Raw genomic sequence first — 113,535 nt, forward strand, 5'->3', positions numbered from 1 at the left:
CGGCCACCATTGCAGGTTGTGTGAACCGGCTTACCAGCGTGGTGACGTCACCGCCCTTCCCTGTGAATAGCAGGGACCGCAGCCGTCGGGCTGAAGGGAGATTTCCCTTTAACTCAAGTGGCTGGGTCCCTGTTGAGTGACGCCGAAGGCCCAGGTTTGAGTCCCCGACGGTGAGGGCGTATACCCACGTGAACCCCGGAGCGCTACAAATCCATAGACTACATGTAGTAATCACTCTATCATATTAATTAGAACATATATATAGATTTTAAAGTGCATTCAGTGTTTAGCCTAAACTATAAATTAATTGCAAAGTTATCATACACTAAATTCATTATTTATTATATATGGCAGAAAACAAACTTAAAGCAAGAACAGTAAAAGGCTTTGTTAAAAAATTAGGGATGGGAAAAAACGATTCTTAGATGCATCTCGTGATTCTCTCTTGTAGGATTCTGCATTTCTTTGAATATGCACAGTACTAAACATTTCAGATAAAAACAATACAACGTAAAGGACAAATAATAATGGTTTAGTTTTTTTGGGTAATTGCGTGATGAAACATAAAGACGTATAACCTATACGCCAAGTGCGCCATGCTTACATCTGAACTAAGCTAAGCTACCCGCTTTGTGAAGATGGACAAAGTCCGGCCTGCACCCTCTGCTTGGAAAGCCACCGTATGGGCACATTTTGGATTTGATTAAGTAAAAATGAGCTGGATAAGAGCCATGCAGGGTGCATGCTGTGGCATACCAAGATAAAATATTTCGGGAATACAGCGAATATGCGAAATCACATTTCACGTTAACAGCCGGAGTTGGAGGAAAAACGGCCTTTTCCTGTTGCTGCCGAACGGAGAACCCTCGAGCAAGTGTAAAAGCTTCCACATAGTTTGAAAAGGGCGAAGCGAATCACCAGGTCTAGCACGTTTTATCGCAAAAGTTTTAAGCCTCTACGCAGTTGTTGAAAACCCGGGCTTTCGCTTAATGTTGCAAACACTGGAGCCGAGGTACAACATACCGTTTCGTCGTCACTTTAGTGAAACAGCAATACCAACGCTCTACAACGACACCAAAACTCAAGTTTTGGAATCATCGAAGAAAGCAAATAGGGTGGAAATAACCTGTGATGCGTGGACGTCCATTGCAACAGAATCCTACAGTATATCACTATTACCGCGCACTACATCACCGGTGAATGGCAGCTCGCGTCTCGCGTACTCCAGGCTAGAGCAATGTACAGTGTGAGAGCCATACAGGTGCGAACGTGGCTGAAATGTTGCAGAAGAATGGCAGCTCATGACAAAAGATTCTGTTTTGGTGACTGACAACGCCTCTAACATGGATGTTGCTGCACAGCTGGCTAAACTACACGTGAGGTGTTATGCCCACACACTGAATTTGGCCTCTCAGCGAGCGTTTAAAAAAAATGTATAGAAAAAAAATCGAGATGCATCGAGAATCGAATTATAATTGCATTGTGGCGCCCTGAATCAAAATTGAATCGAATCTTGAGGTGCCTAGAGATTCCCACCCCTGTTAAAAATTGACATTGGATACAGAATTTCCCAAAGAGATTAATTCACTGCTGTTTTTTTTGTAATTTTTTGTTTTCAAAATATTTTTGGACAATGAGTACGTTTCTATGTCAGTGAGTTTTATCAGGGTTGAATACCACAATCGTATAAGTATTATGGTGTTTCTTTTTTATAACTTGTGGTTTTTATATTTTTATTTGGGTATTATGAGTTTTATAACTGTTACCTAAACATGTTTCATTTAAGTTCCCATTTATTATTACTCTGGTTAAGCAGAAATCATCAACCAATTTACAATTGGCTCTAGTATAAACTACAAGTGGTTACGAACATGTAATTTAAATTTCTTCTACTTTATCATTGGATAAATGTAAAACTGTTGTGGAGCATTTGATTAATTGATTTAATTTGTTATTCTAATAATCATCTTATTAATTGTTGTTGGCAGATCATATCAGTGATAAGTCACCGGTGGAAGAAGAACGATGTATAAGATAAACAGCTTGTACAGTATGGGTATTTAGCTCTGAGAGCTCCTTAAACTGCTGAAGCATTTCATCTTGAGTGCTGCTTCAGAGTTTTCTGCTTGCAGATGTAAATAGCAGCATTGCTGGACAAAGGAATCTGAAAGACTGGCTTCAGAAATGCTTTCTGGGTTAATATTGCCCTTCTCTTTCAATCATTAAACATCTAGAGATAGTGGTTGTCTTTTTCAGATGGCTTATTTTGCTTAGTATACAAACATACTGTAGGACCATATTTTGAATGCACACTGCAGTGTGGTGTGGGGAAATATTTTCAGTCTTCCAATTTATAGCAAGTGTTCAGTTCCAGAAAGTGGTGTGAGAAGGATAGGATGACATGCCCTTACGGGAGCCCTGGAGAAGTTTATTCTGGCGGATTCTCGATGGGCCTCTGACTGAGGAGAACTGGGGGCCTCCATCTGCTCTCCTGGGCTCTTTCCTGGGAAAGCTAAAGGCTGTTGTTTGGAGTGAGGGCTATATGATCGTCTGGAACTCCCTAGTCAGGCATTCTATCTGCCTGAGTTTGCTCAAGTGGTGGCCCTGAGCAATCCTGGTTTTCACAGTTTGAATGAATTTCTCTTTGTTGAGTTTGGATTTCTTCTAACTTTGCCTTGTGTTGCTTTAACAAGAAAATACTTTAAAAAGTGTAACACTCTTTTACCAAGAGACAGAATGCTTGCCAGTTTCTAACCTGGCTTGTGAGATGGAGTGGCAAGGTTAGGAAAAAAAGGATGATAATTATCCCTGTGTTTGTAGCTGAGCTGATTTAAACAACAGCTGCTCTGTCCGCAGCTCTTAATAATGATTTTGCCTGATTCCGGATTGTGTTTTACGTATCAGGGCTTGACAATCAAATGTTTCTCTTGGGGGATGTCTGCTATGGAGCCTTTAAAACAGAAATATCAGTATTATTTAATGAAAATTTTAGTTTTGTTTAATCCTGGTGGTCATGTAATTGGGTTTTGTTGGTTTGGTTCAAAATGCTGCTTTGAATCTCTAGCAGATTTTGAATTGGTAAACTAGTCCAATTAAGTCAATAAAAAGTGTTGTTGGGCAATTAAGAGTACAATTAATTATTAAAGTATTGTAATTGCAGTACTTGCAGGTTTAAATGGAATGAAAAGCCGCAGAGACGGTGTCCACCCAAAAACAGGATTAGACTCTCCTGGTTTAGCTGTAACTATTTAAAGGAAGTTATGCTTTATAAAAATGTTACAGGAATAATGAGCCTGAGGATTACAAAACAAACACTAATGCAATGCGTCTGTCAATTGTCTGACATGTAAGGGAATGTTGTGTTAATTATTGTTATAAAAAAATTCCAGCCAAAAAAATTTAGCTTAAAATTGCATTTCAATGGTTCTGTGTTTATCGGTAGAAGTACTGCATATCAAAGGTACGTTCACAAGAAGACTTATTCCATAAATTACTTTCTATAGATATATATTTTTTATCTTGATATTATGGTTTATTGAATAAACCCCAAAATATTAGTTATTCTTTTGCATTGTTTAATCTCAGTAATAATAATCTGCATTCCAGGACTCTAGGCAAATTGCTCTGTTGTCAACTTTCTAGTGCCAAATATGCAGTATGCCCCTTTTTTATCCATATTTCAGAAGTATGTGTTGCATTCTGGAGTAAAGAGAATGTACAAGATGAGATGATTTTTTTCACTGAAATTGAGCCAAAGTACCTTGTTCTGTAGCTTTATTGGACTATTCCACTCACTAAGAAAGCTATACTCTCTATAGGACGTCCCACAAACAATGTTTGGCAATGTTTGTGCTGTTTTCATTCATGTGAAATATTTTATATGCTTTAATCAAATGATCTACATTTTTTTCTTAGTCACTATAAGGACACAACAGAGTAATGTAACCATGACAAAGCAGACATTTTGCTATAATGGTAGAATGGACTCCGTAAAATAGTCCACTTCCCCTTTAAATCAGCCAAACCTATCAGTTCATTTTACTGATTGACACTCTACCTTTGCACACAACATTGTGCAGTGGGGCACATCAGTAAAAGATTCAGAAATACTCAAACTCCATCTGCAGAAAAGCATTAAGAAGCACAGATACAACACCAGACATTAAAACATTAGCCATTAAGACATTGTTATACTGTATATTATAAATAAATCATTTTTAAATTTATCCTGCATGGTTAGGGAGTTTAAGGCTGGTGATAATACTTGAGGGATGCAGAAGCTTAAACGTGTTTGTTGCCACTAAATGGTTAATCTTCAGCACGCTAGCATCTTTCTCTACAATAATGCATTGATAGTACGGTATTATGTTAGTTATGTCATGTGTTTGCTTTTGTTTAGTCAAGTCCTTCAATTAAATTGCAGCTTTATGTCATTAATCTCAAATAACATTCTTACACATAGTCATTAAGAGCTATGAGGCTTAACAGGAAGGTTCAGAAGCATTTTATCCTTTTTGTCCTTTTAGTTACCATTCATAGACATAGACAAAACAAAAGTGGTTCAAATAAATAATGTTTTACACACAGAAGTCCTAAGCACATTTTTCATTCCAGTAGACATACAGGCTTGATGTGTTGATGGGGTCATACCCAGTTAATGTGACAACAGTATTGATCATGCCAGTTTTGTTTATTGTTGTTTATACAGTAGTTGGTAGTGTGATCCTGTCTTCTCCACTGAAACTGGATGGTTAGTTGCTGATACAACTTTGAGAGAAACTGCAGTCTTATGACAGGTTCATGAGGTGCTACTCAGTTTGCTAGATCCAGAATAACCATATCATATCTTCGTAATAAATCTTGTCTCTAACCCCAGAATAATCGGACAATAGGCAGTTATGTAAAAGCTGTCTTAAGATCCCCAATGCCCCAGGATTTTAACTAGAAGAGTCAATCTTACTTTATCTAGTTTTCTTTTATCTTAATCCATATTCTTCCTATTATTAATGATTTGATTCCATAATTATGTTTATGTGTCTGTTTTATAACTGCTTTATCCAGTACAGGGTCACAGGGGAGCCTGTGTAAAGATGAATGGCATAAAGTTTTTATCATTAACATTTTTTCTATTTATGTGGAACTGATGATCAAACAAACAGATTGGAACTCTAGCATATTAATTATCTTTCAGCAGATGGAAGTAAATTCAGGTGGTATACACAGTCGCATGCACACCATTCCTCCTGAATTTCCTTTTGCTTTCCAAACCAAGAAAGCTTAATTAATTGGAAAAATCTGCTATCTGTCACACAACCATTTCTAATTATATGATTTAGAATTATGACATCACTGTGCAGTCCCCTGGATGTTTAATGGAATTAATCAAAGAAAAGTACATTTATTAAAAAAAAAACACTGTTATTTAATTCTTAACATCTTTCTCCACCTAAAGGCAGTTTCCAGCTAAATTCAACACATAAACTTGTAAACTTTTCCTGTTTACATTCTGTCACTGGCATGATAGAACTCAAATGCTGTTGGCATAATGGAGACACTTTTATTCTGCGCTGAAGTAATGTGAGATTCTCATTCTTTGAAGAATTGAAAGTCGTGGAAAATTTGCTACAACAATGTATGTAGAAGCCAGACTTTTTGTTGCCAGAAAGGTAGTTTTGTTTCATCAGCTACATAACAGCTAAAATTGACTAGCAACACAAATCTGTTATGTTTTATTTTTTGAGAACTACAGTTTGAATTGCAATTGAATTGCAAAGGGTGAGGTCAAGACCTCAAAGTGACTATTGAACAACGTGGAAAACCATTATTTGCTATAGAAAAATTAAATTTAATATTAAACCAAGTATCAATAGACAGCTGAAATAATTATTGTCATAACCTCATGTTTGAGGACTCAGTTGTTGAAGACTACTGTATTAAAGAAATGGGTATTAAGGACTAATTGCTATAATGATCAATTAATGCTCAGAATTAATTACTTATAAAAAATATTTTCATATTCTGGAGTCTGTCTGTGTGCAAAAACTAATTTTTGTAATTAGCATTCATCCTACTTAAAGAGATAATTTTTAAATAGTATTTTTAAGTATTTATGATTCAAGTATTTTTAAGTAGCTGAGATGAACTTGAGTGTAAAAAATGCTCAAATGTGACAATACATGGCATGGGGTTTTTAGCACTGAGCTGTGGATGTTTCCGCAATTAATATGATTTCCTATTGCATTATTATTACTATTTCCTATTACATAACAGCTCTTTCTCTGGATTTAGTAAATCTATCCATCCAAACATGCACAAGCATCTATGGACTAGTCAGTAACCCTGTATTGACCCTATAGTTGGTGTGCTTTATCCTATACATCTATCCATTCAGATATTTTCAGAAAGTTGCTTCTTTCTATTAACGATTAAGGCAGACTGCAGCCCAACCCAGAATCATTGGGGACAAGGTGGGGCTACATCTAGGATGGGATGCCAGTCCATCACAGGGAATAGAATATCACATAACTCAGTCAGCATGTCTTGGGAGATAACAGGAAGTCAAAGCCGACATTGAAAGCCCACATAAACACAGGAGAACATGCAAACTCCACACAAAGAAAGGCACCTCAGTCTGGAATTGAACCAAAGAGTCAACGGTTACTGTGTGCGACTGTGCTGTCTTCAATACTTATTTCATTTCTGTTCATACACAATATTACACTATTCTCAGATCAATGCATAGTTTCCAGCAGAAATAGTAGGTTGTTCACTGGCATTTCCATTACTATTAATAATTGAAAGGTAAATCTAATTTTGCATACATGATCATCAAAACGTGTCTCGTTGGATGTATATAACCCAGCTGTATCTTGGAGTAGTGTTTACAGCATTGCATGGAAATCATAACACCTACAGTTGTGTCACAATCAAAAACCTGCACTTGTTTTCCTCGTACAACATTTTCTACACTATAAAAACAGAAGTCACCTTTGTAATCATTTCATTTTTCATAGTCATGCTCTCTGGAGTTGGGAATTTAAATTTAAATGAGAAAAACAAAACTTTGACTTTGAGTGTAAGGGCTAAAATGTGACATGCCATCTTTTTCTAACATCCTTTAGGACAGGATTAGAAATGAATCTCTAACATTAGATGAAGACATCCAACTATGGATGCATGATCAAATGCTGAGATTGTTTGATGAGAGACTTTTACAGCACAATTTGTCTTCTTTTGTGACAGTTAATGTCATTAAAATTATTATCATATTTTATAATGTTTATGCTTTGGAGAACGTGTCATTTAAATTATTTTCATTTTTTATTATGTTTATGCTTCTAGTTTTATTTGAATAGGGTTATCAAGGTGACCCCATAATTGTACTTGTTATGACCCACTTGCTACTTAGTGAAGTAACTAAAGCCTAGGGGGAAATAACACCATAACTAACAAGACCCACAGGTGCCAGATAAGTTCAACACTGTTTATTTCCAGCTCCGAAACAAAACTCCACAAATGGGTAGGGTGGAGACACAAACTTTAACAGGACAGAAACCGACATAAGAAAATTAAGAAAAAAAACATATATTCCCTTCTGATACAAGAACCAGGACATCTGAACCATCTGAAGGACAGCACCTCCTACACCAGAGTATTGCTAGTCACCCTATTGGGAGTACTGGATTCATTATCGTGCTCTAGAGGAGGAAAAAGGCCCGATTCTGGTCTATCAATAACACTTCAGCAGTCTGGTGAGATTCCAGTGAATGCAACAGAGGGACGAAGTTTGACGAGGCTTGTTTGGTGTTGCTCACCTACCTGAGGGAATGGCAACCTATTCATGAGGATGAGTCAACCCAAACCCCTCCTCAGTATTGTCAGGAAAGAGCCAGGAAGCTGTTGCAAGGCTATAGATGGGGTGACGAGAGGAATACGAGAGAGGTGTACAGTACAAAGGGAAGTTCAGAGGGCCATGTACTGTGTGTGTATATATATTATGTACTATACATACTGTACATGTACCTGTAGGAGGGTGGAAGTAAACGAGTTTAACCTTCATCCCAAATGTCTATTTAAAATCCATTTGAGGCAGCAATCTGGTTTTCATCAGTAGTCTCCAATGTCTACTGACCATGTCCTTAACTTCTGAATTTCTGACGTTTTGAATGTTTTTTTGTCTTAAATCCTCTCAGTTTGGCTTATACCTTCAACCCCTGTAACCCAAATGGAAAAAGAGGACCAATGTCACTGGATTCACATTAGTAAAAGGGTGTCTGGATGGTGAAAAAAACAAAACTAGCTCAGTTTTCCCTGTGTTTTCTTTCTGGTCACGTAAACTCTCTAAATTCAATATCATGTATTTCTGCTGTGACAAAAATATCGTTCCTGTGCAACATGCAGCATATTAAGGAACGATAACAATAAATCTGTAATTAAGTAACTGTGTTTCTGAATCTTACCTTTCACTTTTTTAGTTTTTAGATCAGTTATCCAGTCACGTCAAGTGTTTTTTCACCCTGGGCTCTCTCCTCGGGCTGAATGGCATTGTTATGTTAAATGTCGGATTTAAAGAGCTGTCACAAAGAGCATGTCATTAGCGAGGATAAAGTCTTTACGGTATATTGCCAGTCATCGTAATCCAGAGTGAATAGACAGAATGCTTGCAAGAGTTTATTGGGTCAGTAATTTTCTTATTTCCAATTTTGCCATAATCAACTGGAAAACTGCTAATTCTATGGCTGCATTACTCAAGAGTACAGACGGAAATATAAGTGCACAACCAGCCTAATTTGTGAAATACTATTCTCCTGCAGCATCCTTCTCATTTAGTACCTGAATCCAAAAATCCACAGCTTTTTTGTTTTTCCTCTGTAGTAGATTTTATGATCAGCAGTGGGAATCTAAATTTCCAAGATCACCGGTGTAAAGATTTAGCAAAGCACACTGAGTGACTCAAGGGCTTAAAGCCATCAATGATCATCCACATGACAATGATCTTGAGCTCGACTCTACAGTACCTACTTTGAATCCTCAACAGCACAAGTCACAGTCTTCTGTTTTTACCCTGAATAGCTGTTGGCCACTCAGTGCAGCACCCCCGCCCCGAACACACACAAACAGATTCAACAGTGGCACAAGGAAAAACAAAACATTTATTGTTTATTCACTTTTAGAATGTCATTTACAAAGCCCTCATCAGAGATTGGGAAGTATCTAGTGTTCAAAAATCTTATTAGAAGAGACTGCTTGAGTGCACTTGGGATCTGAACCAATAAGATTAACATCTTTAGAGCTGGAAAAAATGTTCCGTTGCAGGAAAGTCAAAGAAAATTGGGCCCTGTTTGTTTACAGGATCATTGTACATTTGAAGGAGATCCACGACTTTACAGCATCTGCCCTTCTATCTGCTTAGCATGAAGTGCAATTCAAGCTCATCCATCCCATTGAGATCCAAGCACTGAAATTGTAGATGGTCATCTTGATATGGACAGCTGTAATATTTTTAGAGGTTCAGTGCCACTTGTAAACTTTTATGTTTTGTCACTGAAGGCGACTGCTGTTGGAAAACCAAACGCCACTGCTTGCCAGCCACAGCATCTGTCGTTTGATCTATTACAAGCACATATTCTGAATCACCAATGTACTGTATGTAGGTGAGTCTCTGCATTTCAGTGTATATTACAGTGCTGATGAGTGCCTCATGTTTGATTCTGATAAGCTCTTAACACATTTTCAGACCATTCTCTAAGGTAATGTTGCTTGTATAATGGTATGGAACGAAAGCGACATTTTTCACTTTCCTTATTTTCTCCAAAACTGTTCCGATTTGTTAAATCTTAATCTTAAAATCATTTAAAAAAAGCTTCCAAATACTGCATACTTGTATTACTTTGAAGAAGAAAAAAATGAGCCTATCTATCATTTTGTTGCTAGTAGCTTACCGATAAGAAGATCTCATCCAGCTGTTTCTTGAAAAAAACTAGGGTTTGGGCTTCGACAACAGGTAGCTTGTTTTAGACCCCTATGAGCCTTTGTGTCCAAAAGTGCCTCTTGCTCTCAGATTTAAATGTGCTTTCCCATAGTTTCCATTTGTGCAGTCTGGTTTATGTTTCATTATTGAATCTGAAGGAGTCCACTAGGTTGACTTTGTCAATGCCTTTGAAGATTTTGAATACTTGATATACTCTGTCCCCTTGTAGTCTTCTATGTTCAAGAGTAAAAAGATTTAGTTCTTTTATCCTGTCAGTGGAGGACACCCCTTTGAGCCTGGGAATGTATCTTATTGCTCTTCTCTGGACGGATTCCAAAGCAGCAGTATCGTTTTTTTTGTAATGTGGTGACCAAATTGTATTCTAAATATGGTCTTGCTAATGAATTGTACAATTTTAACATAACATCCCTCGATTTAAGTTAAACGCTATGCTTTTTACATACTTTACCCATACATTATATTTGCCTTTTTATTGAATCTCCATGTTGTCTAGAAGAAATGAATGATATGTCACTATAAATATTTTCTTCAGGCTGTGTTTCTTATTTGTATCTATAGTAAATGTTTTTCTTATCTGTATGTAAAAACTCTGCATTTAATCCATTCATCCATTTCTAATGTTTTAGCCAATATGTGATTGCAGGAGAGCTGAAGCCTGTACTGGCAAGCAACAAGCACAAGGCAGGATACACCCTGGACTGGACTCCAGTCCATCACAGGGCACACACAGACACAGACAAGTGCACACTCACACCAGGGCCAATCTTCCCAGAAGGCAGTTAACCTTCCAGTGTGTTTTAGAACTGTCTGAGGAAATTGAAGCACCCGCAGGTAACCCATGCGAACATGGGGAGAACATACAACCTCCATGCAGAAATAACCTCAGGAATTGAAGGTAGGGCCACAGAGCTGCAAGGCAGCAATGCTTGCCACTATGCCACCATGCAGACATCTGCACTTAATGTCTGTGTTAAATGTCATGTGCTAGATATTCTCCCAGAATCGGAAGTCCTTTTGATTTTTTCTTGCAACTTCTACTGTGTTTCGTTAACCTCCTGTTTTGTATCATCTTCAAACCTTACTGTTTACCAACTAGACCAGAATCTAAATCATTATTAGAAATTAGGAAGAGCAGCGGCCTTTCTACTGTACTTATAACTATGGTACTTCACTAACGTCTTCATACCTATTTGAGCAATCACCCTTTAACTATTTGTTTTCTATCCAATAACCAATTCCAAATGAATGCATTTCCTCATTGCCTACCACCTGTTCTTTAAGAATTAATCTTTTTTGGGGAACTTTATCGAACACAAATGATGAATAGCTTTCTGATTGTCAGAAAATCTGACGCTGCTTTGAATTTATTATCGCTGTAATGTATTCACATAACTAAAAACATAGTTAAGCAAGACTTACCCTTTATAAATCATGACTATCCCTAAGAATCATATTGCCATACATTCTAATTATTGTTTCCATAATCTTGCATGTAATAGAATTAAGACTTACTTGTCTAGAGTTACTTGGTTTGTATAGTCATCCCTTTAATTGGTGAGCACTACATGACCAATGTTCAAGTCATTGGATATCACCTCTGGATTGAGTGACTATTAGAGGAGTTTTATTAACAGTTTGTGAATAACATTTCTTGTCTCCTAAAGTGCAGTTGGCAGAATATCATCAAGCCCTGGAGATTTAACTACTTCTATCAGTTATGTGCTAATATTACTTAACACAGAACTTTGTCTTTGCTCAGTCTGAGATATGTAGTTTACTTTCAGGACTTCCTTGGTAAGGATAGAATTTTCATTTTTTTTCAGTAATATAGTGCAATATTCATATGGACATCAGCCATTTCCCCTGTCATTGTCTACAACTTTCAAAAGTAATTTAATTTCTGTAAAATAATATTATATACAGTGAACACGTAAAACAAAGCAAGCTATATTTCCAGCTATGTGTTAAGTTACACTATGACTTAAGTTACACTAAAAATGAGTCAGTTTCTCAAACATTTTCTCCACACATTTTGAGAGCTGAAAACCAGTGTGACACTACAAAGCTATACATACAGTATGTATCACGGCAAAGCACATAATGAAAGGGCCTTGTTTTCCCATCATAAGTGCATAAGTTCATAAGATCATAAGTTAGTCATTAATGCACTAAAGCTACTGATTTCATAAACATAATTCTTTTAACTTGTATAATAAAGTAAACGTTTACCGTTTAGATTTTAAGTGCACAGTGTTTTATCTCTTCAGATCTTGGGTCATCACAGAGCAAAGAAAAAACACTGTATTGCATTTCCCCTGTTGTTAATACTGCTTTGTGTGTTTGCAAAAGTGTAACAAACTGGCATCTGTAAACCTTAGGGGGAAAGGCAGTATGCCTACTTTTATATTAACCTTTATATACTGTATATTCCCAACGGATATTGTACTGCTTTCCATATTTCGCTCACTTATGCCATGTCTAAAAATGTGACTGGGAGAGTGCTTGAAGACGAGGTACCTGAGGTTGTTATAGGTTGCCAGCGAGGGCCAGTGGCTATAAAATGAAGTTGCCGAGTAATGATGTGATTAACTGACTCCTTCTCCTTATGCTCCTGATGATATAAAATTAAAAGTGCTTAATGGGTGTTATAATATCAATTTATTTTGTTGTCATATTAAAGCAATGGGAATGTCCAATTAGGGCAATATATATGATGTGATAATACTGTACTTTATTGTCGGATTTCCCAGAAATTTGTCTTGCAGCTATGTGTTACACAAAGTGTGACTTACTGTACAAACAGTACAAGGAAACATGACATTTCATAAACTCTGGGTGGCACAGTGGTGCAGTGGTTAGCATTATTGCCTTGCAGCAGTCGGACCCTGAGTTCAGTTCCTGACCTGGGGTGCTATTAGTGTGGAATTTTTAGTGTATGTTCTCCCTGAATTCGTGGGGGTTTTCTCCCGTAGTCCAAAAACATACTGGGAAGATAATTGGATTTTGGGAAAGCTGGCCCTAGTGTGAGTGTGTACATGTCTGTATTTTGTTTGTTTGCCCTGCAATGGACTGGCGTCCTGCTCAGGGCATACCCTGCCTTGCCAGAATAGGCTTCAGCTCCCCCAAGAGCCTGAATTGGAAGAAGCAGTTAGAAAATAAAATATATTATATGGGTGACTGGAAGAAAATATTTGACTGCTTTGATTGTTGACTTTTGTGTATATATATATATCTCATAAGATTTTCACACCTGTGCCATGGTTTTACTGCAACGGAACATTTTTTCCAGCTCTAAAGATGTTAATCTTATTGGTTCAGATCCCAAGTGCACTCAAAGCAATCAAAAAGAAGGACCTGATGAAGGCTCTTCTGTGCCAAAATGCTGACAGTCAAATAAATCAGATTCAAGAATGTATGTAAGGGTGCAGTGAGCCAGTTAGAGAAGTGGCTTCACCCCTCTGGAAGTGTAAAACTTCAGCAGAGGTGCTGGACTTATGGCACAGTAGAATTTTTTGCCAAATTGGACAGTGGTGCTGTGTGGCTCTGGACCTGCTAGGCACAGTGATCGAACCCTGGCAGGGTCAGAGCAGTGCTGTACTTGACACTGGTACCATATACTATACACTTATCCTGCACTGAAGGGCCCAGACTTTTGTAGTGGTGGAGCTAACCACTGTCTAGGGAGTGGCAGTGGTGATTAGTAGATTAATAGACACGATCAAAGCATACAAGAGACAGGGATCGAATTCTGGCAGGCTGAGCTGCACTTGTGAATGCGCATCCTGCATTTTTAAGGGTTTCTGCTTATTTCCTTTGGACTGCACCTCATTTTTTTTTGTCTGTTTTTAAATTTACTGTGTTTGATCATGGATTTTCTGTAGATTCCTATGATTCCACTACACTTTGCTCAATTTTATGATCACTTTGGGTCCTGACTCCAAGTGTGAGAACTTTTGCTTTACACTGCAACCTATGTGAAGCAATATTCCTGTTTTTAAAGTTTACTGCAACCCACTGTGTGCTCCCTCTCCTTTGGGTCACATTCTTCCAATGGCAGTCAAAGACTATGAATAAAATATTAATTGCTTACACTTATATAGCGCTTTTCTAGACACTCCGCTCACAGCACTGTGCAGGTAATGGGGAGAATGTGTAGCTCCCACCTGGATGATGCAACGGCAGCCATAGTGCGCCAGAACGATCACCACACACCAGCTATCAGTGGGGACGAGAGTAATGAAGACAGTTCATAGATGGGGATTATTAGGAGGTCATAATTGATAAAGACCAGGAGGGAAATTTAGCTAGGACACTGGAGTTAACACCACTTTTTTTTTTCTTTTTGAGAAACACCCTGGGATTTTTAATGGCCATGAAGAATCAGGACCACAGTTTTACATCTCATCGGAATGATGGCACCTTTCTACAGTATAGTGTCCCCGTCACTATACTGGGGCATTGGGATCCACATGGACTGTAGGGTGAGTACCTCCTACTGGCCCCACTAACACCTCTTCCAGCAGCAACCCTAGCTTTCGCAACAGGTCTCCTCTGCAGGTACTGTCCAGGCTCACACCTGCTGAGCTTCTGTGGGTTGCAAGTTGTGAGTTACAGGGTGATATATCTGCTGTCTTAAAAAATGTCAGTTTTGCTTTTTGTACCACAGCTGTACAGTAAGATTATTTCTGAACATATCTTTTATGAGTGAAAAACGAAGTCATTTCAGTGGACGAAGACAAACCAAGACCTGCAAATTATTTTAGCTTTTCCGATTACATTCCAGAGACGCAGGTGGTAATGAGAACCTCAGTCGGATTTGCTGAATGAATGGTTGAGAAAACCTTTTTTTAAAAATGAAGCACTGTTAAGAAACAAGAACATTAAAAAAAATAAGAATGTGCTTCAATCAAAATGAAACACACGCAGATGCACTAGTGAAGCACAGGTGGTATTTTTCATGGTGGGCATCACAGGGATGTAGGGTACCTCAGAAAAAAAACACATTAATCTTTTTTTTCTGCTTCAAGAAAGAGACATTTCGCTGTGCCCAAGCTGATGCGACAGAGATGGAACCGAGTTAATTGGATTCAGGGATTAGTTCCATTCACACAAAGTGAGCGGCAGTCTTCAGAGCACATGGTGTCAAAATGAAAATGTATCTGTGGAGAATTGGGAGGAAATAGCCTTCCTGGTATCAGCGCCTCATATAGGGTTACAGCAGAAGCCCCTCCCCTCTGTCTGGGTTTGTTCTAAACCCCTCGGCTGCTGCACACAAGGAGCTCACACCAACTCACATACAGACTGGGAAAAAAGAGACAGAAGATGGCTGACTCAGCTGGGCATCAGGAACCTTCACTGGCATCATCAGCTTCACCCAGGCTATCCTCGCGAATGACAGCGGCTCTTCTTTACCTTTAGAACACCCCCGCCTGTCTCCCATTCGGGCAGCCCCTATCGCAAATATTGACAGAAATAACAAAAAAAATGGCAGAGATGGAGAAAGAAGGCAGACCACCAGAAAATAAAAGAAGCAGAAAACCGGCTCACCCAGTGAAACGAGAAATAAACGAGGAAATGAAGGTAGGTTCAGGTTTACTGCCCTAGCGCTCGCTTTTAATTTGCGTAGAAACAAACGGAATTCTGAAAAGGCTCGCTTGTCATTTTCGTGGATGCACTTAGCGCGACTCAGCTCCGCCTCCAGGGATGAAAACAGACACGAATTCAGTCTGCAATTCGGAAAATTGACGAACTTTGATTTTTCATATATACATTGATGTGATTTCTTATTATTTCAGTTTCGTCGGCACTTACACCTGTGTACTTTCTTTATGAAAGTCCAATATTTTTCGTTTTTCCTGCTCAACATGCCTTTCACGAGGTTCGCTCGCCACTGAAGTACCTTCATGTAGCCAACGTATAAGTTGAATGGTGAGACATTTTCCCTTACTGTACGGCACAACACGCTCTGGCTCCTTTTCCGAAAAAAAGAGCGTTTTGGTAATTAATTCTAATGAAAAATTCAGAATATGTACATACGAAAACTATATATAAGAGCCACATGTTTTCAAAGCATTTTTCACTTTTTTTGTAGAAAATCCAGTGGTAGGTCAGGCGTAAGTATAAAAATACCCTCATAATAGAAAAAAGCCTGGAATTACTATGTCAAACATTCTTCGATATTCTGTTTTAAGCACGGCGGCACCGACATAGCTGAAGAGCTGCTGTGCACGGTGAGTAAGCGATGCCAGCCCAGCTGTGCTCGACCAGAAGTGCTGTAGGCTGGCATTCCAGATGTGCCTTGTAGAGTGCACGCGCCGCACAACAGCACTTTGTTTCTTAGGAGTGTAAAACGTATACATGTGCCAACGACACTTGAGTTCTGACATGGATCCTTTGTGTATTTGAAACATAGCTAAACATTTTCCTCGGATTTTGGCAGTAAAATATAGCGTCTTTGTGCTGTTGTTCATGTGCTAATTATTTGTGTACATACTGTTACAAGACGTTTCAAGGGTGGAGTGTCTTTTTTTCCAAGACGATTATCGAAGCATTTATTCGTAACGTCGCTCTATTTTCAGGGATATTCTCATTCAAAGAAACTTGTGTGCAATGCAGATGATGAGGCCGATTGTTAAATGAGCTGGATTGAATAAAATGCAACCCAATAAACGCGTTATTGAAATAGAAATTAAAGAGCGACGAATCTCCGGTGCACGTTTGCAATCGAGGATCGTGATGCCAGACTCCAAGGTATTCACCGTTTAACATCTTCACGTGTTTTACTGGATATTTTAAGACACCTGCCAACACTAGCCACTAGAATGGTTTATCTACGTTGAATAATCTAATAGGATGTCGAAATTCCCCTTGAAGGCAAATTTTAGCCTTAAGCCTTCTACTTACATCGACGCATAAACTCTGTGAGCGGTAGATGTTCCATGTAGATTTTTGCATTATTTTAGTGGCATTTGTTGACTTTGTATTTTGCAATGGATGTTGAAAACAAGCCGAAAATCCATTATTAATTAATTACTGTTTCCTTCGGGTGCTGAAACGCCGTCAGTTTGGTGTGTTAGGGTCTCGGTTTAGAAGAACGAAACACCGTGAAGCATACAGACAACAAAGAAAACAGATTCATAAACATGTATATTACAAATAATGCTTTTAAACATCATAGTAGTACAGTAGTAAAAAAAGACGAATGGCGAGTGTTTTGTAAGACAGCCCCTGTGCACTCCCTTATGTGAGGAAATGTGGGTTGTGTGTAAACTATATGGATTGCAGCTTTTGGTATCCACGGGGTTTAGAATTACAAATTAACTAATTTTAATCAAAACATGTGAAATGTTATCCTTGCTTGATATAAAGGCTGACTGTGCTGGTTCTGCTGGGTTTGTTTTGTTTACTTTGGCCGCAGGCGCACTCGGCGGTTTGGGAGATAGTTGTTCTTCTATAACAGATGTTTGTCTGAACTGCCGAGAAGAAACAAAAACAACATTGTGTGAAAGGGAAAAATTACACAATCTTTTACTAATGCGATAATAGTAATTAAAAAGACATGGAATTAAGCCTGGAAAGCGATCTTACTTTTTATGAATACCTTAGTGATTCCAAAGTCTCAAACCTCATCTCAACGGTTTAGCAGGCAGCACGAAAACTTGTGTGGAGTACCGTAGCTATGCACGAGGTAATCTTTTATGAATGCGTTCAAGCAACAATGCCATGAACTCAGATAAAATATTTATTTTACATACCTGCAGTGCAGTCGATAAAAGTAAGCAATTACATTTTTACCACTTTTCTGTTTTATATTTCTGATTTCTCATCTAGTGTGCATTGTACTGTATAGTGTACAGTACGTGTTCGATTTGATGTGTCCAGTATTACCGAACATTAAGACTATCTTAGTGAGGTATGACTTTGTTGTATATGAAGACTTTGGAACATATATTCTTGTCAGTTTATGGGTTATAATTAGTACTACCGTGTAGGTCCCGATATATTGGGTATGCTGAGGGAAGCGTCAGTACTGTATGTACTGTACCACCTTCAGCCTTTAGGTTAAGGGATGTTCCCGAGTGGTTTTGCAATGCGCATATGTATTTCTGTGGATGTTGTTCGACAACATCAGTGTGGTTTACTGCATTGTCTTCTGTTGTACTGTACAGTGTGTAGCCATTGGGTTGTGAACAGTATTTACTGTATTTTAATAGGTTGGATTTGGGTTCTTTATTTCCCAGTCTGTATACCAATGTCACCTTTTTCATGTGTAATTAGAGCGGGGTTGTCTTTCTCAAGCAGGCAACGTTTGAAAAAGCGTTTTTTAAAAAAAAAAAGACAGATCTGAACACCTGCTTTAGAGGAAAAACAAAAGATTCAAGAGGTATCACTCTTGTCAGATTTGTGCAGCAGTTGCAAGTCATAATTAACGCTTTATTCATAGTGAATAAGCATCTCACTGAAAAGCTACCAGGGGAAAACTCCAGCAGTTGACAAGAGGGAAGGGCTTAAATGCATTAACTTCTGGCTCCTAGGCATTATTCATAGACATGTCACCAGCTATAAGTGCATCTTGAAACACTTGAGGGACAAAATTCCCTCCACATTTGCAGGGCTCTTTATTGATTAAAGATTCATTGGACATGGTTATTTCAAATCAATAGAAACATTTTTAACTGACGAATCCAGCTGTCTGCTTGTAGTTCAGTCCAGTTACTGTATGTGCATTCTCTGGACATTCCAAGGCTCGGCTACTCCACTTCAATAATGGGAAGAGTAGCCTGACCAGTCTTTTGTTTTGTAATCAGATAGTGTGTTAAAGGAAAGCAACGGCGCAATGTCATCACTCTTACTTAAAACCTTTCTGAAATAAAAGAGCAAATGTGTTCATGGACTGGCAGCTAAGAGGAGGATAACTGAGAGAGACTTTGGAAAATTTGCTGTTGTAGCCTATCCTGAGCTGAGTCTCTGGTTTTGGAAAAAGCAGTGATATGACAGAGACTGATTTCCACAGAGGCAATAGAGAGCCTGATTCAGTGCATTCTGTTAGAAGACTGTCCTGTGCATCATCTGAGTCTGGATTCAGTGTTCTCCCTAAAGAGACACAGCCTGCGAGCCGCAGCACCACAGACACAACCAGTCCAGGGGCAGGGAAGATCAGGGATGAAATGAATCTGTGCCATTATCAAATAGCTCTGCATTGTTTCAGGTTCCGCACATAGCTACAAAGTCCCAGACAGCAGAAAAATATATATATATATAAAAAAGGATTGAAACAGTTATGATTTTTTTTCTTTTCCTTATTTGAAAAAAAAGAACACAATGTGCCCTTGTGAGGGATCATACCTAGAAAAGCTAAACAGTCTGACTGTTTCCTTCATCTGAACTGCTTTCATCTGGACCAGTGTAAAATAAGCCATGGTAAGTAATCAGGGTAAAGCAGAGAGAAAGGAATGTATACAGCAATAGGCAGCCTAAGCTGTAAAAACTGAAACCTGAGCAGCAGTAGGGGATCAGATATCAAGGCTGTAAGGTAGGGGAAATGAAAGAGATGCAGGGGAGGGTGAGGGGGAATGGAAAAGTCGGCTTGGAAAGTGTTGGGAGTAGGAGGAGGGCCCCCTCAGGGAAACTTGGCTAAGGATTAGGGAATTTTATCATGGTGTACAGTGACCTACTCAGATTTCTGCCCACATTGGATCAGATTGCTTTTTCTCTGCTTGCAGAAAGAAAGTGATTGCCGGAGTGATTTCTTCTTTTTTTTTCCACTAAGGGTAATAAAAAGGCCATCCTTTTTCTGAAATCTTCATAAGTATTAAGTTTTCCATTTTAAACATGGCATTTGCGTTTCTCGTTTCTTGTCTTGAATGGACCATAAAATTGCATTACCAAGTGGGCTTTCCTGTTTTGACTTAGCTGTGCGATAAAAAAAGAAACAAAACACATACTTATTCAATATTGAGAGCACAAGAGCCGATCTGTTGGTATGTGTGGTTTGCGATGTTACATTGGCGCAGTTGTTGTGGACCTATTAGTCTGCATAGTTAAGAGCTGATACTGCTTTCTGTTTGTATTGCCCAGATCATCATTTGTCCTTTTCTCCCCAAGTCCTGTTTTATGTAAGTGACAGTGGACCAAATTTAAATTGGACACAGTGCTGTGCTGTTGCTCAGATGAGAGGAGGAAAGTACCCGAGTTGCAGAGTTGTGTTTTGAGAATGCAATGCTAGAAAATAATCTGGGGTGTACAATTTACTGTATTAATTACTGTATTAATACTGAGAGTTTGTTTTACTTCACCTCCCCATTGCTTTTTACATTTTGTGCTCTTCAGTGCTGCAGAGAAAAACACACATCAGTTGCTCTTGCAGTATATATTGCCTGGTGTGCAAGCTGTACATGTGTGTGTTCTTTGGGTTTACAGTAAAGATCCCTTTGGGACTCCCTGTTTATCCACATGCACATACCTTAGGTGCTGAATCACTGCATTGTCTTGGAAACATCGAATCAGTCCGTGGTAGCACATAGCTGTCAGCCAGACAATTTTTTGACACAGTTATTTAATCTATTTCTGTTCTGAAGCCCAGGATTTTCTGAATCTTATAGTTTTACTTTTTTTTTCGGTGAGTTCCGGTATGAATACTTTGTTCCTGTAATTCCTGACAACAGCTTTATTTGTCAAACTGAATCCTTTCTGTTTTAAAGCTTTGATACTGTATGTCACCTGCTTGTGGTGCTCCGCTGTCATCTAACCCAGCCCCGTTTGGCATTTGACAAAATAATTTTGCAGAATATAATCGAGTAAGTGGATGGTGTGGTGGCATCGCAGTAGTACTGCTCTCTGATAGCTCCTGGATCCCGGGTTCAAATCCTGTCATGGGCTCCCTGTGTTTGTATGGCTTTCTCTGAGCAATCTAGTTGCTTCCCACCTCTCAAAGACATGATTGATTGGCTATTCAAATTTGTTTCTTTCTCTGAGACCCTGTCATGGACTGGCATCTCATTCAGGGCAAGAGTGGTAATTGTTCTCTCACTGCCAGCTAGGCTGGGCACTTAGAGTGCTTGTGATTCAGGACAAGCAGATTTCTGATGATGGATCGATAGTCCATAAGATAACAGATTCACTGTGAGCTTTTCTTTTAATGACTGTGTTGAAATAAATGTATGCTTTATAAAGACAAAGGTTCCTAATTGTCCTTAATTCTCCAAAAGCACTGTTGCTAGTCTGTCTTTTGCAAGATTTTGTAAGGAGGCATTGCAGGTATATTAGTATTTGATTATTGTAAAATGACTGTGAAATTGTCTGTGATTACGTGGTTATACAGAAATAAAAAAATTCCAACCAGTTGCATACATTTCCGTTTAAATACAAAACATATCCCGCTCATTAAACAGACGTTTTTCAAATGAAAATAAATACACACAGCTGGGGGCCGCATGGTAGCTCACTGGTTAGCACTGCTACCTGACAACGCCGGGGCCCTGTGTTCAGTTCCAGAGAACATCGCTATCTATGTGGAGTTTGCATGTTCTCCCTCACCCTGTGTTCACGCAAGTTTCCCCCAGGCACTCAGGATTCCTCCCTCAGTCCAAAGAGCTACCGGTAGGTAAATTGACTTTGGGGAAAAATCAGCCCTGGTGTGAGTGCATATGTGTTTGTGCCTGAGTGTGCCCTGCGATGGACCAGCATCCCGTCCAGGGTGTATCTTGCCAGGTGCCTTTGCTCTGACTCCCCCACAACCCTGACCTGGGAGAAGCAGTTAGAAAATGTATGGATGGACAGGCAGCTGGTATCTGTGATTTTCATTCCAATGACTATACAGGATTCTCTAAACGTAAATACAGACTTTGCCAAATGTAATGAAGGAAAAGTATTTTTGATAAATAGAATTGCTGAATGAAGAGGAATGGTTAAGATTAAATCATAAGTAATACAATTTATTGGCTCATGACATGAAGTAAAAAATCCTGTTTACTTTAATCCACTTCATATGTATTAATGCTTGGGCCACGTAACATGGTTTAAAGGCACTACCTTGATACTGTGCATGTAAATTAAAAGAGACGCCAGAGCCGAGCCTTTCTACACAGTTGTGTGCTCTGACGGATTTGTGAGTTTTCCTCTGGTATGGCAAAGGGAGCCGCAGCCTGAAGAGGGAGACTGATTGGGAGTTGCTCTTTGGTGTTTCCCTAATGCACAAGGGTGGTTTCACTTTGCTAGAGCTCTGCTAAGCTCTGCCCCTGCTGTCTCTGGTGACAGCAGGGACATTTTACTGCTGTTCGGTGCCAGTAGAGTTCCCCTTCACCTTGTCATACCTCAGGGCTAACGTCTTCCTGACTGTTGCCAAAATCCCAAAGTGAGCTTTCGGTAGTGCATTTCTACGTCAGTCTCTGTGAGAGGAGTGACGTATCCTTCAACGGTGTCGTTTTGGTACAAGCAGCTCTGTATCATCGGCCTCTTTGCATAGATCTCTTCCAGTTGTGATATCTGGGGATGGACATTAATATAGATTGTGTTCCAGCTATTGTCCAAGGTTTCCTCACTCCATTCTATCTGTTCTTAGTGCACGGTGTAAAATGTCAAGGGGGTTGTGACCCTGTTAGTTGTGCAGCATGATGAATACACCTTGTCTCGACACTAGCCAAACCATCATCTTTGTCACAGGAAGCAAGCTGCTGACCTACGGCTAAGGTGAGCGCCTATGATCGGTGAAGATTGGGCTTCACTGGACATGCCTGTCACGCCTGACACACTGATAAAGATGCACACTCGAAACTGGAGTCTGTAGTTTCACAAGAGGACGGTTTTCTGGCATGCGTTTTCATTTAAAAGTTTACACATTTGAATATATAAAAACAAAAATGTTGTTGTATGGTTATGTGAGAATTTGAGTTATGAAAACAAAGCGGGAACAAGCAGTGGCCTTTAACACTGAGCCTGCGCACTTTTGATTTTGCTGTTCTGAAACGAGAGGTACTAGAGTATGCGTTGGCTGCAAGCCTGTTCATATCTTTCAATGAATTCAAGTGTACAGAGGATTATGCTGATTATAAATTGTAATACAGATTAACGAATTATGGCTTTATGTTTTTTTCACACTTTTTGTGGTTCGCCAAAATGAATATCCTTAGAACACTTTAGTGTTTACAGGATTAGGAAGTGCTAAACTGAATGTTCCAGTTTATGTCATCCTAAATAGAAAAACTATTTGGAGTACTGAATTGAAAATTTGGGTTCCAAGGGAAGAGTGCCACCTACTGGTCTACCAACCCAATTTACAGCATCAACCTGATTTTAGACCTTTTCTTAGAAGGTTTCGATGTTCTAGGTTTAGACCTTAGAAGTCTGCGTTTTCAGTAATACCTTGACGCAGTTTTGTTTAGCTTCCGATGTCCAATGATGAAAATTGTACTAATGTGCCTTGTAGTATATGTATATCTTACCACTGATTCCTTGACACTTCGCAGTACAAGACAGATCTGTATTACCCTGTCCAACAGCATCACATACTGAGTGCTGAATATCTGCAGAAATATTGGAGTCTAGTAATCATAGCATGTGAGGGCTATAGGTTTTAGTACTGAACCAGATCAAAATTGAGAATGGCCAGTTCAGTATTTTAGATGTTTTAATTTTCTGAATATTCGGAGGCCTGAAAAAAATCAATGGGTCCAGAAATGTGCAACATTCCAATAATTTCACTGGACCACTGCATTGACTGACAGATGCACCTCTTTAAACAGGTTCCTGTAAGGTGTGTAAGGAACACAAGCAACACAGGCAAGCCTCGAAACCTTTGAAATCCAAAGATGATCCACACAGAGACTGAGAGTGAGAAATAGCTTGTGCTTCTGTACTCTAATTATGCTTTGGCTTATAACTTGGCATCTGTGAAGAGATAACATCTGCTTTATAAATAAATCAAATACATTATTGAAACAGTTGGCTGACACAGCCTTCCATTTCCTGAAGAACTGAAAAATAAATGCGATATCATTCCCATCTCCGACTCTTGGTCAGTACCAGTCAGTACCGTGTTTTAGGTTTGGTGGTGGTGATTGGTGGGATGCAGTTAACATTTGTGTCTTTCACTTCACTGTCAGGCATGCCGTTAATAATGGCCTGCATTTGTAATGTTTGTTTATAGTGAAATTCTGCTTGTTTTTTAACAATTCCTAAAGTCTACCATGTGAAAATCTTTCCTTTAGGTAGCTGTGAAATTTTGCTGATATCCAGTCCTTTAAACATGATGCATTTCTCAACCTGGAATGATGCAACTGAAATGTAGACAGAACATACGGTAAATATGCAATTGTGTTTGATCCAGTAAAAAAACCTTTTTTTCTATAATGACATCTCACAGATTTTTGTGGCTTCTGCTTTTTACCAAAGTAACATCCTTTGATATGATAAGGGGGAAAGAAGGCTGAATACTGTATCAATTAGCATTTCCTGATTATTATACATTGTCTTCTCTGTCCATCACATAATTTATCTCTTAGTGAAATCTCCTATGTTTTTAACTTAATTCTGTGACTGGCCTCATGAATTTATTTAAGATACTATAAAGAATTAATAATTAAATATAAATTAAATAAATAATTTTTACTCCCTTTCCCACAATTCAGTTTATATAAAAGAGTTCCTGGGACTGGGATACTGTGTGTTTGTTCTTTGTTTTCTTTTAATAAAGATATCGCACTCAGTACTCGTAGTGACATCAAGTGGCTGAGCAGTAGAATTGCTTTGAAAACTGCCAGAGACTTGTTTATATAGTGACTTTCACTTCCAACAGACAGGATGTCCTCACACTGCTGTCAGAGAAATGCATTAGACCAACTCTTGTGGAACAGGAAGTGTTTGGCAGGCAAACACAGCCCCATTCTGTAAGACTTTTAGCTGTGTCTCTGAAATATCTTGCCCCCTCTTGCTTTTACCAGTTAGGTTTTGGAGTTTGTATCTACCAAATTGCATTATTATTATTATTGTTATTGTTGTTATATTTTTCAGGGTCTCCTTCATGCCATTATTAAATTCATACTGTGACATGTCGCTAGTTATGCTATGGCCATAATTTACACAGAAATCTAAATATATGATCATCATGTAATACATTTGCATTGATATTTATACGTGTTAATTACAAATTATTGAATACTTAGCATTAATAGTTGCCTTAGTTGTATTTACTGGAAGAAGAAACATTACAGTTTTGTGTTTTTAAGCATTCTGCTTTTAATGAAAATAAGCAACATAACGAAAACATCACGTGTGTGTCTTCAAGAAGTGTCAAAAACAAGACCTGCAGCAAAGGTTTTGCATTTCTATCTGTATTTCGAATGTTGTCATTCACAGAACTAATGTTGCTTTAGAACAAGCATCGCGTATCAGACAGATGCACATTTATTTGAAATTAGTACCCCAACAGTTTTTAATCATTTATTGCTCACAGCTCTGTTTTTTTAGCCCATTCAATCACAAACTTTTCCTTTCGATTGCCATAATGGAAAGGACCTTTTTTTGGACTAATAATGTGCACTTCAGTGGACAGTCATTGCAGATTCAAATGAAGAGAGAAATAGGAGAGTAAATTCCATTGTAATTACCATCAGCTGAGTTTCTGATTGTAATGAATCAAATCGGCCATGTCTCACCCTGATCACACAGTGACAAGAGAGGAGAACACTCTCCTTTCTCAGGCACTCCATATGGTGATGAAATGTATATGGAGTGTGATGAAGGTTATTGTGTACTTTTTATTGGCAAATGCCCTGGAGCTCTTTGTCAAGAACGAAGCGAGTGTTGCATTACAGGAAACTATTTAAGAGCCATTTGAGGTCACTCCTGAGACTTCTTAAGCTTTCTTTACCACAGGTCCCTTACAAGTTTTGATCACCTTCGCCAACTTGTCTGACCCGTCAGTCCCTGTCAGATAAAACGAGTGGGAAGCTGAGACATTAAATCAGAGCCCAAATGTGAGCTGGCTTGTTTGCGCTGACCTTTGACTGTTCCCTCGTTTACTGTTGGTCCTTCTGTCAAGGAATGAATTCACCTTGAAAGTGTTGTGCCATCCAATGTTTTGTCATGTAATGCTGAATTAAAAGAGTAATGTTACGAGAACAAAAGCGTTCTGATTTATATCCAGGTATTTTGAGAATACTATTGGGATTGGGATTATCTAGCTATGCTGTAACAACTAACACCAAGCTGTACATGAATAGCAGTTGATGTCTTTGGGCTGCTGCAGACTTACTAATCTAGGCACTGAAAAGGTGATCTCCCGGCACCAGTTCAGCAGATTTCTGAAACTATGGTGGAACAATGTGTTTGATTCAGTTAATCTATTGACTTTGATTCGATTCAGCTTTGTAGATTCGGATTGACAACACATTTATTCCCAGAAACCCTTGACAAGAGCTGGTACTCAAATAAGGTCTGTTGATGGTCCTTTAATTATCTTGGGACTTCTGCTGTTGGCATATAGTGACAGCATGTGTGTTCAATGCTGTAATAGCAGCTGCATTAACAGCCTTAAAATTCAACAGAATGTAGCCCTTGTTTCCAAACGTAAGTTTCCTAATCCTTACTTTACAATGAATTGTTGGATAATTAAAAGATCAGTACAAGATGCAGAATATTCCATTTTTATATTAGCTGTCCTGTTATTAAAGTTGAAGACAGCATTAAGGATCAGGCTGAGAATATGCCAACTTCTTGGTCTGGTGACGTACTGTAGCATGAGAAAAGATGGAACTTTGTGGTGCTATAAGAGATCCCTCACAGTTGTTAAATAATGAACCTGTCTTGTGGAAATCTGTATTTATTTATCCATATAATCAATACAAGAGCCTAAACCACACCACTATATCTCAGCCTTGTTGACCATCTTAAAAATAAGAAGAAAGTCAGACAAATTCTTGTATATTGGCGGAATTTTCCCAATATTACCCTTCTGAAAGTAAAGTTTACACAAGTATGTAGTAAATGCATGGTATTTGAAATTGACTTTTGTTGATTATAAAAGGTACAGTGATTTGTATTTCACAGGAGCCAGGACATTTTCATTTGGTTCCAAATAATTTATTTATTTATTTTAAATTATTAAGATTTGTTGGTACTTCTGTACATTTCTTGGACACAATAGAAAGTGGTAGATAAAAAGGAAACATATTACCCTTTCTTTTAGTTATTGCTAGTATTTAGTGAATCATTTAGTCTTTCAGAGGAGTGACATTTAGGTCATAGAGTAGTTTCTGAACATGGCATACAGTATGGGCACTGATCATTCTTTTTTGTGTAAAACACAAGGAATTGACTACAAAATTACCTGACATGTTATTTTTTTACCAGATTGGTTCTTGTTATTTCCAGTTTTAAGGGCATAGCATATAATAGCATATGTTTTCCTATATTGTTCAATGAGAAATGTTTGAATTTTATTTACTGTACACGGGAGTCTCAAGACCCATAAGATGTGTTAACAATTAATGTCATCCCCCTGGTCTTCTCTTAATTTTAATTGTTAAATGTCTCATGCAATAGTTCTCCTATTTCTTCAAATACATGATGGCCAAATAGTGCACATCGCACAGTCAGTGTTCTGCTGAATTACCTAGTGATTAATTACTTCTCATGCAAGACTGTCCTCCATCAATAATTAAGTAACCCATTTTTTAACTAAATGTACTGGACCCCAAAACCTCTAGGTGTCTTGTCTCTTCCTTAATTTGTTTTTTGGTGTTTTTTCCCAGGTGTAAAATCTTATCCTTTTCACCCTGGACTGTGTCCTGCCATTATGAATTAATTTCATTTGGATCAACATTCTCTTTGCAAAAAAGCTAGAAAAAAAGAAGATATTTATGTGGCTGAGTAAGACAAAGTGTACATAAAAAAACACATACAGTAACTAGCCAACCACAATATCGTTTCTTCTGTATGATAAAATGCACCCAGGTATGGCTATGGAGAAGTCCTTTCGTGTTATCTTTGACTTAACTTGTTTTTCCCAGATGATGCCATATCTTTCAGTAAAATATCAATTGCAGTTCAGCTTGTGACAAATTTTAAAGAAAGGCGTGCATCTGAAAACACATTGAATTATTATGAAGAAAGACAACTGGGAGATCCAGCTTATTTGAGAAGGAAACAAGTATAAAAGCCAATGAAAGAACAGAAAATAATGGTTCTTCATTGTTAACAGGAAATATTCTAAAGAATCTAGTTATTTTGAAAATGCTGGAATCATTTTGAAGCAACGTAAACATCTGTGCTTTCTCTTCCTTCCTCTGTGCCAAGGTATAGAAGGGTCTTTTAATTGCTGGTGTCGTCCAGAGATTTAAAAGCATTAAATTTGCTCTACGTGATTTGGAAGATGAATGTTTGCCTTGGGGAGGAGGAGCGAGGCTGGCGATTCATGCTTCAGGGCAAAGAGAGTTCGATTCAAGGCATTAATCTCTCTCTTTGCAAATGGTTATTAATTGGGGTAATAAATTGGCGGCTCCTGTCTTGCAGAGTTTTGCAGAGAACACCATGAATGAACTCCTTGGCTGGTATGGCTATGACAAAGTGGAACTGAAAGATGGGGAAGATATTGAGATAAAGAACTACCCTGATGGTGAGAGCAGGCAGCACATCTCTGTCTTAAAAGGTAAGAGCGAGCATTAACATACTGTAGTGCTTTGGGCACTTTAGGGTTGGGCAGGAATACAGCTGGGTCAAGAGGCAAGGCTGTTCTCCTGTAGCGTGTCACTGAAGCTGTCTCCATCAGCTTAGAGATCTGACCATATTTTCACAGAAGAGACACTGGATGCTAAGGGCTGGACGCTAGTGGTCTCTCTCCTTAAATTTATATTTACAGTCCTGCTGCTGTAAATATGCAGTAGAATAATAGTATAATAATATACAATAGAAGTTCAGAATTTAAAATCTTGTTCCCTGTTGGAGTTTGTAAATGCAAAAAAATGAAAATCAGCCTCAATAAAACCTTGTCCAGCCAGTTCTAGATATAGACAATGTATTCGTATAATTCCAATATACAAAGGTAAATTCATACATGAACCCTTTGGTATGCAAGAAAGTAAACAAGAAAAGCAAGGAACAAGGTCTCAAAATGAATTATTTTTAATAATAAAATAGTGTTTTTAATAATAATACATGTGTTAACAGCTTGGTCCACTAAAATACATAAAAAATCCAAATAAAATTTAGAGGGCAAAATTGGATTAAAAATAGACAAAAAGAGTCCCACACTATTTCAAAGCACACTTCTAGTACTGTTAGGTGGCAAACTGAAACACCGTAAAAAGCAAAACCTGTTTTTATCTCTTTGCTTCTTGTTATAAATTGTTATCTGTGTACGTGAACATGTCCAAGTACTGTATAAGGTCTTGAACATTTCTTATATAGATTTCTTGTATAGATGAATATTTCTTATATAGCTCATCATGTACACTTTTTACACCCTTTCCATTTGAATTCTGAAAAAATATGACAACACATGTGTGACAAGAGGTGTCCATTCTTGAGCTGGCATGTCCATTTCAATGACAAGGGGTTCTCCCGGTTAAATCATTCTTCCAATTCGTCATGGCTTAATGAAGGGAAACATGCCCTGGAAGAGGTATTAGTAAGCACATTGTAAACTGAAGTCTCTAGGACACTTTGGGTCTATCCGCCCACCACCATGTGTGACTGAAGCTCCAGTAGAGCTACCAGCAAACAGGAAGTACCTATGATGACCCTGACCCAGTGGACGATTGTTGAGTTTGCCGGGAACTGCAGTTTGCAGTTTGCGGCTGCTCATGCAGTTTAGCATCATGGAAGACCAAGAAACACAATTAAGAATCATCGGGCATAATTACAATGGTAACATCATGACTCGCCTTGATCAGCACTGATAAACAGCACTGGGTAGCACTGGGCCAGCAGGAGAAACCACAAAATATTTGGTGAGGTCTGTGAAAGAGAGCAAAGTATTTTTTGTCTAATTTAGTAGGAGGCACCAAGAAGTGGAGGGCAATTAATGTCATCTTTAGGGGATTGGTTGTGGTGTTTCCAGCTGTTATAATGGCAACACAAACATCAAAATAAATCTCTTAATCTTGTTTTACAATAATAACCATCCCACTATCCTTTCCGTGCACTGGCCTGCTATACTACTGAAGACCATCCCAATCAAGCAACTGTGGGAGGAGCTTGGTAGAAAAGTGATCAAATGCATTCGCACCCAGAACTAATACAATCAGCCTAACTGTATTCTGTTTAGTGTTTATCTTGAATCTGGGTTTGTGGTTCCATAGTTTTCAGTGTAGAAATGTAAAAGCATTACCTGCTTTTTTAAAACACTCTGAAATTGACCTAAATAAGAAGGCATTCATGTCTTACTGTTCATTGAGAAGGTGTCTTATAATTCAAATAAAGTTAGGGCTAAACATTGCAAAACAGTAAATAATGATACACCTTCTATTTGATTAAATGTATAGAATGTCAGAATCTCCCTTAGAAAATGAAATCCTTTAGAATTTCTTGATAGCTGATTAACAAAAGAGATTCAGAAAGGAACTGATTCAAAAAATAGATATGTAGCCACAAAACTTTCAGACATCTTTTTGATGTATCTTCTGACTGCTAAAAAACAGATGAACTCATTGCCAGAAGTTTCAGATTGAGGGACTGTGATGTACTGTATATTCACTTTGGATTGCTCTAGAATAATAAAGTGAAATCCACTCCATCATTGTGAGGTCAGTATAAATCTTATCCATGTACATTATTATTATTACTAACACAAAACGTCTTGCATAAAATAACTGATTTTTTAACATGAACTGTTTGAAGTTATTTTAAAATTAGGGTGTTTTGTCAACTGCTTAAAATGTATTATGTTTTGTGGCTGCTTTTCTGTACTTTTAAGAATCAGTTCCATCTCAGAATGCATAAAAAGAAACAACAAAAAAATAAACAAAAATAATCTGAAATGTTATATAAAAATCTGTTTTTTTAAGATGTTTCAGTTTGTACCTTCTGCTAAGGGCTGAGTATGCAGTGTTTTATATATATATCAACTTTAATTTGCTATATTTAAGCTTGTTCTTGTACCTCATTTCATTCTGCATTATTTGTCTAGTTTCCATGGATATGATCTGCCACAAAATGAGGTTCAATTTGATACTAACATTCTCTAACATAGAAAGTTGCCAATACCAAAAATGACGTGGTATTCTGATGATATTTAAATGCATGGCAGATGGACTGTATTTAGCATGTAATTACATTCTGCTTAAAACAAAACACATGAAGAAATTATAATGCTCTTTGTCTGTTGGGATCCCTGCAAATAGCTAGATTAGGTGGGAAACAATGAAACCTAATTAAGTAATTCATTTTCTCCACGTCCATGTGAATAGTTAGAAAAGCAGAGTTTTAAATAAAAACAATAATCGACAGAATCGTTTAAGTTCTTGCATCATTGCTGCATATGGAGATTCAAAGGTAACAAAGCCAAAGGAAAAAGAATATAAACCCTAGCCAGGGTTTAATTAAATGACTTGCCATTTCTATATGGTAATGCCCCAAAGGTTTGCAAAGACAATTTTAAATAGACACTGAGCAGTGCACTGCATGTGTGAGCTCACAGATCCGCCTACAAAAACATTTCTTCAGTTTGCAATCCGTGTGTGTGTGTGTGTGTGTGTGTGTGTGTGTGTGATAAGTGACATTCAATACAGCGGAATTGTTGCGTGCAATATTAGAAAGCAGGGCTAAGCCAAACCAGAGTGTTCAAGTAACCAGTATATCCAATAACATCTGTAAATACTGTAAATAATCTTTCATGAAAGTGGAAAAATAACAGGCATTACCTTTCGTATTTAAGTACCAGACCCTGGCGATAAATCATTTGAAGGTTTTTGAGAGTTATGTGGAAGAAATCCTCTCATCTTATGAGCTAGCAGAAATTAAAGGGGAACTGCAGTCCCAGTTTGTCAGACTGGTTATGAAATCTTGGTAACAAAATAAATGTATTAATGTTATAGAAACATTTTACAAATTTCTAATTAAGCACAAAATTGTGAACGTACTGTAAGTCGCCATGTTGTCGCAAACTCCAATTAGAGTTCCCACGAATTGTGACGTAATGCGGCCCTTCCTGCTCACTAGTCCCTGTAATGACTAATGCAATATAAAAGCGAATAAATACAGGTTGTGCAGCAGACATTTCACAGCAGAAATGTTCCAGCGTGATCTGCAGAGTTAACGAATAGTATTTGTCGGCAAATCCATCTCGAAATCTAAAGCAATAATTCTATTGGATTAAAAGAGATGTATTCACAAGCCTGCTTATTTACAGTGCAATAAGGCTGCATCACGTCACTGGGAGGTTTGTTGCCTCATTACAAATCGCAGAAATTGTGTGTATTTTGTGATGTAAATTGGAGGTGTACATTTTTATTTCATTGTTGTTTGAAATGCACTTATCAATGCTGATTCTTTCTAATCCCGAAATACAAAAATAGCTCAGCAGTTCCCCTTTAAGTCAGATCAGGAACTGTGTACAAAATCCATTATTGTAGCTGTAAGTCATTATATGAGGTAGATGTCTGTGCAGTAAAAATCAAGGATGTTCTACTTGGCTTATAAACTAATAAGCCACAAAAGCCTGTTGCTGTTGATCTTGAGGAGTCACAACAGGTCTGAACAGTCTAGCAGTATGTCCTTAGGTAATATGTCCTATTCACGTACTGTACATCCCTTCACCCATCGATGTGATGAAGATCACATCTAACAGTGTACATCTGGTACCGAATAGATGGAAGCCTCTTAAAATTATGGTCCGTTGCCAGCTGGCATGCCCCTGAGCTGTGCCGAATTTGCTCCTTAAAGCACGGGTTCGAGAATGCAGGTGCCAGCATCCCTTTTTAGGGGCTATAGCAGCGTATTATGAACCCCTCTCCTAATCGCTGTTTTCTGAAGCCAACAATGTCTTTAAGAAAGCAATCAAGCTTACATGAATTAAAAAAAAATCAAGGAATGAACTCAGACAGTTTTAAGAGTTCTGCCCAGATGCTGCTATAACATCCACTGGCTCCAAGGCAAACCCCTGCACTGAAGAGGCAAACAATAAATCAAGTTGTGTGTAATGGATGGTTAAAAAATAACTTCGACAGGACTTGATTTGGCTTTCTTGCTTATTTCTTCAGAAAAACAAATGTATGGAGGGATGATGAATACTGTGCTCACTTCATATCTTCTTGAATAGGTTTTTTATCTTTCAACCACTTGTTTCTCTTCTTCTACTCTTCTAATGTAACAAGAGACCCACAGAAGGCAATTCTTTTAGATTTCATGTCTGGACCAAATTGTGTCAATGAAAATGAAGAACGTATACTGAAACAAAGTAAACATTGCTCTCCGGTGCATTTCTCAAATATTTTGCCTTTAACATCTTTAAATGAGACAATATGAACTCCCTCCTCATTCACATGATCACTCACAGAGACTAATCTGTTGACCTTTAGCTCCACAGTCTGTTTTGATATTCAGGTCACTTTGAGAAGGCAGGATTGCTACAAAACCTTGAAGCTGTTGACAGAGAAATACAGCTAGGTGCTCTGTGTTCTCTGTGAATGAATGTCATCCCGCAGACTAGAATGTCTGAAGGGCTTTTTGAATCACAATTTGTCAGCAGCTTTGTATCCATAATTAGGCTACTTTATTATTATGGCTACTGTATATACAGTATAGTTATTTACAATTCATTGAGTTACCAGAGACCTGCCTTCAACAGACATAGAAATTCTACCTGAATCAAGAGACTAAACTCTTTTAAAGGGCCAAGAGGGAATCTGTGTTCCAGAATCCTGTCCGGGAATAAATCACTCTCCTAAATGGATGTTAAATAAATGGAAACCAATTTCCCAAATCCAACCAATGCATCACTAGGCAAGGAGAAAATTATTTTAGCTTTTGGATTCCACAAATAGGAAATTAGTATTTCCAACAGTACAGTATGAGACAACAGGTCCATTAACTTAAGTGTCCGATACTCTCCCAGTGCTCAGATTACCTGAGCAGATTCTGGTATCATTGCTGATGAAGAAAAACTCTCTCGAAACCCGGTCGCTTTTCCTATAGTGTTTCCTCTCTCATCTGAAATGATCTTTTCTATTTTTCTTTATCCTGTTTGAGGCCTGTTTTGTCCTTTATCCCATTCTAATGGCTGGAGTAATGACCTCCCTCAGGATGAGCAAGTCATGGCTACATATTGATGGTGGAAGGTGGCCGACTCAACCAAATTAACAGTTCATATTAGTATTTGACCACATTTACTCCCTTAAGGATCAAGGGCAGCTGCATAAACACTAAAGCAATGGCCATTGTATCATGTTTTTGGAATGGGATGCTTTTCTTGGAAACTCCAAATATTTGGTTATCCTCAAACCACAAGAGTATAACATTGACATTTCTTAATGATTTTAATTTTAAACATCAATTTAATGATACAATATCATGTAGAGTACTCTCCAATATGCCAAGTATGTAAATTCTGTAACTTGTAGTTGTTTGCAATTTTATATGGTATGTACGGTAAATGTATCTGAAATTCTTTTGCAGTGTTGATTTATTTAAAATATTCAAAAATGTTTGTTATCATTCAGTTAAAAAATACAACATATTTTGTTTTGCATGAGTACACGTTCAGTTGTAATCTTAGTTTCATTAGTAACAGGTCAGTAAAGTGACTTTTGATATAAATCAACATATAGCAATAATAGCCTGATGAATGTCATTAAATTTACTTTGTATTTTTCACGGGCCTGATAATATAGTGCATTGCAAAAGTATTCAGACACTTCACATGGTGTCCGATTTTGTTAAATTACAAAATAATGCATACACATTTTTTAAGCTTAAGGATCACTGATGAACAGCCATTTTCAAGCCTTTCTGCAGATTCTCAGCACTTTGACTGGGCCACTCAAGGACCTTCACTTCCTTATTCTTAAGTTACTTCAGTATAGGTTTAGCCTTGTGCTTTGAGTCATTCTCCTCCTGAAAGGTGAATTTCTCTTCCAGTTTCATACAATATAAATCATGTAAACCACTATTACTGCACAAAGACAGAGCTCACTCAGCTAATTGTGTGGCTTAATAAGGTTTGCTACAGCAAAGATTTTGATCATCAATCATACATTTTTCTTTCATATTATTCACTTCTTTTTGTTTTTTGCTTTGGATGTGTGAAGTAGGTTGTTTATGCAGTGAAAAAACTGTAAATCCTTTTTTTAAAACTTTTTTTTCTTGTTTTCAAATTTAAAAGCCACATATGTTTATAATGAATATGAGCTGCATACAGTAATTACCTCTGCATTTTTAGAAGTTACAGGTGTGTGTAAAAAATCAAATTAATGCTAAATCTGTAAGACATATAGAAAACTTGAGTGCAACAATATGCAATCTGGTCCAAAATTATTGTCTTTGCTGGAAATCCATACAGCACTGTCTGGAATGTCTTTAGATGCCTTTTTATTCTTGGAGAATTGTTAAAAACCTGCCTTTCAACATTCTAATTACTGGTAAGGTTTCTATAAAGTATGTAACTTATGCTGTAGTCATTTCTTATTTAAGTATCAGAAGTGTGTACTATCCCCTTTCATTATTGTCTCATTTTCCTAAACTCAGATTAGATCCTGCCTTTTAACTGATGGGAAAAATGAAACAACCACATTGTGTGGTTTTGCTGTCAGTGCAAGAAGAGGAATCCAGAGATCCAAAAATGGTCCGATTTTGACCTCGCCCTACACTCTTCCTCAATAATTGGGATATGCGGTTATAAAATGTTTAAAAACAGGAAATAGTCCTCCTCTTCTTGGGGCATGGGTAACAAAGGTCATTGGGCTCATGGAGTCTAGCGTTTCTTCACGTAGAATCATCATCAATCTTTTTTTTATTGATTGATTTAATGCAGAAAAACCCTCAGTAAAATCTTTATGATGCTGAAGCAGCATGTAAACAAGTGTTTTGTGGCTGCTTTTGAAAGGCAGTGTGAATTGCAGTATATATTATCAGTGGCTTAAGTGAATCCTTGGGTTTTTATTTCTGTCTCATGTTGTTATTTTCTCTGTGGTTTACTGGTTGTATTGCAGTTTCTGTCACTTAGTTTCCGTCAGGAATACATATATTCTGAAAGAGCACACTGCGTTATTACAACTCATGCTTTTCAGCTGGGACAGTTCTTTAAAATGTTAATGGTGTCACAACTGGAATAATTCCTAATAACAGAATTTTACAGATTAGCTCCAGTTGCCCCCTATTGACATAGGTGACATAGTCTGGATTTCTTTACATCATCTCTTTTTCTCTGAGAATCCATTTAAAACATGCATGATGTGTGATTTTCTGGAAATCACTTTCATATGCAGCTTTTTGATCACTTGCACAGGGACCTTCTGTTCTCATTGATAGATTTAGTTGATACAGTATATACAGTAGCTGATCTTTTTCCTGACATACAGGAGATCCCGATTGATATTGAATGCTGACAAGTGGAATTAACAAGTAATTACTAACGAAATTGTAGCAATGAATATTATCTCACCTCTGCATCAGCAGATGACAACTAACAGGAACAAGAAGCAGTTTTTCATTTTTTGACAGCAAAAATTTCATCCTTCACTTCCAGATTCGCTTCCAGAGAAAATGCTCGGTTTGGATAGTTCCGCACAGCAGTAACAAATGTTCTCAGTTTTCTGTATGTTTTACTTTTAGTCTGCCAAACTGAAAGTTGTAATGCTCTGAGATAACCATGGTGTACTACAGTAAATGCTCCTTGGAAACAAGTGTTGTCATGTCATGGCCTAGTTAAGGAAAGCATAGTGAATAGTGAACTACAGGAAGCCAAAAGCAATGTCAGGCAATACTAGAGTAAAACCCAAAGATACTAAGATGAATTTAGATGTAAGATAAACATGAGCCTGTACATCTTGATGGAGATCCCACTCACTCCATTATTTTTTTAAAACTGTGCAGTATATCTGTAAGTCTAACTCTGCATCGTTAATCTCTTCCAGAGAACTCCTTGCCAAAATCGAAAGCATTAGACGACAGCATTAACTCACCAACCAATGCAAACAGCACTAACTCAGGCCCGACGCCAGGGAACGGAATGGCCGAGTCTTCATCATCCTCATCCGCCTCTAGTTCCAAGGATCACGGGAACGTTCCCATAATAGTTCCTTTGATTCCGCCGCCGTTCATTAAGCCACCAGCAGGTAAAACATTGCATATCTTACCTTTCGAAAACGGGTGCAGTAGGATACACATTGCCTACCTTTACAGTGTGTAAGGAATTTGGACTCCTCTCCTGTGTTCAGTAAAAAAAAAACGTAAATTCTGTGGAAGTCTGTCTGATGAGCTGCCAGTAGGATGTTTTATGTTTTGGGCAGATGAATGTTATAATTTCAGTACAGAAAAAGACTGGCTCTATGTAATTATAAAGTGAAAACTTGTGAAAGGCAAACATTTGAAGTGCTTTTCTAAATCTTTACATTGCTGTGCTTTCTGTTTCTCTCCTGCAACGTCTTATGTTACAGTTTCTTCTTTGTCGCTTAATTGCTCCTGTGAGTTCAGTGTCTCCTCGTGATTGCTGACCGTTCATACACAGGTTTTCTCTTGGGGCTCCAGTTTCCTTCAAGCTCCCTCAGACATGCTGGCTAGGTTAATCTGTGGCTCTAAATTGTCCCTCTGTGCCTCTGTGTGAGTGTCCTGCAGTGATTGGCAAGGGTGTAGTCCTGCCTTGCGCCCTGTGTTTCTGAAAGAGGCTCTCTGGTTGCTGTGACCTTTGCCAGGAATAAGCGGCTTTCTGATGGATAGATGGATGGATGGATGGAATCGTGTACTTTTTCCTAATCAATTTTGGAATCTTCGGAGCCATGCCTGGTGAAATAAGCTTCCCTCCAGCTACACCACACTGTGCCCTGTGCTTTATTTCCTAGTTCCAGCATTATCATATTCAACAGAATTATTAGTTACTGTGCACTTTTGCTCCCATTGCAAATATGTACTAATTATTAGCAGCAAGAATGACAAATAATTTGTGTCACTCAAATATTAGCAAAAGTGCGTAGCATACCCTTACTTTCACAAACCATTATTTCAGTAGTTCGGTTCGATCCTAATGAACGGGATACAGGAACAGATGGAATAGAGCTTATTTGGTGTAACTCATCTAGCATGAGGCTGACTGAACCCTCTTCAGTGAGGAATGAGCCAGGGAGCTGCAGCAAGGGAGTAGATAAGGGGTGCAAGAAAAAGGAGAGTCCAGAAGGTGAGATGTGTATATATATATGTACAGTAGGAGAACAGAAGTAGGTGAGATAGGGATCTAACCTCCTCATGAAACTCTGTTATAAACTCCATAAAACACCAGTCAAGGCAGGTCATGCAGGGCACATCATGTTACCTTGTATTTTTGCTCCTAAGGGAGTTGTACTAATACCACCTCAGCACTGATGCCTTTGCGGAGGCCACCCCCAGCTGAAACTCCTCAGTCATCCTTCCTCAGCTTTCTCTTTGACAAATTAATACACTTTCTCTGGTTGAAACGCTGACACTTCACAAGTCTAAAAACATGTGGGGACAGAGGGAAAATAAGAAACCAAAACTGTTTTGAGTAGAATTGAGAGGCAGCAGGTCAATTAAATTCACTCAAAGGGTTAATCATGTAAGATAACGTGGTGTGGAAGATAGTTTTGCAGGGAATAGTGATACGATTTGATTCAGATATTCACAGAGGATAAACCAAACACAAGCTCTGTGACTACATTATGTAATGATAAAAATTAGCATTGCTGTTCATATGGGTTTTAGATAATTAACACAATTAAGATTCAGAATAGTGCTCCTAACCTTTAATCAGTTAATTTGGTGCAGGATTGACTTTAAGAAACCATTTAAGTAGCAGTTTAGACCTCTTCTGGTGGTTGAACTTCATGCTGAAGAGTCTGAATAAACTAGACTCTTGTAAGGCCAAACATCTTATCAGTCTGCTCTTGCAGGTTGGCATTATCTGAATCATGTCCTAGTTATTTTGTACCGCGTGCTTGGTAAGACAACACTGTAGAGCACAAAACAGATGGTGGACTGTGCTAGCGGACACAACATTTTTAACAAATAAGCCAATTCCCTTTGTTCGTTTTTAAATTATTCAGCAGCTCATTTAAATTAATAGTTTGAGGCAAGGAGCTTGCGTTTGGAACGGCTGAGTTCTGAGTCGGAATTCATGTTTCCTTTGACAGGAAGAGCTGGCAGAGTTCAGAGGGGCTTTTGAACTCGAGGTTTGATCTGCAGAAGCAGGTATTCGCTGTTTGGCTGGAAGATTTAATTTTCCAAATTTGTAGCTGGCTGAGGATTGATTTCAAATGCAACTCCTGTTAAGATGAATAAAGTGATTACCAAAACGAACAGAATATGCCATCTGTTTTCATACATTTAAAGTTTGTGAAGAAATAGTAGAATATCTAGTAAGCAACAGACTTAACATATGCAATACCTTTTTTTCTGTAATCCTGCTCCCTTTCTGTTTTATACTTTCACAGTTACTACATAATAAAAACCTCCAGCAGCAGAAGTGAACAATATTGATTATATTACAGTAGGTAGAAGAGAGGTGTCAGTCTCAAGCTATTATGTTTTTTGTTTATTATCTAAGTCTTTGAAGAGTGTTTTTATACATTACTCTTGTAAACGTTATGATTTTGTGGTTGTGTGAATGGATTTCCTGTTGGGAATTCAAAGCTGTAAACCAGGCTTTTTCTACCATCATCAGTCCCCGTTCCCTGTAACGGAAGTACTGTAGAATGTATTTTTACCTACAGTGCTGAGAAAACATTTGGGAACACCCTAAGTGGGTCCATATTCTCATATATTTTGTACACACAATATAATTAGGTCTTCATGAAAGTCATAATAAAATAGGATTTAAAATATGCAAATAGGGTTGTATATGAATATGTAACCTGATATAACACTATAGCATAATATTTGGAATATTTACTATAATTTAAAACATTATCCATCAGTAAATATACTCTAGTGAATAGGCATGTGAACCTCTTTGAGCAACAGTGACTTAAACTAGAGGTTTCCTGGGTGTATCAGCCTCAAGTTTTTAAAATATTAGTTTATTTACAGAACTGCTTCACGTTGGTAACATTTGATGGTCTCTTTGCAAGAACAGCTCGCTTCATATCCTGCCATTACGATTCAGTGAGGTTTAGATCCAGTCTTTAGCCAATCCAAAGTGCAAACTTAATTCTTCTTCAGCTATTCTGTTGTGGATTTGCTTGGATGTTTTGGAAGTTTAGGATTGTCTTGCCACTGTACATGTTCCATTTTTAGCTCAGCTTCAGCTGCTAATGGATGGCCTGAAATTCTCTTCCAGAATTTGGGGATACAACTCCAATTTCATGGCTCTCTCCATGACAGCAAGCCATCCCAGATCCCGAGGCAGCAAAGCAGCCCGAAAACATGCTCATCCCACCACCATGCTTGACAGTCTTAATGATGTCCTTCTTTTGGAAGGCAGTTTGGGTTTTTGCCACACAAAGCATTTCGCACTGTGGCCAAAATGTTCAAATTTTGACTCATCTGTTTTTCAAGTAGTCTCGATCATCATCCAGATGCTCTTTGGAGAATTTGAGACATTTCTTCCTGACTGTCTTCATATGAAAACCATTCCCCTCCAGTCTCTTCCTGATTGTTGAGGTATAAATGCTGATTTTAGCCATGGTGAGATTTTAGCCAAGGCCCACATGTCTGTAGATGTTTCCCTGGGTTCAGTGTGACTTCCTGAATGATTTTCCAGGTTACTCCTTGGGAGATCTTGGCACTGTGGATCTCTGTAGAGTTGTGGTCTTGAATATTTTCCATTTGACTGACAGCAGATGGACGCACCCCCAGTTGTTTAGAAAAGACCTTGGAATCCCTCTTCAAATCGATGAGCATCAATTGCGCTTTTTCCCTGGTCCTCTGAGGTCTTTTGACTGTGGCATGGTGTATTTCTGCTGACCTGTATGGTGAATACCAAAATCACAAAATTTTTTATCATTATATACTGTTCACCCAATTACTTAACCACCTGATCCTAATTTCCCTCTTAATTGTGCTAAGTAGTCTAGGGGTTTTCTTAACAGTTCATTTAATTCATAAATATAAACCCATTTGGGTATTTAAGGCAAGATCAGTTTCGATCAAACAGGGTATCATCATATGGTAAGGAAGGTTCTGTTGGATGTTCACAGACTTTTTCTTAGTGCTGTTTAGAATGATGTTTTAAAAAATCTGAAAGACGTTATCACTGGGCATCGGCTAGTGTAAAAACAATACTGAAGTAATGCTAACATAAAGGAAATCAAATTCTTAACAGTTTTTGGCTTTTACCAAAACAGTGGAAAACAGTGAACATGAAGCACTAGATTTTATCTTTTAATACTTTAACTTGAAAGCAAGCATGAACAGATAATAAAGGAGCTATAATAACGGTCTTGAATGTGCTATGATCATCTCCCTCAAGAGAATTAGATTCTTTAATTGCAAATTTGTCTAGTCTTTAAAACAGAATTCTGTTAAGCTGCATTTAGCTGAAACAAAGCAAACTTAAAGAAATCTTCTCAGTGTAACTAACCAAGGGGTCGGGCAAGATATTAAAGATAAATTGAAGCATTTGACTCTGATGCATATTTAATTATTAGAACGTGATAACATTGGTGCAGAATTCTTCCTCAAGGAAAACTTTCTTAACTTTAGAGAGCAAAGTGCTGGCATAGCCTGCATCTTTTTAATCGAAAGGCATATCTTAAGATAGAAAAATAAGTCCTTTATGATTCCTACGGGGGCAGCATGGTGTTGCGTGGTTAGTATTGCTGCCTTGCCATGCAGGGGCCCTGTGTTCAAGTCCTGGGGTCCTTTCTGTGTGTTATTTCTCCCTGTGTTTGTATGGGTTTCCTCCAGGTGCTCCAGTTTCCTTTCAGTCCAAAGCTACTGTATACTTTGAAAGTATGCATGTTTGTGTCCGTCTTTGCCCTGTGATGGACAGGTTCCAGCTCACCTGCAGCTCTGTATTGGATAAAGAGGTTTGAAAATGGATGGATGGATGATTCCTACAGATATAGTGGTTATTAGAGGCGTGCAGAGAATTTGGCTACTCACTGATGGTGTTTATTTCTGTAACTCTTCTTTAGTTAGTGATAACAGATATCTCATTTATTAAAACACATTCGATTTTTTGGAGCAACCAGTCAGTTGACTTATGAAAGTGGCATTTCAAGACATAAGACATCCCCAGGAGGTCCTTACATGTTTTTATAATATCAAAAAAGGTTACATGCTCATTCCAAGGTCAATAGAAAATGTTTTAGTTAAGTCCCAAAAGGCAAAACAAACCAGCTGAAACGTTAATCACAATACACTCCCAAGTTGTTCTCTCTGAATTAAAGCCCATTGCCATACCATGTCTTGAAGGTGAGATTTGGAAACAGGACTTTAGAGAATTGATTTTAATGGAATGGCTACAATATCCCAGTCTTGTACACAACCCAGACTGATTGTGTTGGTCCAGTATTGTTTCCATCTGTGGTACTACAGCTGGAGGCTGCAGCTGGTTGCTCAGAGGTATTATTTTCCAGCTCATTTTTTTCTGACTTTGGTCAACAACCCTATATAAGCACATTTAGTTAGAACCACTGTAAATGTTGCCCAGAATTGTAGTCTGAAAGGTTAACTCAGGTGTGACTCCAATGAACGCAGCAAAAATACCACCAATAACCAAGTTAACTATGGACCAGCAAGGCCCCACTAGTTGCCAGTACTGCTCATTTAATTTATAAAATATATCCTTAAAATGAATCGTAAAAAAGTGTCCAGTTCCAAGATGAAGTTAAGTGAGTTACGTACTGGAAAAAGCAACCTGATGCTTGATGTAACAAATTAATAATTGTGATTGATTAGGGAGGGCTCTTCATTTTATGAAATTGTCAAAAGTATCTGTCTGCAGTATCTGATGTTAATGCCCTTTGAAGCAAACAGGAATGTGTAACTTCATAGTTAATGAAATTAAGAATTCTGAGGAATACATTATGCTATGGAAAACTTGCTATGATTTAAATAAGTGGCATATTTTGACCTTTGAAGGTTCAGAAGAGAAAACATAGAACCTTAGACACAAATTTGCATGCAAGTATCCAGTTTTCATTATCTTTTGTTATGACTGAAAATCTAGTTCTGATGGAGATAATTCCTATCAATGGAATAAATTGTGTCCTTTGAAAATAGTACATGGGGAACGCAAATCTTGGTTTTCTTATTTAAATTTTATTTACATACTGAATTTTCCCACAGCTCTAAAATAAATTTGCTAATTAAAACTAAAATAATAGTGGAACAGTGCTGTTGTAGATTTAATGTTTGCTGAGTGACTGTGTCTTTAAAACAAAATATATTCTATCCTGAGCGACTTTACCTTGGAAAAAAAAGAAAAAAAGTGGTTCTTCAGCACATTTCCCAGTAGATGTTCTTGCTTAAATCCTCTTTTTACAAAATCCTTTTACAGCTTCCCTATCCAACCGCAACAAAACCCCCTTTGGCAAAAGCAACCTTTTAGAGTTGCCTCTCGGAGGCCAACTGTCTCTGTTCATCACCCTGTTTTTTCACATCATTTAGATTCAGGTGAAGACAGCCTGCCACAAGTGCAAGACGTGATCTGTAGATGTCAAATCCCTTCTTATTAGAAGGAGACAGGATAGCCACAGAGTTTATATTAAATTATTTTATTTGGTATATGTCATAATAACATTCTCTATCTCGTATTGAAAGGAAAAACCTCAGGTTGTTTGCTTTTATCATGCTTTATTCGAAGTTGAATTACATAGCCTGGGTCCTAGGAGAAGTGAAGTAGTTTATTGTGGTGATTTTTCACTTTTCATATTAATGGACACCAGTTTAGAGAGCAAATGAGCTAAAGAGGGATAGCTACAGTACCACTGCCTTTCTTCCTTGGGAGACTTGACCTGCTAGTCCGGAGGTGTAAGCTACACAAGCCTGGTGATATCCAGAATCTGGTTCTGAGAGAATAAGATCACTTTATTAGCCATATACAATTTCTTGTATTAGGAATTTGTCTTTTTGCATACCCCAGTTTGCTCTGCATGAGAAACACAGACAGCGAGAGAAGCTTGGGGTCAGAGCGCAAGGACAGCCATTTATACAGCCCCCCTGGAGCAGTTGGGGTTAAGGGCCTTGCTCAGGGGCCCAGTGGAGTAGGATTCCTCTGCCAGCTGCGGGATTTGAACCAGCAAATCCCGCACCTTCCAGCCACAGGCGCAGATCCTTAGCCACAGTGCCACTGCTCCGCCCCCTTTTTTTGGAGATGGAGAATGGAGATGATATCTTTGTCTCTTGCTTCCTAGCTCACCTGACTGAATCGGGACATGAGAATGGGATGTTGAATAAACGCTAAAAAGAGAGTTGAGAGCTTGTATGTTTCCGAGGTTCACTGTTGTATCTCAGTTTCATGTTCACACAATTCCTGGTCTCTGACCATGTAGTGTGACTCCAGTTTTAGTCACCTGTGGTAGTGAGTGAGCTCAAAGAAGTCAGTCTTCTTTCCCACTGCCGGCAGTCAGGAAGTTTCTCATCAGAGCTGCCCCAGCCTCCACTTTCCCCAGTGAATCTATTGATTTTAAACTCATTTCTCTCTGGCTCTCCACAGCAGTCACAGCACATGTGTTTATAGCCATGGAAACACTTTTAACAACTCTTGTCTTGGCTGCTGGAAGCTCAGTGTTACTCAGCTAACATTCTGCTGGGGAAGGACTTTACTGTTGCTGGGTCCAAGGCCCTTGGAAAGTAGCCCTTTTTCAACAGAGAGCGCTCTGCAGCTTACATTTCGAGAAGAAAACAAAACTGGTCTTCAGGATAAAAGGAATGTATTGTGTAATTGTTTATTGAAAAAGTGTCATCAGAACATGACTCATTTCTAATATAATGCTGCATTTGGATATACAGTAGTTAATTCTTATAACTGCTTTACATTCCAAGAGTGGTTAATTGCAACATGGATGATTGTAAATGTAATTGGAGAAGTAACTTGATTACGCATCTTAGTTGACATGTTTTTCATTCAGTTTAATTTTGTTTCTGAGTTGTCTTAAAGATTTTCTACGATTTGGACATTTCTTCCTACATGTGATAATTACCTATTTACAGGTACTGTATGTACACATTCCAATTGAGCAGGGGTTCCCAACAGTACTGCAGGGGGTTCGTGAGATTGTGATGGAAACATCAGTGTCAAATTAAATAGTCCAATTAATAAATAACAATGTAATAATAAGAATAAGAAAAACAACAGTAGTAATATTCATATTTTACCAAGTGAAAAGAAGCATGTTAAGAGGGTTTCTGTAGCATTTATCTACATTCATTGAAAGGTTTGATTTAGTTAAAATCTCAAGGGGGTACTTTAGGCAAATAATTTTGATTGAAGGGGTTCAGCTGACAAAAAACGATGGGAACCCCTGCAATAGAGGGACCATTTCTTCTGCCAATAGTGAACTTCCTAAAATTGACAACACACATTTATTGCTCCGTTAACACTGGATGTTGTGGGAATATACTTTTGATTGTCAGTTGGACCACAGATTTGTCTTAATTGTTGCCTTGTATTCAGGTGCATAGGTGATGGTTGTTTAACCTAATATTCTCAAGTGACAGGTTTACAAGGATGTTCCGGCTAAAGCAACACTGTGAACATATTGGATAATAAACCGCACTTTTACAAACCAATGAGTAATCACCAAATCTGCTTCTTTCTAATCTGCAAGACAGAATAAAACAGAACACAGGGGATCAGAGTTGGCGCCATGTTTTGTACAGTTAACAGTTCCAAGATCCTCCTGCTGGTGTTTATTATCCAGAAGATGACAGGAGAGTTAGACACAGAGAGCCAACAGGCCCTTATTTTCCTTCTCATTGTATGATTTGTTGTTTTTTTTGTCAGAGGAGGATGTGTCCAATGTCCAGATCATGTGTGCATGGTGCCAGAAAGTTGGAATCAAGCGCTACTCCCTGAGTATGGGCAGTGAGCTGAAAAGCTTTTGCAGTGAGAAGTGTTTTGCTGCCTGCCGGAGAGCCTACTTCAAACGCAACAAGGTAAGGCACGCCTTTTTTAAAAAATAAATCATTCTGTCAGGGCCAGCTGAAACCATTTGAAAGTTGCGATTGAAAAGACTTCCTCTTTTATGTGAAAGAGTGTTTTCACAGAACTCACTTAAGTTCTTTAATTTAATTAATTTGTCATTTTACAAAAAAGGCTCAAACTTACACTTCTATTACACTTTCAGTTCTTAATATTGGAATAAACCAGTATTTCCACTCTTTAGAGTCTTAGTGCAATATTCCAAAATGTGCTGCAGTATGTCTCAGGTCATATTAGTCCATAGATATTCCACAAAACAGTTGCAGAAAGGCAGAGTAGGAGAAAGACATATGCTATTTGAGATCATCTCAAAGTTGCTCTGTAATTTTGAGATCGGTACATTATTGTGACTGTGGAAGGTAACAAAGCTTGTTCCTTCCAAGTTCTCTAAAGCACATGTTTCGAGTGTTGGATCTATGTTATTAGATCTTCAGGTGGATCTGGTCTGCAGGTATGCCTGAGTAAAATATGGAATCTATGCATATCTGTGTTGAATTGAGCTTACAGTATAAGAATACCTCAAGTCTCTTTACGAATCAGGACAAAACCAATCCCAGAAACCCAGTATAGAAAGTCCTAATAAAGAGGCTAAGCAATAGATGTCCTTTAAGCCATTGGCTTTTAGGTTTCTTTTCTGATTTGCATCCTTAAAAGCAACCAACAGCTTTTTACAGGATGTCAAAGTCCCTGGATCCATGGGAGATTTACAGGAGGCACCAGCTGGTTTCTGATGATTTGTAGTAAATCCACATCTTGATCATAAAGGCCTGATATTGTGATCTCATAATAATGCTTTCATGCATATACATTATCGTGCTTTCCAAAACTGTCACCAGGCAATTTATTTTTTTCTGTGCTGTGAGACTCCCATGACTCTGGCATGACATAAAAAACAAATCAGAAAACCTCTAATTAAAAAACTCTGAAAGATAGCATGTATTGTTGAAACATTCCTGTTATTGTACAGTTTTGTGGCACATAGCCTTTCCTTAATCGCGTGCAGATTTAAAAAGTACAAGGTTCAAGGTTCCCTAGGTTCAAAAGCGGTCCGTTAATCTCATTGCTTCTTTTTGTTTTTGAATCTACCACCCACTCTTTTTAAAGAGGTGTTATCTAAATTTTCTCATCACTTATGTGTTTTAACACAGGTCTTTGGCAAGCTAAATACAAAGTAATAAATACATATATAAAATGTACCCCTTTAGAATTTGGTTTCGGGAAAACAAATCAGTGAAACCTGTAGTCCTGTAATATGAATGGTAGCACTACATGTGTACCACATATAACCATAACATATAGTGTATATTCTTTCCACAAAAGAAGATATTTAATGCCTGACATTTAATTAATCTGTTCTGCTGTGTTATGCTGCGTTAGTGTATCATTTATATGGTCATAAAGAGGCATCATTGAGCCCCCAGTGTTTGTCGTAGGCTGAATGCAATCAATTTCTCACACCAATCTCATGAAATAAAGACAAAGCAAATCAATTCAAAAGTAACAACTGGCTATCTTGTCCCATGCTTGATAGATGGTGTCATTCTCATTTTGCATCTCTCTCCTCGCTCTGTACTCTCCTCCTTTCTGATCTTGTTATATTTTTAACCCTGGGTCATTGCCTTATGTTCACCAGTGACTAACAACCCATTATTCCTTTTCATCAATGAGATGGGATGAACTTCAGTGTGTCTCTCTAGCGGTCAATTGATTACCTATAATATAAAGTGAGATTCTGAGAATGTTTTGTTTGCTATAGAACATAGTCTGATAATATCAGGGTATTTTTTTAAAATCTCCCTTTATGGCTAAAAACAATAGGTTTCTCAATAATCAAGGCATTCATGTGCTGTCTGAAGGAGCCCAGTGTTGTATCTGTTTATGTGTTTAAAATATTTAACTTGGTAAAAAAACAAGTGTTTTGAGAAAGCGAAAAGGAGTTACAAAACTATTACAGCAATTTCCAAGTCAATGAGCCAAATTCTAATTCAGTATCTAAAATCGGTTAAATGATTTTCATGTACTATATATTCATTGTGTGCCGTGGCTTATCATAGAAAAAACAAAGTACACATAAATATAAAAACTCAAATGTAGGCTGATGGAAAGGTGATTTGTATGCCATCTCTACTGTGATTTCAGCTGATCCCAGTGAGACCATACAATACATGCAGAGTGGACTCCCATGATGATGTTCACTTCCCACTACAGTTTGGTAAATGTTTTGGCAATACTTTATATTAGGGGTTGTATATGCTATTTATAAGCATTTATAAACTGAGTATATCGATAAAATATTAATAGAGCAGCACAAACATGATAAGAACCAACATCTGTTGTAGGTTAACTGCATGGGAGCTCTAAAATGGGACCTTTCAGGACCTTTCAGCACACCGATCTCCCAACCCAGTACTAACCGGGCCTAATTCTGACCATAGCCTGAGCCATATCACTAACCCTGACCCTAGAGTTATTTGCAGAACATTGCTTGTCCCGTCTATTACACTTTGCCCGTAATTTAAAATTGTTAGTGGCATAGTTAACTTATTTAGTTTAAACTAAAAAAACGCGTTGTTTAAACTAAAGTGTTGCCAAGTCTATTTACAAGTTGACTTCTACTGCATATGTTCAGAGGCCCGCTATCAAAATGCTTCCTGCTACCAATATATACTCATTAAGCCTTGGCACTGGTGCGGAAATGCCCTTGTGCACAGCTTGCTGATCTAAATAAATGAGCCACACTGAAAACTGTAGTAGCAGCAGTGGCATTGTTATGATTTTTCATTGCTTTAAAAATCAAACATGCTAATGCCGCGCAATGCTGAAGGGCTAATGTTCTTAAGCATCGAGGTGGGCTTGTGAGATCCTGTTCAAGCGCAAGGCCAAAGTGCCATGTAAAACTTAAAAGTCTGTGCTACCGCACTCTCGTTACCTCAGCACCAACGCACACCGGATCTTGAAATGAATTGTTTATTCCTGAAAAGCTGTGACGCCCTGTTCTTTGTCCTCTTTAGTCACTTAAGAGAAGTTGCCAAGTCAGAAGACGTTAATGGCTATTGAGATGGCGGCATGCCAGACAACTCGCCATGCTACTGTCCAAGCTCCTATCAGGGAAAGGCATTCCGTTCTTTCTCATAATCAAAACAGCCATATTTTGAAAAAGCCAGTCATAAACCTCTTGGGTGCTCTGAGGTGGAGGGTGGAAGATTACATCCCTAGATTTTTTGCTTGTTCCTTGGTGATGGGTTTAATACTGAAAATACCATGTTCTTTTAAGTTGGGGAAAGGAAAGTTTTCCCAACTTCGATCGTGTGTGTTGCCCCCCCCCCCCACTATCCCCAAGGCTGGAGGCAAATTCACTGCAGTACAACCCCCCACCCCCTTAGCCCACTTTCTCTGGTGTGCTCGCGGTGCCTCCTCCAGCACTGCAGTGTGCTTTGCGTTTCCAATTGGCTGAGCAGGGGATGACTCCCTCACCTCAGATGCATGGTGCTGAGAGAAGCTGACCTTATGACTGTGCCAACTGTTAATGTGTTCTTGAAAATGTTCACATGCTGACACATTCTCTCAGTGATGTAGCTCCCATCAGAAGAGGTATCCACACTGTATCTGGTGTCAGCATGGTCACCAAGAAAAGTAACGAAGGCCTGAGTGCTTTGTATCTATTTTTGTTACCGGTATGCTGTATGAAAACAATGCAGAAACACATATGTAATCTGCATGGCTGAATTCTCAAAGGCAAATTTAGACAGGGTGCACATCGATGCGAAAGCCTAAAGACTTTCAGCCATGGCAATACACTCTTTAAGAGCAAAAGGTTTTACAGACACTGTAAAGTGAAAAAGTGAAAAAATGCATCTGGGTTTGCCCTGAAACCAAAGAAGGAAGAGAATATGATACTGCAAAGGAATTTTAGTAGTTACAACTTCTTAAAAACACATTGAGTTTTCAATGGTGTACTAAAAGTCCAAAGGTACAATACCAATAACTGTTCCTTAACAGTGTATGGTACAGTATGTATTATGCTTAAAATTTAAACAAATGGCGCCATTATGCTGTCTGTTATACACAATGCATATAATACAGCTTATCTGTGTCATCTAGCTTACTTATTGACTAAAACACTAAAATACTGCAGTGTTTATGGGATGAGTTTGTTATTGACTAGATAAAAAATAGCTGAGCACTGATAAATTAATTATAAGTTAATTCAGATTTTAAAGATTTCCTCTCAGATGTGTGTATTTTGACTGGGGTGGCAAAACCAGACTTAAATAAAGCTGGTTATTTCTAGTGCAGGTATGCTTTGTACTGCACAACAACAATGTGCAGCTTTAGGCAATGTTATCGTTTTTCATTTTGATGATCAGTTTAGTTGGTTGCTAAAAGTACATAAATGTACTTTAGTTTTATAAAGTACTGAGATGGAAACCACATCACAGGAACACTTCTACACATGTTGGCTTTTTCTGTAAAAATTTATATTTCGTATTTTGAAAGCGATATATTGAAAGAGCATTAATATTAACCTTAATATTATTCAGCTTTTATCAACAAACACAAAAACATTCACAAACAATTTTGTGTTGTATCAAATAAAATAGCAAAATATGTGAAGTTTAAAAAATATTGTGTACATGCTGTCCTTAGTCCCGTTCTTTAGGAAAGACTTTTCTCTTTATGTGGACTAAATCATTTTTGTAATAAACCCACATTCAGATATAGACTGCCTACCATTTCATATGACCAGTCAGCTTTAACTTCATACATTTAGGGCAGTGACATTGGCATACTGTATTAGCTTTGTAAAAACTGCTGGAAACATCTGTAGAAGACACCAGGTTTTCTTGCATTTATATTTATTTAAAATAGTGAAATGGCTCTTGGTCTTCAACTTTTTAAGTTTACCTTTTAAAAATGCGTTGACAGATACTTTCAGAGTTATGGCAACTGTTTCTGCAGGCTGCGTCACAGGGATATCTGACACCTTCATCTAAATTCAGATGTTTTGTGAAGGAATGAGAACTTTGAATGCATGAAAGGAATTCAGTAAGGAACAAACTAAAAAAAGGTTTCTTTTGCTGCAGTGAAGAATGTATCTGTTGTTCTCTAAACTTGACCCATAGTGTCAGTCTCGTTTGCACTACAGGTTATGTAGGAAAATGTGTTAGACACTACATTGTGTTTTTATTTGAATCTTTTGGGTGGATTGTGTAACACAATAAATGACCTCTGCTGATTGAGAATATCTACATTCTGCACATTGAGGAGTAAAATGGTAACTGGTAATTCCAGTAGTAATTGGTAGCTAAAACAGATAGAGGGAATAAAGAATCTCTATTCCAATATCTTTCTTTTACTAAAGAAGAACATTGGAAATGTTGCAAACAAGAGGCAGCCATTTTGCTGATTTTACTTATTTAGTGGCTGAGCAGATCGAAAAGTTTGTCTCGTCATGTCTTGAGTCCAGAGTTTAAGCTTCAACCACTTGGTAAGATAGCCTATTCCAGATCTTCTTTGTTTTAAGAAAATTATTTCTTCTAGATTCCCTTTTAGTTTCTAACTGTGGTCCTATGTCCTTGCTTCGTTACTGTATCATGAGTGTCATATAGTACACTGGGTTGACCCCCTATAAACCCCGTAAAATTTTATATGATACTTGTATCTGTTTCCTTTCAGTCCTCTAAGTCCCCTTTGTTTTACCCAAGAGATCCCTATCTAGCAGGCTTCATAGGTAATCAGCCGTTTCTAAACTCCTGTAACAATTTAACTATGATCACTTAAACAGGTTATGTGAACTTAATCAGTTGAGGGATAATTTGGGGCATAAGCCCTCAAGGACAAGAAGTCCCTCAAAGAAGAGAGCAAGTGGTGTGCTTAATTTTCACTTAAAAGTGTTTGTGATCTTCCATCCACACTTGCATCAGGATGAGCCTTATGAATGGACGGGACTGGGGCAGTCTGGCCAAGAACTGGAGACATGTGTTTGAGACCTGAGAGAATTTGCTCTATTTCACCCTGGATGTATTGCATACAGCAACCCCCTGACACCAGGAATCAGTCCCGTTGTTCCTTGAGATGTCTCTAAGGCTGTAATATCCTCTTTGTGGTATGGTCACCAGAACTGAACACAATAGATAGATAGATACTTTATTGATCCCGTGAGGGAAATTGCAGAATTCCAATCTCCTACTGTAGATGTGGTTTTCCTAGCGTGTTGTAGAGCTTGAGCACAACATCCCTGGATTTAAATTCCACACTTTTTGCTGTATGGCCAAGCATTCTATTTTTATATCCATAAACATGCACATATAAACACACCACTACCCATCTTCCCTGTGCTTAAAACAACAAACTGTATAGGGGGATGAAACTCAGAGGGCAGTTTGTGGATTCATCATTCAGAGAATTGCTAGAGTATCAGTTACTTGCTAATGGAGTGAGAAACAGTTATCATGTTGCTTAGGTCTACAAGTAAACAACAAAAATAACCATTGTGAAGAGTTCAGCAGTCTAACAAGATATAAATTATATTTTTGCGAGGGTTTATATGTCGACATGAAAAATATGGATGTCTTTTCAAATAGCTCTTCTTTCTGAGATGGCTTGTTTGTGGGTTACAGTTTTATGGTATAATTAATATACTTCTTTATATAGAATAAGATACACCACAAAAACATACTGCTTTTCCAAAGGCTGAAATACAGTTGCTGCATTTGTCTTGTGCATACTTGTTTAAAAGATTGCGGCAGTGACTTCAATGTGGTGTTGTGTTACTGTAAATATCTGCAGCTGCCGTATCAGGTTTTTGCCATCTGATATAGCTTTGTGGTCATTGTATTGGAGAACCTGTATTTCCTTTGGCAGCTGTATGAAATCATTAAAAAATCTGAAATAAGGTGTTTGATAAGAAAACCTACTGCATAACAGTACGGTGCTCAATGCCTGCAAGAAATGCCTGGAAGGGTGTTCCTGGTGTGTCAGAGGGTCTTCAAACAGGCTGGTAGTGGAATGTTTTAAATTGATGTTGACTGTTTCCCCCTTCGCACTCACAATGTGTTCACAATTTTGTTTATTCTGGTTGCATAATAAAAATCAATGTTCAGACCCGGCAGGTCTACTTAGTTAGCAGGTAGTGCGTGTTTATTCTTTGATCATTTTGTTTTTCATTATTGTATTTAATGTAAAGACTACACAAGGAAGGACTATGCAAGGAAAGAAAGAATAAGAGTGGAGAAGGGAACATGGAAAGAGTGCCAGAGAAAGATTTGATTCATTTTATTTCATTTTAGTCACCATATGACTTTTAATCATTGATCATAAACGTTTTTCCTGTTAGATGTTAGATCTGGTCTGAACTAATTTTGAGTGAAGCTGATTAAAAGCAAGATTACCATTGTTGTGGGTTTTCTAGGACTCACTCAGTTTCCTGGCCTTGTGTTTGTGAGTTTGGCAATGTACATTATGGCAATGTAACTGCAGCCATGATTATTATTATTATTATTATTATTAATAATAATAATAATAATAATAATAATAATACTATGTATGGCATTTCTTTCCTGATTTGAGGGTAAAAATGTAAAAAAATACATAGAATGAGTAGTAGGTGTTACTTAATTTATTTTTTCAGAAAACAGGTCAGACTTTGGGTAGGGTGGGGGGTTTAAAAAATCTCTCCTTGCCACCTTTGTTTTCTCAAGTGCTCACTGGGAGATGCTTGGCAAGCTGGGAGGCCATGGGAAAAACAGATTTGACAGATGGATTGCCTCAACCTATTGCCTGAGACCTCTGCTTTTGAAGAGCACACACACACCACCATAATTAAAAGAGCTGTTTTGTCTGATCAAATAGTCACTCTTAAGAGAAATAAACACATGGTAATTATGTTCAGAGCTTACAGGTATGCAGCCAGCTATCATCACGCGGTTGGTATTCTTCAGAAGCTCCTTTGAAGGGGTAACAATAACTTAAATGCCTTGGCTTCTGAACTGAACACACCCGTGTATACGCCTTATTATTCATTTCTATTATTTCTCACCTTAATTTTGATAAAAGCTTCACTTCTTCATTAAGAAAAGGTCAGAGCTATTATGTTGTCTTGAAAAGATGCCATTTTTATTAACTTTGTAAACTCAGGTATTGGCATGACAGTAACACAGATTAAGGGATTATCTGTTGCTTAATTCTGCAGCCAAAGCGCGTGTTGGGTCACTTGCAATAAATCTTATTGTTTAAAAATTTAATTTTTCTATATGTGGATGCGAACATTGTGGTGTGTTGCTGCTACATAGTGCAGTTTTTAATTTGTAGTATGCCCCACCTGCACTCTTACAACTACTGTATTTCTAGGGATACAGTTGAAAAAGCTTAAATCTACAGGAAGTGTACATCAGTACTGAAAAGGAAGTGGGCTAGACCAGCTTTTTGGCTCTAGAAATACAGAGCATTTTGTCAGCTCTCAGGTCTTGGCATTGAAGTAGATTGTCTGATTGTCTGAACTCCTTGTAGCCCCTTGTATTATTCAAACCGCATGGTGATTGGTGATTTGTCTAATGTGATTCTGTAAAAGGTAGCTAGGCTCTGCTTACAGTAATGGATCCATACAAGCCCCAAACCTGGAAAAATGATCAGTGTCCGGTCATGTTTTTCCTGTGTTTTAAAGGGTGTTTGTGTTCAGAAACCTCTTCCTTGAAAAAGCAGAAAAGGAAAATAGAGCTTCCAGGAGCCACGTGTACTACTTAATGTGAAGCTTGCGTCTGCATAAACACACAGGCCAGCAAGCAGAGTAATACCTGCTGGTATGAGCAGCTGTCACACTGCACACAGAGATCTCTGGGGAAAAAAACAGAGGGAAAGGTCTGGTTGGCACTGGAGGACAAATCCTCCATCACTTAGTAAGGAGTTGCCCAGCATTCACTTCTTTGACATACTTTCTCACTATGTTCAGTAGAAAATAACAATATTCTCAAACTTTAACAAAGTTTACCTATGTTTTTCTCCTGGTACGCAAAGCGTTTTTTAAATATTCAGTGAAAAGTGTTATTCACAAGGGCAGATGTACATCTTAGGTCTCGGGAGCTTGTTATTACTTATTATTGTTCGAGTACATGGTAAAGGAACTTTAATGAATTAAAAATCCTAATCTAAATCTTTGCGTTTTTCTTCTTTTTCTGTGATCCGTGTGAAAGACGGTTTGTAAGAGAATCTGGCAGGACGGATCTCTGCTGCCAGGTGTTCACTTGCCTTGTGGGAGCCTTTCCTTTTGACACTATTTTTTTCCTTATAAGACTAGTATTCACTACAGTGTCATGCCACCTTCAAGGAGAAAAAACTGGGTCAGAAGTGGCCCCATTAAAAGTACTGATCCCAAGTGACCTGTAGAAAAAGACTATATTGACACTTACAATACCAGCCTACAAACTGCTGCGTGATTCAACACCTGCAGTTCACAGTGGGGTTTAAGTTACTGAAAGTCTTTATTCCTTTCCAGAAAGGCTGGATGAAACACCAATTCAGAGCAAAACCCTTAGTAAATCCCACCTTCTGTGAGCTTGCTTTTGGGGTTGAATATTAGATTGCCAGTAGTCACATTTACTGTATATAAGCAGAGTCAGGAAGGAGCAAACAAATATCACCCTCCTGTTACTCAAGTGTTTTGGCAACTATGACTTAAGTCACAGGTGATTATGAGGAAGAATGCATGTAACAAACATGTTAGCCCTGTATTTTGTGCTAAGAAACAATGTTGAACATTATGAAATTGATGCTGAGGGTACAGAGAATTTAACCCAAAGAAACTTAAAATGACTGATTTTTTTGTATGCGAATTCTCGTACTGTACCACTTTACTGCAGCAATCAAGCTGGGGTTTGAGATTAGAGTTGTAGTTTCCCATAGGATTTGAGCCTACACCCCCATAGGCAGGAGTGAAGAGCCTTAATCATTACTCTACACTGGCAGTATGAGTACGTACCTCATAGGTTTATTCATAAAATAGATTTGAGCATGATTCAAATTGTCCTTTGTGTTAATTCATGGCTGTGTTGCTATCAAATTGTTGAAATTTGCTTCATCTGGCAAACTGAGTGCTTGAAATAAAAACTTTTGGCACGATTTCATTTAAAAAAAAAGCAGTGGCTGAGCAGTTAACACTAATTAATTTGAATGCTAACCGCTAAACGTGCACTCATTGCATAACATTAAGTAAGAAAAAAGGCTGATTGGGTAACTAATTAAAACACCTGTTTGCAGCTTTTAATAAGTTGAAAAGAATCCCCCATAGCCTGCTGGTTTCCTGTACAGTGAAAGTGAATCATATGCCCATCCGATCTGTCCTGTATCTGTCCATGAAATGCTCAGGGGTAAATGGACCAGTTTCCCGGAAGGACTATTCTCTTCCTGTCTCAAGTTTGTTCAAGGCTTCTGTAGTACTAATGTTAATATTAATCACCCTTCATCCCAGAGCAAACTTAATGGATGAGAAACCACCTTAGATGCTGATCAGTTTCTTTATGAGCATAGATCACAGTGAGTTTGTTGTTTTAATAAGGTGCTTTGGGGGCTAACCATCTCCTCACTGTAAGTCAATTCTTTCAATTTCTCCTGTATCCTCAACCTTCTTTGTGTACTGTAAATATGAAACATAATGATATACTTGATAATATACCTTCGAAGAGAGCAAAATATAAATTCATACAAAAGTGTCAAACATTGAACCATTTTAAATTCCATCATGTCCTAAGCAGGTTGTGTCTTAGTAGTGTTTCCTGAAGGTTTCCTTAATGTCTTATTCTATAATAGCTTACGTCACAAACATAGTCCCCAGCACAGGGACAGTGAGTTTCAGGGAGCTCTGTAGCTGCTCAACGCTGCTGTGTGGTGTCTTCGCACTACTGAGGAGGAAGTGCAAACTGTGTGCATTTTCCAAGCTACATTTAACACAATCACCCATTAGCACCAAGAAGCAGTTTCTACAGATACCCAGAAGAGACCAATTAGTCACATGATTAAATTAATTGCAATAAACTCTGGGGCATCTGTAGTCCAGCATCTTGTTCACTTGTTCATTCTGGGCAGTTCTGCAGTATCTTCAGAACATTGTGCTAAATATAAAGAGAGGGATTTTAATTTGATGACTGGCTTTAGGCTCATCTCCCAGATTAAATGTGAATAATGTTAGGATACCTCTGACCGATTGACTTAATAACAAGAGTTATTGTGCTCGGTGAGTCTGCCTTGCTTGGGATGGAAACACGAGACGAATACAGATAGACAAGTCATGCTTGTACTGAAAATGATGAAATATTGCTTTGACTCACAGCTTTGCACTTAAATCCCACAGCAGCTCCTAAACTTTTTTAATAGCAATTTAAGAATTAAATAGAAAATCGTTTTTTTAATTGGAGGCATAAACACTGCTCAATAAAAAAATACTACTCCATTAACAAGACCAACACAATGACTCTTTCCTTATTAAATGCATTGTTTCTCCAGAAAGTTTCATTTTCATACTCGCACTAATTACACATGTACTTGGTACAGCTTAAATGAGAGTGGAGTTTAGATTATGTGCTTGACAGAGTTTGTGACTCTAGCTAATTTTCTCTTTTGTACATATTGTTAAAAGAATGTTGTGGAGATGTACAGTATTGTTTGCCCAGTTTTGTTGGATTGTTTGATAGTAGAATTCTTGTGTAATGTTCTTCATCCTCATAATCACTTGGTTAAAACACTAAACCTAAAGTAAACAAATAAAGGTTCTTGGGAACAGGGAAGCCTGGAATATTTTAATATGCAATTCGGCACAGGTCTTTATTCTCACATATGTGAAAAAAACACATGGTATAATAGGGGCTGGAGTGGTCCTTCAGTGAATTGTGTTTATTAAATGTGCAACAGTGTAAAAGTTAATAAACCTCACCAATCCTCAGCTGATACTTTAAATTGCACACCTTTCAACATATACTGTAGCAAAAGACAAAAGGATTGGTTCTCATGAAAGTCCACAAAGAATAGGTTTTATCTGCTTAGCTCAGGTTGTCAGAAAAATCCACTGTGACTTTTTTGGAATCTGTGTCATATTTATTTCAATATTGTGCAATACTCTCTTCATAGGATTTGCCAAGGGAGATTCTCCCAGTTTCTGAGGTATTGTTTCAACTTTGGGTTGTTTCGGCTTTGTGTGCTTGCTTGTTGTTAGGAGCAATATTTGCATGTATCACATACAAAACAATGTACATGAAATCTACAGTAGAGTCTCAACATTCAGGAGAGTTAGGCATTTCAAATGGCTTTCAAATTTAGATATCCCATAGGGATTTAACTAAATGGGGGGGGGGGCAAATACCAATAAACCTACAGTATGTAACACTTCCAAATAAATGTAATTTCACATTTCTCACAATGAAAGAGAATTTAAGAAGCGCTGTTCTCTCCGTGAGTCCAAGTTGACACAGGGGCGGCGGCGGCGGCTGATCAGGAGGCTGCAGAGTCGTTTCCCGAGCAGCTGAAGGAGCTCATCGATGAGAAGGGATATACAGTAGGGATATAGGTGATCTATGCTTGCGAATAATCAAAGAAATGAATGTTGAATCCATGAATGTTGAAAGCTTACTGTGCTCAGAAAGGGATCAGTTCTGCTACATGGTATTTTTATGACTTGCTGTATTTGAGTTTAAGAGCTCAAGTGTGAGCAAATTGACTACAGATGGAGTTATTATATTGAGCAAAATCAGCTTAAATCTGAGAGAGATTAAACATTATAAGTTAAGATAAAGATCAAAAATGAATGTTTAGTGGAGGCAACAGAAATCTGGAAAGAAACCGGGCTAATGCAGAAACAACTCTCTTGTAAAAATTAGATTAGAAAAAATGTCTTAGACCCAAAAGCCTGTGTTTTAATTTTGTTTTCGTCATTTTCATAAAGTTTAAAAAGAACTCTTGTGTACTTATTCTTTGAGCATTGTCTGTAAATTATGAACCAGGAAAGGCTAATGTCACAATACATTAATATTGTAATACGAACGCACAAATAAGAACATGTGGTCTTCTTATTTGATGTAATATTTAGGGAAATGTAGAAAAAATGGGAACAATACATTTAACTGAATTGTAAAAAAGTTTGTTTGTAAAGGGTTATATTGCTAAGTGAATTCAAGGTGTGCAAAGGGACAAATAATATAGATATTTTCTCTTGAGAGGCTCAACCAGTAAAGACACTAGCTAGTCATGACCAGGATTCTCCATCGAGTGACACTCACATGGCTCAGCACCCTTAGAGACTAAGTTCAGGATTAGTCCAGGACGCTCAAGACCCTCCAATGAAACAGTGACCCCCGTGACATCCCAGATGCCAGCAGTCACATCAGTGATGTGGTCAGCAACGAGCCTCCTGCATGCCAAAGTGGGGGCTTGATGGGTAGACATGGTAGAGTATCCTGTCTGTGTGGATATAGGGCTTGGTGTTGTGAACAGTAAAGGCAAAACAGGTGATTCCAAATCACATGACTATCTATTGAAAAAAGACATCAACTTTAAATTCAAATACACAGTTTTGGAGTTGATAAGCCTGCTCTTTCAGTGAAGATACAAGTCAGGTGATCACCTTATGTTCTTTTGTTTAACCTCTTAATGTATTATTTCAATTTATGTAACTTATTGTCCAATTGATTCTCATGGCCTTTCAGTGGAACACAATAGCAGCATCATGAAAAAAAGATTCAAATTCTGAAATGTGTAATCTTTGGGCTCTTTCTCTCTGCTGTGCTTTGTTTTGGTCTGATAATCTCACACTGTCCATTCCAATCCACACCATGATGTATAGTTGCTATGGATACGAAAGAAACAGTTAACATTTTCTGAGCCCTTAAAGGGATTAATTCAAAAGGCATTGCTATCAGTTCCTCTGCTGAAGATGATTCACTATTAGTGTCTACTCAGGTCTTCAAAGACAACTCACATGTCATGCAAGTGAAAAGATTAATGTTGTCTGAAGTGAAGACAGACTTGCCAGAGAATCCAACAAAAGAGAAAAGAAGAGGTTGTACAGTTTACACTTGCCTTCCTTTATCTCCATGATGTTTCCATTTACGTGGTTTTGTATAACCTTCTAAACTCTATTTAAAATAGTCTTCTACAGGGATTTGTCTGGAACACTCAAGTAGTATACAAACTGATATGCTGTTAAAAATGTTACTCAGTCCGTTCTCTAGAGAGCCTGAGATCCTGCAGATTAAACTCCGAACATTTGATTTGTGGCTTGTGTCTACTGTGCGTTGCCTGGTGGTGAATGCTGATACATGTTTAAATGATTAAAAAGCTGTGTTGCAGCAGGACTGGTGTTAGTGTGATTGACTCCAGCACCCTACCCATACAGTCTTCTCCTTACAGAAGTAAAACTGGAATGTGGTCTTATTTGATGTAAAGCAGTCAAGAGCAGATTGCATGCTACTTCATCCTCACTACAGCTGTAATGGGCACACACACTGCAAGTGTGATAGAGTTACTGTAGACCAAGGTGAAAGAAAGGTGTTTCTAAAAAAACCTGCCAGATCTAACTACATTTTCTTTTTAGATTAATTTCTTTTTAAATTAAGAGATCTAAATGATTTCTTAGAATGTTCTTTATGATATGGTAACATTTCTCCAGCTTTGTTATAGTATATAGTGTAGTTTTTAGTTAAGGTGAATTTTAATGGTGTAAACTTTTAAAATTGACACTACTAAGCATTTGTAACATCGTTGTTTTTGTGTGCTGCAAGTTAAGTAGACTTCAAAGGCATCACATCTCAGTTATTAATCCTCGAAAGTGTTTTGAGGCTAAGAATTTCGATTTTGTTTAGTTGGTACATGGCTGTAATTGGTTAATCACAAAGCACTTTCATGCTTTAGTGAATTATTGTATTCTGTAAAGTAAGCAGTAACTTCGGTTTGATTTAATTTGCTGTTCTAGGAAACTTAACCACTATTTTATTTAAATCTTCTGTCCCTTTGTAAATGTACTTGTTTTACCTAAACAGAATAAAAATATGTATTCAAGGAGTGCTAGATCCATACCCAAACAACTCAGTATTATGTTTCCTTGAGGCAGAAATTAATATTAAGCAACAAAAGGAAAAAAACATGTTATTGTAAACCATGTGCTGAGCTTTGCATTTCATTAAATCCTGGTTGTAGTGTCACTAGAAACAGGAACATTTTTTTATGGAAGTGCATGCTTGAGCTATACCTAGTGAGAATTTGATCGAATTATTTTTAGTTTTATTCCATTGGGAACAGTTCACATTTACACAGGTTTCTCATTTTGTCATAACCAGGATCAATATGCAGTACGTTATGCAGAGTGCCCAGTCTGCTTTATGGATACTTCCAATTATTGTATGTGTTCTCATTTTACATCTGTTAGCATTTCAAAGGGGTTTGTTTGGGGTTTTTGGATACAAACAATCAGTTCGTTTTCTGAAAAGTGTCAGCTGGCTGTTGTGGAACACATCAAAAGCAATTAAATATTTCCAGAATGAGCCAATTTCTGAAACTTGCACACTGAATGTGTTCTCAAATGACTCATTTAAAAAAAAATCTGTATTTTTAACAGTTCTGAGTTAAAAATAAAAAGATCACACCAGATACTTTGTTTTCCTTTGTAATTCTGTGTAAGGTTTTCCTAGCAACAAAACCCACAGTGCATGTCCAAGAAATATCTTTTTCACTAACACCCAGTCAGCCCAGATATTGCTCAGGATTTTTTAAATGCTTCTTAGACTGTGAACATATGGTCTTAAAGTGTTCTTCCAGTTTATTCTGATTTGAAATTCTAATGTCCAGCAGCTACCCCCTGTTCAATGATTATATTGCCATGCGATTTCTGTTTTCTGGAGTCCGAAAGAATGCCAAAAGAATATGCTGGAAGCAAAGCAAAATGTAAAGCAGACTGATATGTAAGATGTTTTAAGATTAATTTTGATGTCGGGATTTTGTCTGGAAATTGTGATCCTTCCAGATTTCCGTATCGGAACATCAGAAAGGTTTTGTGTGGTTCATGGTTCTTTTTCTCTACAGTCATATAATACATCTTGGTTGCACTGGAAACAAACTCCTCAAGAATAACCCCAAAAATACACACACCATTTCTGGGAAAGGAACAGCAGTTACTGTACGAGTAGCCAGCCAGACCTAACCTGCAAGCCATCGCTGGCGAGAGGAAAGCGAAGAACATTGAGAATATCCACACAAACACTCAAATACATGCTTAGCTGCCATCACAGGTCATTTCTCATAGTTTCAGGAGATTTTATCATTTATTAAGCAGGCACTGAACATTGTTCAATTGACTGGAATATAACCTTCTTTGTAGATGCAAATGATATCAAAGGAATTTTACAAAAACAGGTCAAAATACATTGCTAGTGAAAAAATTGAAATAAAAACATCCGTCCATTTTCTAACTGCTTTGTTTCGAAGCAGTGCTAACCACTGTACCACCATGCCACTCTTACAATAAAAGCATGGTTTCAGAGATATATATATACTCTATTAACACTGAACATCCAGTTTGGATGACCTGGAATCTGTGTTCTTTGTGAAGAATAAGCTTTAACTGCAGTTACTTTTGGTGTTTTCTTGTACATTACACTCAGACCTTTGATAGGGTAAAAGCAACGCCATGTAAATTAGTGGTTAGAGCTCTGGAGGGTTGTGGGTTCCAGTCCCAGGTGCTGCTATTGTATTTAACTATGTGTGACTGTAAAAACTCTGCTGTCGAAATGGGTTATTGGGAGTGAATATGTTTTCTCAGTTGACTTCTCTGGTTAGATAGAATAGTTAACAAAATAAAATCTTCTGTAGTGGTCAGGTAGTACAGATGGTCTCTCCTCTTTGGTACTGTAACTATTCTGTTTTAAACTGTATAATGCAAAGATGTTAAAAACTAACTTGTGTATTAGACTGAGATCTTTTCAATCTTCCATTATGTCTGTATATAATTTAAAGTTTTAAAAATTGCTTGAATTTAATCTTGCCAGAACTCATTCCAGCCTTAAACTCCCTTTTTTTATCTCAAAGCAGCAATAAGCTGAGGACACGTCTGCTTAACTGTATGAAACACATTAAAAAGCCGATTATAGACTTCCACATCTGAAGAAACATTAAGGCAAGATATGGAGACTGATTACATTGCACACTACAGATTGTAAGGGTTTCATAATGCTGTTAATTTGTACTTAAATCTTCTTCTTTGTAAACCAGTGGAGGTGGGAACTTTTCACCCCAACATTCTAGTCCTGATTCCAGTTCTTGGCTCCACGAAGGATTTCAAACTTGAATTTCTCAATGAGAACTTCAGTAACCTTCATTAGGGACACAGTGTTAAACATACTTTGTTCATAGCATTTCAACATCCCATTTGATTTTTTTCCCATTCCCTTTTCATGCTAATTAAATCTTAAGCCCTTTATATCATCATCTATTTGTGATTCGTGTTGTGGAGGTAAATTGAGTTACTAGAGGTAACTCAAGAAGGCCTTTTCACATAAAATCCCAAAATTGTTTTTCACTCAATAGTATAGTGTATGGATAGGCATCTTAGTTGATAGAAGCATCTTATAGCATCTTTAGTTGGTAGAAGACAGTTGGTAAGGTGACATTTAAATATAGGAAGCTGAGGCTTTGAATGGACCATTCAACTCTGCTGGTTAGAAGAGCTCTGTTTGCCCCAAAAGGATAAGGGAGCAACCAATCAGCAAGCCTGTGGACTTGTTTTGGTCTCAGAGAGAAATTTCTGTTTTGGAGCCAGTAACCAGCTTAGCTGCTCAGTGGTATTTACAGTGAGGAGTCTGAAGCAGTTTAGCTAGAGCTTCGACAGAGCTAGGCTTTTGTGTTCTTGTTTTCTTTTTTTCTGAAAGTAAGTATAAATCCCGAATTTATTTTACATCCTTGTTGAACTAAAATGTCTGAGGCATGCTACCAGAAACAAAGATCCATCACATTACATGTAATCTGCCGTATTTATGTAATGGATTAGAATTTCATTGCATGAAGTGATTGTTTTTGGATAATTTGTATCATATATTTAAATTTGCTAATGACATTTTACAGTGTGTGCTGTGAGTGTGTTATTTGCAAATACGGGGGTGTGAATGTTTGTAAAATAACAGAGAAATACTTTTTTCTACAACGAAACACAATACACAAGGTTTTAACAACTATTATTTGCAACACTAGGCACAACAGAGCCCTCTGTGTCAAAAAACTCAGAAAATACAGAGCCCTCTCTGAAAATCAGATGTAAATGCCTTAAAAGGTTAAAGATGGAATCTGTGTACTATGAAGCAAGGATCCTACCCAGGACTAAATCTACTCTCTAAGCCGGATACTAATGAATGAGAACCAACACTGTATTTCCCCATCCTGAATAATGCATCACTAAACAAGGAAAGGTGTCTTTTAGCCTGTGGATTCCACATATAGGAAATTAGTATTTCCAACAAGATTGGACCACAAGTTCCTTTACTTTAGAGTACGGTTCATCTTCTGCTCAGGTTGCCTGGTCAGATCCTGGTTTCTTCATATGCAAGAAGGATGTGTCTCTTGTGGCTCAGATACTTCTTCTCTAGTCTTCATTCCCTCTTCTCTTTCCTCTTACTACATCCTCTGTTTATTGTGTGTCTTATTTATCCTGACTGGAGGCCTGCTTTGATTATGTCCTGTCTCCATAAAGGCTGGCTTAATGACCTCGCTCAGAATGATTGGTTCATTGTTAAATATTGATGTTCTGAGGCAGACTTAATGGTTTAACATAGTTAACAATTCATTCCACCATTTGGCCATGTTTATTACTTCAAAGACTACTGTGTAACCACTTTGAGAATAGGGTAGGTAGTTAATTACATTTAACACCTCACACCTGAAGAAGGCTCCACGGACGAAACGTTGTGTTTTCTTTCTTCTTTTTTTCAGCATGGAATAGACCTATTACTTGTTTAATTACATTTAAGCTACACACACAACATGTGAAGCAAGCTCACCATCACAGGGATTATGCCCTGCAATGCAGGTCTCCATTCATACAGCTGGGTGGACTGGAGAATTCAGGTTGTAGTACCAACAGTTATGAGTCCAGAGGTTTACTCACCACTCTAGCTGACCCCACAGAATACAGTATGGGGTTGAATATCCATGCATTTGAAGACCCTGTACTTATTTTCCCCAGTTACTGTGTAATTTGGTACTATAATGTGATTCTAAACTCAGTGCTTTTGAGCGTTCTGTCAGAGCTTTGTATAAAAGAACATTTTAAATTAGGAAATTGGAAATATTGTATTTGTTCAGGGTGAAAAACAGTTCCACAGTGCTTAACAGGCTGCATTGCATTAAAAAAATCTCTCATCTATTAAAGCAGGACATTGAAATGTATTTGGCACAGGTTCAAATTGTTGCGTTCAGACTGAAGAGAACCTTCTGCTCTGCCTTAATTTCACCCTCAGAGAAACTCCTTGTGAGCCTGTCTTCCCTCCTGCTGGAGTCGCTGTGCACCTGAGCAGCCTGTGAGCTTGGGCAGCTGCCAGACTTATGTCCACATCATCAGACTGGCAAGCTGTTGAGACATACAGATCGCAGCATGTCCAGGAAAGTCTTTTGAGATACTGTGGTACAGTCTTCTAAAATCAGTACATTTTAGGAGTAGGCAACCAGCAAAAAATGACTGGCATGCTTTTCCATTACATGGCTGTATAATAATAAAAACGTGATAAGAACCTTGTGTTGTTTTATAGAATTTATGTTTGAGTGTTTGGAAGTACTGATAAAGTGTGCAATTGTTTTTTGAGACAAGCTGTACAGAGGATTACAGTATTCATTATTTTTGAATTTGCTGACTTATTTTACCCTGGTAATCACATGAACAGAGGAAAAGAACAAAGCTCAATCATCAGAGAGATCCATTTTCACGCCACTAAACATCAGAAATTATGGTGTTTAAAACAACAGTTTCCCGTGTGCACATCAAATGAGTTGCGAGTATTTATCTTGCTGTTTGTATTTTGCAGTCATTTTTATTTTGATTTCTTATATAAGGAGAAAAGTAGAACACTCATGTATGAATGCTTTTTGTGTCTTCTCTTTATTCCATTGTGTTTTCTTCTTCCTCTGGAATCCTCTCAGGAAAGTCAGATAGTCTTAGCTCCTTTTTCCCAAAGCTTCCTCAGGGCAAGAGAGAGAGCAGAACAGTCCAAAATGTCATATGATCACAGTGACAAAAACGTGCGATGAACAGTGCAGAATTTGCACTGCAGTTCAATCTGTGATGTGTGTGAGAAATGCCGCAGTTTAGGTACAAAAATTAGCTGAAGGTAAAATGTGCACATTAAGTATCTGTATATTGGACACAAACTAAGCTGTGTCATCTTGGTCTGCTCCTGTATCAGATTGTTGCGCCGAGAGAAGGTTTAAAAAAGCCATGTTATTCAGTTTGACAAGAACACAGTGTAAACTACATTTCTCATACACAAAAGCTAAGCATCAAAATATCTCAGGCTGCAGTTTTGTGCTTACTTGAGGTGTGTACTTTTGTAATTGTATTTTAGATTAATTTTGTTCACTGATTCTCGATTCAAATACAGTACTACAGTACGCTTATATCCACTTTCCTTCTTGTTGGTTACAGAATGGATTTTAAAATGAACTTACTAGGAGACACAAAATGCCATTGCTAAGGTAGCCAGTCATGTGAACTTGACCATTTAACCTTATCACATAATAATTATACAAGTTTAAGATATTGCACAATATTGAGTAATGTTTTGTAGAATTACATGGTTTTCACCTGTTTCCTAAAGACAAGTTAATTGTCATTTGGAACTCACATACTGTAGATTTTAGAAGAAAAGTGTGGTCGGGCCTGGTCAGTACTGAGATGGGATACCTCTAAGGAAAACTAGGTTGGTTCTGAAAGTAGAGTTAGTTATATTTCACTAATTGATAGGTAGGAGTTCTTAATTTCCAACAAGAAATAGTATCTTTTAATTTCGGATAATATATTGTTTGGTACATAGCATACAATTCTGTGGTCACTTCCACTATATTAGTGGTAGCACAACAATTAGCAATTGATGAGCATATTAACTAATCAGATTTGTGAAGCAGTACTTGGGTATTCCCACTACAGCATGGTAAAATTATCATATCCAACACTGGATCAGAAATAAGGGAACACTGCATTTTTTCCAAATTTAATCTTCACCATTGATTATATTCTATGCTCCTTAATTAGATATTGAGCAGTGAGCTGTCAGTAAGATGAGCTATCCAGAGGAAGCTTTATTGTCAGGGAACCTGGAGGGTGGCAGTGTGAAAAATACCACTGGGCAGAGGAATATGTTCAGACAGTCCTGCAATTAGACTGCAATTGATTTAATCAGCATCTGCCTTTAATAAAGGCCCAAGTCCATAAAAAATAGACTTTTAAGACACTTTCATTATGACCAATCAAGGCTGAGTTCAACGAAAGAGGCGCAGCCCTGCTGTAATGTTCTTTTAACTCAAGACAATTGATTCATGCATCAGAAAGGTTGGTATTGGGTTGTCCTCTAAAGAGGTTTAGAGGAGCACAAGATGTGTACAGGTATTGCAGTCCTGTACTTTGATGATCCTAGTCACTGTTGTTCTATTTGTGTCCTAATGTTTCTTCTTAATTATGTCCCAGTCATGAAAGTAGAATTCTAAACCTGATTCTAATACAAGATGTTTTCGCAGTTCTCTGGACCACCTTGTAACTCAGTCAACATTTTGGCTTCATGTACACTGCTTTGCAAAACTGTTTTTGCATTTTGTTGCTTTTGATTGACATGTTACATACCAACTTGCTCCACACATTCAAAGAAAAAAAACAAAAAGAAGTAAATAATATGAAAGAAAAATGGGAAAAGCATGAAAAGTTATCCAAAGCAATCCATTGAAATCTAAAGCAAAGCAATCCTTTGGCAAACCTAAGTTAATTTAAGGAGCAGACAATTTCAGAATAAAAGCACCTGTCTCTGTGAGGTTCCTTGGTCAGGTATTGAATTTCAAGCAAAGCCGTTTCCATGAGGACAAAGCCAGTCTGGAGATCTGGAGAAGGGTATGTGTCAAAGACTCTGAATATCTCTGTGAGCACAGTCTGCTCAATCATCAAGAAATGGGAGGAGCACCCTATTGCTCACATGCTACCTAGATCAGGACGAAACTGGTGAGGGATACTACTATGAGGCAGATGACAACTTTGAAAGAGCTACAGGAAGAGTTCAGCGGTGGAGAGAGGGGGAAATATGAACAATACCATGAAGACTTCACAAATCTAGCCTGTATGGCACGGTGGCACGAAGGAAGTTGTTTCTAAAATGAAGGTATCTCAATATCACAAGGAGTCTGCAACAAAGCACCTGACTGATTCTGCACTAATGAGGAAAGTCTGTTTCTGTCTGCTAACGACTTAAAACTAGGGCAACAATTCACCTTTCTGCTGGATAATGATAAGGCCAAAGCTGTACTAGAGTGGTTTAAGAATAAAAGAGTGAACATCCTGATCTGAATCCTATTGAGAATCTGTGGATTGAAAACTGCTGTCCATATGTAATCCTCGAGAAACTAGCTGTTTTGCAAATCTGCCAAAAAAGAATGGGCAAACAGTGCACCAAGCTGATCTGCAAAGTTGGTAGACTTACCCAAACAGACGTGCAACTGTAATTTTTGCCAAAGATGCTACCAGCAAACATTAAGCTCATGGGTCTGAATATGTATGCAATCTACAGATCTTTCCTCCCTTTAGTTTTTGTTGATATTAAATGACTTATTTTACCCTTAGAATTAATTAATTTGATAAGTCAGGATTTGAAAAAAATAAGTTTAAAAATGTTTATGTACCATTTTGTAATTTTCCAAAATGGACACCATTGTAAGGCTCTTAATACTCTTGCAAGGCACTCTATAAATATCATTCCTGCTCATTTGTGCTCTCAGGGTTATATTTAAACTAAGCCTCTATGGCTTGACATGAACAGCAAGTTTATTGCACTAAAAATGCTAGAATTGTCCTGAGTGTGTTGAAAGACCATTCATCTGCTAGAGTGCGCTCAAAGACATCAAGCATTCAAGCGCTCTTCATCAGCGTACTGTTGATTTCAGCTCAGTGATGATTAAATCATTTTACTGCCATATAGATCAAGTGTTGCTCAGCAGATCTTGAGTTACAGCCTTGATTTGTATGTACTGTACATATGTATGTGTGCATATTATTTACAGAACATTTGTATCAAACTGTCTGCCTGTATATCATAGAAATCTGCATTACAGTATATTCTATGTTTCCTAGTTGTGCATCACCATACTGTACAGTGTTGTACAGTAGGTCTTTCTGCTTATGTGATATAATAAACTGCATTTAAAGAGAATTTGTGACTGAAAATCTCTAAATACAATGGTGCCTTTGATTTTGTCATTAGAAATGACAGGAGTCACTTATTTATCTGGAAAAGAAACAGAAAGAATAAAATTAAAAATACCAATGATATGTTAGTAGATATCCAAATCATCTGAGGCCCATCTTTGAGAAAGAATATTTAGTATTTCAGACGAATCATGTGGTTCCCAATGGCTCACATAGTCATTTCACAAGAGAAAATGTGTTCCTAGCTAAGGTCCAAGAGAGTGTCACATCCCATGAGTATCTTAGAGTACATTACTGTAGGTACTGTACATAGGGGAGCTTAAGGGCATGTGTGCCAATGGCCTCTGTTCAAGCAGGTATTCGTGTTGGCTAGCCTGGACAGAAACTAACTGATCTGAATGCTTTCCCCTTCCCTGCAGTAGAGAGTCACAGTTCACTGATGTGCTTCAATCAACACAAACACAATGTTCAGAAGCTACTGTAGACTATTAGGCCTTTTCCGTTCTGTAAGGGTTATGCTGGTGAGGTCACATCTGAAGCAGTGATTACAAATGTGAGTGAAAAGGAAGTGAAACACAAAGGAAGACAGTTTTTTTTTAATAAAACAGTGGACTGGAAGCCAGCTCCGTTTGGGAGCTGCTGACTTAAACCGAATCATGCAGCTTTTAGATGAGACAGAAACCAGATTGCTCTTCATGGCAAGGGTTGTAGATCTGTGTTTGAAATGTAACACAATCTTCCTGCCCTTGGGATCTCATTAAAAATGAGATGGCATGTCTCAGAGGAGTGCATTTTAATATAAAATCTATACGTTCCTTTGCCGAGCGGCAAGAATGGATTGCAAACTGTGCCCCAGGTAGGAAGCGGTGCTGATTTTCAGTGCGTGAAGGTGACACACTAGTTCTTGTTCTGACAAGGTTACCATCATTACTGCTACCAGGGCCAATAGAGGGACAGGACTTGAGCAATACAGACTGGTGCTAAGGTCCTGGCAGTCTTAACTAGAGAAAAGCCACTCTTGGACTGCACACAAAGATCAGCTGAATGCGAACCAAGTTCAAACCAGGCTGATCCCCCTTAGATCATACCTCCATGCCACCAAGTTACTGTCCAAAGAGCCGCCTTCCCTCCAGGACTGCGGCCATGCCTTCTGTCTGAGCAGGCCGCGGAGATGCCTGCTGGCCCAGCGTTATTACGCCGTCTCCTCATTACCGCTCAATGCAAATGAGCTGGCAAGCGTCCAGAAGCTCATCATTTTAATGCAGCACAAAATGGAATCTGCATAATAACACGTGAGCCCATATGTGAGAGAGACAGTTTCGGCATGAATCTAGGGGAAGTGTGCGTGGGGAGGGGGGGAGTATAAGGGTCTGGAGGTGGGGGGCTGGAGGGCGCCGGGAAGGGGGAGCAGGAATTATGCGAGAGAAGAATGGAACAGAGACCAAAATGTCAACTGCAACAACATTGTAATGAGCATGTTTCTGGCACTCCTCCTGTCACCTTCTTGCCTCTTTGCTGCTCCAGCCAGTAATCAGGCTCGTAAAGCAGGGCTCTGGGTGGGTGTGACACCACTGCCAGAGCTCTAATGGGCTCCTTTCTGCCACACTGAATCTCTCTGTCTCTCTTCGCTGTACAGGCTCCAAGGCTCACTAATTCATTAGCTCACTTCCTTTAAATTTACCCATTTTAATTCACATGCAATTTAGGGTGTGTTTTCCCATTTCGGTGTGTTTAAGTCATTTGACTCATCCTGACTCGTTCCTATCAGGTAACACATGATGATGAGTTGAGAAAACACCTATGTTGTGGCTAAGGGCAATTCTGAATTTGGCAATCCTTTGAAATGTTTGGGAAGCAATTTGTACTGACGTACAGGACATCAGGCTAAGCCAGGCTAAACGCTTACCTCAGTAAACTGGGAACATGGTACAGTAGGTGCCTGTACAAAGTTTTGAATTCCATGATACGAAACAGTGTTTCAAAAATCAAGGACAATCAAATGCCATCATTTTTGAAAGTTTGGAAGGGGTAGAAGATGTGTTGATTGGTAAGATTCTTTAACTAACATTGCAAACATACACGCCACTAATATATTTATGCCTTTTTTAATTGTCTTTATTAAATCACACCATAATTTGGGGGTGTAATCATCTTTTTTTACACCCTCCTTTTGAATATATCTGTTGCGGTTTGCTAGTTATCAGTCCATTTTGTTAATTTGAGAAACCAAAATAGGATAGTTGAACAAACTCAGGGAAAAACGAAAAGTAGTTTCACATCATTCCAGAAACAGGCTTTTGCATGTGTATACAGTTTATTCAACAGACATTTTGCAGTGAATTAAAGATTAGTTCTAATATGTGGTGTCTAGGACAGTTACAAGTTTAAGTAAGCACTAGAAATCACAGGAGTCAGTAATTTATCTGTAAAACTGTTGAACATTACAAAACTGAATGAATGAAATAGAAAATACTAAAGATATGTTGGTAGAAACCCAAATCATCTGTATACACCAGATATATTTGATCATACAGTATATACAGTATATAATGAGTGTATGTACAGTATAGAGGTATACTTCCTCCTTCACTTCATGTTTCCTACTGCACATAAATCTGCCAGAGGGACTCACTCAGTCAGTGTTTTTATCACCGTATACACTGCAGCGAGCGCTCTTGGTAACAAATTAGCAATTGACTACAGCAGTGGAGGCATCTGTAATCATGGCCATTTCTTACCGTTGGGAGTGTTGTGAAGAAATGTGCAATTATCTGTATGACTAAGTATTTTGTAACTATTCACTTACCGGTGGTTTCACAGACCCTGATTAGTACTAATCTTGTACTTCCTAATGTTGCTTTAGGTTTATTGCACTGTCACTAATCTTGGTCTGTAAGATCAGCCATTAGAGTATGTGACTGGTTAATTTTATGGTGACATTTCCTATTATAATAGGCATTTTAGACTTTCTTCTATTGTTAGAATTTGTGACCAAGCTGGCTGTGAGTGTATTAGAAATTAGATGCAGGACATACATTCTGTGACTTCGGCTTATGTCACAGAAGAAACAAAAAGCTCTGCCTGTGTTTAGGGATTGATACAGACACAGATTAAAACAAACTCTACCTCTACTGAAGTTACATGGTGTAAGCTCAACCTGCTACATGTTTGCCACTATCCCATGGGCACCAGAGCTTGGAAACAGCAAGCAAAAAGACCAGTCAATTTGACCTTCAATTGAGTCTAAGGCACATACATCATCATCATTTAAATGCTAATTGAATTAGCTAATTGAATTTTGTGGTGGTTAAGGCTGGCAAAAAGGGACACGTAAAAATTACACATGCTAAAATATTTGGTGACTGAGTATTAGATTAATATTTTAGCAGCTAGCATGACTTAAAAATGTAGTTTTTTTCATTAGCATTTTTCATATAGAAACAATGTTAAACATCATTTCTTTCATTTGTTGGTCAATGAAGAGGACCATTTCTTGTATTAATGGTGCAAAATCACTGAATGTTAATGAAACAAACCCAGTAACATAGGTGTGATTTTATTATAACGTTTTACATCTTTACATCTTAAATGGGCAACTTGATTAATGACATTTTGTCTTCCCCTATTACTAATTGCTTACACTAATTACTAATTGCTTTCCTTTTTGACTGCTGACATATTGTGTGCAGTCGATTCACAGGAAGCTCATCTTACTGCGGAGCAAGCTGGATGTTTCCTAGTTTTATATTGCTTTGCAGTAAACTGGGGTTATAATTGGTGGTCATGTTGACACACTGCATTTTCTAGTTCATGGAGGTGATTCATTGGAGCTCGTGGATGTGTTCAAGAGAGGCAGGCACTCCAAGACATCACCGTTATCAGATGGAAAACTATATATAAATCAACGCCCGGTGTAATTTTCCATTTGCCTTAGCTAGATAAAGGAAGATTTGAGATTGTTCTTGGCATGTCCTCTACTCCACACAAAATGTTGGCAACTGTCACGATTGAACCTGATTCATCAAGAGGGGAGGCCATTAGAAACATTGTCATTCACTGACAGTTCCCACCAGTACTAAGCATTGTTCTGCCTGTCTTGATTTAATTTGTTGTCTTGGTTGCTGGTGGTGTAAGCTTGAAATTATTAAGAGAATTGGCAAAACATCCACTACAATAAATTCTCCAGATTTGTCTTTCATATTCAGTTTTGAATGCAGTATGTCTTTATGCAACATATTTCTTAGTTTCCTTAAATTTATAGTGAATACAGCATATATATTTACAGATTGTAGTGCAATGCTTGTGCTACAGTATTTCTGTCAGAACAATCTAGAAATGGAAATTAGCAGCTAGAGAATTTTCTAACTAAATGCCTGAAGCAGAAATACAACACATACTGTATGCACTTAAGTGTTGACCACATTTAGTCCATGTACTTCCCTGCATCTGCTTTAGATTTGATGTGCGGTCTCACATCTTGAGAGTCACGCCAATTTAGAGGATAAATGTCAGGTCATTTATCCCAAAGCTTAAAATCCTGATGTAAAATGTAAGCCATTATCCGTAATAACCTGCAGAAAATCACTCCACCAAAGAAAATATCACACCAGCTAATTCTGTGTCTTGATTGCCACATTGCATCATGTCTGTTTCTTTCTAAAACTCATCAGAAATATATTTCTGTGTTGAGACCTCTTCCATGCTTAAATTTAAGTATCTATTTTATATTTTGGGTTAATCTTTCTGGTGTGAAAGCTCCTAGTTTCAGTTGTACCACTACGTTGAATCATTCTTTTCAGGAGCTCACTTAGGTTTATGAAGCACTTCATAGTGTACATGTATTCTCACAGTTGCCTTTCAAAAGAGGAATAAGATAAGATAAGAATGACAATGTCAATACTGTTATTTGGGTTTTCCTGTAGCATTGCTCAAAAGATCTAAGGTTGGAAGTCATTCAGACTTCTGTTCACTCCCTTGTTTAATTCTTTTGTTTGATTTTAAAAATGAAGCTGTCTGCCCCTCATGGTGGAGTCCATACTGGCTTCCCATGGTGTGTCTTCAAAGGAAATACATCAAGCTAGATAAATGTTAGTGAAACCAAACAATCTGGAAGCTACTGACCTTAAAAGAGGGAGGAGAATGGGAAAAAAATATCGCCCGTTGTCACTTTGGCAAAAAAGTTTGCATTCCACATTATTTAGAGATTGCCACTGAAATGTTCAGGACAGATGTAGATGGGAAATGCAGACTGAAAGGTCTGGATTCAGGGAAATACCTGAGAATATTATTAATTTATTTGGATGATGCTTTTATTCAGTGTAACTCACATCTGCACCTATTTGTATAACGGTGTATTTAGAACAGTCTGAGTGAAGCACCTTACTGAAGGGTTCAAGGGCAGGTTGGATATTAACCCACAGACATCCATTTCTAAGGCCAGAGCCCTTCCCATAACTCCACACCGTTGAAATGAGGTATTTGCCTCTTGCAGAGAACTAGCTTGTCTGCTGTATTCCTCCTTTCCTTCTACCCTTTCCCCCCTTGATCTCAGCTTTCTTTTCTAGCTTTACATTTTAGCACGTAGTGAATGTAGTGAATGCTGTTTAACCTAAGGTTCACAGCATGCAAGATTTATTGCATGTGTCTACTAACTCTTCTTTCCAAGCTGAAATATTTGCAAGAATGAGTAAAGCTGAAAGACTATTGGTATTGTAAGGCAGCACTGAAGTAGACACATCTGCAGCATACTGAAAAGAGAAGAAAGAAAACACAACGTTTTGGCTGTGGAGCCTTCTTCAGGAGTGGCATCCAAAGAAGACTCCACAGTCAAAACATTGTTTTCTTACATCTCTTTTCAGCATGGAATAAACCTATTACTTGTTCCTTTGCAGCCCATGCATACTGACCCAGCTACCAACCTGAACTACATCTGTAGCATTACAAAAAACCACAAAGCTACAGTATATTATTCAGGATTTCTAATTTAATAAGAGTGATTAACAAATGCAAATAATGTCTAAGTCTCTTTTACCCTGTTTTACATAATTATGGAAATGAATACTCAATATTCTTCAAATAATAATTGCAAGATATTAGAAAAAAAATTATTTTAAATTAAATGTCATACCTATCATGTAATTCTTACATTAAAGACTCTCACTTGTACTTTTCCTAAATTCTTTGCCTTGCATTTATACTTTAGGTGTATCTAGGGTGACTATGAAATTCCTAGGCTGATCTTTAAACTTTTAATGGAAATATGTCTATTATGTCTAATATGTCTATTAACCAGTACAATCCAAGTTACAGCTTTTAGCTTCAGTTTAGTTCACTGCAACTGCAACTAGTCTTCACTGCAACTGACATCTGTGAGAAGCTCGGTATCTTTCAGTCACACATACTATACACCAAAAAATGGATCAGAATGAAGCCACATAAAAACAACAAAACCTAGGAAGATGTTGACGTAAAACGAGGAGCCTGTGGCTGAGCCAGACAGGCAGTGTGAGGTCAGGCTGTAGCAGACAGCAGTGGAGGAAAAGATCGAGGGGACAAGGACAGTCTCGCCCTGGGCTCACAGATCTCATGTTAAAGGAGCAGGAAATTGCACCTCCATAACAAACTGAGAGAAACTGAATAGCAATTTGTTTCTGCTAAATGGCACGTCTGCTAAATTGAAAATTGGTGAACAGATGCTCATTATAAAACTGAACTCTACCCCCCCCCTTTATTAGCATGAGCTTTATTAAAATGAAATAGTTGTGTTTGACATATATATTGACATATGGAGATTTTTCACTTGAGTATTTTTACCAATTTTTTTAAGAGGAAGACCCGAAGGGTGCATTTTCTTTTATTTCATAATCATTACTATTATTTTGTACAGTGCATGCTCAGTATTTGTTTGGGTATTATTTTCTTTATTTCTTTTTGTCTGCAACATCTCAGTATTTTGTTTTGCTGCTTAGCTCCTTTTTTTGTAAGTCCGTAAATAGGCCATTATTTCTCCCCTCAGGCTAGAGACGAAGATGGACATGGTGACAAATTTCCCCAGCAGCACTTTTCTAAGGAAACGCCAAGGCTTGTCTTCAAGATTAACAACGATGTGCTTGTAAGAATAACACATTTAAAAAAGACAGAGTTTGCGTGTAAGAGATCATGAATTTGAACACTGTATGCATTGGGATAGCCTGATAAATGTTTGTTCTTTTATTTGTGTAATGCTAGGGAGTGTTGTCTTGCCAGTTTCAGAAATGCACACCTTCTTCATTTTCTTCACTTTTCCTTTTTCCATTTTACACTACATGGATGGTGTGTTACAGAAATAATGTATAAAAGAGTTTAGGCTTCCAGACACAAATCTATAGATAAAGTAAAAAGTAAATTGTGATTTTATTGATTTAAAAAATATACCATGTATTGGAATAATGTATAGCAAAATTGTAACATGTTTACACATTCACATTAGTAACATTGCATCTTCTTAACTGCATGGGTGTATGCCAGGGAGCACAGAAAGAACCCGTTCTCTTTCTTCCTCCTCAGACCTCTCTGATGAAGCTTGACATTATTGTCCTTTAATGACTGACCCCAAGCCACACTCATGGCCCACAGCCTTAAAATGCTCCTACTTTTGAGAAATGGCTTCTGACAGCTTGCTTCTGACAGCTTATACAGTCACAAACAGTGGTTATTTTCCAAAGAGGCAAAGGGTGTTTTTTGTGGAAGTAGTTGAAACCGATTTTGAAAAGCTGTTTTTCTAACATCAGAATGCACTGAACAGATCTACGTGACTGTGGGCTACCCATACAGACTCATTAATGACACATTAGAACATATTGAGCATTTAATTGAACTTTTATGTAGAAGAAAGGCTGACGGCTTCCCTTGCCTTTGTGACTGAGGTTGAGCTTTGTGAAAAAACAAAGGTTCAGAGTGTGGAGGCATAGTTTTAAGACAGCAGAATCTCACCTTCCTCCCAGAGCTCTGTACAATTTAAGACACCAGTTTAAGGTGTTCTGTCGACTGATTGCACTTGGATCCTTTGTGGCTGTGGAAGCTGGGGACACTGATAGCTTGTTTACTGGCTGAGGGAAGGACGGTTCTGTTCTTGTTTTCTGTCGGTGTTGTGAAACCTGCAGGCTGTTGGGGCTGTACAGCTTTCCTAGCTCCAGGGGTCAGCTGCCATTTCCAGCAGTGCGCAAGAGAGAGTGCATCCAGACTTTGCTTTATCGGGCAGCTGCATGTGTTTGCAGCTAGCTGCCAGAATGGATCTAGGGGATCAGCCACTGACGGCTTCTCCCTGCTAGCCCTTTCTCCCTAAAGAGCAGGAGGACATGCTAGGAATATTAATGTCCTGGAGGGGATAGAGAGGATAGAGGTCCCTTCTCTCCAGTAGTTAACTGTCTCCAGCACAGCCTCGCTTTACAGCAGGTCTTTCAGTGGTTTGCTTTCTTAAACCCCTTGCTAAAAGGTTACTATGTTGGCTGTTTGTATTATTGATATGTTCAGATGATATTTTCATGTCTGGAATGCACTTTTGTTTTTAATCTTGTTTCAGTATTATTTGCAAAATTATCCAGTAAAATCATTAAGAGACCACTTTTCTGGAAAAAAAAAATATTGACCAGGTAGGTCTCTTACAAGTTCTAACCCTGTCCAGCATATGCTGAATGATTAGTTGTGGTCTTACTAGTATAAAACAGGACTTAAGCATTCTAACTGTAGGTTTCATCAGCGTTTTTCTGTTTGGCTTTGCCTTGTGATGTTTTAGTACCTTGCTCAAGGCTTTTCACTCTTCGTTATATCAGCTTATGTTTTCATTGAACCAGTTTGTATAATGTGAATGGAGAAATCTCTTGTTTTTGTTTTACACCATTCAAAGTGAAAGTTCCAAACTGAACTATCTCAGACGACATCTTGTTTAAAAAGCCCCTATTAAATAATTTTAACTGATTAAAGATCATTTGGGTTCCCTGGCTTGTGGCCAGATTGTTAGTACCAGGATGAAAATAGAGACTGGCATCCTATTATTCTGTTTAATGTAATTTATAGTCAGTAGAATTGAATTGCAGCCAAAGAGTAATTGAGTCACATTTGTCCTTATTGCATTAATTTGTAATAATATGTATTGTAAGAAATTCTATCAGTGTCAAGACCTACAGTACACAAATGAAAATTGTCTAAGCATTTTCCCATTTCAGTGGCAGTTTTAAAGATCTGATTATTAAAAAAAAAAACATTTACATTCTAAAATTAATTTCGTGCTTTGAAATTACTGTACCCTCAATTTGTACGTGTCATTAATTTACCAATGTAATGTGCAGTACAGGACATGACAAGATTTTAGATTGAAGCAGCAAGACTCTGCTACGTGGGAAATGCATGAAGCACATATCAAGCATATTCATTCGCACTGAAGACATTATAGTCATTTTACTCACCTTTGTTTTAATTCATTGCATTGAATTTGTTATCGGAAATTAGTTTTGTTTTATTGTCAGTGTTTCAGAGGTATTTTGCTCATAATGACACCCTGCGAGAGATTGCATAGGTTATGATCAAAACACTCTCAAACACAAAAACACACATCACCTCGTTTAGCAAACTGACGTGTTCATTTCTTTGTCTGTCATATTGGGAAGCCTCCCACTTCACCCTCTCGGCCCCAGCCAGCAGTTACTAGACTCCCTCTTCTGGGACAATTGGCTTCCGAAGTGCTATCTCAGTTCCAGGCAAATGTGCAATTGAGGCTAATTTGCCATCCCACAGTCAGCTGTGTTAGTGTTTATTGAACATGACATAAAGAGGACTTGGGGAGCTGAAAACACCCCCCAGAGAATATCTTTTGAAGAGAAGCCGGAGATGAATGCATGCAATACGGTTGGGTATGTCCTGTACACCGTTATATTGCATTGAAATATATTGCAACATACAGTATATATCTAAATTGGATTTGAGTTAAGGGTTGCTGTTTTTAACAGTTCTCCCAGAATCTAGACCCTTTTAATTCCCCCTAGGCTAGTGTCGCTCTTTTGGTTCTGTACATGGTCACATGGTCAATCAAGGAAAGAGCACATAAGAGCCTGATTAGGGACTAACCGCAGAGCAATTAAGCCTGCAAGACCTTGCTGATAGACGCAGGAGCAATATTTCAATGCACAATTTTATAGCAGCAGCAATATTTTAGCATATCTGATTCTGCAATAATAAAAGGTAAGCCTTTAAAATTACGTTGGTCACACAGTATGCGGCCTTCCACATTTATCATAACACAGCCTCTGGTAGCCAGTTACAGTAGTGCTTCTCTCTTTGACATCCCTATCAGCTTTACTTAGAAATATTAGTTAAGATAGGGTGAAGACAGAGTACTGCACGAATGCAGGGAAGAACTGCTTAAAACATATTTCATTTAATTAAAAATGTAAAACCTACCAATACATGTCCAAAGCAATATACCATGCAGAGGCTTTTAAACATCATTAATGTTGCATTTAGGTCTTAATCTCCCTGGTCCCCTGGGAATTGGGCCGATTACCCAGTAGTTTTCATTTGTACATTTTAAATTCTAGATGAGGACCACGCGGGAACAGAATGCTACATTTATGTCAGGATTAGCCACAGTAGACGCTGCTTATATGAACTAGATAAGTTAGTGTCATTTAACTGTGGTCAGTGTACATGGTCAGAATTAAAACACACAAAAAAACGAAAAAAATGAAAGGTCGGGTACAGGTTTATTTTCTCTTCTTCCTTGTGCCGACATTTAATCATTTCTGAGCACTTGAAGCTTTGATGTCTAACTCTTAAGGAAGGTTCTATAAAATTTACCAGTTAATTAAAACCTGACTGGCCTGGTTTTCAATCCAAACATTAAATATCCAGTACCAATCCTGCCTCTCTAATGAAATAGCAACATTTGATTTGATATTACGCACATAAAAGAGACTGAAGCAATGTGATATTTTCTCTCGTAAATGAATGGCAGAGAAAACAAAGCCCAAAAAGCAGTTGTTTCCATATGACAGAGGTATTCGCCTGTTTTGGTGTAGATTTTAAGCTCTGGTTTCCTCCCACAGTCCAAAGCTGTCCAGATGGCTTAACATCTGTAAATTGCCTCCTACGTGTACTGTATGTTTTCAGCTATATTACTGAAAATGGAAGGCTGGATGGAGATATACTGTATATATAATCAAATAAGCTTTCAGGTACCAAAGTTGCTCAGAAATAAAGATTTTATTAATTTGAGTTCTATAGTGAGTCACTCTTTTTCTTCTGTTTAATACTTGTTTATTACCATTAATTCAGTAAATTATTTATATGAATAACATTACAGCTTAATCTGACCCACAGCTCATTTACACTTTATTTCAGTTTGATAAAGCAAAACCTGCGTACTGTGCATTCGTAGTGGGCCAGCTGCACAAAGTCAGGTGTACAGAAAATAAACTTTGACGGATATCATAGCAAATCCTATCTGTGTAGCTAGACCACATCGTTAAACTTTTAACACATTAACTAGGAAAGCATTTAAACATTCGACTTACCCTTGATTTCTAGATAAGCTGTGGGATTTCTCTGTTGTTTTTTCCAAGGAAATACAGTATCAGGAATTTAGATCTGGTTTTATCTGCTCTGTTATTTATTCATTCATACGAGAGAGATGAAATTGCTCCACTGTGGCATTCATTTTTGTTTTCGTGTGCGATTAAATATTGGTCTATTGTAGCAAACCTGTACCATGAAATGCATCAACACATCTTACAAATGGCTGCATATATTCTCATTAACCGGTATTTTAAACAGATCCTCTTGTGTTTATGTGTATATAGTTCAGTTATACTTTAGATATGTTTAGCTGAAATGGCTAAGTATCCTAATATTTAAGACTGAAACAAGGTTTAGTCAGATGATTCTGAATTTTGCAAGGCCGTACGCATTTAAGGTTTATCATCTGTAACTCTATTCAAATTCTCTTTTTACATTTTTGACCCATTTTTATTTAACACATTTAGAAGTTGTGACTGTTAATTAACTTAAAAAATGATCTGCTAAATTGTTCCCGAGCTCTCTGGTTTAATGCATTACACCGAAGTGAGTACATCTTTATTTAATCTGTTGTAAGAATCAGTGACCTGATATACCCCCAATTCTTTAACAATTTATCAATTAAGGTCCATCACTGTATAATTACACATCAGGGTGGTTATTGGAGATCTTAGCAGGTTTGTCTCGAGAGACTCGTGAAGACACTAATATAACACACCTGTAATGACTTCCTCTCACTTTGGAAAATTACTTCCATTTCTCTCTTGCTGCGAGATGGAGATAGAAGCAATTAACATGAATGCTTCAGTCACATCTTAGGCGAGAGAGAAATACAGCAGTGTGGCAGTGGTTCATTTGTACTTACTTTTTTTTTGCAGTCAATACATGAATTTAAAAACAGAAATAGAGCACCATATGTTCATCACAATAGACAGGGGACGATCTGAGCACAAGCTGAAAAGTTTTGCTTTCCAGAAGCCTGATAGCCCTATAGTGACATAAATATTTCCAAATGTCCTTTTGTCTCCAGTAGCTGAATACTGTCTAGGCATTGAGCTTATACATTTGCCACTCTATTAGTGAGAGCTAACAGTGAGCACAAGCGTTTTGAAATCTGGGAAGTGTGTGTAATGAGCCTCACAGCGAACCTCCAGCACCCCACAGTGAGCAACAGGGATGCCTCACGGATCTGTGCCCTCAACAACATTAATTTCTGAAGCCAAGCTCTTTGCTACATGAGAATCAGAGAATATATTGAGTGTGAAGAAGATTTTTTAAGTTCTTTAAAGTTCTTGTCTCTCAAACGTTCCAGTATTGCAACTCGTCGCTTTCGAAGAATCACCACAACATAAACATTTAATAAGCCGGTTATGTGTCAAAATCCTTTTTTTAAAAAAAAAGGAGCATACATTTTAACAAAAATGTAACAGCGAATATAAAATCACAGATAATTCTTGGTATTCATTATCTTTACCTTTCATACTGTACATGTTTTTTTTTAATCAGTTGTGGCATGATGGTATATCTAAAGCTCAGAATACTGATTTGTATAACTTTACAATGACCAGCTGCAGTGACATTATTTAAATGAAGTTTATAGAAATCATGCAGCTTCTATTTTATGTGGGGAGAGGGTAGAGTGGGGACTTGGGGTCCACAAGCAGAAGGTTTGTGGATTTTAGGGTCACTTTAGATTTAAAATCTAGGTAACAGCACACATCATGGTACTAATCACATGAAAAAAATAATTAAAATTAAAATGACTATAGAAATAATTAACCAAATACTCAAATACTAATATGCAAGTGCAGAGAGTTAAAAGGGTTGCATTCACTTCTAATTCTGATGATGGGGTTTACCTATGAGGTCAGCTAAAATTTGTCAATGCGTGGATTATAAAATGTAAGACCTTGACAATTAAGTAATTATATCATTCAGTATTCAATAAGTATTTTTTCTAATGTTTTCTACTTATGCTACTAAACTGAATTAAGTTTCCACAAATAAAAATGAATCCAATATACACAGAAAATGTAATATGAAGCTGTCAATCATGTGGGAATAAGGTCCAAAGTTTACATTTTCATTAAGAACCCTGTGGTTTATTGAAGAGGTTAAAGCCGATGATGAAACTATTGAGGCAGAGTGACAGAGGAGGTGCTCTCTGAGAGCAGAACTGGCTGAGCCTGTTTGCAAAGCTGCCTTTTGACCTTCTAAAGTAATGATGTCTTCCTCAGCAGGTGCAATTGGATAGGTACGATCATATCATAAGACAACTGAGGGGCTCAGACAAGACCCGGCCCTCCAAGGATATCAGTGTGGAGTTAATTGAAGAAGTAAGGCATAAGAGGGTGTGTTATTCACATTCTGAGAAGAGTATAAGGCACAGTGTCCTAGTTTCCACAAGATTTGTTTTAGACTTTATGTTGAGTGTGTTTCCATTCTAGATATTACGGCGTTAAAAAAGTAACCAAATATCAAATAAATGTTGAAGTGTGGCCAAAAACTAATTAACCTGAGGTCTGTTTAAGGGTGTTCTCTCTAGAAGACAGTGTTTTGCTGACCCATTTTAGAATCAAGGATTTCTTTCTGCTTCAAAACCCAAACTCAATGTTTTATTTGCCTTGTGTAGTTTCATTTAATAGTAGAAACACTGCTTTGTTGTTAGAATTAACTAGTACAATGCAAAAGGTATCAACTGACATCAAAATTAGATTCGGGGTTGATTTTCAACAGTGGAGGGAATTTTTGTGAAGTGGCGAGATATGTAAAGAGATTAGACAGCAGACACAACTACTGTAGGAATAAAAGCCTCTCTTCTAGGATGTCAATCAATGATGGTGCCTAATATTTGCTATTGTCTAAATACATGTTATTTAATCTATCATTTCAGAAATTAAAACAAGTATCAAAATTACAGTCCGATAGTTTAAGGATTATTATGCAGTCTTCCACTCTCTATTTTGTTGGTTGGGATACAGATTATTTCCTTTCTTTTTTAATGGCCTTTCAAAGCTCACTGTTTTTGTTTCTGTCGTGTCCCTAAATTGTCTGAAAAAATGTATTGATTTTGTGTCTTAAATGACATAGTGAATTGAATAAGATTGTTCTTAAAGTGTGTGTGCATTTTGGTTGCTTGGAAAAGGCAGAGATAACTTGTTTTGTTTACCGTGAAAGATGGCTTTGGTGAATTCGGCCCTCATTTTGAGCTAAGATCGGTGGTGAAGGGAAAATAGCATAAGGCATTTTGTTATGAAGTTAACCAGAATGCATTACTGTATATGAACTTGGTTTTCAAAGATCTGTAAGATCTACTAGAAATGGGATATTCCCACTCTTTAGTCAGAGTACAAAAATCTGTGATTTTTTGCTTCAATTCACTGAAGAACACTGTAGTTAATTTGCTGTGTTTTCACAAATAGAAGGTTCCTCGTATCTTCTGAACAGCCCCGGCTGGAGGTTTTTATCTGTGTCATTGTTCAAGTATTCTGACAGTGTCACTTTTCAGTTCTCAAAGGCTCCCAGACTGTTTTTGACAGTTCCTCCTTCTTGCGTTGCATGCTTACTTGAGAGAGAGGGACGACACTTTCTGTCTGTATTGTTCAAGCTGTCAGAAAGCAGTGGAGGATGAAAGTGAAGGAAGCATTTCATAGAGTGGTGAAAGCCTGAACAGCAAGACTGTAAGTGGCCAGACTGAGATGGCGCTGGTACTGTTAGGCCCCAACCCCCACTAACTCCCTTCTTATCATCAACACCTTTTACATTCTGACTTCTGGTTTCTTCTTTTACATTACTAATCTGGAGGCACAGATTTGACAATGTGACTGTTGGCATTGAGTCTTGACATCAAGATAGCCGTAATAATTTCTAATACATATGTTCAGATATGTAGATGTGAATATGATATAAAGCCCTGTGTGCAAAATATGTTCTAAATAAAAGGAACAAGTTGCAATAACAGCTTCCCCCTGGGTGACTAAATGTCACAAGCAGACCTATTTGTTGATAATGCCAGTTTATTAGCTCTCACCTGTATTTAAGCCTGCTATTACTGAACTGTGAAAATGATTTAGTGTTACAAAGCACTTTGTAGAGTAAGACAAAAACAAACCAGCACGAGATACGTTCTACAAATTCAGGGATGAGTTTAAGGGTCTAAAGGTGCAGTTTGAAGAAGTGGGTCTTGAGGTGGCAGTGATGTTACCTCCTGGAAACCTAGACAATGTAGCGTTGTCCCCCTGCAGAAGACTCAGCCCCTTTGGCAGAGAGGATTTTGCCACCGCTTAGCGAGGGGAGCTGTGTGGCTCTGAGCCCATGATTGACATTGATCGAATCCCTGCGGGGGCAGGGCAGAGCAGAGCTGCTTTTGGCCCTTTGGTGCCAGGACCCAGATTTCAAGAGGAGTTTGGAGGGTCAGAGTGTAACAGGGCTCTGTGGCGCTGAGCGTGTTCCAGAAGAGGAACGGTACTGCAAGCTCTCTGAGCCTGCGAGCCCTGCTGGGGCAGAGCAGAGCTGCTTTCATTGCGCAGACGTTATTGAGATTGAGCCAAGGGACCTTAAATTGGATGTGAGGGGTGAGAGATTTCCAGGAGAAGTGAGGTAGGGAAAAGGCCAAGCAAACTGCAGAGATTTGGAAGATTTGGATAAGACAGGCTGCTGACAAGTCACCTAGAAGAGAGATGCAATAGGCAAGTCATGAGATAATAAGAGATTTAACCAGATACCAAAAGAGTACCACACAAGGCAATAAAAGTTACGCTTCAGAGTGGACATTTTTTAAAATAACAAAGGATAGTAAAAGAAATGGGGAGTTAGTTATTACATATGTTTTGGTATTATAATGTTCCAAGATAACGTTTTACATTCTTTGGCTGACTGTTTGAAAGAACGAATAGCAGTATACTGTATATAGTTCTTGTTCTTCAATATAGTTATTGAATTCAGGTTTAAAAGTTCCTTATTGGTAGACTTAAAAGCCTTATCTCTTAAAAAAAGTTAAGATTTCCTATCTACCATACTAATTAGTTACTGTGTAAGTGTGGTTTGGTAGAAAGTGATTCGCTTTAATATTTCTGTCTGACCCCAAAATATATTAGATTAATAGATGCCTACCAATTAAAATTAATTGGCCTATAATTTGCATAAGGCCAGGTTTACAACATACCACTTTTCCAATCAGACTTTTATTGCTTTCTGTACAGACTGACAAGCAACTGGCAGCTGTGAACGCATTTTGAACGCAAATATAAGTGCTTCTCAACTTAGCACTACACTCATCAGCAGTTTAACTCAAAACAGGTAGTAGCATCCACATCTAAAATACTGTAGTTTAAAAGCATGAACCAAACTGATGTCAAATGGATACTATTGTGTTTATTTGATTGTAAATGCCTCCATTCTCTCAAAATAAAAATAACATACCCATTGACATCCCCATACTTTAATCTGGATATAAATCTAAAAACATTGCTGTAATGACTTGCAAAGCTTTGAGTAAACCCTGTAGGTGGTTCCACATAAGTAGATTTTATCATGACTTTTCTTGGGATTAATGAACAATAGGTGTTTAAAAATCCTAAAAATCCTCAGGGTTTTAAAGAAATATGGCCAGAGTTTATGATAAGATTAAAACACAAGGTGTTTCTCTCTTCCTTTGTCTAAACTGGCAAGTTTTAAATCAAGATCCTGATTATTTGTTCATTAAAAGCCCTATGTCACTGTTCATAAGAGTAGGTGTATTAGCCCTGGTGTTTTTGCTAAATTCCACTGCAGGTATGTGTAACCTGGCCTCCCTAAAGTTTTAATTGAGCTAGTGCAGCCACCTGATCTGTTAGTGCACTCTGCTGCTGCATGTCGTCTAGGTGGTTGCTGCACCTAAGCGGTGGATGAAGTGGGTCAGAACTGAAGATAAGTAGAATTTAATTGGGACAATAGATGTAAAGTACTTTACGAGAAGATTGATGTAACTTACAGCACCTTGTGACTAACCTTGCTGAGGGAATGGCAGCCTGACTGTAAACATGAGACTGACAGATACCTCCCTCCCTCACTCTCGCAAGGAATGAGCCAGGAAGCTGGTGCAAGGGTGTAGATGGGGTGGCAGGAGGAGGTGCAAGAGAGGTGTGATAAGGGGAGCCAAAGTATATATATGTAGGTAGGTTACGTCCCCTTTTCAGGCCATAAAGACCCATGGGGGAATGGGAGCAAGGGCCATCTGATACTGGAGGTGGAGGTGATGAGGTCAGCATCACACTCCAGCCAGCCTATTTCCCCCAGTACTCATTTGGAAAGCAGGCTGAGTGGACTTGGGAGCCATCTGGAAGAAATTAGAGCAAGCTACATCACTTGCCCCTACCTGGGATTGAACCCAGGACCGTCTGGTCAGGAGCTAGATCCCCTTGCTGTCTGAGCTATCACAGCTCCGCAGCATATAGTATATATGTACAAGAGCAAGAGTAAGTGAGATTAGCAGATTAGATTTTTGATCTTGTCCTGAATTTCAGTAGGCTAGAGAGGCTAAAGAAAAGTAAAGAATATAAAATTAAATATATTTAAATATGCAGTACCGACTTATTGAATGTATAGCTCTTTCACTACAAAAAGGCTTATATTCTAGATTGTTTTGGGACTCTTGTGTCTGACTGACGGATCAGGTTTTCTAGACAGCAAGGACAAGTGCCAGCTTCCCTGTGATGGTGCTGGACAGGGGTGAGGTGGAGGACTGGCCCTTTGTGTAGAGACCTTGTGTATTGAAAGGAGTGGATGTGGGTTTTATTTAGAACAAAAACTTAATGAGATAAAAACTAAATGTCTTGCTTGTTTTTTAACATCGGAGACTTGTGTTTATTGTTACCTTTACTTAACTGGTGCCTCCATGTTTTCATATTTGATTCTTTAGTTTATAACTCATATATTAAACTAAATGTATAACAGGAAAGCTTGCATATTCATTATTTTATTGTCATTTCCCTAAACTCCCCCACCCCCTTTCACCCCCGTTAAAAAAATACACAGATACAGATGAAAGTGAAAGTTTTGGAAGTTTTGGCCCCTAGTCAAAGCAAAAATCACTGATGTGTTTGCATTCTGTTTCAACTGAAAGCAAAGAAGCAAGGTTATTATACATCAGCATGTTTCATAACCTGACCTTTAGAATATTATATTCCTTTTTCTAGACTTATAATTAGTATTATTAGCAAAGAAAAAATAAAGTAGCCTAATTGTATTCTCAGGTGGTGAGATGTAAATTTAAGACAAGAATATAAAAAGGTTACAAATGAGAGAAAGGCTCTCTAGCCCATCTTGCTTGGTTGGTCTCTAGGAGTGTAATGATCCAAGAATCCCATCAAGCTCTTAAAGAACTCCATGGAATCAGCTTCAACAACACAGCTTAGGATGTGGCTCCAATCCTCATGACTCTCCATATCTAGAAGCATCTCCTTATTTCTCTCTTGAATGTCAGGCTTATCTTTATCAGTTTACACTTCCAGATTGTAAATGCCAGAAACAAGTTCCTATGGGATTAAGTTCCAATGTCATTTTCATCTGTAATATCAACATATATATTTTAAGTTGACTGATAAGAATGACATACAGTGATGTAAAAAAAAGAATGTTTTGTCTATTGGCATTCAGGAAGTCAAAGCTCCAGCTGAGTTTTTAAAATGTTATTGTTGTGTTCGTGTCTGTGTGTGCCCTGCAGTCCAGGGTGTATCCTATCTTGTGCCTGTTACTTGTTGGGAAAGGTCCAGTCCCCCCATGGCCCTGAATTGGGTAAAGCGATTAGAAAATGGGTGGATGGATATTTATTGCCTTGTAACACAGCTGATTATACCTAGAGGCACTGGTAAGGAAGAGTATATCACAGCCAGACCATTCTTACCTTAGCCTAGGAGGTTACATTCATAAGTATCGTAAATTGCTTGTCCAACGCTATAGGCCTTATCTAAATGGGTTCCAGTGAGGTGCTATGTCAGCACGTGAGCTGTATAAAAACTTGTAGAGGTGAAATACCTGCTGGAAACCAGAAGGAATAGGAGAGAAAATTGATGGGCCTGAATGCTAATGTAGAACACACATTGGTTTGATTTTCTGGGGTGAAACTAGGACTTTACCTGAACTGTATCTAACAAAGACTTAAGGGAGGTCTTTAGCCCTTTAACAGTGAAAATGCCTTAGGCACTCTAAACTGAGGTTAGCACCATCCGAGGGGTTTAAAGAGCAACTCTGCATTCAGACTGTGTTGGCGTGGTGGGAACCCAGACCTGGTCAACTTAAAAAAAGTCAAAAACTCTTTTGCAGTTGAAGTCCGAATTTGGTGTTCAAATTAAAAAACCGAGTGAAAAAGAAACTGGACATATCAATTTTGCAAAGAGATATTCCATTAGTTGTACCGCTGTTTGATGTTTTAATCATTCTGAAGTGTCAGGGTTACACTGCTGGTGAATGGAAAGGCACAGGGTGGGGGGCGCGATGAAACAAATGACAGTAATTACTTTCAACAGCACACATCTGTTTCAAAAAAAGAAAAAAGCTCCATTAGCGTGTACGCTAATGCTCAGTGAAATTTGCCCACAGTGTTCTGACTAGGAAAGTGCTTCCCATCTGTCTTTTCAGTAGTAAATTAAAGCACATTTATAATTAAAAAATGTTCAAGAGTACCACCATAAATTGTTGCACAACTGGTTAAGGACTAAAGTCACTCTTCTAAAAAAAAAAAATGGAATCAACAAATATTGTAATGTAATATAAACAGTGCCTGATTCCTGCAGTTGCTCCTCAGAAGGCTCAGAGCTCTTGGTTTTGGGTTAATTTTTTAGCTGTACACTTGCCTTTTTCTGTTTTGGCTTGTAACAGCTGTATAGATATGTCACCCCATTTCTGCAGAAGAAACACACAGGTCTTCCACAGTATATAGCCTTATTAGCCAACATACTGTAAACAGCCCCTACATTGTATATTCAAACTTTTGTTATACAGGTGATGACTTTACCACTTAACATTCACTTTTCTCTATTATGGGCACATGGGAGCATTGCTCTATTTTACTTTTGCTCTGTACAAAAATGAAGAATTGAAACCAACCTAAATAAAATAATGGAAATGAAGAGGTTTTATACCTGTCTCTAAAATCTGTTTGGTGATAGAAAAAAAAACTCCAGTTTACTCCAGTTCCTACTAAAAACTGCATCCAGAAGAATGGACATACAGAGCCAGATATGACAGGAGGGAAATTCAGGCTGAAAAATGGAGCCCGTGTGCAGTGCTTGGAGTAGAACTTGAAATAACCCACCGTTCTCCCCTGACAACAGGAGAGGTCACATGAAGATGCATGTGAAGAGGTCATATTTTGTGTACAAGAAGTCACACAGTTTTTTGTGTAAATACCCAAGGAATGCTTGTGGTTACGGGTGAATTGAAAGATTAATTTTAATAGTTTTTGGAGCGTGCAAGTGAAAATGGATGATTATAACAAGTTACAGTAGTGGGCTCCCTGTCCATTTACTGTGGATGAACTGAGCAATGGCCGTTGTTGAATACCGGTGCAAGGCAGCATTCCAGTCACTGTGTGAGTTCTGTTATTTTTTCCTTTGACACTCCTCACATTATTCTAAAGCAGATACTGCTGTTTCTTAATAATGTAGGAGTCTGACAGTTTCTCTCGAAGTAAAATACTTTTCTACCTCAGGGATACAGCTCCGGTGTTTCTTTGACAGCATTAAATAGCAGCTATTGAACCAGAAATATTATGCATTTACTGTATGTCTGCTCATGAGATTGGGAGAGGCTTATTATAATGTGGAAAAGGGGGTTTCTACAGTATACAGTGCATATCTGGTCACTAAGTGTGAGGGTCTGAATCCTGGAGACCCAGATGAGAAAAGACCCCTTAAGGCAGGGCAAAGATTTGGGGAGGCAGAAATAAGAGGAAAAATGTGAAACATGGCACATCAAGTGGAGATTCCCTTAGTCACAAAGAATTGGGAAGGTGAAAAAGCAGCTGATGGGAGTTCCCCCATTCAGTTTCCCACATTCAGTTAACCAGACTAAAAACTAAAACATGACATGTATCTGAACATGAAGCGAAGCACGTTCTTCTGTCATCTGTAGTGGAGAATTTAGAGAGATGTGCAGGCTAGCTCCCTTCCACACTCTGGGACTTCAGCTACAAGCAATGACAACAGTTTGCAGTTTGGAAATCTGTTTTAAAGTTCCTGCCTCAGCACTTAATATAGCCACCAAGCTAGGCATCTGAGCCCCAGGGTTATGACTCTTAATATTTTCATTAAACGTAGAAGAGTTTATGTGCAACTTTGTTGCTATGTTCTCATGTTTGGGAATTTAATAAATATCATGCTTGAGATCTTGCCAGTTCACAGCAAAAACAAAGAACACAGTCATGCCTTGCCAATTACACACATCAGTTTTTATTCAATGTGTAAGGCCTGGTTTAGGAATTTTACATGACCTGGAAAATGAAATTGTGTACAGTAGTTTTAAATAATGAGAATTCTGTTAGGACCATTTTAATGAAAAGCTTCTAAAAATGAAATTCAGCAGTTGTTAGGTTTTTTGCTGCGTTGTGTAAGACTTTGCCTGTGAAATTGGTAATTGTTGTGATAGATAATGATTCGCCCCAAGAGGTGTGTGTGTGACCAAGAGAAAAGAAGGTCAGCTTGAAGTCTGACCTTATATAAAAGGAACGGTTTTCTAGCTGGTGCCTTTTCTCTGGTGCAAGTTAGACACTGGAGTGAATTGTTTTGTATCTCGGCACAGCTGAAGAAGGACCGTGGTTCAGACCAGTAATAATCGAACTGCATCACACATTAGCGTTCAGTGGGGAATTACGGGGATGGATGATAGATGAACAGCGTTGGGGCCTTTGACAGCTGATTAATGCCTTAATTAACTCTCATGAGTCACTGCCACTTCCCCTTAAAGCTGAGAGACTGAATGCACTGCTGATGTGGGTAACCTCACAATACCGTCTGAGCTCCATGTTTGACTTTGGCCATCAAAACTGCAGATCAGCTGCCAGTCGGAGTTGGTTTTTTTTATGTGTGAAACATAAGCTCTGAGAAGTTACCAGACTCCCACAGGCCTGCTTTATTTCTTTCTGTATCAAATGGAGTATATTTTTTCTTTCAGTGGCTTCTGACGCAGTGCCTCTTAAATGGTCTAGCGGTGTAGGCTGCTGCGCATTTCCCAAGAAAATAAATGAATGATACCGCTCGCTGAGCCTAAAAGTAGCATGCTGGCACCACGCCATGGAGTACAGAGATTGACGGGTAGTAAGGAAATGTTCATTTTGTTCCATGTATCGTTTTTTCCTTTATGACTGTTCAGTTCTTCTGAGATGTTGATACAGTATATTCCTCTCTATCAGTTTTGCATGTTGCTTTTAGCATTTTCATACATTTTGCAATACTGCAAGTTTAATTGAAGTGTTTTGCAGTGAGGTCACACAGAACACAAGACCTAAGACCTGCAGTATATTTCCATGGTTACCGTAAGACAGAATCCAGCTACCAACACAGATTGCATCATAGGGTGCTTAAGTCACACCTGTTCTGTAGGTAAATAACTTCCTGAACTTCCTGTAAGATTTTTCTTGCATCCTTTTACACATGCGTCCTTCCATAGTACACAGTGTCCAGGCATCACTCGCACTCTACCTTTCACCTCTGCTGTAACTTGATGAAATGTAGAAATCAGCAGAGGGTGTCCTAAAGAGGAGTGCAAGTGTTTTACAGGAAGAGAAGGTATTTATTTAGTGTGAGGTGACATTGGAAACCACTGGTGGAAAACAAATCAATGCAGTAATCCCAACCCACTCTTTTCAGTAACCCATTCACCTGAGCATTTCGTAGATAAGGCACTATGTTTTGGCTTAATCTTTTCCTGCTACGTTTTTCTGTTTTCCGTGAGTGATGATTGAGAAACGATCTCTTTGTAACAGTTAAGTCAGGGATTAATATGTGTATGTCCACCTTTCTTTGTATGCATCCTTTTTATCTCGCCTCTCTTGGTCTGCAAAGGCAAACAGAAGCTTAAAGGATACACAGCAGTCCATATTCATATATGTGTGTAATAATGCACAGCACAGCTCTTTATAAAACTGCCTTTAAGGTAAACAGTTACTTGACGTTAAGAAAGATGTTTAGGTTTATCATCATGGTTCTGACTGATAGATTTATTTTGGTAAACAAACTTTGAAAAGCCTTTTTAAGCTAAGTCAGTTAGCCAGTTTACCCACACTGCGCCCGCTAATGTCACACCAAGTGAGGTCAGAATGCTGTCTGTGAGAAAGAGCATGGCGCCATGAAAGAATTCCCTTTCTAATTCCCCCCTCTAGCCTGTGGATGTTAATAAACTGTCCTGTCAGTCAAAGGAATGCCAGTTCCTAAATTTACTGTAGCCAGAATGCATTTAACTGGGAGAATATTCGTGATGCATTTCCCAAAAACATGTTTGTGCTGAAAAGGAATAGTGCAAACCTTTGTTGAAATTCTAAACAAATCTTTATTTTTTTTCTAACAAGAATACAGTTATTCCTATTTAATGGCATTCTGCTTGGTAATTCCCAGTGTGCCATACGAACAGCACATTGCCCTAGCAAATGTTATTCATTTATTTGCCTTCCTATAGCCTTACACTTGCAAATTGCCCTATTGTTGAAAAAAAGCTTTTTACTGCTCCTAAACATACTTGTCCCTAAAGCTATGCCCTAAGATGATTTTGGCATATGTTATCTCCCAAATTCTCTTAGCATTAAAGTTTATCCTTTAGGGAGGTTCTTTGTAAACAGACTGATTATACTAACAGTGCTGAATGATGAATATTGATTATTTCCCTGGTTTTGGAGTGATTTTAAAAGCTATTTATGAACAAATTGTTTTAAGCATGGTACTGAGTTTAGTGTCAATGTTGTTTTTTATGCTTTATAGTATGACAGGATAAGTCACATTTGTAGCAGTCATAACTTCGAGGGCCATCATATAAGAAAATGTTGGGTCAGACTGGAAACATTCAGCAATATTTTCTGGTGGTGCAGTTTGTAACGTCACAAATTAAGTGCAGTAAGAAAAGATTGATAGATTCATGCTAAAATTGCATTGATGTTCCAAACAACATAAATTACAACAATTAATTGTTTAATCAACAATTAATAAATTAATTATTAACAATATTATTAACAACTAATTAATACAGTAAAAGTTAATAGTTATGATATCCTTAACTACTGTTTTTTTCAGGCAGCATTAAAAAGACCTTCCCTTGCTTAAATTTGGTTGTGTTAATCCTTGTGAAGATGAGAGTTAGGCTAATGGGACAGATATACAGTATGTACTGTAAGGCCACAGGAGATTAAAAAGGTGATTCTGTATGAATCCTTGTAGAATAAATATTCCCATTTAAGACTTTGTGAGTGATCGTTTGCGTAATTTCTTCCTGTGTCGTATTTTTCAGGTATGTGACTGGTGCAAGCACATACGACACACGAAGGAATATCTGGACTTTGGAGCTGGAGAGAGAAGGCTTCAGTTCTGCAGTGCAAAATGTCTAAACCAGTACAAGATGGACATTTTCTATAAGGAGACTCAGGCCAACCTGCCAGCAGGCCTCTGTAACCCAGGGCACCCGCCAATGGAGAGCAAGCCCGAAAGCAGCAATTTGCAGCTGCTGACTCCAGATTCCTGGAACACTCCATTGGGGGACCTGCGGCGGAAGGCTCCATCTCCTGGCACATCCATGGCCGGCCACAACCAAGCACCTGGGCCTTCGGGCTCGGCCTCAGCTTCCCCCTCTGAAGCGACTGCCATCTGTTCCTCTGCCAAAATCCCCACTCCGGGCCCTAAGCCCCATGAGAGCCCTACTCTCCCCCCTCCTGTCCCTATCCCCGCCCCGCCCATGGGTGTCCCGTCTGGAAGTCCGCCTATGGTGATGACCCATCGTGGGCCCATCCCCTTGCCCTTCTTCATGGATCACCCGATGTTACCGCAGATTCGTTCCCCGTTCCTCCGAGCACCTCACACTCCCAGCCCGAACAGTCCCCTGCCAAACCCAATAATCCCTGGCATCGGTCCCCCCCCGCCCCCCAGGAACCTTGGCCCGACATCCAGCCCCATGCATAGGCCCATGCTGTCCCCACACATACACCCACCCACAACCCCCACAATGCCTGGTAACCCTCCAGGGTTGATGCCTCCCCATCCTGGTGCCCCCATACCGGGCTTGCCCTTCCCGCCAGTCAACATGATGCCAAATGGCCACATGCCTATGCCACAAATGATGAACTTTGGTGTGCCATCGCTTGCCCCCCTGGTGCCACCCCCGACTTTGTTGGTGCCATACCCGGTAATTGTTCCTCTCCCAGTCCCCATCCCCATCCCTGTCCCCATCCCCTTCAACTCAAAGGCCTCAGCTGGTCTCCGTAACAGCAGTGAGAACATCATTCCAAGCACATCCTCCGAGGCAGGTGAGTCCAAGGAAACCCGGCTTTTCTCTCCTGGCTCGCGAGGAGAGGCAAATACCAAACACGATTCTTCGAATGCCACCGAACTTTCCCCAGGGTTTTCAGGCCACCTGTTGAACCCATCCCCCCCTGAACAGAGAGGAAGGACTGAAGTGGTCGATTTGACTGTGAAAGCTGAGAGCGCGGTCAAGTCCAGGTTGTCCCTCACAAACTTGCCTGCTTTGCCACAAGATGGTGTCATAGACTTAACAGTGGGCCGCCGGTCCAGGCTTCAGCATGTCATTCAAAGGGCAGTGCCAAGCACTCAGGTGAAAGTCGAACATGAACCACCACACAGTGTCCTGAATCTGACTTTCTTGAGTGAGGACAAGAGGAACTGCAGTGGACTGGATGACGAGAGCAGAGACAGCTGCAGCCCTGTCGACCCTTTAGCTTTGCCCTGTAGCGACCCGGCTCACTGCGGGGCCCCTCCGGCCGTGCCGCCGCCGCCGCAGCAGCAGCAGCACACTCTGATGTCAAGCAGCTCAGGGCCAGAGCCCAGCCCGGCTGCCGTGTGCAATGTCATCGTGAACGGCACAAAGACCCCGGACTCAACCAGCAAGAGCGCCTCCTCGGAGCAGCGTCCAGAGCCCAGGAAAACGGCCCAGCAGCTCCCGGCTCCAGAAGAGCCGGCGGTGAGCGAACTCGAGTCAGTGAAGGAGAACAACTGCACGGGGGCTGGCGGCTTCCAGATGGAGCTGGACACAGGTAAGAAGGTTTCATCAGAGGAGCCGTTGGGCAGTGGGGACAAACAGGACCCCAACCTGAACAACCCAGCTGACGAGGACCACGCCTACGCCCTGCGCATGTTGCCCAAGGCCGGCTGTGTCATTCAGCCTGTGCCAAAGCCCACAGAAAAGACTGCCATCACACCCTGCATCATCTCCGCACCCCTGCTCAGCACAGGACCTGAGGACATTGAGCCACCACTAAAGAGGAGGTGCCTACGAATTCGCAATCAGAACAAATAAAGTAAAAAAGGTTGGTCTCATTGCATACCTACAGTTTCCACACAGGGCATCTCTATGCTGGTGCAGTAGTGTATCTCAACACTTCCTGCACTCAGTAAAGGGGAGGTTTTAACCCAGCATTCAGATCATTTACCAGCTGCCTACCCACAAACATCACAGGGATATTTTATCCTTAATAATGGTAAATATTGCGATTGTAAGAAACAGAGTTTTTATATTAGTAACTTTTCTGTTTATATGCTACTTTTTACAATATTAATCATGTGCCAAATGTTGCTTGTGGCACGTACAGTACATTTAGATGTCCTGCAAATGGTGTCAGTGGTGGAAATTTACCTCTACAAATGTTAGACTTGTTATGAACTTGCTGTTGCAGTTGTTTTCTAGTGTTTTTATCTGAATAGTACCTGGTGTGTTTTTCAGGGTTGTTTGTGGCAGTTCAGAACTGCTTTTCCTCCCCCTTTTTGAAGGAACTTCATTTACATACTGTAGTTTTGCATTTGTAAGTAAAAGGCATCCCTTTTACTGACATTAATCAAATGAATATGAAACCTTGTACTGTCTGTTTGAGGAAATTTAAAAGAGATTTTTTTGAAAGATGTGGAGTACAGTATGTACAATTTGGGGTTTGGAAATTGTAGGGTGTCACATTCAAGCAACTGTGGCACCCTGTTAGTGGACAAATGGTGTTATTCCACAAAGCTACATGCTCAGCCATTCTTTGAAGGATGGCAGAAATATGTAGAACAGTATGTTGTAGATAACTTAATAAATAACCCTGGAAACGTTTTGCTCTGTGTGCTTATCAAAATGTATGTTCTTGAAGGTCTGAAAGGCTACTTCCCACAAATTCGAGGTGCAAACATTTCTTCATTCTTAATATCCAGTTGTCTAGAAGTCTCTGAGGTGGCTGATGAATATGTACCTCCTGCAGCTTCTGGCCAGATAGTTATTGGTTGGATTTGAATTCCACACCTTTTAAATCACAGATGACTGGAGGCTTGAGCTGACAGAACCTTGACATTGTGCAGTCACAGAACAAGGGAATCCGGATGTTATTTGCAGAAGAGGGTTATTAAGCCCTTTGCTAACACACAATGCCTTTTGTGTAGTAGACATTTGTTGCATGGATTGAAAGCACTGCTGTACTTATGGAAAGCATGTAGCCAGGGAGTTATTGTGAGGAAACAATGAAACATGAAAGGAGGTACTGAATCCCATGAAAAGCGAATGCTGCATAGCTCAGAAGCTAAAGTGACAATATGCAAATTAGCTACAAATAGCAAGGTTCCTTCTTAGGTTAAAAAAAAGACATAAAATACAGAAACTGCCTTTTGTCTGGTTTCATTTTACTACAGGCCCATGTTAAGGTATGGTTAGTTAGTTTTAAATGTTTAGCACTAAGTTTTATACTAATTTTATTTATAAGTCTTTACTTGCTTCTTTCAGAAAGTCTCCAAATAGTTCAAACAAATCAAAAATTAAACAGACCTGCTTTGTGAAACAACTGTTTTACCTGAAAGTTTGATTGTCTGCTGCACAATCATGTTATCACCATGCTTTGTAAACACCGTTAGAATGAGCAGCAACAGCAACTGGATTTTTGCTTCCTTTCTTAAAACGAAATTAATATAAGAGATGTTTTCTTGCAAAACAAGCTCCTGTGGAAACAGGTGCACAAAGAAAAGACTTTTAACACAGTTAACACGGTGGACTGGTGTATTGTGTGTATAAATGTTTATAATGCATTGTTTTTAGGTGGTGTAATGTAGAAACATGGTGATAGAATAATATTACAGAACTGCACCCCACACTTAGTGGCCAAACAACCATTTGATTACATGATCTGCCTTAAAAGATGACTTGTTTTTTTATACACACTTATCTGATTAAAAACCAACTGCCAGATTTGAGTGATTTAACAATGTTCCCATTTTAACTGCTAGAAAAAAAGAACCTCGTTTTTAATATGAACTTCCCCATGGTTGCCCTTCCCAGATGAACTCAGAGTGGAGACACCTCCCTCCCGCTGACTCACAGTTAATGTCAGATTTGGAAACGGTTCCTTATTGTTCACTGCTGTCCTCCTAGATGTGACTTTATTCCAGCAGAATAACTTCTGACCCGCACAACACTGACAGCCCAGGCTTCAGCAGTGCATTATTACAAACTCCTCCACCTACTGAATTTCTTTAATGGTCTGTAGCGACATATGTGATGAACTTCCTACAGGGGCCGCAGAATGATATTTCTTTGGTCATTTTAGCTCTTTTAGTATCCCTTAGCAACCACAGCACATGAAATCACAGCATATTGCCAATAATAACCACGGGAAGCATTTTGTTCTTGTAATTTGATCGGAAGGTTTGACTTAAGAGGCCCTTTAAAAGATTCGTTAGCTTCTCATAGTGAATGTATAACAGTGTTTTTTAACAGCGTCATAAGTATTTGCAGTTAAAAGTCTTTAAATAAGCCCTGAAATTAGGCAACAGCAGCCAAGTCAGGAATTTCATGTCAGGAAACACTTAAACTTTGTCTCATTTTCTCTGTTCTTGTTTTGCACTTTTTATTGCAATAGGTGTAACACTATCTATGTGGGTACATGCCATTTAAACGAATGTAGATTGGGTGTGCAGTGTGAAAGAATACCAAGTCTTTGCCAAGCTCTTCATCCTGTTGGAGACTCCTGAAATTTTAAACCATGTATGCACTATATTAAAAAAAACACTTCAGTACATTTCCACTTAAAAGATAAGCCTATTTTCTTATCGTATTCATCCTTGCATTGAAATGTTTTGAGAATGCAATGGCTTTCAGAATGGACTGGCAGAAAAATTTACTGAACTCAAAAGCATGCATCATGCCAGTGTTAAAATGAGTCACTGGCCCCACCTCAGTATTACTGAATCTCACTCTGCCTTCCATACAGACCTTTGTCTTATTTAAGGATTTATCTGTGCTGTGTTTTCTGTGTTTCAAATTTTCTTTCTTGTTGCAGAACTGCTGGGCTTCAGTTGACAACATATTTTGACATCTTTAATAATTATCTGTGGTCTTATTCAAACATTGTAGCATTGATTATGACAAAATGTGCAACAGAAACTGTGGGAAGGCCACAGACATAAACCTCTTCTTGTGGCCTGTTGTAAAGCCACCTTTGTGAGTTTGCACAGTACCTGAATCTGCAGTACTTGTGTGTGTTGTACAGAGAAGACTTTTATTTCAAGTGAACAGTCCTCAGCAACAAGACCTTCAAGAACTTTTAGATTTTCGCAAGTCGAGTACATTTGGTGATACAGATCAGTTTGTATGGCAATGCAGATAATACCAGGCAAAAACTTGTAATGAGCCCACTGAGACATTTCAGAATTTTGAAATTGGGATATTGAAAAGGGTACCTGCAGTGTTTAAAGTAGTACATTTCATGCAGTTCAACTTTGCTTGGATCTTTTGATCAGGTAGTATACTCGCAAAACCCTTTTTTTTCCTGTACAAAGTGCAGTGTTTCAATATTTACATATTCAGTGTAAAAACTGCATATGAACTGAGAGACTTCTGCATGCTGTCTTTCAAATATTTACTAATACTTTACAAACAAGCTTGTGGATGAAACATAAGCTCTGTTTACTGAATTCTTGATGGAATATTGTATTAATTTCTGTTTTTTTTTGCACTAGGTTTCCTTCTTTAAACCTTGAGAGGTCTGACCCTTAGTGAGGTTTTAGTGAGATAACACCTCTGCTGACTAATGCTGTATCATAAAATCCTCTCTGGAATCAGAAAGGCCATATCCTCAAAACAAATGCCACTCTGAAAAAACCAAAGCAATATTACTTGCCTGACCCACCCCCAAAAAATCTCTTGTTTTGATATTTTGGCTGTGAGGGTAAGATACCTCCTACAGTGCCAGCAGATTGTGCTTTAATACACTAAACAGCACAGGACCTAAAAACATAAATGTCCTCTCACTCAGATTCAACTGACTCCAGCGCCAATTTCTGCCCGGAGCAAGTGACTGACCTTGTTCACATCACTGGTTACAATTTAAGAAATGAAACAATGGAAAAAGCCAGTCTGTGCATGACTTATGAGCTTTAAGATGTTGCTAAAAGACACTAAGGTATTCACAGCCGACACCCTTTTACGCAGCAAATGTCATCATCTGTCACACTGAGATTGGAGTAATCTTTCTCTTTTATCCTGACAAATGTATTAATTTTATTTTATTTTAACATGGCAATGCATTCTTTGGGAACTGAAGAGAACTGCATGCAGTCAGTTTTGCATTGCTGTCAGTAGACCTAGTTTCTGATTCTATGTGAATTTCTTACACAATGTCTTTCTTTCTGAATTCCTTTTTTCAGCCGTAGAAAGGGTAATGTGTCACCTCCAGTGTTGTTCAGCTCATGAGATTCTATCGTCATTGCACTTGATATATTCTGTCTTTTCCTTGCACAGGACAAACCCACAAAATGTGATAACTAATAATTGTACTTGACTGCAAACACAAACAAAAATAATTGTGCTCCTAAGTGATGTTTGTAGACTTGGAAATTCACCATCATCTACTCTCCAGTATCATCTGTCATACTTCCACTAGTTCTGCCCTATTTCACTTTTCTTGTGTGCATTCACCACAAAGCTATTTTTCACCACAGAAACCTTATCTCCCCTTTTCTTTTAAACATAAACAGCTGTAACACATGGTGCATACCAGCTAAGATGTGATTTTGGTTGCTGAGCACGACTGTCGGATTCCTCAAAAAAACTCATTTGTTTTCAGAGATATTAGAAATAAAAGGTAATATGTGAAGAAAGAAAGGCATTAGGTAAGTATTGCTTGCAACAGATGGTAGAAAGCTGCTGCAGAACACAGAAGGTGAAGAATAACAAGCTTTGTTTTAAGAGACCTTCATCTCATTCCTTCGGTGGTCTCTTAAAAAGGTTCTCATGACAAAGACATACGAAAGATGTTACTTCATGTTTGATGATGTTCATGTGTGGGGAAAGCAACACACTGATGCTTTGAACATTTTTTTTAGAAAACAAGAAATGTGATTTCATCACATGTCAGTTCCTTAAGGTAGAAAGGTACTATATTTAGTAGCTGACCTGTTTGTCATTGTTGGTTCACACATGCCCGTAGCACTGTAGTGTATGACACTTTAATAAGTCGCTGCAATCCCCTCACACTGAATATCTCTTCAGATAAATATGGGGCTGTCTAGTACACAATTGATGTACATGTCCCCAGATCACTTACGAAAGGACAACTTCTGTTGGGGCTGTGGATTCTGTAACATTCCCTTTGCTGTCAAAACTGTTGGGCAGACGAACATAGTATGTACTTGAGCCTAGAGACTTACAAGGCTAGAGCTTGTCCTGGCTTCTGTAGTGTTAAGCAGACTGAGGGCTCATGACTCCCCACTGGATGGAGTCCTGAGCTCCCCATTACGTAGCAGAGTGGACTAAAGCAGTCAGGGTGAGGTACAGTACCTTGCTTAAAAACACAACAGCAGTGTCTTCAAATATCAGCCCTTCGGTTAGGAATCCTAAGCCCTAACTACTACTCATACTGTAAGAACATAAGAATGGTACAAGTAAGAGAAGGTCATATGTCCCATCTAGCCTGTTTGGTAGTGAGTAGCTAACAGATCTGAAAGATCTCCTTCAGTTGTTTCTTGAAAGAAACCAGTGTTCCATATACCCATAACCCTTAAAATGGCATCCATCGACACTATACCACCCCTCTCTTTATTTAGGCAGTACTGTAGTCCACTTTCTCAGGAGTAAAAACTGCATTATTTTTGTCTCTCAGAAGTGTTTGCTTTGGTCTTGCTCATGTCAGCAATCAACATGCCAGACTAGTTTGTGTTAACTATTCAGCCATCAAGTATGGGAATCAGTGTCATTTGTCCTTAGGCAATTGTCTTGAGACCTGAAAGACAATGCTTTACAAAATTCATAGATTTTTAAAAATATATACAGTAGTTTTTGTAAAGATATTATTGCAATATGTTAGAGTTTTCTCAAATAAAAATTAAATGAATAAAGTATATTATTATTTAAGAACATTAAAATTACACACAGTTACACTAATTCACAACAATGCAGCTTTCTGTGTCTTTTACTGTCAGAGCGATGATTTACATGTGTTCTCTGAAAGAATCGAGACTCAGGGGCCTGTAGTCCTCTGGGTGGGACAACCTCCAGGCAGTAAAAAGTAAAAATGACATTTTGGCATCTGTAGTTGGATGAAACACAACTAGCCAAAGGGATTAACTGAGAACATCACAAGTTTGATACCAAGTCATGTCACCAGCCAATTTTGACTGGGTTTCCCTAAGAAGCAGCATAATTGAACCATCACCATCAAGGGTGGAGCTCAGATTAATCAACCACTCCAAATAAAACAGCACCACGTGCGGGTGTGATGACATCGGTGAGGGACAACCGCTCTAACACCCTGTAAATCATTGCAGAATTTGTAGCATAAGAACATTAAGAAATGTTACAAAAGAGAAGAATCCTTTCGGACCTGCTAGTCCATTTGGTCAATACCTTTGAGAACTGCAAATACCTGCATCAGGTCCACTCTTAGCTTTCTCTGTTTGAGAGTGAAAAGGTTCCGTTCCTTTGGCCTGTTAATGTAGAAGATTCCCTAAAGCCCCAGAGACTGTATCTAATTGCTCTTGTCTGGACTCTGGATGTCTCTTGTATAACTACACATGCTGTGATTGCGCTGTGGCCTGGTGGTCAGACAGGTCAGAGGAGACTGATTGTCGAAAAGTAAAAACATAAGTACTTGTTCCAAATTGGTTGGGTATATATTATATATAAAATACCCAACCAAGAGGGCATTGCAATGGTGCAGTGGTAAACAGTGGTGCCTTGCAGTGCTTGGTTTCAATTCCTGGCCTGGGGTGCTCTCTGCATCTGCGTATATGGGTTTTCCCTGATGATCTGATTTCTTCCTACAGTCCAAAGGTTAATTGGCTTCTGGGAAAATTGGCCCTAGTATGAGTGTATGCATGTCTTTTTGTGTCTGTATCTGCCTTGAAAATGGACTGGGATCCCATTCAGGTTGTACCCTACCTTGCTTCCTGGAATAGGATCTGACTCCCCTGCAACTGCTTTTTATCAATTTTAAACTTAAAAAAATAGTAAGCAAGTATTGCAATTATCACAGTGTTTATCCTTCTTAAAATAAAAGAGGAATGTAAGTCACAGCAAGTTAAACATTGAATTAGAAATTGCGTATCAATAAAATAATGTATATCATGTAGTAAATAAAATTAAGGATTCACTGTCCTGTAGAAACTTTGCATCTATGTTATAAACTGTGGTGCTGTGAAGACATTATTATATGGTATCTGATTTGCGATCTGTGACACATACATATTGCTGTTGTTCACAATTTCAAACTTGAAATTGGTTGCAATGCCTAAATTTTAAATTCATGACTACTGAAATAAAAATAAGATTTAAATTTAAAAATAACTAATACAATGTATGAAATGTTTATTTTAAATGAGTTGGAAGCCTTCAGAAATACTCAGGATTGTGATCATTTACTGCATGTATTTTTATTTTAAAGCCGGAGAAATTTTATGTAATATTGAGAGCTATGTTGCAATATGGTAATATACAGTACAGTAAATACCTTAGGCCACATGGTAATTTGTGACCTAAGGGTATTAGAAACTAGGTATCAGGTCTTAGAAACTAGAAGTCTTGAGTCTTTATGAGTACGATTTGGTAGTTTTCATCTGTGAACTGCTGCTACTGTGAATCTTAGCAATATGTTATCTGTAAATACTGTACAAGCCATTGAAGAATAGCTCATTAACATGTTGCTAAGAGCTTCTGTGTAGATGAAAGAGCAGGGAAGTTAGAGACAGAGTGGTGTGGTAAAGGATGGCATTTACTGTATTGGACAGCAGTTTTGAATTTAGTTTCAAAGTTGGACCTGATTTGTGTCAATAGAGCAGTATCAACAGAACTAGAGCAAAAACCAGCAGATCAGTACAGCTAGTAAGAAAGGCTGTATCCATCAGTATGTCGAAGACATCAGTAAGGCGCTACATAGGACAGGTGCTAAAAATGGGTGAGATTGGGATAAAGGGTGACTCAGGCTCTCTGACAGAGGATTTATAAGGTGATAGAATCCAGGGAAAAATAAATTGAGTGGATTGCGGAGAAACAGTTGGATATTCATAATGTTAAAGTGACACAGAGGAAGGTCTTTTTGTTAAAGGCACAGATGTTGCAAGTGAATGAAACTCACTGTCCCATTGTGAGTTGACCACTTGACACACCTATATTAGTGAGATCTAGTGTCGGAGCTGATTAGCTGGTGGTGCTAAGGTGTTGTTGATAGTTGTTAACCCTTATCTTTGTGGTGTACAACGTGTCTATAGTGAAGGGAATAAGAGAATAAGATAATGTGTAGTAACAAAGGTTTCACTGTGACTGCTCCTGCTGGGGATTATAGAACCAATACATATGTAGGCCTCTTGCATCTAAACTGCCTGCTCTGTTTCTGACTGTCTGAAATATAGCGTTTTCTCTTAAAAATTGCTTCTGACTATTTTACATCAAGTGCAGTTGCATCTCTTTTTCTACTAAAACAAAACAAGTGACCACTCCCTTTGCTTCTGCTTTCAGCTCTGATGAAAGGCAGTGTCCCACTGAAAGGATAAGTGAAGAGGTGCCACATCTCACTGCAGACACCAGCTGCCCTCCTTCCTCTCCCTCCTCTCCCAGTCAACCAGCAGTCAGGCCACCCCACGTTATCTCTGAATGGACAGGGCACTGTCACTCAGTGCCACCCATACCCACCCAGAGGTGTTCCTGTGACTCCAGCCCAGCAGCAGCAAGTACAGCATGTCTGCATCTTCTGCCCAGGACAAGAGTACTCGGATACTTGTGGAGGTCACCGTTATGCTCCTTGGGACGTTCCTATTGCTGCCCTTGTCTTCTGTCTTGCCTATTCTCTGAGCCCTGTACTTGTCTCCTGTTTGAATTTTACTTTTGGACCAATAAAGGTACTATTTCTCTCTGGTACTTTAGAAGCTCATGATAATTAGAGTCAGGGGCTGGAGGTAGAGTTCTGAACTAATCCATGCTATCCTTATCGGATTACCTACCTTAAGATAAATGTTAAATATTGGGATCACAGGGGTATAGACTACCTTTGATGCACTTTGCAATGAAGCCTAAACATTATCTATTATCTTGAAAAGTAATACGTTTTCTCTTCTCCCATTACAAAGGCCTATATTGTTCTCATTTATTCGATGCTGTATCGCCATTTTTACATTTTGTTAGTCTGACCAAACCAAGAAGAACTGTGTAGAATTTGTGTTTCTGTGTTTCACGTTTGACTGGGTGCCAAGAGAACTTGGTAAATGTTTGTTCTTCTCAGCTTTCTCTCTTCCCCGGCGATTCCCCCTCGCCGATCCCCACTCCCCACCACCATCCCCACCCACTGGGAACTGAGTGATTGTTTGGAACCGAAGACCAAAAACTCCCCGAAGGTGTAAAACAATCCGAGGGGAATATTTGCTGGGCGTCATGGAGGAAAAAAAAAGGAACTGTGATGAAATTTCAACCTTGATGGCTTTCAGTGATCCAGGAAGTCAGGGAATCCATCTCTCCGTATGCAAAAGCCTTTCATGATAATTAGAATGGTATGGACAAACCAATGAAAATAAGAGGGGGAGAAAATGAGAAGGAACCCCCATAGTCCCCTTTCACTGTTTACTTTTCTTGCTGTCATGGTAAAGAGAGAATGTGCAATTGAATCCTCATTCACTGGGTGGAGGATAACAGGGTAGAATGGAACTTGTGTGCACTTGTACAGATGTAGCCAGCAAGTCCAAAAGTACAATAGAGCATGCATGAGCTCCACTGGAAAGAGAAGGACATTTTTTTTTGTATAAATCTGGAGTAGCAAAGCTCGATGGAAAACGTTGTGTCACTGGACCTGCAGTAGGATTTGAGCAGAGTGATGCACTAGAGTAATTCTCCTGCTGTATTGTAAGTTAGTCACTGTTTCTAGTCATTACTAAAATCCCAATTTTGTAAAAGATCCAGTATTAAAAGATCCAGTATGACACTTCAAATGGCTTTGAAAAGCACCTTCTAGACAGGATGTTACAACTAAAGTGTTGGTTTAGACAGGGGTCATGTTACATCCTTTGACTAAGTGAAAAAAAGAAAACTGCATAGTGGTGTGTGTGTTTTGTTAAAAGAAGTATCACACCTGGACATATTTCATTTGTCATTAATGCATCTTTCTGTTGTAGGAACTGTTTAGGCTGCTTGTATGTTTTATATATATATACGTATATGGTTGAAGATTATTGATAGATTACACAAATTATGAAATGTGCAATATAAGACAAACATTATCGTTTGTGGTGAAGATCCCCAAGTCAAAAAACGTCATTATATAGTGTGTTGTGCGCTGAGCATTCTCGTGCTGTGCGCTGCATGAGATCTTTCATTTTTCAATTACATCCATCTGCCTGATTCTTTAAAAGACATTCACAAAATCAAGCCAATGGATTTGTTCAGTGAAACACAAACCACAAGGCACACAGGGCAACTACAATAAAAAAGCATTCAAAACTGAGAACAGGAGGCACTTTTGTTATGCAAAGGGTTATAGGAGTTTTAAACAAGCAACCCAGGCATGTGGTCAAAATAGAAATCCTGGCATCCTTCAAGAAACAGCTGGATGAAATCCCTTGATTAATGTTACTGGCATCAAAACTAGCCGGGTAGGGCGAACGACCCTCTCTTATTTGTAACTCAGGTTTTCAGTCACACTAACGCATTGAACACATTAACACATTCTGCTCTTAAAGTTTGTTTCACTTGTTTATCGTTTCAAAAGTGATAAAGACTATGAAAAGCTATACTAAGAGGGTTTCCCCAGTTAAAAACAATACCCATTCAGTATTTTCTGACAGTAAGTTATCCAAAGATAAGAATATAAAGAACACTAAGTACTGAGTCTAAACTGCACAGTAAACAAAATTTTATGTGCAGACTCCTTACCTTAGCAACTCTTCTCTTCTGGAAGTTATTGAAAGAGTTTTGCTCCTGATATATGTTTATAACAATAAAAAAATGAGCCAAATTCAGCATATTTTAATATTTGCAGTACTGTATAAATAGAATTTACTGGTGGCTTAACTATTGCATGTTCATTTGAAGCAGATATAATCTCTATTTGAAGGACTGTCAAAAAAAATGTGCTCTAAATAGTGGAATTTTGTTATCACAATGTCATTTTAGTGGGGAAATCTGATATAAGTGTGATTTTGTAAGCAATATGTCATTAGTGCATATATTTGAAGGTGCTTCTGCTAATAAGTTAAATTTCTCATTTGTCTCTTGTCAGTTCCTGTCATAATTACAGGAGGCGAACCCATGCCTTTCTGCCTCAAGCAAAGGCCTATGCATCTTGAGATTCGTTATTAAGATACATCATTACACTTAACATTTTGTTTCTTTCCTTTGCTGCATGCAGCAAATCCCAACAAACCTGTTCATGTCAACCAGAATCACAGACATGCTAATGACTTGAACCCAGGACTGAATCATTTCTCCACCTCTGCCTTCTTGTCTTCCTTTCTACAAATGGGGGATTTTTGTACCCTTCGAAGCCAAGGCAGTGAACGCAACCTAATCCGTTCATGCGCATTGATTTTTCTTTCTTTAGGAATTCGGTTTCATGTGGGTTTAATTGGGTTTTTTAGCTTTTCGGTCTAATTGTTACACGTTTCAGCCTTTCTCCTTTTAAAACTCTGGTCCGTCGGTTGCTCTTATTTTTCATGGTGTAACTTTTCAGAAATTGTATATCTGCATAGCAACTCGCAGCAGCCTGCCTGCGCCACGGTTTCAGGTGTCAGTGCGATGAAAAGAGCTCCCAGTCTAAGAGCTGGGCAGCACAGACTGTTCTGAAGTCACACAGCAGCTTGGTGCTGGCAGGCAGTTGTTCAGAGTTGGAGAGGTGCTACTCATAGTGGATACAAGGCTTGTGTGCACAGGACAGGCAGATGTGACATTGCTAAACAAAGGATATTTTTTTCTTTCTGTTTTTGCTGTGTATTTTCCCCTGCCCTGTTAAATGCCAGCCTGTGTAACCAGAGCTCAGTGTCCAGATTAGAGATCGTTGAGTCAGATCAGTGGTGAAACCCAAACCTGTCTATGTTGATGGTGAGGCATTTAGGAGAGAGTTCTCTTATGCCAAGACGGGGATTCGATGTCACACTAATTATTGCTTCTACTTTTCTGTATTTTTCTGCCTCATAATTCCTTCTGTTTCAGCCAAGGTTTTAGCAAAAGGGTGTTTCCTCCAATCTCTCAGTTTCACATGTTTGAAATAGCATGTGAATTCATTCCTGTGTTTAAAATCTTTATTGTAGAATTCTAGAATGTTACAATATTAAAATTCAGATTTTTGGGGAGGGTCGAATTAGTAAGAAATGAAAAGCAAACCTCCAGCTGTTAGTGCTTAGGTTTCTAATTGTTTGGAGGTGGGATTTTATTTAAATCAAGCAGCATAGAAGCCTTTAAAAAATGCCATTCCCCGTCACTGTTGATTATACTAGGCCAGAGCCTTCTTTTGAAAAAAATGAAAGGAAAATGCCTTTGTGTCAGTGAGAAAGTGAGGATTCCCCACCATCCCTGTGTCATCCCCACTCTCCTGTGACATTTGTCACACTGCCAGCTGTCAGGCTGCTGCTCCCCACCATCACAGGCCTGCTGAAGACCTGGGTGGGTCTTCAGCCATTCGTTCAAGCAGTCATCAGGCTAGTGACAGTACACACAGGCCCACACAGAGGCCTGAGACCAGGCTTGGGCAACAAAAGAGCTTGACGTCACTCCAACTGCAACTCGCTCATCACCCTGTGGTTTCACGTGCCAACAGCAAGTCCTGCTTATTCGTCTCATTCTTTCTTATAAAAGCGTTTTGCTGCTTCATATAGTTGCCGATGCCCAGTTCACAGAATAGTCCCTGTCTATCCGCAGTGCTGTTTAGAACTAAGGTCATCAACACTGCTTTGCACCGAGATGGAACACAACAATTCAAATACACCCATTTCCTTCTGCTTGCCACATCACAAAATTCTTTTCAGAGACCTGTCTGTTCATAACTATTCATGAAGTGTGAAAACACTGAATTGTGATTTTGGAAGAATTGTTAGATTTCTACTTTGCTGGGGAACCTACCGTAGCTTTGATAGACAAATAGATGTTGATTACCAACATTTTTCAAATATTTGTACCCAGTCTCTTTTTAAGTGTAAAGATGAAACAGTTTGTAAGCTGTGGTTTCTCTATTTTCTTTTCAATATGTGGATGACCTTCCTCATCAAGTTGAGGTAAAGGATCCATCCTTGAAAAGCAAACATTGCAGATGCATACAGTATTATCTTCTTAAATTTGGTTCTCATGAAATATCCATGCCAATGTTTAGGATAATCTTTGCTGTTCATGAACATGATTTCCATGGCAAATCCCAGCTGGTGTCGGAAAGTGTCTTACATGCTACACAGAGGAAATGTACATATTGTAGAATGAAAACTACATGTGTCTTTATTTTAAGAATGATAACTTCACAGCAGGGCACATATGAGATTAGTAGTTTCCAGCTGTTCTGAGGTTTAAAATAAAGATGTTGGGAAGAGACCTGGTTTTCATTTAGAGTGACTGCATGGCAAAACGGAACAAGGTTTTATTGTATGTACACAGACACATAACACCGTTTTTTTAATTTTTGGAAATCTGTATGATAAGGATTTTTTTAAATGACAATTGACCATAATCACCTGTCAAGTGAAATGTAGAAAATATCATTAATGTTTCAAAATGTTAAAATTAATACATGTCTTAGCACGGTATAAAATTAAGTTCCTTAAAATGTGAATTATTTATAAACTTACTTTACTAGGCCTGATAGCTGCAGCTCCTTAACTTGAATAACCACATGGTGTCAGTATTGGTATCAGTGACCTGTTCAGGTTTATTAAGAAACCTGATAGAAAAGCAGGTTTTTTTTTTAATGGAACATTTTAACACAAATTCAGATTGGTATTTTATGACTTTAATAGGTTTTATTAAGAGTCTCTATCTCATTACTGTTTGAGGTGACTGGGCACTGATGGCTTTGAAATGTCACGCATGGATAAGATTGGTCACCCAAGCATTTTGAATATTGGCCCCTCTTGTCACTGGATTAAACCAGTGTAATCCAGTTATTCTGAATGTTCCATGTGGTTAGTACTGTTCAAGCATCCCAGTCGTTTTTTTCCATACAGTATCAAGGTTTGGAGACCTTTGCCAAAACCGGCTTTGTATTCTGCTTTTCAAATATATTTTAAAGGATCTGCTAGGACCTCTCAATCTTGTGCAGTCTAGCTCTAGCTGCTTTGATGACTAACAAATCATGAATGGCTGATTATTTTAAATTGATGCACGAGCCTTATAAAACATGTTCTTCCCGCTTAGAGCAGGAATATTTGAGCCCGTGTGTGTGTCATACTGGATCTTTGCCTTATCCTTCCCCAACTGTATCTTTCATAAACCCCGTCAACAAGCGAGCAGTGTGGCTTCTGGAATGTCATTCTAAGCATTTACCACATTACATGTGAACTTGCGAGTTCTGTAAGGCAAATTTGTACAGTATTTGGAGGTAAAAACAAAATGAAAGGAATTCCTCCCTTAAACGGCAGTACACATCGTGTTACAGTCAGGTAGGTTCAAATCATTCTGAAGGTGGTTAACAGCCTGTATTATGCAACAAGTACCTTCCCAGTCCAGTGAAGTCTGTGACGTTAAAAAAAAACGAGAATATTAAAAACTTTTTTTATTGTTACTTTTCAAAGGTGAACTGAAATGCTGCCTTAATTTATCGCTTGTGTATTCTACTGTTCTGATAATGCTCGCTTCTTCTTGTTTAAAACCCACTTTGTAAAAAAAACAATCTGATTTGGTATCTTGCTAGTGTTGATGTATAGATTCTCAGCTGTTCTGTGACTTGTATGACCCAGAAATTTTGCTACAGGTTCACCCATGCCCACCCCCACTTACATGTAAATTTGACCTTGTGGTGGTTTCTATACCTTTTTTGTGTACTTGCAGAACATTTTATAGTATTATTTATTATTGACAAGTGTTTGCATTTGCAAATCAATAAAATAAAACGTTCATGGGCTCAGCATTTGCAACATAGTTGCACAATTAGTGTGAGAAGAATGACATGCTGTTCTCACAAAAATAAAAAAGGACAGAACCCCTCATTCTTTTATTAAAATGTTACTTTGACTTGTCACAAATTCTGCTTTAAAAGTATCATTTTTGTGTTGTAACAGTATTTGTTTTACCCAGTGAATTGCATATGAACACAATAAATAGAGCCACACATTACTTTTCTTTTTTCACTTCTGGTTTCATTATTGCTTCTTACCCGTGATAAAGTATCAATCTAGTATAAAATGTGTGATGAATATGGGGACCCAGCTATAGGACATTTTCCATATTTCACTTCAGTGTTTAATAATGCTCATGCGATCCATCAATGGCTTATTGCTGAAAGCAAAGCTTTCACACACTGTGCCAGAGATCAAGGCTTTCAAAGAGGATTTTCATATTGTGTGGCAATTATTAACATTATGTGTAACAAAATAATATTCTTCATAGTCTTACTATTTAATACTGTAATACCAAGAGACAGTAGCTCCCAAGTAGCAATTCCCAAAGCAAAAAAACATTTTGAAAAAAGCAATGTGCAAGTGAGCATTATCACATGCACCTACTCCCAGATGTGGTGACATTTTAATAGGCCCTTTACTTCCCACTGGTCAGACAGAACACTGGAGCTGGTTCCTAGTCTGTATAAGGGAATCCTCATAGATTGCAGAGCTCCTTCCACCCCACTCACCCACACATCAAATCTGTTAAGAGTGGGACTTCCCATCATTGAAAGAAATCACAGCCGGAACTTGTGTTTGTTTTAACCAAAAAGACTAAGGGGAGGCACTGCCTCCCCCCAGAATGAGGATCTTAACGTCACCTGTAAATGTTTTCCAAAAGCAAAACTACAACCGACAATGAAATCCACTTTGTGGCACGAACTGCTGAATTGCGAGATTGTGAATCCTTACCTGCAGTTCAGGGTTTCTGCCAGAAGATGACAGGCTTTCTCCGGCACTATTCCTCTGCAGCAAGGAAGAATGCTCCACAAAGAATGAATTCATTCTGTCATTTCCATCCAGGTATGGTAAATATGATTATTACAGTTGTTTTGCTGATTTGTAGAAAGGGGTAATGACAGTTATCACAATAATGATAACCGTGTTTTTTCCCAGCACTGGAAAAGAATTGCTGTCTTTAGCCATCCCAATCGCTTAACGGAATTCAGAATTCAGATTTTGCGACCCTGCAGAACTATACACACTGGAAAGGGCTTCTATGAGAGGACAGGTCTCCTGAACCTCCCTTTTACTTCAAGTGGTTAAACATTTTCTCACTTTTATACCTGCAGGCACAATTGTTATACTTCCAGAGATGAAGTGGATCTCCATTTACAGTATGTGCAAAGTGCTCGGCATGCCTCTGGAATAAAAGCACTGCATGCAGTAAACACAAGGATATCCTTTGTGGGATCCTGCCTGCTGGATTAATATATAGGTAATACTAAAAAGGAAAGAAAAGCAAAAAAATTCAAAAACAAGAATGGCAAAATTAGTCAACGGTTTTAAAGAATTTCTGTAGGTGTTCTTTAAAGGGGGACATTGCATAGAAATCAAAGGCTGAAGCAAATAACAAATGTCCTTA

At 38.4% G+C, this 113,535-nt stretch overlaps 1 protein-coding gene across 2 annotated transcripts; it reads left to right on the forward strand.

Moving 5' to 3' along the window:
- Positions 1-15,284: 15,284 nt before the first annotated feature.
- sobpa (sine oculis binding protein homolog (Drosophila) a) lies at positions 15,285-112,138 on the forward strand. Of its 2 annotated transcripts, XM_088932011.1 has the most exons (8): positions 15,285-15,571; positions 28,499-28,634; positions 37,054-37,254; positions 46,038-46,189; positions 76,664-76,759; positions 83,436-83,531; positions 94,666-96,691; positions 105,349-112,138. In XM_088932011.1, the coding sequence occupies exons 1-7, from the start codon at positions 15,476-15,478 to the stop codon at positions 96,679-96,681; spliced, it is 2,793 nt and encodes a 930-aa protein (XP_088788137.1). In that variant the 5' UTR covers positions 15,285-15,475; the 3' UTR covers positions 96,682-96,691; positions 105,349-112,138. The 2 variants fall into 2 exon arrangements, with proteins under 2 accessions (XP_088788137.1, XP_088788145.1); XM_088932019.1 differs by lacking the exon at positions 83,436-83,531.
- The last annotated feature ends 1,397 nt before the right edge of the window (positions 112,139-113,535 follow it).

The sequence above is a fragment of the Atractosteus spatula genome, chromosome 2, assembly GCF_055471065.1.
Source record: "Atractosteus spatula isolate fAtrSpa1 chromosome 2, fAtrSpa1.hap1, whole genome shotgun sequence".
In the NCBI taxonomy this organism is placed as follows: domain Eukaryota; kingdom Metazoa; phylum Chordata; class Actinopteri; order Semionotiformes; family Lepisosteidae; genus Atractosteus; species Atractosteus spatula.

What these genes read in the sequence shown, in the direction of transcription:
- sobpa (XM_088932011.1), top strand. Translation starts at nt 15,476, where the DNA reads ATGGCAGAGATGGAGAAAGAAGGCAGACCACCAGAAAATAAAAGAAGC. An exon ending in GTTCATTAAGCCACCAGCAG is followed by an intron (nt 37,255 to 46,037) that starts GTAAAACATTGC and finishes TTTTTTTGTCAG; the next exon opens with AGGAGGATGTGTCCAATGTC. An exon ending in GTGTGGAGTTAATTGAAGAA is followed by an intron (nt 83,532 to 94,665) that starts GTAAGGCATAAG and finishes CGTATTTTTCAG; the next exon opens with GTATGTGACTGGTGCAAGCA.